The sequence below is a fragment of the Oryctolagus cuniculus genome, chromosome X, assembly GCF_051225735.1.
Source record: "Oryctolagus cuniculus isolate XC-2025 breed Fujian yellow rabbit chromosome X, ASM5122573v1, whole genome shotgun sequence".
Lineage (NCBI taxonomy): Eukaryota > Metazoa > Chordata > Mammalia > Lagomorpha > Leporidae > Oryctolagus > Oryctolagus cuniculus.
The window spans coordinates 4,732,727-4,876,905 of record NC_142888.1 but is presented as its reverse complement, the minus strand read 5'-3'; the positions used below and the strand labels follow the sequence as shown (position 1 = coordinate 4,876,905).

At 44.6% G+C, this 144,179-nt stretch overlaps 1 protein-coding gene across 21 annotated transcripts; it reads left to right on the top strand.

Moving 5' to 3' along the window:
* The first annotated feature begins 41,734 nt into the window (after positions 1–41,734).
* Positions 41,735–143,904, top strand: ADGRG2 (adhesion G protein-coupled receptor G2). 21 transcript variants are annotated; one of them, XM_089324145.1, is made up of 31 exons: positions 41,756–41,927; positions 42,854–43,025; positions 71,205–71,249; positions 82,289–82,407; positions 102,206–102,241; positions 105,906–105,950; positions 106,049–106,072; positions 107,561–107,599; positions 109,524–109,565; positions 111,382–111,435; positions 114,858–114,913; positions 115,817–115,872; positions 118,419–118,458; positions 118,895–118,932; positions 120,052–120,146; positions 121,044–121,110; positions 125,527–125,915; positions 128,469–128,634; positions 128,829–128,985; positions 129,877–130,020; positions 130,916–131,038; positions 131,661–131,706; positions 131,820–131,923; positions 132,960–133,019; positions 133,164–133,285; positions 134,821–135,089; positions 135,568–135,667; positions 136,236–136,519; positions 138,187–138,288; positions 139,225–139,377; positions 142,199–143,904. In XM_089324145.1, the coding sequence occupies exons 4-31, from the start codon at positions 82,290–82,292 to the stop codon at positions 142,381–142,383; spliced, it is 3,114 nt and encodes a 1,037-aa protein (XP_089180271.1). In that variant the 5' UTR covers positions 41,756–41,927; positions 42,854–43,025; positions 71,205–71,249; position 82,289; the 3' UTR covers positions 142,384–143,904. The 21 variants fall into 21 exon arrangements, with proteins under 21 accessions (XP_089180269.1, XP_089180270.1, XP_089180274.1 ...); XM_089324153.1 differs by lacking the exon at positions 42,854–43,025 and having other exon boundaries at positions 41,753–41,927; XM_051826972.3 differs by lacking the exon at positions 42,854–43,025 and having other exon boundaries at positions 41,754–41,927; positions 105,906–105,941.
* Positions 143,905–144,179: the final 275 nt, after the last annotated feature.

The following is a 144,179-nucleotide window of genomic DNA, read 5'->3' as shown; positions in this document are numbered from 1 at the left end:
GAAAATAGGGCACAAAAGTAGTCATGCAACACGTTCTTAGAAACTCATGGAAGTCCTATTCCCTGTCCTTGTGCATCCCAACAAACACCTTGCAAAAAGATTCATTTCAAGATGGATGCAACAAGATTCTGATGATGAGACCAAAGAATTTCCTAGGGGCAATGTCTTTTACAGCTTTAAAGTTTGTTGATTTAATGTGTGTTGTACTACTCTCAATAAATAATGGAAGATTATTACACTCTTTCTCCCTTTTTTAATAAAACACACAGGCATTTCATTTAATGTTGGTTAATCATTGTCCAGTGGCTAATCTAACAAATTAGTTGATTAGTGTTTTGGGGGTCATCTTCTGGCCCATCAGCAGCTCTATTAAAAAATACAAAAGGAAAAAACACTAAGGTAGGAACTGAACAAATTAATCATTATAAATTATTTTTAAATGGTGGCAAAGTGACTTTTTTTTTTAATATTGCCATATTCAAGTAGCTGATGATGCATTAGTTAGAACAACCTCTAAAGCCACTGGCTCCCATTTCATCCTACCTATTTTATCTGTTAGTGCCAATCACAGGTCTTTACCTAAAGTATAAATTCCATTTATAGTTTATTGAGCTTGGGAAGTGAGACATTATAAAGTAAAACATTGATGCTGGCATGGCAACTGATTTAATCAATTCTACGCAGGGCCTGGGAGGAGGGTGAGGCAAGTGAGGCACTGGACTCAGGAGCAAGATTGAAGGGAGCTCCACAAAGCCCAGTCATGGAAAAAAGAACATTGCAATGTTTTTAAGTGATTTCAATGATTTTAAAGAGTCAAAACTAATGCAAAAAATAATACTGATCAAAATATCAATATTTTAAATAAAGATCAGATCATCACAGCTGTTTTTTCCCTTTTGCCTCAGGTTCCCATATGGCTCAGCATGGTACTGTTACTGATCCTGATTTTTATTTTTTAAAAAATGTTTACTTATTTATTTGAAAGGCAGAAAGAGAAAGACAGATTTTCCATCCACTGGTTCGCTTCCCAAATGCCCACAACAGCCAGAGCTGAGCCAGGCTGAAGCCAGGAGTCCAGAACTCAATCCAGATCTCCCACATGAGTGGCAGTACTTGGGCCATCACCCGCTGCCTCCCAGGGTGCACATGGGCAGGAAGCTGGGACAGAGAGCAGAGAGGGGACCCAAACCCAGGCGCTCTGATGTGAGATGTGGGCATCTCGAGTAGCAGCTTAAGTTGCTGTGTCACGATGTCTGCCCCTTAATTTTGATTTCTAATAAATGTATATTGCATTAAAATATTATTCTGAGTTCTTTTGAGCCCCCTTCGGCTTCACCCAAGGGCTGGTCCTGTTCCATTGGAAACACAGCTGATGCAAGTCTGCTATGGCCAGCACTGTTGGGATAGAGCAGTCCTTAGCTTCCAGAAGCTCCCAGCTCCATTTGAAAAGACACAGAGATAAAGACTAAACAGTGGAAGCAATAGGAGCAGATGAGGCTATGCGTATAAAAATCACAGAACTTCATTCCAAGCCGGTAGGACATGGTGGTTATGAGTGAAGGCCGGAGCTAGATGCCCCGAGTTCAGGCTCTCCCTCTTCCAGGCACTGCCTCTGTCCTCTGGGACAAATGGTGCTTTGACCTCTGTGCATTTCAGTTTCTTCGTTTGTAAGAGGGACAATAGCAATCAGACCCTCTTAAAAGGGGTCTCAGGATTAAATGAGCTAAAACAAAGAAAGTCCTGAGAATAGTGACTGGGACGTCATGAAAGGTCGGACATGTCACTCATTTCCAAGCAAAGAGAAGCCCTAGGAGATAAGATTAAAGTGAATCTTCTAAGCAAGCAAGCGGGCGTTGCGGCGATTTTGATCTCTCTCCCATTTGTCACTCTCTGTCCCAAAGCACTTTCCCATAGTTCCAGTTGAGCAAGAAAAGCTGTTAGCGCCTGAGGCCAGCCGACTGTGACCGGATCATGCAGAAAGTTAATGAACAATCCCTGACTCACATACACACGTACACATCATCACCAATTTTTTTTCCTGAGACTTTGATACGAAGGATGACAAGTGGACACTGTAATGTTCCCCCTTAGAATGTACAAGGAGTTTTTGACACGCCTTGTTTCTCAGGGAGATGGACATGAGCCCTTTGAGGTGGGGAGAAGTGACCCTCCAGTGCTTGTAAAACCCTGGCATTAACAGCACAGAGGGAACCTGGAATGACCGTATTTCCTTTGTATTGGACTGAGGAAGTACAAGCTGCTAACTTGCTGTTTTGGCTTAGCAAGATTCCGTTTCAATTTGGGTCAACAGCATCTCTGTTTCCCTAATTGTCCAGAGATGTAGACATGGAGTGATGGACAATATTTCTAGTTTGTTGGTAATGAGCAAATCACAATGATTTAATCACGTGATATGATCATCGTGATTATATAAGGAAAATCTTTTCCTTCTCCCTTCTCTCCCTCTTTCAAGATGCATATTGAAGTGGACTGATGTGACGACTGCCGATTGCAGCTTAGAAAATTCAGCACAAAAGAGAGATGGAGAGAGAAAGAGTAGGGGGGTACTTGACAAAACAAGAATGGCAAAGTATTAGTGGTTGTTAAATCCATCAGGATGATGGGTATGAAGGGGTTACTTGTGTACTGTTTTGGAAAGTTTCCCAATAAAAACTTTTAAAAGCATACAGTTCTGGATTTTGCTTTTAAGACTTATTTTTATTTATTTGAAAGGCAGAGTAACAGGTGGTAGGTGTGGGGGGTGCGGGCGCGGAGATAAGACAAAAGAGGCCTTCTATCTACCCATTCACTTCCTAAATGGCCACAGCTGCCAGGGCTGGTCCAGGCGGAAGTGAGGAGCCAGGAATTCCACCGGGATCTCCCATTCGGATGCAGCAGATCACCAGCTCCGCGCTAATGTGCCTGGGAAACCAGCAGCAGATGACCCAAGGGCTTGGGCCCCTGCCGCCGGCTTTTCTGTTTTAAGGCACTGATTCTCAATCTTGCCGTGGCCCCCTGGGCAGCACATGTGGCATAGGGCACTCCCCCCTCCCCAGGCAACAGTGTTAGGTGGTTCCCCTACTATCATGGGCACCTGGATGAGCCTGGGTGGGCCAACAGCCTGGTGAGGCCTGTGAGCCAGTGCCTGGGTTCCAGAGTAAGTAGGCCTGAGGGGAAGAGGAGAAGGTGCAGAGACGCTGGGGGACTGGGGGTGTCAGTGCTTGGAATTGGGGGCCAAAGGTTGCCAGGGAAACCGCAGGAGGAAAATGTCCCCCAGAGTCACATTGGTTGACCCTCCTCAGCAGGGTCCTCGAATAGTTGCACGTGGAGGAGGAGAAGGAACTTCTCAAAAAGCTTCCTGGGGCTGCTGCCGCCCATGACATTGTGTACCCCTGAAGTTTAACCTCACTGTGAAAGAACCACACACTGGGGAATTCTTGTTTCGAACCAAATGCACCAAGTGAGTTTTTGCTCACATTGCCCTGGTTGGGGTTAAACCACCACTCTATGGGGGGGCGGAGGGCACACCAGCCATGGACTGCTTTCGTTTGGGCTTTTTTTTTTTTATTTAGCATAAGAAATTAATAAACATCTATCCTATTGAAGTCCCAGTTATGTGGATTTCTGTAATTCACAATTGGATCTAGGATTAAGACTTTGTCACCAGTAAGACGACCTCAGGAGTGAGTGAGGGAAGAGGAGGGGGAATGATTCTGCATCTCTGGTGTGTAAGCCAGCCATTTTGAGAGAGGGTGTTCGGGGGACAGAGTGGCCTGGAGAAAAGATATGCGGAAGTAAATTTTAGACCTGTTGGGGTCCAGGTGCTCATGGGAGATCCAAGTGGACATTTCAGTAGGCTGCTGGGTCTAGACTCCACAGAAGAGCAGAGCTAGAAATACGGATGTGGATCAGTACACGTGGGCTTTGATGGTAAGGGTGGGATTGAGATTGCCAGGGAAAGCACAGGGGTGAGAGGCCAAGCATTCGCGGATTACCAACAAAAACAAGCATGGAGCCTATGAAGATTGGGACGTGGAAAGAAAAGAGGGTAGAAGGACAAGTGGAGTGGGGGTGTTCCTACATCCAAGGGAAGCCAGAATTTCAGGAAGAGTCTTTGGCAATATGAAATAACGCACAGAAACGTCTAGCAAATACCCTCAGTGGCCTGCCCAGATTCCCTTGGCCTGTATCAGTGTGTGCAGCTAGACTTTCAACTCGAAGCTGTATCTCTTCAACTGTGGACTTTCTCTGGCTTCCGGATTCTGCTCTGTCCACGCTGGAAGGGCCAGGGAATCTCTCCCTATGTAGTCCTTGACCAACAATGGACAGAATTTAGTGTAGAACTACTTCAGCTCCCTTGCTGGGTGTCCTAAGGCTGAGATGCGCATTCTGTACCATTTCCCCACATTCCCCAGAAGGATTAAGCGACTTGCTTTGTGACATACGAGCAGGAACTTCTTTCTCTTCCCTTCCCACTCCTTTACCATAGTTTCCTGGATTCACCTCCTAAAATAAATTACTTGCAGTCAAATCCTTGTCTCGGGTTCTGCTTTTAGGAGAACTCAAGCTAAAATACAAGTATCTGGAAAGATAAGGCCCAAGAAACAGCCATTGGACCAGACAGTTCCATTGGCAACCTGAGCAAGAACATTGGCATGGAACAGGGGCAAGCAATGCTTCATTTTAGGGAGCTGAGAAGTGAATGGGAGAGGAATTACAGGGAAGACCCTGAAAGCAAGACATAGCCAGAGGAGGCATCATGTCTCAGCTCAACAGGAAACAATGCCCCCTCCTCACAGCTCCCTGCGTGTTTTCGGAGGCTCACCTTTCTCCCTCTGTGTGTTATTGTGGAGGAAGATGGTGTCTGTGTCCTCCAGTGAACGTTCATGGGCCACTTCCCAGCGCTGATGCAGCTGGCATCAGGAGACCCAGGTTACATGGTGGGACACAGTCTGAAGCCAGAGCGTTATCCTAGGAAGACCGGTTAGAGGTCATCTATCGCAGCACCCCAGTGCTCTCCACAGTCTCCAAGCCTTTTTTTCCCCTTTGTCTCCTAAGTTCTTGCAACAAATTAACTTTTGCTCGAGATTGCCAGAAGCATTTTTTTTTTAGCCAAGAATCTTGATTAATAAGAGAGGGCTATAACTAAAGATTGAATGATACTTGAGAGTCACTTCTTTCTACTCGAAACTTTTTTTCTGATTAAAAAAGTACTTTCTGCCCAAAGTGGAAAACTGAGAAAATACAGCAAGTATTCAGAAGAAGAAAACAACCCCTGATAATCCCATTACTCACAGCCAGACGCTATTGATTTAGTGGAGGCAATACTGTGTATGTAATTTAGTGTCCAGTTTTAGAGCTGGGCAAACCTTCCTCATCATTTTCTTAAATTTTAAGCTTGACATTATACTACACATTTCTTCAACAACAACTTCTCAAATATTATTTTGACGATTTGTGATATTCAGTCTTGCAGATATACCACACTTTTCTAAAAATTTCTGCCATCATCTAATCTTTTGGCTTTCTCAAAATTTTATCATAAAGAATAATTTCTTGAATATCTCTGTTCATAAATCTTGAGCTGAGAGTTCCTGATTGTGTCTGTCGGCTTGATTCCCAGAAGTGGAGTTTATTGTTTCAAAAGGAATGAACATTTTAAAAGCTTTGGAGGGCTTGTGCCAGAATCCTTTCCAAGCAAGAATATGCCAGTTTATATTTCCACCAGTACTCTTAATGGGATTTTTAAAAATGGGTAATAAGAAGCAAGTCTAATTTCTCTGATTTACAGAGATTCAATATTCTTCTTTCTGAATTGTCTATGTTGGAGTATTTTTCCTGGAGATTCGCATGGACTCTTTATATGAAAGATTAATCTTGTGTTACAATTATTCAAAGTATCTTTGTCAGTTTGTTTACCTTTCAATCTGATTCTGTAGCCCTTAGCTATTCAAATGTTTTAAACTTTGGTATTGTTAAGTCTAGCAAACTGTCCTTATGAAAAAGGTCTTCGGAAAACTTTTCATTGTCTGAAGTTTGTAAAGCGTTTCAAAAAAGGAAAAAAAAGAAACCTGTGTGCAGCAATATTGCCCTGATGCTCACCTTTTAACCCAGTTTTCATTGGTGTCTTTTTTTACCCGTTTAACTTTAACTTTTCAGTGTAATTTTGCTTTAAGTTGTTTTTATAAGCAACACGTAATCTTATTTTGCTTAGTTTTACCCCAATCTGGGACTCTCTCCTTTATATTGCAGAGTATAAAGCAAATGCTCCCATTTCTGGCTTTTTGTACTCCTATGGGCTCATTTGCTATTTTCTACATTTTCTTGCTTGTGTCATTCATTTTTGTTTTCTTCAGGGGTAATTTGGAAGGTGGTTCTTCTTCTTTTTTTAACAATTTTATTTATTTTAAAGTCAGATTTAGAGAGAGAGAGAGAGAGAGAGAGAGAGAGAGAGGTCTCCCATCCTCTTATTCACTCGCCAGATGGTCACAACTGCCGGAGCGTCTTCCGGGTCTCCCACACGGAGACCCAAGCACTTGGCTTTCCCAGGTACATTAACAGGGAATTGGATGGGAAGTGGAGCAGCTGGGACTCAAACTGGTGCCCATATGGGATAATGATGCTGCAGACAACAGCTTAACAGGTTACACCACAGCACTAACCCCAGAAGGTATTCTTAATTCTGGCAGTGGTTAGCGTTTTTGGAAAATTCTTGTTTTATTTTTCAAATTGTTAAGGTATTTGTCTAGTTAAAGTGGAAACTAAAAGCATAATTTTTTTAAAGATTTATTTTATTTTGAAAGGAAGAGTGACAGAGAGAGAGGGAAAGACAGATCTTTCATCTGCTGGTTTACTCCCCAAATGGCCATGACAATCAGGGCTGGGCCAGGCCGAAGCCAGAAGCCTGAAACTCCATCATGCCCCATGTGCGTGCAGGGTCCCAAGCACTTGGGCCATCCTCTGTTGCCTTCCCAAGTGCATTAGGAGGGAGCTGGATCTGTAGCAGAGCAGCCGGGACTTGAACTGGCGCTCTGACGTGGGATCTGGAATGAAAGGCAGTGGCTTACTAGCTGCGCCACAATGCCAACCCCAAAGCATAATTTTTAATGTGACTCATCTAACAATTAAGTGGGTTTTATTTTTTGCTTGTTTTGTTTTTATTCCCCATAAAACTCAATTATTACACTTAACTGATTATATAAATGTTCTTTTTCAAATTTTGGTTTTCAATTTTTATTTGATTTAGTAACCACATTTGCAACGTTATTTTCACTTAACAAAATACTTAATTGACTTGCAAGTTCACTGCCAATCTTTTTTTTTTTTTCGTGAAAAACAGAAAGAGATAAACTGAAAGAGAAAGCTCCTGTCCACTGGCTCATTCCCCAAATGCCCAAAACAGCCATGGCTGGACCAGGCCAAATCCAGGAACTGGGAACTCAATCTAGGTCTCTCATGTGGGTGGCAGGGATCCAACTCTGTAAGCCATCAGTGCTGCCTCCCAGGCTGTGCCTGAGCCGGAAGCTGGAACCCCGGCACTCTGGTGTGGGATGCACATGTCCTAACTGCCTGCCCCTGCTGCCGGTATTCTATGTTGTGGTACAGAACATGTTCAAGTAGAGCACGCTCACGAGAATCACCTGGACGGGTTTTGCAAGCCCACATGCCTTGGCTCCGCATCCTACTTAGAGATTCTTGTAGGAAGCCTTTGCAGGACCCTCCCTCTGGCCTTGGCCTTACTGCTTTCTGCGCGTCCTCCGCTGGGAATGGCTGCACAGGGCCTTGTGGGAGAGAGGCTGGGGAGGCTACAGGAGGGCTTTTGGAGAGTATTCCAGTGCAGGTGGTGCTCCCGGGCCTCTGTCACCGCAGGTGGTGTTGCAAGCCTCTCTTGCCCTCCTCCGTCTCCCCGCCCATCTCCAGGTGAGAACTGCTGGCCTGATAGGAGGACGATGCGCCTGGGAAACTTTCTTGCAATCCCATTCTATCGCTCCCTTGCTCACTTCTTGAACAAGTTACTTAATCCTTGACTCTCAGTTATCTTATCTGTAAAAATGGATCATCCTCACCTTCTAGGGTTGTAATCACAGCTTCTATGTGTGAAGCACTTAGCATGATGCTGCACAGCAGCAAGCACTTAATAAAAAAGGATGATAATTGCAATTTTCTATTGCTATGTCTATTATAGAGCTCCTTTTTGTGCTTGAAGTAAATGGAAGATCCAACTGCCTCCCACATGTAGGCCCTGTCAAAACCCATGTCCTTCAAAGCAGCTTGCTCTCTGGTGCTTTCATAAGCCACGGTTATGAAACCTTCCTCTCAGCCATCATGATACAGCACTGCTGTCTAACAGAACTTTGTGTGCTCATGGAAATGTTCTGTGATGTAGAACACAGCGCTAGCAACACTTGCCCCGGAACTAGTGGGTCTAAGGAACTGAATTTTTAATCTTAATTTAAAGTAGCCCCATGTGACTGGTGGTTACCATATTGGACAATCCAACTCTCTTTCTTTCTTGCTTAAAAAGACATTATGGGGGCCAGCGCTGTGGCATAGTGTGTAAAGCCACCACCTGCAGTGCCGGCATTCCATGTGGGCACCAGTTCAAGTCTCAGCTGCTCCACTTCTGATCCAGCTCTCTGCTATGGCCTGGGAAGGCAGTGGAAGATGGCCCAGGTCCTTGGGCCCCTGAACCCATTTAGGAGACCTGGAAGAAGCTCCTGGCTCCTGGCTTCAGATTGCTGCAGCTCCGGCCGTTGCAGCCAGTTGGGGAGTGAACCAGCGGATGGAAGACCTCTCTTTCTTTCTCTTTCTCTGTCTCTCTCTCTATGCATAACTCTTTCAAATAAATAAATCTTTTTTTTAAAAAAAGACATGAAATTAGTAGTCCATCTTACAATTAATGGCATGTTAGGTAATTCAATGAAAAATTATGAAGTTTATACTTTCCTTTTTGGCATCATTTTCTGATATAGTTCCAGCTTTTCATACATAATGTTGAATTTTATTCTTTGCTTCAAAAACAAATCTACTGTTATTCTATATAGATGCAATGAAGATGAAGATGAATCTGGTTTCCTGCTTGGAGCATACCTAATAGCATTTATCATGACCACAGTGTTTATGAGGCCTTTTTTTTTTTTTTTTAGTTTTGGTTTGAGCCAAATAAAACATTTGGAGGAGGTTAAGTGCATGGGCAATTTGCTGATGAGGTAGAATGAAAGTCCTTTGGGAGTTGGATAGAGACCAAATGTGGGGTCCAATTAGGTCCATGGCATCCATATTTATTTTCATCATGACCCACAATATTAAGTTTAAAGCATGACCCAGTATACATGTATATACAATGTACATGTAAATAAGGGGAATCAGGATTTCACAAGTGATATTTACCTTTGTTATATATAGCAGTTCTGACATTCTCTATTCTATACCATTCTGTGACATTTCATTCTATTTCATTTTAAAATTTTCAGAAATTTATCTGATTTATTCAAAAGGCAGAGAGACTAAAAGAGATAGACATACAGAGATCTTTCATCTGCTGATTCACTCCCTAAATGCCTTCAAGAGCCAGGGCTGGGGTAGCTTGAAGCCAGGAGCCCAGAACTCAACCTGAATCTCCCATATGGGTGGCAAGGAGCTGACTATTTGAGCCTTTGCTGCTACCTTCCAGGGTGTGCCTTGAACCCAGGTACTCCAGTATAGGATACAGGTGTCCTAAGCAGCATCTTAATTGCTATGCCAAATGCCTGCTGCTTCTGTTTAATTTTTAACATGCTGGTCAAGATCCACTAAGTTGACATCATGGCCTACTACCAGATTCCAGCCTACAGTTTGGGAAACACTGGGTGGGGAGATGTACAGGGGCCATGTGGGTTTGAGAGCAGGGTGAAGAGAGATGACTTAGAAGTTCTGGGGTTCAGACTCACAGGGATGGTGGCTGGGCTTAGTTTGCTGGAGTTGCCTTAATGAAACACCACAGGCTGGTGGTTTAAGCAGAAGAAATTTATTCCCTCATGGTTCTGGAGGCTCAAAGTCCAAGATCAAGGTGTCAGCAGGATGGGTTTCCTCTGAGGCTTTTCTCCTTGGCTTGCAGATGGCTGCCCCTTCATGTAGTTGTCCTTTTTTTAAAAAAAATTATTTATTTGAGGGGCAGAGTTACAGCAGAGAGGGAGAGACAGAAAGAGAGAGGTCTTTCATCCGCTGGTTCACTCCCCAAATGGCTGCAATGACCAGAGCTGGGCCAATCTGAAGCATGGAGTTTCTTCCAGGTCTACCACGTGGGTATTTGGGTCATCTTCCACTGCTTTCCCAGGCCATAGCAGAGAGCTGGATGGGAAGAGGAGCAGCCAGAATAGAAACCAGTGCCCATATGGCATACCGGCGCTGCAGACAGAGGCTAACCTACTATGTCACAGGTGCTGGCCCTGTGGCTGTCCTCCCATACAAAATGGTGTTTCCTCTACTCAGATTAGAGCACACCGTAATGGCCTCACTTGAAGTTAATCACCTTTTAAAGACTTGATCTCTAAAAATGGTTACATTCTGAGATACTGAGGGTTGGGACTTCAACATCAGAATTTGGGTGGGATGCAACTCCCTCCACAACAGAGAGGGGGCACGAGGCTCTGATCCTGGACCATCTGCACATCAGAGTGTGTGAGGGCTGCAGGAGGAAGGGGCTCTTGCTAGGGCCTCTCAGAACTTTCAGAGTCCGTCGTTTCTCCCACCCTGGGAAGCAAACTTGCCCTTAGCTTACACACATCTGGTCACCATTTTAATCTGGAACTGTTTTGTTGCACTGCTGTTTTGAGATTGGAGAGACATGAATCTGTTTGTATGCTACAGTAAGGAGCCAGTGAGAACTTTGAAAAAATGGCTCTTCTTAATCAGTTAATCAAACCATAGCGAATGAAACAGATTGGGGATGGTGAAATGAAGGGGAGTAAAAAATCAGAGCGAGGAAGCAGCAGTGTAAAACTGGAGACGTTGATTAGAGTGCCTAAAGGCCTTGAGAGCTTCTATTTAAGTACCCATGTGTACGTGACTCTTTTACTTAGGCAGACAGGAGTAAGTGGATACGGTAAAAGTCACAATCACAATAACAGTTAAAGGAAAGTAAATTCATGCATCGTTTTAACTTTGTGCAAAAGCAGCAATGCAAAACAATACTTGAGAGCTGGTACTTCTCAGACTAAAGAAAAAATGGGAAGCTAAACTATGTTCCAAATCAATGACTCCCGTCTTAGGGAGAAGAGAGATCAGCTAGGTTCAAGTAGTCCGTTCTGAACTTAAAATGTAAGTATCTGTGCTTGCTTATGTTAATACCTAATAAAAATGCTCAACCACATTTGGCTTACTGATCGATGTTTGATTCAAGGTTCACTTGTCATAAATGAGAACTGGACGTTCTTTTGTGATTGGATGTGACGCTGTCTGGTCTCAATATGCTATTTTAGAGAACACTTGAAGGAAGAACAGAACAGCATTTTCTTTGCAAACATTAATTTGCCACCTCTTATGAGATTATTCCCCTTAAGCCGCCTCTATCAGGATGGCACATCTCAGCTTTCCAGATACAGAAAAACTCCATTTTCTCTGTGAGGTTGCATAAAAGCACCAGCAACCTAAACTAAGGCTAAATTAAGAAACTGACTGCTTCTCATTGTATCCAGTGAAACCAGATGGGCTGTTTTAGCGACTTCCAGGCCCATTCCACTTTTTCTAAACTCAAATTTACTATATTTGTGCATTGCCTGCCCTTTTCACTTGCTAGACCCAGGACAGAGAAAAGGAGCACATTTTTAATACTCCCTTTTGTAAGAACAAAACAGTAGCTACCCGGTCATAGAAAACCAGAAGCTAAATAAAAATGAAACATAAGTCACCCATAACACTTCTACCCACTTGAAGGTTTTAGCCTATTTCTTTCCAATATTTTAATGCATTTTTTATCATGAAAATCATGCCATGTGTGCAGTTTTTTTTTATCCTGTATCACTTGCTTAAGATTATATTCCTTCCACTTAAAACTCTTTCTAAGCATTCTTTTTCGTGGTTACTGGAGATGTCTTTGTGTGTGTCCAGTGGAAGTCGGCAAATGGCTGTCCAGGGTGGGACCCAAGCCAAGAAGGCAGCCCCCAAGCCCGCCGAGGGGCAGACGAGTGAGGGAAGGGCCAAGAGATTAAGAGAGGAGACCCAACAGTGCTGGTTGATGAGCTGTGGAATAGAATGCTGGCGAGGAGAAGAGTTTATTCCCGGTCAAATGTACCCACAGGAAGTGTGCACAATGTACCATAAGATCTAAATCCTGAACCCCAGGCCTCATGGTCTGTGGGTGCTGAGCGTCAAGTTCAATAGGAACGTTTGCATCTCTTGTGTTCTCAGCCCTGCTTACTCAGCAACTGCAGTCCCCTGTGAAGTCTTTGATCGTCTGGGAAAAAGCAAGGGCCAGTTTATGTGTTTGTTGGTCTGGGTCATGGTGCTCTGCTCCTTTCTGGGTCTCCGAGTTCTGTGGCAACCTTCTGGGCCCTGCTTGGCCAGGAAGGCTGCCCCATAAAGGGACAAATTCCAGCACATTCCATCTGGCCACTCATAAGCACAAGCCTCACAAGCCTCTTCTATGCGACACACGGTGTGTTGGCTCCCTTAGCCTGTGGGCAATGGAATTAAAATAAGTTCATGTTGGTACAAACAAAATTTCACAATCCGTGTTTACAAAGGGGGTCTTCAAGAAGTTCATGGAAAGTGTGGAAAATTATGAAAGTATCATGAAAAACTATGCATGGATTCACATGCCATCAGAGGGAGAGGTCCCACAGCAAGCTGCTTAGGTCCCACAGAGGACGGAAATAAATGAGGTAGCTCTCTGTTCCCACCCACAGCCCTCCCACCGTGAACACCCACGCCAGCTGCTTCTCTTGGGATCTCAGGTGGGGTGGCGGAAGCCACCTTATCATAGGCAATCCCTTCCTGCAAGCTGGCGTCTGTTGGCATCCTCTTCCTCCCTACCAAGTCTGTGTGATGCGTCTGGCGTCTGTGCAGGTCTCAATTCCAGCTGTGAGCTCCAGGCACTGCGTCTCGGTTCACTTGAATCTGTGCTCCAAGGGTGGGCACACACAGCACATTTGCTTCTGGTGCGGCCTAACTGCACCCTCTGCTGCGGTGCCCCCCCCCCCCCCTGCAAAGGCGCTTCTGAGCTTCGCCCTTATAACTGTCACGGTCATAAGCATCAGTCTGCACTAAGCTCTGCTGGTCAGCCACACGGCTGAGAATTCTCTCGGGAAGATTCCTAAGAATGGACTATCATAGTCGAAAGGTGTAAAGAGTTAAAAGGCTCTTGATACATGGAAGAACTTGCTTTTCACGAGGGTGGTTACCCTGTCACCTGCCACGCAGGGCAGTCTAAAAGATCCACTTGAGAAGGCATTCCTGCGTGTCTAAGGTATGAATGAGTGGTGGCTGCACTGACTACTGGAGGTACAGCCCGAAGGCCTTGGTTGAAGCCCTGGCTGGCCACCTGCGGGACCTTGCTGGGCCACCTATGCTACTGAGTCACTCTTCTCGTTTCTAATGGGGCTAATGCTGCCTTCCCCGCAGAGATATTGGCATGAATACGTGAGAAACCGCACACGTGACCTTTAATTCCTATCCCCTTTCAGCCCTCCTTGGAGATTAGTTCCTCTTAGAACCTAGAGGGACTCCATGGAATGACCGATGAGGCCCAAAAGGCAATTCTGCCCAGCAAGTCTCACCAGGGCTAGTAAATGGGAACGGTCTTTTCTACCTCCCCTCCCCTCCCCTCCCCTCCCCTCCCCTCCCCTCCCTTCCTCTTCTCCTCCCCTCCCTTCCAGACTGGTCGAGCATGGGCGCTACAGAAGGCCCTACCAGCTCGCTTCAGCAGGTGAAAAAAAACACATGGTGAATGCAAAACTCTGGGCGGACATTTCTGTGTTACAGACGGCTCCACCATTTTCCATTCAGCCGAATACCATACAGGCCGACAGTAGCAAAGGAAGGACTACAATTCAGCGCCGTATTCATCGCAGTATTACTACATGCATGGACTCCATTTCACATGTCATATTTATTTTTCTCAGGAGGAAGTGAGACCCACATTCAGAGCGTGGTAGTCCTCCAGCCTGAGGTCGGGAAGGTTCGGGAGGGCGGAGACACTGGGCCCTCCCAGGGAAACAAAGATGAGGGCACACTTGTTCACGGGCTATGGGTGACGGTCGCTGACCGCTTCTGTGGCCTCGCAACAGTGGAATGGATCTTTCGGACTAACTCGAAACCACAGGATCAATGAACAAATTCAGATTCATCTCCGGGCTGTTGAATCTGCCCGCCTATTCGTGCCCAGCAAGCCACCTTCAAATCACAGTGGCTGTGAGCGCGTTAGCTCTCAAATGGATCTCAGAGACAGCCGCTTGAGGTTCAAAGAAGTTATGACTTGGTCACTACCACCTGAGCTGTTGCTGACAGGGCCAGGACAGAGCTGAGGCTGCTGATGTGGCTCAAGCCAACACAGCTCACTGCCTCCTGCCCTCTGTCTGCATCCGGGACCTGTTACCATTGCAATGCCTATGGCCTGGGTGGGAACAGAAAACAAAAGCAAATTGGAAAAGCAGTGCCTTAAGCCCTCCCTGGAATTAAAGTTAAATGCCAGTATAAGGAACTCCAAGAGGACATTTGCAGGCGAGTTTTGCTCTAACTGGACTGCTAAGAACCCTATGTCTGGCATGAAAGACCCGAGGAATAAAGGACAGGTTCTACTCTATTTCCAGGAAATGTATAAGTGCCGCACTTTGAATTTCTCTAAAGGAAAATAAAGGTGGAAGTACAATGCCCGAATGACTTGTCTCATCCCTCCCTTAAGCTTTTTGATATCACAAGTATTTAGCCACTGAGACAGGGATTTAAAGGCAAGTAGCTTCTTTGGGAAGTGGTGCCTGGAAACACTCGTTGAAGGGAAGAGAAGGGAGAGGGCGAGAAAGGGAGCCTAAAACAGGCCAGTTACTGCTTCGGGCAACTGGAGATCTGACCGGTGGGGAGCCTGCAAGATGATGGGGAACAGGTGTCCGAGCTCTCCCCGCCAGGAACGAGGAAGGTGGGGGATTTATTGATCAACTCCCCATCCACCATTGGCTTTGAACTGCTTCCGGAAGCCCCGACGCTCCAGCACCCTGAGTTGGCCCTGCATGTAAGCCCGATGTGATCCAAGAAAAATGATCACAGGAAGAGTCTCAGGTGTCCGCAGTGAGCAGTCTCAGGAGCCGAGCGTGAAAGTGAAGGGGATGCAGATAGAGCAGCCCTGGGGGCTGACGCAGACACCTAGTTCTCCCCGGAGCTACTCAAGTAGCCCAGATCTCGAAGCTGAGACTCCACACTGCGTGAGTAGTGCAGGCGGGGAGCCCTCCGATTCCACCTGCTCCTCTAATTTCTGTGATTCCTTCACCTTCGAAAATAGCCCACCTCATGAACATACTTCACATTCTTGCCTTTATCTAATCCCAGTTTTTAATCTGTGCCACTTTGGGAGTTCTATTCCATAATATAAATTCACTTGAGGAACTTGTGATTAGTGTTCTGCATATCTTTTCCGGAATTGTATTTTTAAAACACTCTAATGAGATTACAGAAGACTGAAAATTATAGTAATGAAGGTATTAGCCAGGCATGCGATGCCTGGGGTAGGAAAGAAAAACATATTAAGTCAACTTGCTATAACTTGCTGCCGTGGAGTTGGCAGCAGGCAAGCCAGCCATCTCCAGCGTTTACTAGAATTAATTCAAAGTCCGGCTCAGGTTCAACTGAGAACAGCAAACTCGCCAGGACTTCAAGGTGGAAACCATTCAACATTAAAACCAGCATGAAATATTTGCTTTTCAGAACCACACGTCTCAAAATTTAAGAAATTTGAGGAATTTCTGGAAAATTCCGTAATAGATCAATGGCAATTTACTCCAAGAAAGAGGTGACTTTTTTTTCCCCAGAGAAACAATAAGTTGCTTACATTTGTGGACCTTAAAACTGGCCTTCTCTGTCCTCTTTTAGTTAGTTTATTAAAGGGGTAGGCAGTGGGAAAGTGCTAACAGCTCCCAGGGTAGATTTTTGAGGACTGAGGTCCACCCAGTGAACTCCAGAGCCAAGTAACCAACCCTTGAAAATGCGTTTACATCATGGAAGCAGAAACACCGAAGTCCAGATGGCCTGAGTGAGCGAGAATCCATGTGAAGGCCAGAGTGAAAGCGTGGCACCGCTGGGGGAGGCAACTTGGCCTTCACTTTCATTTGGCCCTTGTCTTTGACCACAGCCCCACACAGCCACTCATGATTTGGTCTGGAGGCGAGGCAAGGGGTAGTTCCTGTTGCTTGTGCATCCAGCTGGTGTGGCCCGGGGGCTGAGTCAGAAATGGGTGAACCAATGTTTATGAACCTGTAGATATTTATTGAGCACCTGCTGAGCACACAGAACTGAGGCAAGCATGGGGACAGTCTGTAAAGGTTGAGTCTGTCCTGGCCGACCTTGGACTTCAGTTGGGGAGTGAAAATTCACACATAGGATTAGATGCTGCTCCCTGGCTCCAGCTTCCCTTTGTCCATTTAACAGTTACAACAATCATGAAAGGAAGCCAATAACAGGAAGCCACCGATATAACACTTTTAGTGGCCTAGGTTCAACAAGGTTTAGTATTATTGCTGTCTCATTTTACACATGTGAAAACCAAGGTACGGAGAGGTTAAGTCACTTGCTCAATTTCACATGGCCAGGGAAAGCTGAGATTCAAATTCAAGCAGCCTGGCTTCTTTATTATTATTATTTGAAAACAATATTTATTTATTTTATTTGAAAGGCAGAGACGGACAGACAGAAATCTCCCATCAGCTGGTTCACTCCCCAAATACCTGCAAATAGCTGCGACTGGGCCAGGCTGAAGCCAGGAGCTGGGAACCGAATCCAGGTCTATTAGGTGGGTGGCAAGGACCCAAGTACTTGTCACTCACCTGCTGCCCCCAGGGTGTGCATTAGCAAGAAGCTAGAATCAGGAGAGGGGCTGGGACCCCAACCCAGGCACTCAGATAGGGGATGTGGGCATCTTAACCAGGACACCAAATACTCGCCCCCAATCCGGCTTCTGAACCCACAGTGTACTGCCTGTCAGAGCTTATTTTTTTTTAATTAAGTTGTTTGCATATGTAGCTGTCTCTGTTACATTGGAAGATCCTATGAGGTAGGGAACTTGTCCTTTTATTTTGGGCTCTAGCACTTGGCATACAGCTTAGGCCCAGAAGATTCATAATAAACTCACCTTAAACAAATGAATGAGTGGACTTGAAGTACCTGTGAAACTCCTCGCCCATGCAGGGAAGAAAAAGTGACTTTCACTTACAGGTCTGAGGGAAGGCTGCATGGAGGAAGTAATATTTGTCCTCTGCCTTGGCTGCTGGATAGGACTCACTCATGGAAGCACAGGGACATCTGTGAATTCTATGCTATGCTGCAAATGTACACCGTTGGTCATTTGGGAGGTAACCAGTCAGTGGAGGGCCTCCAGCCTGTGACTTGACAGGCCTGCTCACCAGAAGGAGGGGACATTCTTAGAGCCAGGAGTCCACCTGCATCCAGAGGGGATGGGTGCCCCCCACAAAAGGAGGATTGAGAGGACAGGGATGAGTGTGCACCCCACCCCCCCGCATGTGCTAGGCTGGGTCTCACTGCAGAGCCTAGGAGTCTGGGCTATCAGGGTGGGGGGGGTGCACATGTCCAGGTAGAGCAGAGGAACGCTTGTGGGGGGAGTGGAACCACAGGGGAAGTACTCCCCTCCACCCCCGGCACTGGCCAGATTTGAAGGGCTACTGCTGTTGGGAAGCACCTGTCAGAGTGACTCTCATTGGCAGAACTGGCTTGGGGGCATGCCCGGGGAGCCCACCCAGCGGTGGTGTTGGCAGTAGGGGCATTTAGCAGCAAAAAAGTGTGCTGGCGGATTCAAAGGGCCAGGTAGCGTCAGAGCCCAAGAGAGAATCATGTGGCTCGGAGCGAGATCACACCTGTTGAGACCGAGTGAGCACTTGAGGGGTCGTTCTTGGATTGGTAACTTTGGAAATCAGACCTCTAGGACCCTTACTATTTTTGTAACAGAGAGAGCCACTCACAAGGGACCTTTGGAGCAGCTGGTCACGGTACAGGCTGTGCTGGAAGGACTCCACGGGTGGGTCACTGGATGGTGTAAGCTCCGTTGACAAACAACCCAGGAAGAATGGCTGAGGGCTCCTGATGCTGTAAGGTTTGCAGATAGAGGCACTGTTGGGACTCTGCTTAGCTCCTTGAGCTTCCTGTCCCTAAGTCGGATCACGTGGACTACTGGGGAGAGTGAATCTCGATGTTACATAGCTGACCGTGTGAAAGAATCAGCTGGAAATGGAACTGGGAAGTCCCCAGCACAAAATACAGGCCACGTAGTTTTAATTTCCTGTTTGATGACATCACAGGGTGGCTGCTTCAGCTAAGCCAGGGCAGGGCTGTTGGAAAGAGCTAGCTAGAGGCACTCACCCAGGACCCGAAGTCGTCACCTCCCTCAGTCCCCCTCTCGGGACATCCCCTCTCTCCACTGCACAGCAAGGACCTCGCACTTTCACAACATTCCCCCAAGACCCCTGCTTTCAGCACGTGGCTTCCTCACCACTCACAGGCAGCACGGGAGACCAATACAAAGCCCTTGTCTTCATGCGGCCCCCACCACTCAGGATTCCCGCCTACCCATCCCCATTGCCTTGTCTCTACTTCAGAGGGGCATCCCCTTGCCACCCACCTGTACCCCTCACCCCTCGCTTCCAGGTTCCTTGGTTACCTGAGTCTCCTTCATTCCCCAACTCTCCTCTGCCTTTTATTCACCTCGGATATCAGAGGGAAGTCCCGTTTTGCCCTTTCTCCGCCTGGCCACAGTCCGTTTTGTTCCTTCTCTTTCCATCCAACTGCTTCTTTGTTTTTCACTTCTCACCTCCGTTCATTACTCAAACCACGGTCATTTATCATCAGCTCCTAGCAAATGCCTGACTTGATTCCACTAAGGCATTGAGAACCTTTCGATTGCAAAATCCAGTCCACAGCTGAGCCAGGGCTCCAGCTGCCCCCTGCCTCCTCCCCAGCCTGGCCCTCCATTGCTTAGTTCTTTCACAGGCTGCTCTTGGTTGCCTCTTTTCTCCTTAAATATGACTTATTACGAAGAGGCTGGCCTCGGTCTCTTCCTCACCTTTCCCCGTCTCTCCTCTCTCTTCTTCGCACCTCTCCTCATTGTCACTGGCTCCTTTTCCTTCCTCTCTCCAGTCAATCCGTTCCCATAGGTGAGCCCATTCACCCATTGCCCACAGTCTAACTACCACCATGCAGCCTCCATTCAACTGCACTCCAGGCCCATGGAACCAACCCATCCAGACACGTGCTCAGCATGTCTGAGCTCATCTTTCACAAATTCTCTCACTCCTCCCTAAGCTCTCATCTTGGGTAGGACTTCCGCCCAGCCAGTTGGCCAAGCCAAAACCCAGAAGCTTGGCAGTTTCCCTTGATGACTCCCTCCCTATCCCCCCTGCATCCAATCAGCCACCCATGTGTTTAGGTCCTACCTGTGCCTTCTGTCATTTCAATTCCCCCACTTCCCACACTCACCTCCACAGCTTGTTCTCTGGCCCGCATCCCAGCATGGGTCCAGCCTATCCGCTATTCTGCTCTCAAGGACTCCTTTGGAAATGAACCTCTGGTCATATCATTGCCTTGTATCCTTTGGTGGCTGCAGTAGCATTCAAGATGAGATGCAAACCTCTCACTAACTATGAGCCCATGAGCTCTGTGCCCAACTTCCTCTCCTTCTGCTTCTCCAAACTTGCCTTGCTCTTGGAGGCCTTCTCCAGCTGTTCCCGTCCTGCCCTCCCCCAGGCTGGGCTAAGGAGCTTTTCCAGCCTGCCCACGGTCCCGTGCTCATCTTGGGTGTTAAGATCCAGTGCCCTACAGAGTCCGCCTGTCTGCCTTCCAGCATGGGTCTATGCATGACTTGGCTTTTTTGGCCTGTGGGCTCTAGCCGCAAGTATACTACTTGACACATACTCACTAAGGTATTTAGATGCAGGCAAGAAAAATTCTGGACCCTGTGATTTAGGGGGTCACAGATATCACACACACACACACACACACCAATGTATTGGCTAGTAGGGCACTTCTGTCAGGTGGCATTCAATACTCAGCTGGGCACAGTGTGACCTCACGCTGAACACTGCTCGGGCTCCAGAGTGCCTCTGCACATCTCTGTGTCCTCCACACAAAGACAGTGGTCACCGGCTCTAAGAGCTGCTGTTTGCACAGCAGTTCACCTACAAAGCATCTGTAGCTTTGGAGTACAGGGAAGATCTCAGCTGTGGAAGGGCTTAGATAAGAGGAAAAGCAAATCAATGTTTCCGTTCAAATATAAGAAATATAATAGATCCTTGCATAATGAGGTATTGTTCCCAAGAGTGCTGAACATCCACTTTTTCCTTCCCTTGTTTCAAGTTGGAATTTCAAAAATACTCAGCAACAAATGTGAAATGCACTGTGGTTGCACACGATGGTGGGGACACATTCTGTAATATAAAACTATTTATTAGCCTTCACTGTGTGTGGGAATGGATGAATAGACAGAGGCAAAGTGGTAAGCATGGTACTTATTCTTTATATTGTCGATTAGATGGAATTTGAATGCTACATTGGAAACAGTTTGATTTTATAAAACTAATAAAATTCAAACTTTCAAAGGGATTAATTGAAAACTTTCAGCCTTTAAACAATTTTGTGTTTAAAATTGTATATTATTTTTATAATTTGTACTTTTCACTTTAAATTGCAGGCTAACATATTTGAGATGAAGACTAACTTCTTAAAAAAATGTGAAAATATTATTTGTTTCATTACTTCAAACTTATTTACATTTCTGATGAAAATATATTCTAATTTTGTAGACTTCAAATGCACTTGCATTATATTTTGAATTCTCCAAACTATTCTTTTCCAAGGAAGACAGATTACATGAAAATCTTGATTATAACATAATTAGTTGAACTCTAGGAATGAAATGAATAAAATGTATTTTAAGAAATAGATATATAATGGGGTGGCCATTGGGAGTGGTAGGTGAGGCCACTCCTTGAGACGCCCACATCCCATATCAAAGTGCCTGGGACTGAGTGCCACCTCTGCTTCCAATCCCAGCTTCCTGCTAATGCACACCCTGGGAGACAGCAGGTAAGGCCTCAAGTTCTTGGGCGCCTGCCAGCCATGTGAGAAACCCAGGTGGAGTTCTTAGCTCCTGGCTCCTCAGTGGCTGTGGCCATTTGGGGAGTGAACCAGCAGAGAGATGAGCTCCTTCTCTGTGTCTCCTTCTACCCTGCTGCCCCGCCCCACCACTGTTGCTCTGCCTCTGAAATGAATAAACTTTAAAATATTTGGACATATGGTATTTCCCTCTATTTATACTGTTTCTTGGGACGCTACTAGTTGCTCAATAAATATTTGTTGGATGAATAAATGGATGGGTGGATAGATGGATGAATCAGCTTCTTAGGTTATCTCATATTTTCACAAGCATTAACCTGGGCTAGAGATAGGCTATTGTGACAGCCATTGAAAAAAAAAAGCCCTTCTTTAAGCTTTTTCCCAGAAAAAGTCACTAAAAAATCCCTATAGTAAAACATTTAAAATCCTTTCTCAACAAATGTTGTAATATGCTACCACACAAAAGTAATGGAGGGGCCGGCGCTGTGGTGTAGCAGGTAGCTTCTCGGTAGAGTGACATTGCTCCAGCCACCAGTTCACCTCCTGGGTTATGTTCTGCCATGGGCACGTTTGGTTCCAGATAATTGTGGCTTATCTAAGTCCAACTCTGGATTTTTATTTTCTCAGCACAAGCCCAGGAAAAAAAATACAGGTTCTAAGAGTTCCCAAAGACAACCTGACTTACACTTTAGAAGTACAGGGTTTTGATCAAATATTTTTAGGCTTATTTTAAGAAGTTATTTTCTTTTTCCACTTAATCATTGAGTGATGAACCATTTAAATGAATAATTGTATAAGAAGGTAGCATTTTTGATGTCATGTTGTAATCAAAGAGCATTGCAGAGTTGCTAAGATAGAAGATAATCACAAAACAGAGCTCCTCTTTTTACAGATATTACAGCTGCATTCCAAAAACAATCTCAAAACTCCAAAAAAAAAATGATCTAAGACCTCAAAATCTTGCCTGCTGGTTTCTGCCTGAAACTTTGGGACAGAGTTTCATTCTTTTAGGTTAAACTTTTAATGCCTGCTGAAAGGCAAACACCACCACTGGAAGGTATTAGTATTAGATTTGGCTGCATGAAACAGAAAAACCCAAAATAGCAGTGACTTGAGCACATTAGCGTTTATTTTTCCCTCCGGTATAATAATCCAAATGTAGGCAGTCCAATGCTGGGAGGGAAGTCCCATGGTCATCAGAAATCCAGACTCCTTTAGTCTTTTTTGCTTTGTCATCCAAAGCCTGTGCCTTCCATCTCCAAGTTCCACTCAGAGTTTAAGATGGCTACTGTAGCTCAAGCTATCGTATATGTATTCCAGACAGCAGGAAAGAAATAAGGGGAAAAAAACACATGCCAACATCTATCTCTTTCTAAAGAGGCCTCCTGAGTGTTCTGTCCAACAACTTCTCTTTATATGGCATTGGTCAACCCTAACTGTGAGGTAGGTTGGGTTGCATATCCTTGTCACTGGTTCTACTGGTTCCATTGCAATCTAGAATCGAAAGATTCTATACCTAAAAAAAGGAGATAATGAGTGATCTTGACCACAGTCATTTAAGTGTTAGTGGAGATAAGGAATCTGAATAAGTTAGTTTAGGAAAGAGCAGATGAACACTGCATCTGAGAAGCCTAGAAGGAAGAAGGCAAAACTGGATTAGGGAAAGAAGAGTCAAGAAAAGATTCAGTACTTGGCACTTACTAGTTACTCCAGAAGAATCTAGAGGGAAGGGAGGGAGGTAAGGAGGGAAAGAGAAGGGGAAGGGAAGAGAAGGGAAGTTGCTGTTTTGTAGATGTTTTGGAGGTAGAGAATTTTTATTTGTTGAATTTTTATTTCTTAAAGCCCCCCAGAACAGGCTTTTGCCATCTAGGCAGTTCTGGATGGAAGAGATTGGATACGCTTTGCTCTACCTTGACAATGTCCTGCATCTCGTCTCTCCCACTAAGCTGTGCATTCTCAGTGGACACAATATGGTACTCAAGGAGGCAAAGTTTGGTTCTGGAGGGGGAATCTTAGACATGACAATGGCTTGTAGCCTCCAAAGGGCCAGGAACACATAAACCAGTAAACAGTGGATCTGTGGGTTTCAAATTTCATTGGGCCAGGGATTGCAGACGTGTATAAAAGAAAGATCTTAAAGAGGCTCCTGGAGTGGAGGTGAAGGGGATTATGAAAACAAGTTGAGAAACACTATATTCAACCTTGATCTGAAAAGAAATCTAACTCATTGTATGGTACCAGGAGTGTTCACTGAATCAATGCATAAACGCTCAGAGGGATACCTCAGCAGAGAAGGGTTCTCAGATACATAGAAATATCTCATTTATATCACAGTTTCGGGCTGGCCCTAACCTTTGCTCTGACCAAATAAACTCCATCTGCCTGTCCTGAATGTATTCATCTCAGTACAAAGGTCAATGCAAGAGAACAAAGATCAAGACAGCATTGAAGCAGGAGAAAAGGAGCCAAAAGGAGACATTTGCAAAAGTACCCCAAAATGGAAATGGCCAAAATGAGAAATGTGGAAAACTTTGTCTCCATTTCTCTTTGTTTCCCTCTGTTTCTTCCATTTTAATATTTCCCCTTTTACACTTGTCCTTAGTTCTGTAAAAACATCCAGGAAGACATGGAAACTCCAAAAATAATTTGCATTTTGGAACACTGGGGAAAATTTGAAAGATATCTCTCACAATAAATGTAATATTATTTGAAGCAGTTGCTTTTATAATCTTGGAATTTTTGTTTTGATATGTGATAGTTCGGACCTATGGACTAAATGTAGATGGTATATAAACACGCAAAAGCTGACAGATGTTTTACTATCCATTAGAAGTAACTTAAAAGGAAACATCTGGTTTGGAGATTTATAATTTTGATTTTTTGTGGCCAAATAATATTTTATTATATGAATATACTGTGTTTTGTGTATCCACTCATCAGCTGATGGGCATTTTGGCTGTTTCCACTTTGGGGCTATCATATATAAACTGGCTATGATTATTTGTGGGCCAGGCTTTGGTTGGACATAAATTTATTTCCCTGTGGTATTTATGAAAGAGTAGAATCACTAGATCATATGGTCACTGTATGTGTAAACTTTTGAGGAATTCTCATGTTTTCCAAAACAGGTGCATCATTTGACATTTCTACTATCAGTGTGGGAGGCTTTCAATTTCTCATATCCTCATTGACACTGGTATTGTCTCTCCTCTTAGTTCTAGCCATCCTAGTGTGTGTCTTATTGTGGTTTTGATTTGCCTTTCATTGACGGCTAATGATCATGAACAACTTTTCATATGCCTATTGGCTATCCTCTTTTTTGGAGAGATGTCTATTCAAATCCTTTGCCCATTTTAAAGTTAAGCTGTCTTTATTACATCTAGAAAATATAAAGAATTCTGAAAACTTGGTAAGTCCCTTATAAGATATATTATTTGTATATATTCTCATTTTGTGGGTTGTCTTCAATTTCTTGATGCTGTCCTTTGAAGTATAGTAGTTTTAATTTTGATCAAGTCTATAGTGTATCTATTTCATTGTTGCTGTGTGTTTTTTGTATAACATCTAAGAAATCATTGCTTAATACAACTCCAAGAAGATTTATGCCTGTATTTGATTCTAAGAGTTTCATAGTTTTAGCTCTTATGTTTAGATATTTGATTCATTTTAATTTTTGCAGATAGTACAAAGTAGGGATCTAACTTTTTTAATGGGGATATCCTGTCATCCCAGAACCATTTGTTGAAAAAAAGAGTATTATTTCACTAGTGAGTTGTTTTTGCACTCTTATTGAAATGAATTGATTGTAAATATTAGGGTTTATTCCTAAACTCTTAAGATATTCCATTGATCAATATGTATGTCCTTATGCCAGTACCACATTGTGTTGACTAAAGTAGTTTTGTAATAAGTTTTGAAATTGGTAAGTTTGAGTCCAAATGTGTTCTTTTCAAGATTGTTATGGCTATCCGGGATCTCTTGCACTCCTATATATACTTTAGGACTGGTTTGTCAATTTTTGTAAAAATCTAGCCCAGATTTTGATAAAGATCATGTTAAATCTGTAGATCAACTTGGTGATTATTGCCATCTTAAGAGTGTTCTTCCAATCCATGAACATAGTTATCTGCTCATGTATTAGGTCTTTAATTCAGCAATGTTTTGTAGCATTCAGAATATAGGTTTTGTATTTCCTTAATTTTATTGATTATTTTACTGTCTGATGCTATTGTAAATGTAACCATTTTCTTGATTTTATTTTCTGATCGTTCATTACAATTCTATAGAAATACAACTGATTTTTGCATATTGACCTTTTATTCTGCAAGCTCTGTACTTGTTTAGTAGTTTTTTTAATGGGTTCTTGGGATTTTCTATATACAAAGTCATTTTATATATGAATAGAGATAGGTTCACTTCTTTCTGATCTGCCTGCCATTTATTTCTTTTTCTTGTCTAATTTCCTGGCTAGAGCTGCCAGTAAAATGTTTAATTGAGGAATAAAAAGCAGACATTCTTTTTTTGCCCTGATTTTAGGGGAAAATATTCAGTCTTTCACCATTAAGTATGATCTTAGGTGTAGATTTTTGCAGATGCTTTTTATCTGGTTGAGAAAGTTCCTTTCTATTCCTAGTTTGTTGAGTATTTTAAAATTTCCTATTTTTAAAAAATTTATTTGAAAGGCAGATATATAGAGGCACAGAGAGATCTTCCCACCCACTGGTCACTCCCCAAATGCCTGCAACAGCCAGGGCTGGGTCAGGCTGAGGCCAACAGTCCAGAACTCAATGTGGGTCTCCCATGTGAGTAACAGGGACTCAAATTCTTCAGCCATCACCTGCTGCTTCATAGGGTGTGCATTAGCAGAGAGCTGGAATTGGAAGTGGAGGTAGCACTCAAACTCGGGAACAATGACATGGGTTATAGATGTTCCAAGAGGTGTTTTAACTGCTGAGCCAAGCACCTGCCCTTGATTAAATATGTTTATCATTGAAGGGTGTTGAATTTATTTATTTGTGAGGCATAATTGAGAGAAAGAGATAAACTGCCGCAACGGCCAGGTGAAGTCAGGATCCAGGAGCTTCCTCCAGGTCTCCTACATGGGGGCAGGGGCCCAAGCACTTGGGCCATCTTCTGCTGCTTCCCAGGTGCATTAACAGGGAACTGGTTTGGAAGTAGAGCAGCTGGAACTCAAACTGGTGCTCTAATATGGTATGCTGGTGTTGCAAGCTGTGGCTTAACCCCTGCACCCCAATGCCAGCCCTCTTTATTTTATTAATACAGATTATGGTAATTTATTTTTGCATGTTAAACTAACTTTGAATCCCAGGATAAGCCCATCTAGTCATGGAATATGTGTCTAACATGGTCACCTCCTTAACCCCAGCACTCCCCATGGGATTTGCCACATAACAGATTCTTCATAAATATGTGCTGGATGAATGGATAGACAATCTTGATCACTTAGAGGCACACAGAGAAGGATTTACAGAGCCTATCAGCAGCATAAGCCACAGTTCTTATGTCTACAACAATATTTAATGTAAAGCATCAGTGCCTGGTATGTGGCAGACATATGATAATACAGTGAATGTTTATATACACTTGTATTATATTTACCATATTATGTATAATATTAAATGCTTTATATCATTGTTTGAATTTATTTACATATGTGCCAATCACAATTGGCATTGCAATTATTTTACAACTTTTGCAGCTAAACAGAGAAAATCTAATACACAGCATCCAATGGGAAACATTTAAATATGTCAGCCCTCTGAGATAGAATAGGATACTATAATAGAGTGAAGTTGTCAAAAGATTAGATAAATCCAATCGGATGGTGAAACAGATTTTCTCTGACCCTTATGAGATGAAAACAAGTGAAAGAACTTACAAAGCAGATAAGCCTTGAGTTAGATACTCTCTCTAGAAACTCACATCATTTATAGGATCTGAGCTGGGAGTTGCTCACTAGGGTAGCCACTGTGAAAACTATGTGTGTTTGGGAGTTAGGGGTGCTGCCGAGGCACCAGGAGGCAGTCTGAGCAGTAGGAAAGATTGTTCTGGATGTCTGTAGCTCCAGATGGCCCATTCTGACCAAAGTTCAGTTATATGAAAAATAACATCCAAGCTTACTTGGGAAGTGACCCCAAAATGGCTTGCAATGACATAATGGTATCTTTCCCCCAAGGTTTCTCCACCTTGGCACTGGTATCATTTTGCACTGGGGAAGCTGCCCGTGGGGCTGTCCTCTGTGTTGTAGGATGTTGAGCCACATTCCCTGGTCCCTAGTCACCAGAGGCAGCAGCACCTTCCCCTCATCCCTCGGTTGTAACAGCCACAAATGTCTCTAGATGTTGTCAACTGGTGCCCCAATAGGCAAAACCATTCTGTTGGGAACCACTACTTCAACCCTTAGAAGATCCGCCATTAATATCAACAAATCTGTCACAGCTATGGTGTTCAAATTTTTATGTTACATGGGACTTCTTTGCATATTTATTTGCAACTTCTAAAATAATTTTGATTATTTGATTATCTAGCTGCTTAACTATATGCTTCTAATTTAAAACATTTATGTAATTGATTTAGGCTCGTGATAACCAGTTTACCATGCTTGTCAACAGTATTAGGAGATTGGAAAGAACTTATTTAGATGTTAGTCATTTTTAAGGAAGTAGTTGATGTATTTATACAGAAAATATGTGGAATGTATGAGTTTGGTTTAAGTTATTAAAAACAAACTTGGGGCCGGCTCTGTGGCGCAGTGGGTTAACACCCTGGCCTGAAGCGCTGGCATCCAATATAGGCGCTGGTTCGAGACCTGGCTGCTCCTCTTCCCATCCAGCTCTCTGCTGTGGCCTGGGAAAGCATCAGAAGATGACCCAAGTCCTTGGGCCCCTGTACCCATGTGGAAAACTGGGAAGAAGCTCCTGGCTCTTGGCTTCAGATCGGTGCAGCTCCGACCGTTGCGGCCAACTGGGGAGTGAACCACTGGATGGAAGACCTCTCTCTCATTGCCTCTCCTCTCTGTAACTCTGACTTTCAGATAAATAAATCTTTAAAAAAAACTTAACCACAAAAATTTCCATAAATTATTGATAAAATGCAATTGTATTTATAAAAATTTCTTATAAGTTGAGCTTAAAACTTTAGGATCTGAGTTTTAAAATTTGTTAATTTGAATCGAATATTACTTCCAAGAACAAAATTAGCCTATCAATAATTTTTTTTTGCATGAAAGCCATCATTGAGGACACAAAGGAACTTCACCTTGACAATGAGAAGCAAGTTGTTTCATAAGGGGTGTGACCAGTGGTTTGACACATAATCCCTGGGGACTCTGAGGAATAGCCTCATGTCCTCTTATTTCACAGAATCGCCTTCTGCAGTGGTGAATAAGATGTGTGACTAAAGGTGAAAGTCAAGAGGATTATGCGGGGAAAAACATGCCCCCAAAACAAAGGAAAATGGCAATCATTAAAGCTTTGGGGTTTTACAAATTTGTTTTGAAGGGAGAAAAACACTCGGGCTATAAGTGGTTAGTGCTTTTCTAAACCAGTTTTTAAAAATGTGGAGAAGGATGATACTTCCACAATATCCAGAACAGCATCGCTTACATTTTAATGGGCATACAAATAATTTGGTTTTCTTATTAAAATACACTTGAAGTACCAAGAAGCCAGAAGAACAGGCATTATAGTTCTGCCCACTAAAGACAAGGTGTATCCTCGGCTTTCATGAACAAGTCTCAAAATACCTTCTGCTCTCATATAGGAGGGCAAAGGAGTAGGCTAGGTCTTAGCTGGAGACCTTCCCCAGGCACTCGTGGAGGTTTCAATGCTATACTTGATGAACTTGGAGTTGGGCTGGTGTTGCTTTCTGAATGTGTTGAGTATGCTGAACCCTAAATCCCAAACCAAAAATCTATTATAATTATTTTTCATCACAATGTGAATGGATGGGTTCCTTGCTTACTGTTATCCTCAAAGTACAGGTACAATGGTTGCATTTGAAACAAAAATGAAAAAAATTAATAATGATGTTCTTAGTATCTGAACCTAATAATTCTGCTTTTAAATAGGATATATCAAACTTGGTGGTTTTGAAGAAAAATCCTGGTCATGTGAAATACATTTTCTTTTTCAAAGTTAAGTGTTTGAAAGGGCACTAAAGTTAAGCAATAAAGAAATAAATCCTAGGGGTGGATGCTAGGGGCAGTGGTAAAGTTGCCACTTGGGATACCAGCATCCCATATCACAGTGCTTGGTTTGAGTTCCAGCTACTCCACTTCTGATCCAGCTTCCTGCTGATACACACCCAGAAAGACAGCAGATAATGGCGCAAGTACTCAGGTCCTAGTCACCCACATGGGAGATCTAAGTGCAGTTTTAGGAACCTGGCTTCAGCCTGGTCCAGCCCCAGCTGTTGCAAATGTAACAGAGATAGAAGATCTGTGTCTCTTTCTCACTCTTTCAATGAAAAAAAAATGAAAATTAATAAAAATTCAAGAAATACTATTTAGTTCACTAAAAATTTTTTTTAAAATCAAACTTTGTTATGGAGCATTTCCCCCTATAATTAAAACATTTATATTTTAAATCTTTTTTTTAAAAAAAGATTTACTTATGAATTTAAAAGGAAGAGTTACAGATGGAGAGAGAAAGAGAGAGAGATCTTCCATCCACAGGTTCACTCCCTAAATGGCCACAATGACCCAGGCTGGGCCAGGCCAAAGCCAGGAACTTGGAACTTCATCAGAGTCTGCCATGTGGGTGCAGGGGCCCAATCACTTGGGCCATCTGCTGCTGCTTTCCCAGGCACATTAGCAGGGAGCTGGATCAGAAGTGGAGCAGCCAGGACTTGAACCAGTGCTCATAATGGATGATGACTTTGCAGGCAGTGGCTTAACCTGTTGTGCCACAATTCCAGCCTCAGATTTTCAATCTTTAATAATGAGTAACTTTAGTAATAATTTTTTTCAGCTAAAGAACAGTCCAAAAATAAACGTTAATGCTAGGTTTATAAACAACATGATCGCAGGGAAAGAAAAATGATCTACTTTGAGAATTATTAGTCCAAATATTAGTAGCAGCCAACACTGAACATACCAAATTCTCAACAGCAATGCTTTTCAAATTATAACGTGTGTATGAATCATCTGGGGATCTTACTAGAACGCAGGTTCTGTTTCAGTAGGCCTGGGGAGGAACCCGAGATCTGGCGTTTCTAACCAGTACCCGGGCTAACAAGCACCCAGCTGATGTACTTATCGCTGGGTTGTGAGCCGCACTTTGAACAGCCAGGTTTTAGCTGGATCATCTCATTTGATTCGCACAGTAGCCCTGTGTACTACTACTATGTCCATTCTATAGCTAGGAAAATTAAGTACCAGGGGATTCAGATATTTGCCCCAGTAGTAAGATGGGCTTCATGACTGTAGCTTTATGTGATTTTTTTTAATTCAAAAGACAGAGACAGAGTCCCCATCTACTGGTTCACTCTCCAGTCACCCATAGCACCTGGGGCTGGGCTGGGGCTGGAACCAGGAGCTGGAAATTCAATCCACAGCACCCACGTGGCTGGCAGGACCCAATCACATGCGCTATCACTGTGGCCTCCCAGAGTGCACATTAGCAGACACTGGAGTCAGCAGATGCACACCCAGGCACTCTGATGTGGGACAGAGACACCTTAAACATAGGCCAAACACTTGCCCCTAAAACTGCTTTGAAGTAGAATTTTCTAGCTAGTGGTTCTCGACTCTGGCTGCATATTAGACTCACTTAGAAGGCTTTAAAAAATGCTGATGCCTCCACAATAGAAATCAGATTATCTGAGGATGGGACCTAGGCATCAGTATTTATTTCAGCTCCCCAAGTGGTTCTAATGGGCAGCCAAGAGTGAGCGCCACTCACATGGGTCAACCCCATCGTTCTACAAATAAGGAAAAGGGGGCCCCTAAAGAGCCAATGTTTTAGATAAAGAATACAGGTCCCTTGACTCAGCAAATATCCAAAAAGAAGTTACTGTTAGGCCAAGGCTGGGGAGAGATGTTTATGTTTGTTGACAAAACTACGAGTTAACCCTTCCTGAATTATCAACTCACAGAAGCCTATGGAAGATTCACTAAGAGAGAGTAAAGAGCATCTAACTCAAACTAGCTTATATTATTTTTAGGTTTAGGACTGTTTCCAGAGACAAAGCAGGATTGGAAGGAGCCTCAGAAACCCACAAGAGTGTAAAGGGGTGGTGGATATGCTGAGTTTTAGGATAAGGCATCTGGTCTCTACCGGGAGGGAGGGGGGAAAAAAGAACAAACTGTACTGTGGTTGGACGCAGTCAAATTCCATGTAAACCTTGAGAAATTTCACTTCTACCTCGAGTGCAGAGGATCGTCACCTGGAAAGCTGTCTGGAGTCACTAAGAAAAGCTCACAGTCCTCGTGGCATGCCGAGTTACTCAGCCAGAACACACTTGGTAAGCACTGCTACGTGTGACGCATTAGGTCCTGAAAACACGGCAGAAATGAGCGACTCTGAAGTTGCCGTCTGAGAAGCGTGCTGCCCATCGTGGTGCCGTGGTCCTTGGCTGCTGCAGGAGGCATGGACTCAGGCTTAGCCAACAGTGAGACTTCGTCGTCCTCACCAAGCTGGGCTGGCCAGAGCTTGTCCCCGGGACTGATCTACGCTGAAGGAGGGAGCAAGAGTTCTCTTTGTCCTCCGGAGTGGTTTCCCGGGCTCATACAAGGCGAAGAAGCTGCCTGCAGCCATGCCTCATGCCAGTTAGCATGGAAGAAGCTCTTGTGTAGAAGATCAGGACCAGTTGCTGGTGGGGGCAGGGGAGGAAGAGGAGGAGAGTAAGGAAGAAATCCAATGACGATTTGAATTCCTGTATCCAGAATCCACTCCACCTCTGGCCTTCCCAGATATGTGAGCTGATAAATTCCCTTTCTTACTTAAGCTAGTTTGAGTCAAGTTTCTGTCACTTGCAACCGAAAAGAGCCCTGACTCAGGCTGACCATGGGCTCACCGAATGAACAAGCTGCAAGAGCGTCTGAATTCATCTAATTTGATGGCTTTCAAAGTGTGGTCCCTGGAACCAGACACTTCAAGCTCTAGTTAGACATGCAAATAAATCCCGGGGTCTCACCCTAAACTTACTGAATCAAAGTCTGGGGGTGGAGGCCAGCCATTTTTCACAAGCCCTCCCGATAATTTTGATCCACCCTAAAATTTGAGGAACACTTTGATAGCTCCTTCTAACGACATGGAGTCAGGCTCCAGAAAGGGAGTTAACATGTTGAAGATCATAAAACTAATTAGCAGTGACCCCAGACCCTCTTAGTAATTCAAGAGCTATGGGGTTTCAGGAAGGAGGGCCGCTTGCGGGGGCGGGGGTTTGAGGGAGGCAATGCACAGCTTGGCAAAGGGGAGGGGGTGTATTTTGAGTGAAATAATACAGTATGGTTGGAAAGACTTGCTGTGTTTCCACAGGAGTTTAGAGAATATTTTACTCATCTTGGCTCCCCAGCTGAGCCAACAACAATGTGTTAAAGCTCCACGGCCAATGGCAGGAAGCCAGGAGAGTCCTTTTCATGTGCCAGCAAAGAGGAATTTCTTAGAAAAGCTACAGAAATTATGCTACTATCACATTTCACTCTGTGGCGTGAAGGAATCAGAGGATGAAACAAAGAGCAAGCGATGAAGTTATCCCTAAGAGTCTCACCTCTCCAGTTGCAAGAAAGGGATTTTATTGTTGTTCATGCCAGGGCAGCAGTTCCCTGGAGGGAAACTGGGCACCCGACCTGGGGACTTGGAGAATAGCTTGCGTTTTTGAGCTTTCCTTTTCAGGTGGAGGGAGAGAGCCGCGGTGGCCAGCAGCCCTGGAAACTCTATTTAGTAGCCTGCTTTGTGATGACTTGCCCAGCCTGCCCTGGGGACGTGGTCCATCCAGAGGCAAACCTAAGAGAGGAAAGGCCCTGGCACCGACATTTCTGAAGTTTTCCCTTTGGTCTCTCCTCCTACTCTTGAGTACAGATGGGCACAGTAAGGGGCAGAGCAAAACATCAAGAGAAATTGCTGGCACTGCCAACTTTTAATGGGCATTACATACTTTTTCTTTGCTATATCTACTTAAGAAAGGTCAAGGCCATCCACGAAGGCACTTGGATGTTACCTCCTCTCCTACAAATCTATGATTCATGTGTTCATTCATTCATTATTTATTGAATACCACCTATGCACCAGCACAAGTCCAGGTGCAGGACATGGCAGAAAAAAAAAAAAAAACAACAGTAAAGAAAAAAACATTCCTTGCCCTCATGAGACTTACTTTCAGTCATTTTGGACAGGCAGAGGATGAACAGAACAAGTAAATAACTTACATTAGTTGGCAAGTAGTGCTGGGGAGAAAAATTAAGCAAGGAAGAGTATCTAGTGCAAGCTGATGGTGATGAGGGAAGGAGTTGGAAAGAATAAACAGGGCAGCCTGGGAAGCTGTCGCTGCAATCCAGTGAGGTCTTGGTCACCAACTCTCAATAAGGATCCAATGAAACTGAGAAAGACTTAGAAGGAGACTCAAACTGTCAATCAAGAGGTAACCACTACTCAAGAACTACAGGGGACTAGGTTGAGGACATATCCCAAAGGGCTTGGAATGCTAAGCCAAGATGTCTGGGCCAGATACTGCAGATGTGAGGGTACGCTGTGGAGTGATCTAGGAGGTCAATGGGACCATCCACAATTGAGATACAGGGGACTATGTTAGGGAGTTACTGTAGCACATTGCAAGGGGAGAATGAAAGGCAAAGGTTAGTGCCTCCCCCTTCACGGTGGGGTCCACGGACCATCACTATCAGACTTGCTTGGTAGAAACGCAGACTCTCAGGCCCTACCCCAGACCTACTTGAACAGAATCTGTGTTGTAGCAAGACCCCTAGCTGCTTCATATGCACATTAAAGCAAGAGTGCTCATTCAGTGGACACCAGTTGATGGCTGTCTTAGTCTATTGGAGCAGTTATAATAAAATGCCTTAGATCAGCAACCTATAAACAGAAATGTGTTGCTCATGATTCTAGAGCCTGGGAAGGCCAAGATCAAGGTGTCAGCAGATTCAGGGTCTAGTGATGGCTCCCAGATGGTGCCTTCTAGCTCAGTCCTCACAAGGCTTTCTCTTGCTAAATTAAATATATATATATATATTTAAGAAGGGGGAAGAGAGAAGAGAGAGAGAGAGAGAGAGAGAGAGAGACAGACAGACAAACAGAGACAGAGACAGAGACAGAGACAGAATGAATGAACACACCCTGCTTTGGCTAGGGGTTTGAAGCCAGAAGCCAGGAACTTTCACATGGGTGGCAGGAAGCCAACTACTTAAGCCATCACCACCCTCTCCCAGGGTCTGCATTAACAGGGAGCTGGAGTGGGGAATTGAACCCAAGCACTGTGATGAGGGATGCAGGGATCTTAACTGACTTCTTAATTGGAAGCCAAAGGCCTACTCTGGGGTCTCTTTTATAAGGCATTAATCCCATACAAGGAGGTCTTTGCCCTCATGACTTCATCACCCAAAGGCCCCAACTCCTAATAACATCACCTTGGTGATTAGGTTTCATTTGAGGAATTTTGAGGGCACACAAACATTCAGGCCATAGCAACGATCTACACTGATCTCATATCCAGCTGCAGAATTAGACTGATGGAGTGGAGGGGGTGGGGGGTGGGGGACAGGTTCCAGGTTAAAGACATTAGCATCATTTGGGAACTTATTAGAAATGTACAATCAGACATGCAAATTCAAGTCCCAACCAAGATTACTGTCAGAAACTCTTTGGCTGAGGCCCAGCAATCTCCATTTCATTCATTCATTTATATTTTCCACAGAAACCTTTTATTTAAGGAATACACAAGCTTCATAATTACAACTTTAGGAATATGGTGATTCTTCCCACTGTACCCACCTTCCCACCCATTCTCTCACCCCTCTCCCTCCCCACTCATTTTACTAAGATCTATTTTCAATTAACTTTATACACATGATTAACTCTGTTAAGAGTTCAACAAATAGTATGAAAAAATGTTCCTCAACAGTTGAGAAAGTGCTGTTCAAAGACATTGCTTCTCAAAGAGCAACTTCTATTTTAACAAACACTCACAAAGGTTTATATAGAAGAGCCACTGATTTTCCCCAATCACAGTGACCACATTCCCCTTTATAGTGATTGGTTCTTGGGCTCAAACTTAAGCCAACCAGTGTCTGGCATTTCCCCTGGAAACATAATTGATCCAGAGTTGCTAATATGACTTAAGTTGGCCCAATCAGGCTGAAAGTTGGAGAAGAGGAGATGTTCCTCCCTCCTGTCACCTCCCCTACTCCTTTTGATTGACACAACCGAGGTAGTGTGTTGCCTTTTATTGCTGCTGATATATGACCAGCAAGGAAACCAGGCTGAGGGCAGAGCTGAAAGGACCACAGCAAAAAGAAGCCAGAACATTTGCACTGTGTCTCTGGTCTTCCTGTTGCTTGTACCAATGTATTTCCTTATGATATAAACCAGTTAGATTTGTGGTTACATTTGCACTTATAGCCAACAATGAGGTAACTACAGATGAGACCTAGGAAATATGGGGACGGGGGCATATCAAAATTATTTTAGGGTGATGGAGGATGTATTTAGGTTAACAGGCATTTTTCAAAATGTTTCAAAATAGTAGACATAGGTAGAACAAATTTTACAACTTGAGAAAAGCAGTTTAGTACAAATAAAATGGGGCATTACTTTATGCAGTGGGTCCCTGATTGTCAAAGTGGCTAAAAAATGCAAATGCCTTGAAGAGACAGTGAGAAGGGACTGAGGGTAAGACACATTCTTAGGTGAAATGAAAAAGAAATGGGGTAATATATACCAGATGAGCCAGGAGCAGGTAGTGGTGTCAGAAATCAAGGAGCCAGCCTGAAACAGTCCAGTGACAGAAGCTAGGACATTCTGAAAACAGAATTAATGATAGCACGGGATGATAACCAAAGACTAAATCTGTATTGATGTATGTAACAATTGAATAAATAAAGAGGAGGAGGAAAAGAGCAACTCTTCTCTACAGAATTCCAATGGCTTAATGAAGAAGGAATGAGGAAAATTGAAAATCACCTTCAGAACTCCACAGTACTAAGTGCTCCAGGCAAGACCCATCAATGCATGCTAAAAGTAGCAGGATAGGTTTGAGGAGAAATGGCATATTGGCATCATCTCATAGTATCCCCCCAATGGGTATGCTGGGTACATAAGGCACACCAGCATACTATAGGGGTGTCTGTTTGGAATGCCCCCCCTGAAATGTGTGCCCTGTGGTTTCAGACAGGAAACACAAGAGATCCTATTTAAAATTGCATGGCTGAAGCTAGTGCTTTGGCACAGGTTGAGCCTCTGCCTGCAGTGCTGGCATCCTATATGGGCATAAGTTTGAGTCCTGGCTGCTGCACTTCCAATCCAGCTCCCTACTAATGCACCTGGGAAAGTAGTGGAAGATAGAGCTCCTGGCTCCTGGCTTTAGATCAGCCCAGCTCCAGCTGTTGTGGCCATCTGGGGAGTGAACCAGCAGATGGAAGACCTGTCTCTCCCTCTCTCTAAATCTCTCTCAAATAAATCGCAAAAAAAAAAAATAATAATAATAATAGCATGGCTGGCCCTTCATGGGTTTCTCAAAGAAATGAGAGGGACCATTGCTGTTTAGAGTCCTCCAGTTAGCACTGAGCTCGATGTGGCCTGGCCTGCAGAGTCATCTCTCACTACTGAGGAACCTAAAAGGCTTGTCCTCCTGCCTGCTCCCTACCACAATTCCCAAGGCCCAGGGCTTGCTCACTGCCAGGCAGGGTGGTGGCAAGTTTCACAAGCTAATCCCAGTGTGCAGAGTGACTGGGTTGCCTTTAGTTTCCTCTGCATTTTTGGGTTATTTGCTTTGGCACAGGGCCACTATGTTCAGCTCTTCCCAAGTTGGAGCGCATTCTCAGAAAGGGCTGGTCCCACCATCCTCATCTTAGTCGACGCCAAAGTCTGGTTTCATTTTTTCATTAAACTGCCATTGGTAACTTTCATTGAGCAGAATGACAATACGTCCAACTGTCTTCATTCAATTTTTTGCATAACAGAGGGCCTTTTTTTTTTTTACCTCCCATGAGAATGCGTGATTTATCTCCTTCATTGTGCAATAGGCTCACCACTGTTACAACTAACACAATGTTCTGGATAAAAATGTTGCTGTTTCACATGGTGACTTCACTCAAGCTGGCAGTGACTGGTCTCTCACCTACATCCACCAGAGCCCACAATGGGGGGTGGCAGCAGGTGGGGTGGGGATCACATCAACAGAGGCCTCCCTGGTTTGATTGAGGTGCTGTGAAGGGCTAGGACCACCTTTTGCCCATCTTCTTCTGCCTAGGGTCTGGCACATAGTAGCTATGGTAGCGACCAGTGCTCTTTACCAGGTATTACCAACTCTTCACTTCCTGGGCCCTCAAGGGCAGCATTTCCTGGCCCTCTGTGCCTGGGTGCAACTATGGCAAAAGCTCACACGCATGGGTTGGGAGCAGAAGTGTTGCACATCACTTCTAGGCTAAGCATTTAAATGCTTGGGCTCCAGCTCAGTACCCAGACATGTTTGAGAAGGCGGTTTGCTCAGTTAATACTGGGTTGCTCAGTGATTGCCATGGGTAGAGCTCCCCTTCTAACCTGTGATGAACACGTTGAATGAATGAATGAATGAACGAACAACTTAACAAGAAGACATCTCAAAGCAGTGTTGCTCTGGAGTTTCTGTAAAGGAGAGACTCGGGCATGGTAATCTGATTACAGGTATGAGAGACCATGAGCATACTGGCTAGGGAACTTGCTTTGTTTGTATACTATACTGTTTTAATTAGATACTTCTTATTGGGGGTGTGGGAGAGTTGATGGAGATTAAGGGACGGGGGCTAAAGTACCCCAAACCAGCCCTTGGCACTGTCATGGGTGTTCTGATTGCCTTTGTCACCGCCTGCACATTTTCCAAGTGGGGAAACTGAGACCAAAATGGACTAAGTGACAAAGCTGACGGACACCAAGCCCCTCACTTCTTGTCAGTCGGCCCAGTGCTCTTGCCATCCCATCTTTCTACCCTTCACAGCCAGCTGTAAAGAGAGCGAGGGCTCGGGAGCCACGCTGAGTGACCCTAGCCCTGGCTCTGCTACTGCTGCACAGTCCTCAGTGGGTTGCCACGAGACTTATGTTAACTCAAGGGTGAAGCATGTGAACACCTGACAACGCCCGTTGCCAGTGGTGGTTGTTGTTCTAGATCCTCATACCACTGCCTTCACTTATTCTCTTCCCACTCTCCTTTCCCTCGGGAAGTGATGACCGAGACCATTGTGTGGGGTGTCTACAGACTACTTGGCCACAGGTAGATTGCTTTCGATGTTCTCAGGAGAGCAGGGCGCGGAGCGCTGGCGAGTTGTTCTCCTGGGCCACATCGCTTTGCACTCTGCACTAGGCAGCCCACCAGTGGGAGGGGGCAAGGAGACAAGGCTTTCTGCCCTCCTTACTCAGCCTCTGGGCTGCCTGCTGATCCATGCACGCCTGGCCATCAAAACCAACACTGGCTCAAACACCCTGTGGGCAAGAGCCATTGCTGGGACATTAGCCCGGGGGCTTTGGCTAAATAGTCAACCGCAAATCCTAAGCACCCATGGCCTGCCTTCCTTCAGGTCACCATCCAGTACCTGCGTAGGAGGCTCAGGAGCAGGGCTTCCTGTCCCAGGAAGGGCTCAGAACGCCTTGGAGGAGGGCCACGGTGGCCTCTTTAGTCACAGCCTCCTTCCTTTCTGCCGGTCCCAATACGGCAGTTCTGTTGGTCTGATAGTATGTCAGGGGGAATGAAAGCTTTGCTGGAAGTGTATCAAAATATGAATTTTTAATTTTAGGGTAAGAACTGACTCATTTTTTTGTTTTTTTTAGACATATTTCCTTAAACTACAAGGTTGTTTAAAGGAAAAGCATACTTATTCTGGTATCTTAATTTTAGATACTCAAGTAGTTTTCAATATAAGATACACCTATTTTAACTTTTTTTTTGACAGGCAGAGTTAGAGAGAGAGAGAGAGAGAGAGGTCTTCCTTCTGTTGGTTCACCCCCAAATGGCCGCTACGGCCAGCTCACTGCGCCAATCCGAAGCCAGGAGCCAGGTGCTTCTCCTGGTCTCCCATGCGGGTGCAGGGCCCAAGCACTTGGGCCATCCTCCACTGCCTTCCCAGGTCACAGCAGAGAGCTGGACTGGAGGAAGAGCAACCAGGACAGAATCCGGTGCCCTGACCGAGACTAGAACCCCAGGTGCCAGCGCCACAGGCAGAGGATTAGCCAAGTGAGCCGCACCGCCGGCCTTAACTTCTTATTGAAGTAAAACGCAGAGCAGTGCCCATGCAGTCCTTACAAGAGTAGCCCAGGGAATTCTCCCAAATGGAATAGAGCCATGTACTACCTGATGATGTTTCAGTCAAGAAAGGAATCCATCTATGACAATAGTCCCCACAGCTAGGGCTGGGCTGGGCCAAAGCCAGGAGTCAGGAATTGCATCTGGGTCTCCCACAAGGATTCAGGGGCCCAAGCACTTGGGCCATTCTCTGCTGCTTTCCCAGATGCATTAGCAATGAGCTGGGTGGGAAGCATAGTAGGTGGGATTCCAACTGGCACTCCAATATGGGATGCTGGCGTCTCAAGTGCTTTAACCAATTGCACCACAATGCCAGTCCCAACCTGTTTTATTTTTTATAGAAACAGAAGCACATAGCATGTATACTTTTGTGTCTCACCTCCTTGGTTGAACCTCCTTTATAAGGTCGGTACAGGTTCAGCATCACAATAGCTCACGCCTTTGCATTGTGGCCTGGTATTCCATTTTGAGACTATCCTCCACAATGTTTGTAATCTGTTGCTGCTGCTGCTGGACATTTGGGTAGTTTCTAACTACAGCTATTACCAATATAGAGTGGTACAGTGTTCTAGCACGTCGCCTTCAGGAAACATACACACTCAGTTGTGCTGAGTATACACCTAGAGAGGGAATTGCTGGCGGGGGGGGGGGGGCAGGGAGTCCTACGCTCAGCTTTGGTGCATTCTGTCAGAGTTTTCCAAAATGCTTGCAGCAGTTTCCACTCCTCCTGGCAGTGCATGAGAGTTTGGGTGACTGTACACGCTACGAAGTCTATTTTGTCACAAGTCAAATATATGTGCTAATTCAAATGGAAATAATTGAGCCTTCCTGAGTAAGACCGAGCCTGTTTATGAAATACCCGGTGTGCCCGCTCCTAACTTCTCACTTGTTATGTAACCCAAAGCAGCTCGCTGACCTCCAGTCCTCCTCAATTCAACCAGTCAAGAGCCTCTGGGAAAACACTGGCCATTCATTCATGCGTCTAGCATGTTGTGAGTGTTAACAAATTGGTGTCTGCAAAACAAACGCAGCCCCTCGTGCCAAGCGCCCTGGTGTGTCTGATCCAGCGCGCCAGCCAGGGTGTGCTCTGCAGATGCGCCCTCATCAACATCACACCTCCAGGGCCCAGAGCACGATTCAGAATCTGCAAGTTTATTGCGCTCCCAAGGAAAACCGAAAACCAGTACGTTCGCCTGCGAATTTCGAAAGAGAAGGGTACTTTTCAAGTGATAAAGCACTTCCCAAGCACAATTCTGAGAGTTTGTTTTCTCTTAGTCTTGCCAACTGGTTTTCCTTGTAGAACTGGGCTTCCGTTTCTGCATCTGTAAAAAAGTGGGATGCTTGGACAGTTGCATAGAGGATCTATAAGCCCTGTCTAGATTTAGTTTCTACTCTAACGAACGTACAGAGCATTCGGGGGAGGGGCAGTTTACGAAGTGACAGAGTCCAGGCAGAGGGGAGCAGGGCCACTTCGTAAACTGCCCCTCCCCTGAGCGGACAGAGCGCTAAGTGCTCTGTGTATGGTGCCCTTTCTCAGGCCTTTTCTACCGGTCTCTCCAAAGCACCCCCTCAAGTAGTCTGGCATCTCATTTCTACATTCAGGAACATTCTGGTAACGGGGTCACCTGGGGCTCCCACCCAGCACAGCACATGGTGCTGGAAGTGGCAAGACAGGCATTTGGGCATCAGGGTGGCCCCTAAAGGTGAGCGGCTGGTTCCGGAAGTTGGGGACCCCAAGGAAGGGCACATATGATCAGGTACACGGCATCTGAGGATCTAGAAGTCCAGGGAGCCAAGAGTGCTGCGGGGACCCTGGCCAGGGTGGCGTGGGCAGCCAGGCTCACGGTCCCCACCCCACCCCCAGCCCACCGCCCTGAGCCCCCAGGGTTCGGGCAGCCCAGCCCGCACTGCTTGCTCACACCCGCCTCTCTCAGCGCCCCGCCCGCTCCCCACCTCCGCGCCCAGCTTCAGCCGCCGCCGCCGAACACCGGACGCGCCACGCTGCGCTGGGCAGCTCGGAGCCCGCGGGCAAGCGGTCCGGGAGAGCGGGGGCGGCGCCCAGCCCGGGGGAGGGAGGAGGAGGAGGAGGAACGCAGCCGGAGCGAAGGGGGAAAAGGAGGGCCGGAGGGCGCCCGCAGCCAGCCCGTCGCCGGGATCGGCAGGTAAGCACCCGCGCCCAGATGGCTCCGTCTGTCCCCTTAGACCGAGCCCAGAGAGCTGGCGACCGGCACCCGAGGCTCGGGACCCGGAGGGTGATGGCCCAGCGGGGCGGACGCTCCCTCCTCCTGGCCGCGGATCTGAGCCGGAGTTCGGGGCTGTCCCGAAAGGCTGAGGCCGGCCCGGCGACAGTGCAAAACCGTGCGCCCTCGGACAGAGGACTCTGGGGACGTAAACTCTGAGGGGGGGACGTGTGTATCCCAAACCTTTAAACCCACTCAGGCGCTCCCCACTTCTCTGGGAAACCAAGCCACGAGCCTTAACTCGTGGCGCGGGCCGACTGCGAGACGCCAGCTCCCGGGGACGGGGACTCGGTTTACCGCGCAGGGCAGTGGGTGTGGCAGTGCCTGTGGAGCGCGAGCGAGCAGCCCCAGCGCTGGCGCGGGACGGCTTGGCGCAGCACCACCTGGCGGGGTCCAGAGCAGGTGGCCCTGGGCGCGACGGCTTGGAGCCGCAGACCCGAGCCAGGGGGTGAACACCGGCGGTGGTCCGGGGCTCTGCGCACTTCGGCAGGAGCTTGAGTTCTGAGGGAAAGAAAGAGGAGCAGCCAGAGGTTTCCCGTGGCTGCCGCGACAGTGACACTCCTCAGCCTGTACTGTGCGCCCGAATCCCTTGAGGATCTCCTCAAAATGAGATTCAGGTTCCTTAGGTCTGGGGTGGGGCCTGGGCGTCTGCATTTCTAACCCGCGCCCGGATGCTGCTACCGCCGCCCATGGCTCACAGGCTCTACAGAAGTAATTTTTGTCCAACGGGCTGAAAAGCTTCAGATAAGTGCGAGACCGGGAGGACTTCACAGCTGCACCTCCACCCCACCCCCCCCCACACGTCGAAAGCAGTGCTGTTCACTTCATAGAAGTGCTTTACTTACCAGCTTTCCAGCCAGATACGCTCGCTCATATATTACAGCAGAGCTGGCTTCAGGAGCAAGCCAACCGCACTTGGTTTCATGCTGAAATTCGTAATGATCGTGGGCCAAAGGAACCGCTCATTCATTGTGCCCTGAGCCCCACCAATTCCGCAGTGGATCTGGAGAGCTCCCAGAGGTGGGTAAGGACCCCTTTTCCTTGATCAAGGGGTTCAGGCTGCTGGATGAAGTGAAGGAAGAGCAGCAAGGTGTCGCAGTAAGGTTATCTTAAGCGAGCCTGGGAGTATCACCCCAGTCAGACAAGGTATGACAAAAAATCTACTGCTCTTTAAGTCTTTTTTTTTTTTTTTTTTTTTTTTTTTTTTTTTTTTATTTTGACAGGCAGAGTGGACAGTGAGAGAGAGAGACAGAGAGAAAGGTCTTCCTTTGCCGTTGGTTCACCCTCCAATGGCCGCCGCGGCCGGCGCGCTGCGGCCGGCGCACCGCGCTGATCCGATGGCAGGAGCCAGGAGCCAGGTGCTTTTCCTGGTCTCCCATGGGGTGCAGGGCCCAAGCACCTGGGCCATCCTCCACTGCACTCCCTGGCCACAGCAGAGGGCTGGCCTGGAAGAGGGGCAACCGGGACAGAATCCGGCGCCCCGACCGGGACTAGAACCCGGTGTGCCGGCGCCGCTAGGCGGAGGATTAGCCTAGTGAGCCGCGGCGCCGGCGCTCTTTAAGTCTTAATAATGCATTAAGAGCTCAATTATTAATAGATAATATAATTAAGGTTGATGTCCAAATAATCCATAAGGTAATTGACAAGGTGCATTATTTCCAGAGGATTGGGGAGAGGAGACTATTTCGTGTGGCATAAAATTTTGTTTAGTTGCGATCGAAAAGGAGCTGGACATTGCTTGGTTTGGCTGCTTTTCCAGCTCCAACGCAAGGCTGGAAAATAGAAAGTGGCCAAACTTTGTAGCTGGTCGGGGGGATTGTTTTGCAGGGCCTCAGAGCCATGCCACGCCGGATAAGATTCCCTTCTGCTTTCATCATCCCCACATCCCGGCAAGGTAACTTTCATTAAAAGAGGGATAGAGCAGACGTAGCTATTGAAAAACACTGAAGTGACAGAGAGCCAGCCACGATGTTTTGTCTGTGAATAACTCTGGCCAAAAAACCAGATTCCAGGTGTGTGTACTTTTCTAGAAAAAAATGTTTGAAATACAGAAAAGGAAAAAAATGAACTCTATTTATGGATATGATTTTTGTTCAGCAGAGGGAGAAAGAGGTCTGAGAAGGAGTTTCACTGGCAGGTTTGGCAGGCAAAGGGAAGCCGCTGTGTTTTTGGTACCATGAACAACCTTCCAGAAATGGCAGAGTGAGTTTGCTCAGGTGTTAGGGAGAACCAGCAAAGAAGCTGACTTTCCACGGCTGACGGAGTCATTCTGGGCGCTCGGGGAGGGCCATCATGACCTATGTTCCTGGTGCTTTTTCTGCTTAGATGAAACCAACAGACACATTTTTCTGTTTTGCTGCCTGAGAGTGCCAAGTCACTTTCAAATACAAGAGGCAAACTGGGAAGAGCACTGCTGATTAAAAGGGAGACCGGGATGTGTTTCCGTGAGGCTAAGAGTTCTAAAGAGAGAAAGGAGAGATTCTAAGAAATGTGCTAAACATTTGGGGGGCATTATCACAAAATAAATTCCTTCAATCAGATAAGATTGTGGTGACTTGCTCTCACTTTGTAAATCTGTTTACTTAATTCTTCACTCTATTCATGTTTTTAATTAATTTTCTTTTTTTACTCTACTCATTTGAAAGGAGGCAGGGTGGGAGAGAGAGAAAGGGAGAGAGTGAGAGAGTGTTCCCATTTGCTGGTTCTCTCCCTATATTCCTGCACTGGCTTGGACTAGGCAGGGCTGAGGTCAGGAGATGGAAACTCAGTTGAGGTCCCCTGTGTGGGTGTCAGAAACCCACCTATTTGGACCATCACTTGCTGCCTCCAAGGGTCGGCGTTTTTGGGAAACTGGAGCCAGGTATCAAACTCAGGTACCCCATCCAATACAGAACACAGGCTTGTTAACTGCTGGCCTAAAAGCCTGCCCCTAGTTCATGTTTTTAAAATTCTGGTTTATTTGTACAGTTCTAGAGGTTTTGACAAATGCACAGTCACCACCATATCAAGTGACCACCACCATATCAAGACAGAAGAATTCCCTCACTCAAAGCAGCTGCCTCCGATTCAAGGTGGTCCATTCCTCCTGCCCCCTCAGCCCGGGAAGCCAGTGATTGGCTTTCTGTCCCTTGGAGTTTTTCTCTCAGAATATTTCTGTAAATGAACTCATGTACCATGTAGCCCGAGTCTGGCCTCTTTCCCCAAGCGCAGTACATGCGAGACTCATCTGTGTTCTTGTACGGCTCAAGAATCTGTTCCTTTTTATTGCTGAGTAACATTCCTCATTGTTTATCCTTGTGGCAACTCTCGATGATTATGAATAAAGGCAACGTAAACATTGCCATTCAGCTTTTTGTCTGAACACAGGTTTTCCTTTCACTGGGGTACACACCTGTGTTACCTTTGTGAAAACTGCCTCACTTCTCCAAAGTGGCAGTACCGCCCTGCACTGGGCCGAGCAGTGCGGCACAGGCACAGCTGCTTCGCCTCAGCCTCCTCCCCTGCACTTGATCTTGCTGCTTTGTTTCATTTGAGCCATTCGGGCAGGTTCGCTGTGGCCCCATTTCCTGCCTTTAGTTTGTTCTTTGATCATGTTGAACGTCTTCCAAGGTACTTTTTGGTCATTTGTGCATCTTTGCTTGTGAAGTGTCTTCTTTCATTGTGTTTGTCCAATCATTGAATCGTAAGAGTTCTTTGTATATCTGAATGCAAGTTTGATGTATTGCAAATGTTTTTAGTCTGTAGCTTACCTTTTCTTTTTTTTTTTTTTAAAGTTTTATTTATTTATTTGAGAGAGTTATAGACAGAGGGAGAGACAGAGAGAGAAGTCTTCCACCTGCTGGTTCACTCCCCAAATGGCCGCAGTGGCTGGAGCGGGGCCAATCCGTCTGGGTCTCCCACAAGGGTGCAGGGCCCCAAGCACCATCTTCCACTGCTTTCTCAGGCCATAGCAGAGAGCTGGGTCTGAAGTGGAGCTTAGCCTTACTACGCCACAGCACTGGCCCTTACCTTTTCATTTTCCTAATACTGTGTCTTTAAAGAGCACACATTTTTCATTTGCATAAAATCTTGTTTAACACATTCTTCTATGGATAGCATAGTAAACCATCTAATATTTGGCTACTCCACATTCACTAATATATTCTGTGCTCTCGTCTAGATATCTTATGGTTTTGTCATTTCTGTGTAGCTGTAAACTTTACTTCAAGCTAATTTTTGTATAAATAAGGGCCAGGGTTCATTTTTTCCCATATAGATACCCACTTCTTCCAACGCCATCATATTCTTTTGTCAAAAATTGATTGTATATGTGTGGGTCTATTTTTGATTTCTCTATTCTAGTCCTTTAATCTGTATACCTGTCCTTATGCCAATATAGTTCTATAGGTCTTATACATTCTTGTTAGGTGAATTTCTAGATTATTTATCTTTATTTTTATTTTTATTTACTTGAAAACCAGAGAATAGAAAGATCTCCATCCACTGGTTCACTCCCAAAATGCCCTCACCAGCCTGAGCTGGGCTAGCATAAAGCCCGGAGTCCAGAACTGAACCCAGGTCTCCCACGTAGGTGCCAGGGACCCAACTACTTGAGTCATCACCTACTGCCTCCAAGGATATGCATTAGCAGAAGCTGGATTGGAAGTAGAATCAGGTCTTAAAGGGCCAACGTTGTGGCGTAGCTGGTAAAGCTATTGCCTGTGATGCCGGCATCTTATATGGGCGCCGGTTGGTGTCTCGGCTGCTTCACTTCCAATCCAGCTCCCTGCTAATGGTCTAGGGAAAGCAGTGGAAGATGGCCCAAGTGTTTGGGCCCCCGCTACCCCCATGGGAAACTTGGACAAAGCTCCTCGCTCCTAGCTTTGGCCTGGTCCAGCACTGGCCCTTGTGGTCTCCTGGAGAGTGGGCCAGAAGATGGAACGTCGCCCTCTCCCCCTTTCTCCAACTCTTCCCCCACAAAAAAAAAGAATCAGGACTTGAACTTTAGCACTCTGATCTGGGCTGTGGATGTCCCAAGCAGCACCTTAAGTGCTGTGCCAAATCCGCCCCCCCCCCCATGATTTCTAGTGTGTAATTTATGGTTTTCAGAAATTATATATTTTCTCCCATTTTCTTATCATACTACTATTGAATGGGAAGCCAATTGAATTTTTTTGGCGAATCTGTCATATATTCAAGCTGTCTTCCTGAATGTTTATGAGATTTTGTAGTTTTTCTGCTTGTCTACCTTGAAAATTCGGGAAAACAATCAAATTGTCCGCAAATGGCCATAGTATAGTATAGGGCTTCTTCCCCATTCCTTGTCCTGCTTCCTGTCTCCCATTATATTTTTACTTTGTTTTATTTTCTTGTCGTACTGGCTAGGTTTCCCTGTAGGATAATGTTGAATAGTAGTTTTTGTCTTGGGTGAGAATACTCCCAATATCTTACCAGTATTAAGTAGTAGGGTTCTGGTAGGTACCCTCATTATCTTCAGGAGGTTCCCTCCCCCAGCTTTTAGCTTGCTAAAAGCCTCAAGTTTAATTTAATAATTTATTGTTCTGCTTGGAACTTTGCTTTCATTGGAAGCCTAACAAGTTTAAGGTCAGTCTTCCCACCCTTGAGATTGAAAATTTGATCTCCTCAGAGAGGTTAGTGTAGCAGTTTAATTCATTTCATTTTATTTAGATAATAAAGAGCCTATCTTTGAAGTTTTAGCATAGTGTTCTCACTTGGGGAACACTGAGTACAGTGAGGGAAGGAGAGAATAAAGCAATGGTGTATAACCTAGTCATGTATAAATAAGGTAGCTTTTTGTAGTATTTTGCAAACTTTTTTTTGCCCACCATTCACAAGAAGTGCATTTTATATTTTAACCCACCACAAACATGCCTATATGTAGTTGAAACAAAATCTCAAAAGTATATTTTTCTCTATGTCCACTGTATTCTGATATTTTCAGTTTTCTAGTATGTGTTCTGTTGCACATAGAAATGATGATCAGGGTCCCCTACATTGCTTTGACTGCCCTTTCATTAGATTACATGTCCCACCATTTGACATACACTGGTTGATAGAACTGTTCGTTTAGTTTTTGTGCCCCAAACTGTTGGACTGGGTCCAGGTCAGATGCTCCTGTTAGGAAGCAAAGTTAGTCCATTTATAATACCCTGGGATGACACACTTTTCTCTCTTAAAGGACCGTGTAGCCTCTAAACCAGTCTCCTCGCATGTACTGTTGGCCCCCACTGCAGAGCCAGTACATGCACCCTTGTAATTCCACAGCTCCGAACCTCTGACAACAACCTAGCGCACCGAGGACCCATCCCAGCTCCTCGGCCTAGCCTCCTTTCCCTGTCTTTCCCACGCACCTCCCAACACGCCGGCCTGCGCATTGCTCCTTGCCCAAACCAAGCACGTGCCTAACTCCCAGTCTGCATCTGCTGTGCTCCCTACCTGGAAAACCATTTCACCAGGGGGTCCCAGAATTTGTTCCCTGGTTTCCTTTGGGTTTCCCCTAACCCCCATTCTAAAAGCAGAACTCCGTACCTACCACTGGAAAGCACAATCCCTTTCGTTTTCTTCCTAACACTTTTACCTACTAGTATGCTATTTAATTGTTTTGTGTATTAATTCTATGTCCTTTTATTCCCCCCTACTAGAATATAAATTCTAGGAGGGCAAGGACTTTGCATGTCTTGCTCACCATTGTATTGTTAGGAACTAGAACAGTGGGACCTATTAGGAGCTCAATAAGTATAAGAGGCCTTCCAAAAGTTCACAGAAAGTGTATATTATGAAAAAAAAAACTGTGCACACGTAGTTTTTGCAGCAAAATAAGCTTATCTTATGGAATCTCGTAATTCCAGTTCCATTTCCCATCAACTTTTTGAAGGCTCCTTGTATGTGTCAAATGACCGAATGAATGTACCTAGGATCTAAAATAAACCAGATGCTAATCCTAAAAGAAATTCCATTTATTCTGCTTTCTGTCCGAGCATTGAGTGTATTTAAGTGTAACAGTTCATCCATGGACATACACTCTCCTGGTATCTACTGCCTTTCTGACTTTGTGGTAATGATGATGGCAGGTCCTGCTCTGACTGCTCTGCACATGTTAACTAATTTAATCCTGCCCACCTCTTGAGGCAGGCACCATCATTAGCATTCCACAGGGGATGAAACTGAGGCGCAGAGAAGTACCTTGTCTGCGATTATACAGAAAGCAAGTTAGCGGACCAAGGACTTGCATACCGACTGTTGGATTTCAGTGCCTGTGTTCCTAATCCCAGTGCTCCTAGTAATAGCAAAGAGAGTGAACTGCAGCCCTTCCTAAGCCTGCGATGGTTGCGACTCTTGTTTCCAGCATAGTGCTTCTCCGCTGGGGATGACGTTGCCTCCCAGGGGACACGCGGCAGTGTCTGGAGACATCTCTGATGGTTCTCACCGGCCAGGGCAGAGCTGCTGCTGGCATCTAGTGAGTAGAGGGGCAGGGATGCTGCCTACAATCCTACAATGCACAGGATCTCCGTCCCCACCTCTGCCCCAGACACACTGCAAATGATCTGGCCCACACTCTCCTAGTGCTACGGCTGAGAAAGCTTCCCTTAACACAGTGCTTCTGAAGGCTGGCTGTCCGTTAGCACCACTTGGGGAGTTTTAGAAATAGATGCCAACGTCGAGGTCCAGTTCCTGACCTTAACAAACCTCTAGTGCACTTTCATGCTTACCTAGTGGGTTTGCTTTTCCAGCCTCTGAAAGAGCTGTTTCATGCTTTTTAAACATTTTCCCTCTGCCCCTCCTATACCAGCTGTTGCTTGTTGGATGAGACGCTCCTCCTAAACTCCCAACATGCCCACGTTTGTGCAAACACTCAGTGCTCCCTAGCACTACACTGAAGAACACATTCTCTTCCTTTTTAGAAATTATTTTCAACCTTATAAATCAATTGTAAAAATGAAAACAGACGAAGAGCTCCATAAGCCCTTCATCCAGATTCCTCTGCCATTAACATTTTAACCCATTTGCTTTATCACTTGTACTCTGGCCCATGTGTGTAATTTATTTTTGGAACCATTTGAGGATAAGTTATATTTATCAGGACCCTTTACCCCTAAATACTTGGATACACACATTCCTTAGAATACGAATATTCTCTTACATGATCACAGTCCTGCCATCAATATTCCATTTCCTGATGTTGATAGCTACTGTTCTCTGATATGCCATTTGTATTCCGACGTGGACAGTAGACCGGACATCCTTTCCGGCATTTTTTCCTTTTAGTACAGGATCCAGCTGAGGGTTGCTACTGCGCTCTCTTTTTGTATTTCTTAGCCTCTATCAGTTAGGAACATTTCTGTGGCCTTTGTCTTTTATGACACTGATATCTGGGATGCATACAGACCATCCCCTTCTCCTTCATTTGGGGTTTGTGTGGCGTTTGTCGTGGTGAGATTAGGTTAGGTGTTTGGGGCCAGTGTGCTGCGTACCCCTTCTCAGGGTATCATGTCGTAGAGGCCCACAGGGCCTGCAGCTGCCTTACTGCTGAGGTTCGCTCTGATCACCTGTTGAGGAATGAGCTCATTTCTCCACGGTGTACATACTGATTTTTCTTTCCGAATCAGCAGTCTGTGGGAAGACACCAACATCCGGCTCCTCCTGAATAGTTCCCTCTAGGGTTAGCATCCGAGGATGATTTTACCTGATCCAATCTTTAAGACGACAGTTGAAGATAATGATTTTCCAACTCTAGTGTTCCTCCCCGCCCAGTTGGCCCACAGCAATAGCACCCCCCCCCATTTATTGATTTGTCTATTTCCTATTGAGATGAACTCATGACTTCCTATATTTTCAAAATGGTTTATAATTCATCACTGTGCTTAATTATTTTGGCGCTCAAGTTGTGAAAGATTGAATCCTTTTATCCTGCTTACCGCTCTTTCCTGCTTCAGTGAATTCCTCTCTTTTCTAGAGCATTCCCATCAGCTTACAGTCAAGCTCCAGTATCTGCAGATACTGCCACACGACCGCCACCGCCCACCAGCTGCTGGTCACCCTTTCTCAGAGGGTGCTCCAACTTGTCCTGTCTCATCCGGGTTCTGTGCTGAGGCTCTTGTCAGTCCTCAATGAAGTCCACATCGCCAAACACAGCTGTTGCTTCCCTGGCTGACTGTGCTGGACTTGGCAGCAGCAATCCACACAATTAGTCATTGCCTCCTTCTTTGAACACCTCGTGTGGCCTCGGTTGTTCTACAGTCTTGGTTTTCCTACTCCTGCTGGTAACTCATTGGAAGTCTTTCCGTCTCTCCCTCCTCTCCTCAGCCTACAAAGGTGGGTGTGCTTCCAGGGCACATACACTCTCTTCTCTTTCTCTGTACTCTCTGAGCTGACCCCATCCCAGTGCTGGGAACTCCAGCCTTGACCTCTCACACCACTCAAGGCTGAACAATCCGCACAGGTACCCAACAGGCATCTCAGCCTCAGTACTTCCAAGGCAAAAACTCGATTCACTATCAGCCTCATACAAACCCCCATTGTCTCCCCGTGACTCCCATCTTAGCCTATGACGTCACCTCCACTCAACTGTTCAAGCCCCACGCTGAGCCCATCAACAAGTCTTGTCTATCTGGAGTGTAGAGTATATCACCGGTCTTCCCAACGTCTCCCTACCCCAGCATCCTTTTACACCACCGTCCCCCTCTTGGAGGACTTTAGTGGCCTCCTACGATCTGGTGAGCACCTGGCAGCTAGAGCGTCTTTTCCGAAGCAGGAATTGCTAATTGGATCATGTCATTCCCTTACTGTGCCACAGTGTTCTGCATGTCCTGGCCTCTGTGCTCACCTCTGTGTGTTGCACACCACATCCCTTTTGATTCTTCCAGCACATCAAGCTCCTTTTGGACTTAGCACTGTTCGTTCTCCCTAGAATGTTCTCTTTGCCTCCTGTCTTTTATGGCCGATTTCCTCTTCAGATCTCAGTTTAGATATCGCCTCTTTGATGACCTGATCCAAAGTAGCCACCCAGTCACCCTATATATCACTCTTATCCTACTTTAATTCTCAATCATGCATTTATTATCTATTACTTTCCTTACTTATTTGTACTGAAGTTGTTTCTCTGTCCTCCTCTCTGCCTCCCCACGCTAGAATGTGAGCAGGGCCCACATGTTCATCCTTAGTTCCTAGGACAGTGTATGTATGATATATGAGGGGTATTCAAAAAGTTCACGAAAGACGCATGAGATGCAAAGCTATGCTGAATTTCAAATATTTTTTGTACCAAAATCAACATCTTTTAATTCCATCTTCTATGAAGCTTTTCAAGCCCTCTTGTATAGTTGGTGTGCAGTAAATATTTGATAAATGAATGAATGATGCTTTTAAACCATGTAACAATTTTTCAGACACAGAAGATACTCAGGAAATGTTCTCATTCTTTTCTGAGTACATTCATGTATCTAGAAGGTTCTAGTGAGGACAGTGAGCTGATAAAAAGCTTCATTTTTGTGTGTTTGGATCCTAATGACTAGCTTTTCTAGACAAGGAGGAATCACATTTTATCAAGAAAAAGTAAACAGTGATAGAATTCCAGGGATCACAAATGTCACATTTCTCCGGATTGGGGAGGCGGGGGGACTTTCCTAACTAATATTCTCAGATTCCAGAAAATCAACATGTTTATCTTGGGATCTAGACATGTAAATCTCGATGCTTCATTTTGTAGGCTTGCAAGTAGATTTGTAAGTGGCAAGAAGGGGCTAGCAAAGGAAATGGCAATCTTTTTTGCCTTTGTTTTTGGTGTAATTTAGTGTGTGCATTTCAGCAATAGCTGTGGCGTGAGACAAGTGATGGGTTGTGTATGTGTTACTGGGGTGGGAGAAGAGGACACTAGAAACTGTTTCACAGTACTTGATTTGCATCTGAAACTCATGAATCGAGCAGATGGGGAGAGGAGGAGAAAGGCTGAGAGGATGGATACTGAAGTGGTTTCCCTCTTCGGCATTATTGGAAGATGTGCTTGCTGTGTTTTTTGGTTTTTGTGTTTTTGAAAATTCTTGTAGTGGATTCTATATGGCACTAAAGCGTCCAAGAAAAACAGCACAAATGAGCTCAACCAGTGGTTTTGTTGTCCAGGTGATTAGTTTTTTGGCAGAATGTACGTTTGGGGGTATTTGGAGAAACCATTACCTTTGGTGCAGAAGGACTTGGTTCTCTAAACTGGACCAAGTCTCGCTGTAGTCACAGTTCACATGTGTGTCAAGAGCTGTGCAGCAGTGTTCACTTGTGTGATATTTATCACCCATGCATCAGTGAGGACCTTTTCCTTCCAGTAACCATCCTTGTGAAAGAAAGCAAGAATGGCAAATCATGTTTCATGAATTCTGTTTAGAGGCTTATTTTTGGCTCATCCATGAAAAAGGATCGAGTATGAATGCATGTATTTTTAAATTAAACTTCCATTGAAGTACAAATTATACACATTGGCAATGTACAACCCAGAGAGTTTTCAGACACTGGCATAGCTCTGCCACCAGCCCACAGATCAAGAATCAGCACACAGGAGCCCCCAGTCACAGCCATCCCAACTCAAACGCCAAAGGTAGCTACCATCTTGACTCCGATGGCATAGATGAATTTTGCCTGTTCTTGAATTCCATATATTTGGCACCAGGCCGGCTATCTTACTCTTTCCCCTAGATGGTGGAGACGTTCTGCCATATTGGGGCTCATCGTTGTAGCTGGCTCATCCACACTGCCGGGTGGTGTTGCTTCGTCCTTTCCACTGTTGAGCACCCTCTGGTTTGTTTCTAGCTTTTGGCTTTTAGGAACAGTGCTATGAGGAACAATCTCACATATCTTTTAGCAAACACATGCATTCGCTGCTACCAAGTAAACACCTAAAAGAGTTGTTTTAAATATATTTTGAATTGATTTCACATCTGTCAAACTCTCCGCTGAAGGCAGTTGGGATTAGTAGTCACCTTTGGACATGACTCTCGCATCAATACCTGTATTCAATATCGAGATCATTTTCCTACGTTCTGAATTAATTTTCAGCATCAGTTTTTCTTATACTTTACTACCCCCCCCAAGTATCTGTTTCTTTGATCATTTATTCCTTTAGCAACTACTGATATCACAATATCATTTTAAAATACCTTAAGAATCTTGGCTTGACTTGCCTTTTCTTTTCCTGCAAACCTCTCCCTACTCCACCCTCCCACCCCCACCTGTGATTTTGAAATGAACAACACATGGGGAACCATTGGTTGTTTTATGCAGCTACTGGGGCAAAGGTTTACCACCTAAACCACTTTCGAATGGCCCAGGCATATCCATCACTGCTTCCTCATTTTTCTAAGGAGAAAAAAGTGAAGAAAGGAGTAAATAAGGAGGTTTTCCAAAACCATACTGTGACTTGGTTGGGATTACACGCAGCCTGGCAGGCTGGGCACATAATACTTCCCTTCGTCTCTGTTCAGCAAACACATGTATCTGACACATTCCACTTGTTTTGGTGGGAGACAGACTCCCTGACTGTACTTTTCATGCAGCCAGCTGAGAGTGGGGTCATCTCCAGCTACACTGCAAAGCTCCAGGGCCCACGGATCTCAACGCAGTTGTGGGGTCCCAGGGGCTGGGGCTGGAGACTTCTGTATTTCAGCTCCTAGGTGCTGGCTGTGGTGCCCCTGGCGAGGGACCAGGCTTCGGTTTTTTCTCTATTCCTGGGGTTTATGTACAAACATGCCTGCCCCATGGCCTCTCCAGCCCTGCTCTTCCCAGAGGGGCAGCAAAGCCCGGCCTCCCCTCCAACCCATCAAATAGCTGATGAGAAACCACTGAATTCCCCCACCATGTGCCAGACCAAACACACACACACGCTAAGTCCCAGGTACTGACAAGAAAGCAGGGGTGGGGTAGGCATGCAGGCGTCCTCTGCTCTCTGCCCTGGCTACTTCCTCCTTCACTCCAGAGACCCCGGGCACCCACGTCAACACTGGCTCCCAGAATCCCCAGTGCTAACCCGTTGTGTCCGCTGCCTTCCTGCCCCGGCTCACTTCCCCTTTCTCCTGTGTTTCCTGGGATTGCATCCTAGACAAACGACTCCCTCTTCAATCCGTGCCTCGGAGTTTCCTTCTGGAAGAACCCAAAACTGAGGCAAGGCTCTTCAAGGCCAACAGTCAGGAGGGTCCTTTTGCTCATTTTGCTCAAATCCCAGTACAAGAAAACAGGATAGAAGCCCCGTGAGGTTATTCTAAGGGGTGTGGGGGTGTTCATCAGTATTTAGATTATTGTTATTTTTTTGGCTGGCATAACACTAAACATTCAGATGGCTGGAAATCAGCCCAATACTGAGCGAATGCTTCCGTGTTCCTGGGTTGTTCGGGGATCATGCCAAGCAGTTGATTTTTCTGCGCTCCCCAGCGGAGCTGGTTCTGGTCCGTCTGACCGTTGTCTAGGAAGATGGATCCAAGTTCTCCCTCAAAGCTTTGACTACATCCTGGCCTCCTCTGGGGTGGGCTCTCTGCCTAGCCCCCTGGGACGAGGAGTTCTCGAACATTCAGTGAGTGGAAGCCCCAGACGTTAAGGTTCCACGATGTCCCCATGTCCGTTCTCCAGGCTTTGGGCTCCTCATAGCCACATCTTCCCCTCTCCCTCCTGCTGCCGCCTTCTCCAGACTGGAAGTGGACCTGAGCCTTGAGATAACTTTAGGGGGTTTGGGGCTGCCAGGGACCTACTTGCATTTCTTAGTCCTTTGTGTTCAGAAGTGTGATAGGCCCCAGCCTTTTCCCCCTCAAGGCCTTGTATTTGAAATTCCCCTTGTGATGGGTTTGGAACCACACTGGGCAGGGATGTCAGAGAGGGTGGCCCGACTTGGCACTCTGGACTGAATTGCTCATAGCTTTGCCCTACCTCTGCCAGAGTGTGCTGCCCACTAGGCCACACATCCATCTCTCTTTTGGGGTTTCTTGGGAGCCCTAATTGGAGACCCTTGGTGCTTTGGTTGATGTTTTAAGAGTACACACGGTATCAACAGGACTAACTTTAATGTCAACATCTGTTAAAACCTCAAGGGTGGATGGCTGGGTGGCTGCTTCCCTGTCACTTTGGGAGCTAAGGAAGATAACTTTCTTAGTCATCTTGGGCTGCCAGAACAAAATACCATAGACTGGGTGGCTTAAACAGCAAATGCGTGTCTCATAGGTCTGGAGGCTGAAAGTCCAAGGTCAAAGTGCTTGGTGTCTGGTGAGGGCCTCTGCCTGGGTTGCAGACTGCGGCCTTCTCATGTGTCCTCACTTGAGAGAGGGAGAGAGGGAGAGAGGGAGAGAGGGAGAGAGGGAGAGAGGGAGAGAGGGAGAGAGGGAGAGAGAATATGAGACTTTCTCTTCTTACAAGGCCACAGTCCTGTGGGGGTAGGGCCCCACCCTTATGACCTCATTTAATCTTAATTACCTCCTCAAACACTACTTCCTGATACAGTCACAGTTGGGGTTAGGGCTTCAATATATGAATTTGGTATTGGGGGGGGGGGCAATGCAGTCTGTAGGATTAACTGCCCAGCTCTGCTCCCCCTGCCCCACAGCATGTCACTGTTCACATAGCTGAAGCCTGAAATGCCTCAACTGCACATTCATTTCCTGGTTGCAAGTGTCGTTAGAATAGCAGTGGACACAGAACCTGGTTGATGTGCCTGTAAGTGAAGGCTTTTCCAGAGAGCAAGAGAGGGTTCAAAAAGGATGAGGTCATGGGGCACTCACAAGTTGGGAATGGGCCCCACCTAGAGGGCAGAATGAGTACTACATAGAGTCCGTTTTCTCCTGAATAACGCCTGTTTGCTGCCTTTGCTGAGGTAGCCTGCCCTAGTCCTCAGAGTTATTTTCTTACCATTTCCTGTAAAAGATCCCTTAAAATTAAAGGCTTGAGTATTTAGTTTTGTTTTGTTGGACCTATGAGCAGAGGTCTTTTACAGAGGTAGTCTTATTGGCTGCATGCAAAGGGAGAGCTAGAAGCACAGCTTCTTATTGGTTGAATCATCCTTGTATTGACACGAACTCTTTATTAACCAGCAAATTATTTTTTTTTAACTTTTATTTAATGAATATACGTTTCCAAAGTACGAATAATGGATTACTATGGCTTCCCCCCCATACCATCCCTCCCACCCACAACCCTCCCCTTTCCCACTCCCTCTCCCCCAGCAAATTATTGTAATGACAACAGATGCTTGTAGTAATGGTGATTGGGGGCTGCTGGAGCCCAAAGTGCTATTTGAAATGATATATTGATTATGTAGGGGATAATTTTCATATTAACTATGATTTTGATAAAGTCTTGGTTACTGTTTGCTATCAGATGGCAATCCTTTATTAACCAGAATATGTTTGCTCAGTGCTTTGCCTCTTCCCCTTGCTAGCATCATGGTTGCACCTGAAGTGACGTGAGCCATTTCTTGTGGGTCCTTGTGGCTGGGAACCAGCTCCGACTCCTGCGTGGCCTTTGCCCTTCTCGGGACCTGTTGAGTGTTGAGTGTTGAGGGTGGGCCAGTCTCTGCTATGGAAAAGGGCACATGGAATTCCATCCCCTTACTGCCTGCCCTATCCGTGGCTGAGCTCCTCAACCCTTGCCTCATGTCAGCTTTTTAAACAGTGTATGAAGTTGAGCACTATCCTGAAGTTGTGTTTATCCTTCTGAAACATTTCTTTAAACTTCCCCTGCATACGACTCTGGCCCCAAGCAGGAGAGAATGCACATGCATGCTGTTTAACTGTGCATGATTGGGCATTTTTTTTGTCATATTCTTTTGCAATTTTTATTTCATACAATGTTACTTTGTGAGATTCATCCAGGTTGATACATGTAGCTCTCTCATTTTTTCCTTTGCTTTACCCTGGATTCACTCCTAATGAACAACTGAACCCACATTTGCCAAGATAGGGTGAGAGGAGAGCCCCCACCACACACACACTCACTCATAATTACTTGATCTGGAACACACCCCAAACTATTCTCTTAACTAAACCCGAATCATTTTTTTAAAGGAAATTTCCATTTAGGTTTTAACCAATAATTTTGGATTTTTTAAAAGTAGATTTATTTTAAATGCAGAGTTACAGAGAGGCAGAGGTAGAAAAAGAGAGAGGTCTTCCATCCCCTGGTTCACTCTCCAGAAGGCCACTATGGCTGAAGCTGCGCTGATCTGAAGCCAGGAGCCAGGAGCTTCTTCCAGGGTCTCCCATGCAGGTGCAGGGGCCCAAGGACTTGGGCTATCTTCCACTGCTTTCCCAGGTCATAGCAGAGAGCTGGATTGGAAGTGGAGCAGCCAGGACTTGAACTGGCACCCATATGGGATGCCAGCACTGCAGGCGGCGGCTTTACCCACTACACCACAGCATTGGCTCCTGGAATTGTTTTTTAAATCTTTAGTTTTTTCATATGTCCAGAACCCACAAAATTGATTTTGCAAATAATCTGTTTTCCCTTTGCCTACAAGGAATCACAAAGTTGAATTTGAGTTCATTTGCAGTAGCTCCTCTTCCCCCTGGGTTTTCCAACATCATTATCTTTGTTTCCTTTTTTCCTCCATAGAAATTTCCCCTCCTTGCCCAAATATCACTGTTCACTCATTCATTTGTGTGTTCTTTCAACATGTACTTATAAAGTCCCTACTGTGTGCCAGGCATCGAGGACTTGCCAGTGAGCTAAAAAGACAAAACATCCGCCTCAACAAGGGTTATTTGCTAGTGTTACTCATCCTAGACAACCAACGAGTGACTTATACAGTGTCTCAGGTGGTGACTAGTCCTGTCTACTGAGGACAAAGAGGCGCAGGGAGTATGAGGGGCTGCAATTTTATATTTGAAAACATTTTTGTTTATTTGAGAGGCAGAGAAAGAGAGAGAGAGAGAACAAGAGCACTCCCCTATTCCTCAGTTTACTCCCCAAATGCCTGCAGCTACTCAGCTATTGGGGACCAAAGCCAGGAGCCAGGAACTCAATTCAGGTCTCCCACATGGGTGGCAGGAACCCAGTTACCTGAGCCATCCCTGCTACCTTCCAGGGTCTGTATTAGAAGGAAGTTGGCATGAGGAGCAAGAGCTAGGAGTTGAACCTAGGTACTCGGATGTGGGACATAGGCATCCTGTTGGGTGTCTTAACCACTAAGCCATACACCCACTCCGAGGAGTTGCAATTTTTACCAGCATTTCTCTAAGCCAGGAGTTGGCCAAGTGTGTCTCATGGCCCGCGACCTGTTTCTGTAAATAAAGTTTTATTGGAGCAGAATTGGTCATTCATTCACAGATGGTCTATGGCTGCTTTTGCGCTGCAGCCAGAGTCCGCCAGTTGCAGCAGACACCATATAGACTACAAAGCTTAAAACGTGTTCGATTTGGCCTTTTATAGGAAATATCTACGATTTGGCCCTTTGCAGAGGAACTGAACATTTTTGCAAGCGATAACTTTTTGGAATTATCATCCAGGTTGTGCTGTTCAGCTTCCAGAGCATCGTCACGCACATGGTCGCATCGGGGAGCTGCAGCACTGTTGCGAGATGGAGCTGAGTGGCTTTGTTTGAGGGCTGGCAGAACTGAGGTTGGACACATCACCAGGGTTGTCCAGGGTTGCTGGCCTCGTAAAGCGGTGGTGGTGAACTCTAAAAGCGCGTGCTTTTTTGCAGTCAAATGTTCTGCTCCCCAATGATAACTGCAACCCAGAATTTTAGCATGTGGCGCTTCCTAGCGTGTGAAGCACAGAAAGGCAGTATTGTATAGGCATCGAGAGTGTGGGCTTGGGACGCCTGCACGCCACGTCAGAGCACCCAGCTTTCAGTCCTGGCTCTGCTTGCCATCCTGCTTCCTGCTAATGCACACCCTGGGGGTACTGATGCCTCAAGTACTGCCACTCAGGTGGCAGACCAGGCCTGAATTCTCAGCTCCTGGCTTCAGCCCAGCCCAGTGTAGTCCTGGCTGATGTGGGCATTTGGGGAGTTCTGTGTCTCTGTGCCCTCCCTCACCCCATCTCTGTGCCTTTCAAATAAATAAATAGAAAACGTGGGTTCTGAAACTCGGCTACCCAAGTTCAAATACTTGCTGTGACACTTACCTTGCACATTGCCTAAACTCCGTGTGCCCTGCCTGTTTCCTTAAGAGAGTCGTCATAACACTTTTCCTTCTTGGCAGCATGGTAATGCATGCCAGTTTGCCCAAGGCAGCCCTAATTTGTGCCTCTTTTCCCGTTAACCATCAGTGCCCCATTTACTCCCAGGCACTGCCATTTGGACGTTAAATCACATGTTGGAGCATCATGGCCGACTGCAGTAAGCATTTGGTAGACTTGGGCTGTTACTTCTTTGCAATACCGTGCCAATCTTTCATTGACTTTTCTTCTGACCCTTTGCTTGGTTCCATAAAGTCCACACTGATTCCTGTTGAAGCACTTGTGCTTGTCTGGGTCAGCTGGCCAGTGGCAAGTCTTCTCCCGCTTTGCAGTTTCTGTGCCTGCAGAACTCGTCCCTAGGGAGCCTCTTGGCATCCTCCCGACCCTCAGCAGCAGTGTCGGCCCGGCTGTCATCTACCTACCCGTTCCCCGACACTTCCTCTGCATCTCCCTGCTTCCCCTTGGTAGTAACATACAGGTGTTACTGCACTACTACTAACGTTTTGCTATTCACTTGGATAGACAACAAAATAAACAATGCCTGTAAAAAGATCTGTTTTTCTATTTTTAAAAATAATGTATCTTTACCGTTACAATTTTGGAAGAACACATTGAAACAAGTTCACCCCTGGCCTGTCACCTCCTTCCCAAGTTGGTATTTTGATGCACATTAGGAATGCAGTTTAACAGTTAACTGTATGTGTATAAAGTCAGTTGAAAATAGATCTTAGTAAAAAATAAGAATGGGAATAGGAGAGGGAGGAAGAGGGGTGGGAGAGTGGGTACAGTGGGAAGAATCACCATGTTCCTAAAGTTGTAATTATGAGATGTATGAAGTTTGTATTCCTTAAATAAAAGGCTTCTGGGGAAAAAAGAAAAACACTATTAGAAAAGAAAGAAAAAAAAGAATGTAGTTTATCCCAGCCCTAAAGCGAGTCCATTTCCTAGTTAATCATGTCTTTAAACAGCTTATAAGCAAATGATGGTTTCCTGTGATTACTAAGTACAAATTGAGCCTCCCTAATCCAACAACCCCAAATCTCAAACCTTTTGAATGCTGCAAAAAGCTCGAAGTGTTTCGGATGTTGGATATTCAGAGTGGAGCTGATTAACCAGTCAAGTTGATGCAAATAGTCCCCAAATCTGAGAAATCCTGAAATCTGAAACACCTCTAGTCCCAACCTTTTCGGATAAGGGATACACAATGGTATTGTGATTGTAATTACTTTAAGATAAGCTTTTTCCTGCATATTTTCATGTGGGACTGCTCTGGGAAGATGTAAACGCACTGGTGCAGCCTAGTCCTGTCACTAGAAGTAAAGACAAACACAGAAGGGCACCTGCACTTGGAATTCAGGGTTTCTGGTGGAGCTTTAGTCTGACTCCTGCCAAGATGAGTCTTCATAGAAATTAGCATGCGCCACACTTGGTGTCTCCTCTAAGGCTGTGTTTCAGCCCCTTATGTGTTAGCCTTACAGCTCTCTTAAAAACGCATCACCACTTCCTAGCTTTGCCGATTTACAGTTTTCCGTGTTTGCATGGACGCTGCAAAATGGCACAGCTGTATTGTCTCGCTCACCAGCATGCTCCTAGCACCTTGCATAGTGTCCGGCACATGGCATTTACTTGATAATTATTTGGGACAGTGTCTGAGCTGGGGTGAGTTCTCTGCTCCCAGGGCCAGGGTCGGGGCTGGCCATTTGTACAGCCCTCAGCAAGAGACTGAACCCCTAAAAAGCAGTCCTGGTCCCTCAAATCACACCCACACTTTCTCCCCTAGGCCCCAATTCCAAACACAGGGGCTTACGCGCTTTCAATGTTCCATCGTGTGCTTCACGAACAGGCCCAACCACCTTTCCTTCCTACGGGTTAATGTTTATCGACAATTCACAAGGAGTTAGGAGGTTTCTGAAATTTCCTTCCCAAGATCCCACTAATCTGTCACTCAACTTTCCCATTTTGGTCCTGGGACCCTGAAATAGTCTAGTTGATTGTCACCCTATACTTTGTGTGTGCGCTATAAAAGTTTTCATCTATCTCTGGAGTGACTCTTCTATTTCAGCATTGTAGCCATCAGTCTAATGAATGAGTCACTGGTTTTACCAATAAAGTGGTTTTGGCATCCCAGATGCTGATTAGCAAAGCGTGGATCGGTCAAGGTTTGGGTGCCAGGAGGACTGATTGCTTGCTTCTGCTATGAACTCTGCTGAGCAGTCATAGAGTTCAACCTTAGACTAACTGGCCCACACAAACATCACGCTGCTTTCCCTGCCACATATTAAAGTGAGTTACAGGCCTTGGCAGAGGCAGGCCCAAGGCACCTTGCCGACTGGGGTCTCATGGCAGGTGATTACCTTGATTTATGGAGTCTGCTCCCGTTTTCTCAGGATATCTGGGGAGTTAAGTCTCTTACTGCAAGGGGGAAAAAATACTCCCAGTATTATTGTTCCAAGACTGGAACACCCCAGTTTTGGGAAAATCACTTTAAAAAAAATGTGAAGCCACCCATGGTGCATCAGTGCAGAGGGGTCATTTGGGCGAGGGCGGCTTCCAGACGCCTGTGGGAGGCAGGATTTTGACGGTCTGTCTGTGTGTCCAGTTTTGCGGTCTTCCGAGAACTCCATTCAGGCTGTCAGTGAGAACCGGTGAAACTGTCAAGTTGTTGTTTGCCAGGTCTCCTGGAAAAACACGCTGAGTAATCGCAGCACCGGGCGGGTCGAAGAGGACAGTACTAAAAAAAGCAGCAAAGGGATGGCGCTGTGCTGGTGTGAGGCCAAGTTCGCTGGTGATAGGCGAGTTTCCACCCACGGAGGCTTCCCGTCCTGGCTTTCCCCACCCTGCCCAACACCGTCCAGTCTTCAAAAATCACTCCGCTTCTGGCTTTGGGAGGGTCATTTAAAGCATTGTAAGCAAAAGGAGCAGGTAGTGGTTTAGGAGAGGACATGCCAATGAGGGAGGAAGCAAAACTGAAAACAAGGAGAAAGCTAGCCAGCAGCTGGGTGGTGCCCTATATGTAGGAGAGCCCATTGGAATGGTGCACACTTCCGGTTTCTGTGGCCCAGGAGAGCAAACCTAAAAGGCAGGCCAGGCCTCTCCTTGGGATTCTCTCTCCCAGAGCTCCTCCTCTGTGCTCCCTGAGCCAAGAGCAGCCCTTCCCATCTCCGTGTGCTCGGGCTGTCCATGCCTGACCCCACTGGGCCCTCCCCAGTCCCCCAGGCCTGCTGTATCCTCATGTAGCCTCAAAGCTGAGCTGCTAAATGAAGTCACACTCATCCGTGGATGATCACAGCAATGGAAATTTGCATTTCTCAAATGGAATCCATCGCCTTATTAAGGACAGGCATGCTTGAGGGCTGGCCTCATGGTGATCAATCAGAAATGAACAGGAACTTTTAGGGTAGGAGAGGAGTCCCCTCCTCCAGGCTGGCTTCCTTGGGCTTTCTAAGTCACCAGCATCTCGCTCAAGCTCTCTGCCGGACCACGTGTTTCCCTGCTGTCTATCTCCCTACACGTTCTCTAGACACAATCAGCCACTCCCATCTTTTTGTCCTCAAAGCAGTGGTCTCAGGACCATAACCCGGTCATCTTAGGAGGATGCTTTCTTACACCTCTTGTCCTTGCACACGAGTTGAACTAGTCTTCCCAGAAAATACCCCTTTATCCACATGTTCCTTGTCCACATACACCCTGGCTTCCACGTGGAAGAGGGGGTAAGGGCCGCCACTCCCTTCAGATGATGGATCCACCATCCCAGGCTCTTGTGGGGAGGAGTAAGCTGAGGACCGGATACCAGATGGAAGTCAGTATGACCTTGAAGCCAATCAGTGCTGTAGAGGCTGGGAAGAGGGGAAGTGGGGGTATCATGTGTGGCCAACCCCCGAGCAGGTTCAGTTATGGACCAGTTGCAAGGAACTGCTTTGCTTCCTCCGAGGGCTGTCATGGTCTCTTCTCTTTGTGGGTAAAGTTTCAGAATAAAACGTGATCTCCTTTTTTATTTTGACACCAAAGAGCCAGGCTTGTAGTTTGATCACTCAAGTGTGAAGGCCTTCTGGTCTCATTTTCTGTTTTCTTGCTCCCCTCCTCAGCTTTGATCTCCATCTCCAATTTATGTTCTCCTTGAACCAGCATTTTTTTTTTCAAAATATAACTGAAGGTTCTTTTTTAATAAAATTGTTTACTTGAAAGGCAGAGTTATAGAGATAGGGGTTTCTTCCATCCACTGGTTTACTCCCCAAATGGCTACAATGGCCAGGGCTGGGCCAGGTGGAAGCCAGGAGCCAGGAATTGCATCCAGGTCTCCCATGTGGGTGCAGGGGTCCAAGCACTTAGGCCATCTTCCACTGCCTTCTCACGCCATTAGCAGGGAGCTGGATTGGAAGTGGAGCAGCTGGGACCATCCATATGGGATGCTGGCACTGTAGACAGCAGCTTAACCCACTGCACCACAATGCCAGCCCCCTGAAGGTTTTAAGATGCAGCCAACGTGACTTTCCTCCCCAACCTCGCCTTGGAGCAGGGTGTGTTTTTGTGGTCACTGTGGACAGGAGCAAACACAGAATGTTAGGGCACTGAAGGTTGGGGGTTGGGCGGGGTAGGCAGAGACAAAAGCAGAGAAGAAGGGCTGGTGCCCCCCTGCTCAGGGCTTCAGGACTGGCTTCCTGCTCTGCCCAGAGACAAAGGGAGGGACAGAATGAGAGAGAGAGAGAGATCTTCCATTGATGGTTCACTCCCCAAATGCATGCAACACTCAGGGCTGGGCCAGACAGATGCTGGGAGCCAGGAGCTTGTTCTGGGTCTCCCACATGGGTGCAGGGGCCCAAGCACTTGGGCCATCTTCCACTGCTTTCCCAGCCATAGCAGAGAGCTGGATCAGAAGTAGAGCAGCTGAGACATGAACTGGCACCCATATGGGATGCCAGTGCTGCAGGCTGCAGTTTAACTGGCTATGCCGCAATGCCAGCCTCTAATTCTTTCAATGAGGAAGTTCTATAGACAGCTTAGAAACATATAGAGGATGATATTGGAAGATATTTGAAGCCGTGAAGTCTTCCTGTGATCTTCCAGAAGACTCCATGATGAAATTAAGGGCAGTCTTGGAAATGTATTCTGAGGATCCGCTTCCCACGTCCACTAGTTGATGGAAGCCATGAAAGTCTCTGCCCACCTGAGATTTTGGAGGTCAGTTTTGAGAGACATTTACACATGCAGCTAGACAAGAAAAGAATTTCTCCAGCAACTCCTAAGGGAGAACAGGGTCCCCTTTAAAGCCTCATAAAAAGAAGGGGAACATTTATCCAATCTTGACCTCTAATTGGACCTTTCTAAACATTAACGCCTTAACCAAAAACAAATGGTGGGTTCCAGGACACCAGGGAAAAGCAAGCTTTTAAAAAGCCTGAAAAACATCATTGAGGGAAGAAAAGTTAGAGTGGGAATAAAGTACAGACTGTACATGTGGGAGAAGGAAGGAAAACAGTTTCAGAAATGGCCCTCCTCTGGCTTCTGAGATGCACTGAGAGGTTTGATGCCATCAGCAAGATGATCCTATTGATTTCCTTTTGTTTGTGTAGTAGGCAAAGGAAACCTAAGCATTTTTCACTCACAGTGCATTGTCTCCTATACTTAGAAATATATTTTCTGTCCTCTTAGCCTGGGCAGCCACATGAGGGATGGGGTCTTAGGCTATGCCCCTTAACTGTTGGGTGTCTGGCTTGCAGGCTCATTTTCTTATTATACTTTCCCTCCAGTGGCTAGGAGTGGTGGCTGGAGGAGAGGGCTACAACACGCTCAACAGGTCACAGTGTCAAATGATTCACCAGGGAGACCATCACTGGCAAAGGTGCACAGATGGACTCCAGACTCTCTAGAACCATCCTGCTTCATCACTTTCTGAGTGGGGCCCATAGACAGCGCCAGGCTTGCAGTCTGCTTCTATGGGTTCCAGGAGGAATGGCTTAGAAGAAACTAGAAGCAGCTCCATTTAGTATCCTAAACACAGTGGGCCCTTCAATGGGTGTTTGTAGTCCTTAGAGAAGGAAGAGACGAAAGCGGGAAAAGTAATGAAATGAGGGAAGGGTAGAGAAGAAGGGAAGGAACAAGGAGAAAGGAAAGGAAGGAGCAGGCATTTAGGTTAGTTTTGTCTGTGAAACTAAATGCCCCCAAGCTTGGCAGCGTCATGCAGCAACCCCACCATAGTGTGTGGCTTAACGACGAGGATGTGCCTGGAGGGACATGCTACTAGGCGAGTTCATCACGGTGGCAACATCATAGAGTGCCCTCACACAAACTACGGTGGCTACACAGCATGAGGTGGTACAGTACCCTGGGACCACTGTTGCAGATGTGGCCCGTGACTGACCAAAATGTTGTTCTGCAGCATGTGACTGTAGGTAGTTTAGTTTGGGAAGCTGCAGACTTGGCTAGGTGTGGCGGGGTACTCCTTCCACTGGTGGCAGCCACAGTCACTTTGGCATCTGTAGTCAACTGCCAGTCAGCCAGGTGACTCTGTTGCTGGGAGTTAGCCAGCTGGAGCATCACGGGGACTCAGCTCGTGGCTTTCAACATCTGGCAGTCTAGCTAGGCTCCTTTCTATGCCTACACAGCGGCTTGAGGGTCTAAGAGCAAACAGACAGCAGATTCCATGTTCAAACACATTTCCAGCTTTTGCTTGTGTCCTATTTGCTGATGTCCCTTGGGCAAAACAAATGACAAGGCCAGCTCATATGCAAGGAGTGGAGAAACAAACTATCCCTTTTAATTGGAGGGGTTGCTGAGTCGCATTGCACATGGCCCCCCATGCTGGGAAAGGGAGAATTTATGGGCAGTTTTACCGTCTCCCACAGAACGAAAGGGCTAGACACGTCTTTTGCTGGCCATGGTGGCAGAGACGCAGTAATCTTGGAGTTGAGTTCAAGGCTCTCACATGGAATTTGAAAATATTAACCACAATCACCCACCGTTTCTCTGTCAAACAGGGCTGGACAACAATGTAAATGTTACTCATTTCCAGAAGGAGGAATGAAAACTTCAGGGGCATATACCTTTACCTTGACAACAGTTTAGACCCTGAGCAAAGTGGTGACTGATAGGAAACACCTTTAGTGCTGCTGTGTTGGGTCGGGGGCTGGTGGCCGCCTCACCCAGGCCTTCGGGGCTGGAGCTCAGGGAGGCATGTGTGGGGAGGTCTCTCACTCCAAAGTATTTTTCGTTTTCCTCAGCTCTGGGCACAGGCAGCCAGTGGTATTCTAGCCCCTGGCATGCACTTGGCAAGCTGGCAGAGGGGAGGGAAGGAAATGAAGGGAACTGTGGGATGAAGGAGAGTAGGAGGGCAAAGAGGAAGAGAAGGCTGGAGAGAGGAGAAAGCTTTTGGTGCTACAGGAAAATAGCATGGTGTGGCCTGGTTCATTGCACCTCAACACACAGCCTCACCAGACTGCCTAAGAGCTCATCTTTTGAGATGTTTCAGAGAGCAATACCAAAAGATCTCTCTGCCATTTCTTCAATTTTTTTTTCTTTGACAGGCAGAGTTAGAGAGAGAGAGAGAGAGAGAGGTCTTCCTTCTGTTGGTTCCCCCCCAAATGGCCACTACAGCCAGCGTGCTGCGCCGATCTGAAGCCAGGAGCCAGGTGCTTCCTCCTGGTCTCCCATGCGGGTGGCAGGGCCCAAGGACCTGGGCCATCCTCCACTGCACTCCCGGGCCACAGCAGAGAGCTGGACTGGAAGAGGAGCGACCAGGACAGAATCCGGCGCCCCAACCTGGACTAGAACCTGGGGTGCCAGTGCTGCAGGTAGAGGATTAGCCTAGTGAGCCATGGCACCGGCCCACCATTTCTTAAATTTAATAGTCATGGCCATTGCCAAATGGTGGTTGAATGAATTCTATTCAGAGTTTGCTGAGCTCTCCCACAGCTGAACTCCTCTTGAATGGTGACATCTGGCAGTGAACAGAGCCATCTGCACAGGTGAGGGTGCTAGCCTCAGGATCTGGTAAGAGGACAAGATTCTAGAACCACTCGTCTGATACTTGGTGACAGCACCCATCACTCTACAGCTAAGGTTCTGCAAATTCTCCATCCTGTGTAGGCCCCAAATCTACCCTTCGCTATGTTTTCTCTCTGTGTGATTTACTTTTCACACTAGCTTGGGGACAGCTCTCTTTGCTTATTTCTGGCCTCACTCCTGATTTATTGAGGCCTCTGTCTTCTGGTCCTTTCCTCTGTGGTGTGGGTGTCATCGCCAGGAATTGCAAGGCAGTCTGCAGCCCTGAGTTGGGGTCACTAAACATTAGGTTCTGAATGAAGCACACTCTCCCCGTCGGGTTGCTGATCCTCCTCAGGATGTGTGGGCCCCGTAGCCAGCTGCCCTGGACTCGAGTTGTGATTCTTGGGCACAGCCCCTCTGCACTGGGGCAGGGTTGTAAGTACATCCAGAGATAATGTCCTTCTCACCCCAACCATTTGTAAAGTCTGCCTGCCACTACTTTTCCCTCTTTTTAAAGTCACCTTGGTATTACCCCGAGTTTTAGCCAGCTTGATAAATAGAGGAAATTGGATGCGTTCCCAGTGATGTCATGGTTTGGGACAGTCTGCAACTGCGGGAGGTTGCAGTTAATCCTAGCAATTGGTGAGTTTGCTGTTCCTCTCAGAGAGACTCCCTGCCATGTCTTACATAAGTTGATACGCTTCCTTTTGTGACTTGCCCTTTCCTTTCAATGATGTAAGCACCCCAAACATTGGCAGTCACTCTGTTTTGTTAGTGAAGCACTGCTGCTCGGCGGCTCCTGCTTCCTGTTTAGTTTCTCTAGGAGGTGAGATGGCCAGCGGGTGGGGGGAGGCGTCGGAGGCTGAAGGCTGGGCAGTTCTTGAAGTGGAGGCCTGTGTCCATCAGGCATTTTCGCATCGTTGCTCTTGGCATTCCTTTCCACTCGCTGGCTAGGAAGCTGCTTTTTTGGCTCCGAGACCAGAAATCTGTGGGCTCCCAATTGGGCCTTTCTGATTGGGTTAGAATCACTTCTCGGCATCTTGGCTAAGATCAAGTGTAGTATCTGATTGGGTCAGACCAAGCCAGAGGAGATGTTAGCTCAACAAGTAGCTTTTTCCCTCCTTTTGGTCCTCCCTCGAACTTGACATGGGAGCTCTGTTTGGCCCTTGCTCTGGTCTGCTTTTAGTCACTAGAAGAAATATCCTAAATTCTGTAGGTAACACATGAACACGTGTCTGTGTCCTATGAAAAATAGTTTTAGCTTTCCCCCATCACACTCCTAGATGTTCAGATGTAGCAGGCTTCCTTCCAGGCTTTTTTTTTTTTGTAAATGCAGCTATGTTGCTGTACATATATACACACACATATGTAGTTCAGATTGTTGCTTTACATGTCCTACTATATTACATATATATATATATATTACTAAGGAATTGCCTTTTTGCACTTGGCTTATAAGATTTGACAATCTATATGTCAATACATCAGAAACTACTCATTTAAAGCATTGCATACTGCTCCATAATCTGGATGCACCAACATGTATTTCTTCATCTGCTGATGGATATCTGGACTCTGCCCTGCCACCACCACAAAGCTGCAATGACAGTGTTTTCCTGGCTATTTTTGTATATATGTGGGAGTATACCTATAGGGACAATCTCTAGAATTAGAATTTCTATACATTTACAAGTATTTTATGTAATATTTTTAAAAAGTATGCACATTTAAAATTTCAAAATCCAAAAGTTTACATTCCCACCAATGATATATGCCTGTGTTTATTTCACCACGTGCTCTCCAGCTTTGGATATTATTAGACATTTTAATTTTTTCATCTGCTGGGAAAAACAAATGTCATTGTTGCTTGCCCTACTTTTCCACCTGAAAGTGTTCCAGAGGAGCGAGCAGAACGTCCTGTTGTTTGCGAATAAACTGGGCTTCCAGGGACCATTAAGTGTGCTTTATTGTGGGCATCCATACGGTTTGGGAAGAGGCAGCAGGTATGAGTTGCGACATTTCACCACAATACCATCAGAAATTACTACGAAGAAAATCCTCATTTTCATAAATGTACAATGAAATTATTTCCATGCTGAAGTTGCGATGGATTTGTTTTTTGGATGCTTTTCAGTTGGTAATCCTGCATCCCCCCTTCTGTGTTGGACACTGGGACAGGTGTTTGTAATTTGTCCTTAGAACAGGGTGACCTGGTTTTCATTTTTTGTCCTTTTAAACATTGCTTGATGACGGTTTCTAGCATATTTGGCTTTATTAAGAACTATCTTTTTTTTCTTCTTCGAGAACATATCACGATCATCACAAACCCACCATGACTCTATTTCGTCTTTGATTTCATATCCTGGATTCCTCCTTGAACCTTCAACTTCGGTCATGAAAGTTCTGGAATCACCCTGTAGAATGTTCTCTCACAGATCTTGATTTCAAAGTCATTACGTGTGTGTTTCATGTGAGAGGATATCATTGTGTGAAGGGACTGTCACCCTCCAGCTAATGGCTATACCAGCATTTTGATTCTGAAGTAAAATATGACAGAATAGTCTAAAAGATACAACTCAGGTCATTGGTAATGCTCGCTGCTGTGGTTGGGAACCATATCTCCCTCCCCCAGCATGCATCTGGGCTTTCTTAAACTTACGCCATTGTCATTCATCCTGCTTCCCCCGTTCAGCACTGAGATCTAATGGGAGTATAGCTTCTGAGAAGTTACATCACAAACACAAGAAGAGATACCTAACCAGGCATGGTCTCTAGATCTGGTCTGATCATTTCATTGTCCAGTGCCCCCAGGCCGCTGCAAATGAAGCTCGAGACTTGGCAGTTGCAAAAACATTAACAAACTCACTTTGGGCTTCTTCTTCCTGTTTGTAAGTTCCTGAAGAGCAGGATTTGCAGTCTCCATTTCTTTAGTAACTCTACTGCCAAGGTCAAGTTGTGATGTGCAGGAGGGGGTGCGTGGGGCCTTGGCCGATGCTTGACCACAACACTGAAGCCTGATGGTGCCAAGAGTCCTTTTCTAATGATCTAACTTTCTGCTCCTTTCTTTTGTTCCTTTTCTAGATGTGTGCAGAATTCCTCCACCTTTTATTCTGAACTTCCTGTCAGGTGAGTCCATTTCTACGCGATAATGTTGTAGACATGATGGGCACATTTGGCTGGGGTTTTTTTTTTTTGTTGGTCATACTTCTCCTTCATTCCAAATCCCAATTCCCATCACAACTTTATTCTCATTTGCTTTATTTTTAACTCTCCACTCCCACTTGAAGCTCTCTTCTTTAGACACTTTCTTTTCCTTGGAGATTCTGTTGTTGACCCATTTCTTCTTGGTAACCCAATTGTTTTTGAATAGACTTTTAGGAACGGGCACACATTTTAAAATTACATGGTGCAGTAAGGGTTGGAGAGGGAGAACGATCATTTACATAGAGTTCTTTGGGATTTTGTTTCATTGTTTTTCCCATTCTTCCTCCTCAGACTTGCTTCCCTAGCTCCAGCAGCTCTTGTCACATTTTGAAACAGATCATTGAAGTGTTTTCTCTTACCCAAGAGTAGTACACATGCAGCTTTCAAAGGCTCCTTCCAATCAGACTCTACTCCTGACCCCCTTCTAGGGAAGAAATTCTGAAGTCACTACTGACTTTCCTGCTTCTTCTTTAGCGACTCATCAGTAGCAATTTTTTTTTCAAAATAAATATTTATCTATTTGAAAGGCAGAGTGACATGGGGGATGGGGAGAGAGAGAGATTAATGTTCCATCTGCTGGCTCACTCCCCAGATGGCCACAGTCAGGGCTAGGCCAGCTGAAGCCAGAAGCTTGGAATTCCATTTGGGTCTCCCAAGCCCTTGGGCCATCTTCCACTGTTTTCCCAGGTGTGTTAGCAGGAAGCTGGATTGGAAGCAGACCACCTGGGACTTGAACCAGAGCTCTGATGTGGTATGTGGGTTCTAGGCAGCGGCTTAACCTACTGCACTACAACATCTGCTTCAGTGGTGAATATTTCTGGGGTTTCATTGATATAAATGATCAAAAGCTTATAAGCAATGCAAACATTATAATAGAAATTAGAATGATCCTATTATATAATTTAAATGATAGATAACATGTCTAGTAAGTCGTTGTTATAAATAAGGGAAACACACCTACGTAATGTTACACAGAGTAAATGGGCAACACAGGACTTGAAGCAGCAATTGGTATGGTGTGATGACAAAAGCACAGAAGGGCACAGAATATTGGGGTGTGGAGAGGCCTTGGCTTTTCCTAGTGCCTCACTTCCCCTCCACTGTGATCTGCAGAATGGTGCGATCCACAGTCTTCTGGCTCATCCCACCCTAATCCCCCCAGTGAGATCAACACTCTGCGGAGGCTTCAAAGGACTCTCCTGTTTCTCACCTCTCCACGGTCATAACATTGTTCTAAAGCCACTGATTCTGAATCGAACCCTTTTGAAAAAGTCTCGGAGTGCCTGCAGTGGGGATAGGGGTGGGGTGGCGACCAAGCACAGAGAGGAGAGGATATTGTGTTCTGGTGCTTTGTTTTTATTTTGAGGCCAGGTTGAGGCACATCAACCATGAAACAAAAGTGTCCCTCCCCCCTTTGTTTTTTTACTAAATATTTATTTTAACTTTTTAAAAATTTAATAATGAAAGGCAGAGAGAGAGAGAGATTTTCCATTCACTGTTTCATTCCCAAATGCCTACAACAGCCAAGACTGAAGTCAGGAGTCAGGAACTCCATCTGGGTCTCCCATGTGGGTGGCAGGGGCCCAGGTACTTGAGTGATCATCTGCTGCCTCCCAGAGTGCTCCTGAGCAGGCAGTTGAGTCAGAAGCAGAGGGGCTGGAACTAGAGCCAGACACTCTGATACAGGACGTGGGCACACCAAGCAGTATCTTAACCACTGGGCCAAATGCCACCCTGAGAAGTTTCTTTTAGGTTTGTGCGGTTTTTAAAAAACTGCTATTTATTTGGCTATACCAATAACCAATGTATCTAAGTAGTGGCTGTACTCTCAAAGGTGGAAAAGCTAGCTGTCATGTTTATTGCAGCATCTTGAGCCTTTAGCATAGTAACGTCCTGTAATAAAACCTCAGTAAATACTTGTAAACAGATAAATGAAGGAAATCATTGCAAAATATGTTTATGTTTAGCATTGGCATGCACTCTAAACTTGTGTGCTAATTATGCTTGTAATCATAGCTGATGGTTCTTGACTATGCTATGATTTTCATTATGCTACCTTAGTTAATCCCTACAGAACATCCATCGTTATTCTCCATTTCTTCAGATGAACAACTTCAGGTCCAGAGAGCTTAAGAAACAGCCCAAAGTTACACTGAGTGGTGGAGCTTGGATTCAAAGGCAGGCAGGTGGCTGTATCCTGCACACCCTTGAATGAGCTATTCGGCTCTGCTGTGTATGGTAAACTCACACTATGAGCATTGGACGAAGAGCTGGAAGGGCAAAAAGATAAACATGGAATAGGTGTTCGCCTCGCTTTGGATAACTTACACTTGTGTAATCAAGAGTATAGTAGATTGCAGGTAGGAGAGTAGAGACATTGGAGATGGGTGAAGAACCTGAAACCCTAATACCCCTTGCAAGATTTTAAAGGCTTTATATCTATGTTAAGTGAGCATTTCTAATCTTGCAATTTGATATTGATTCACTCATTTTATGGGATAGAGCTTTTTTTAAGATCTTATTTATTTGACAGGTAGTTACCGACAGTGAGAAGGAGAGAGAGAGAAAGATCTCCCATCCACTGGTTCACTCCCCAAATGGCTACAACAGCCAGAGCTGGCTGATCCAAAGCCAGGAGCCTCCTCCAGATCTCCCATGTGGGTGTAGGGGCCCAAGGACTTGGGCCATCTTCCACTGCTTTCCCAGGCCATAACAGAGAGCTGGATAAGAAGTGGAGCAGCCGGGACTAGAACCGGTGCCCACATGGGATGCCAGCGCCATAGGCAGAGGATTAAGCTACTGTACCACAACACTAGCCCCATGGAATAGTTTTTTTTTCTGCAGTAGAAATCCCTGAATGCTTATTAAAGAGAATCATTTTGCACTGGGAAGACCAAACAAATCATTTGCCTTCCATTTGCTTCTAGAGATGTGAAACTTCATATTGCAGTCACACTGGGACTTCAGCATTGATTGCCTTTGTACTATGACAACCACCACACAAAGCTGATGTTCTGGAGTTCATACCTACCCAGCACTCACCAGCTAACCCAGTTTCTGTCGTCTTTAGGACATGGTTTTTTTTGGCATGTGGGATGTTGTTTCTTTTATTACAGCAAAGCTGGCTTAAGTTCTTGGTGACCTTATGTTCAAAAAATTCTGCTGCTGAAATTCAGACTGGTTCCTTTTGTCCTATATTTATTCAAACTACCTCAACTTACAGGATTTGAAATTGCTGCTGGAAGTTTTGGTGGCCATTCCAGAGAATTCTTTAAATAGTCTCATTTGATTGATATAATGGGTCAAACTATGAAGGCTTTTCTTGTCAGAGTTTGGCACCAGGGTTGTTCTGGCCTTGTAAAAATGGGTTTGGATATGCTCTCTTTCTCTCTACTTGCAGTTTTTGTGAAGTTAGATTTCTCGATCCTTACATACTTGACTGAATCATTAGTGAAATCTGGGTCTGGAGTTTTCTTTGTGGGAAAATTTGAGGTTTTTAATGATTACATGTCCTATTAAGTTTAGTATTTCTTGATTTTAAAAAAAGATTTATTTGAAAGGCTGAGTCAGAGAGAGAGAAAGGTCTTCCATCTGCTGATTCACTCTCCAGTTGGCTGCAATAGCTGGAGCTACACCGATCTGAACCCAGGAGCTTCTTCTGGGTCTCCCACATGGGTGCAGGGGCCCAAGCACTTGGGCCATCTTCCACTGCTTTCCCGGGGCCACAACAGAGAGCTGGATTAGAAGTGGAGCAGCTGGGACTTCAAGTGGTTTCCATATGGGATGCTGGCACTGTAGGCAGTGGCTTTACCTGCTATGCCACAGTGCCGGCTCCATCTATACAGAATCATTGATTTCTGTGTGTGGTTTAAAAAGAGAGGGAGAGATCCCACCCACTGGTTCACCCTCCAAGTGCCCCCAGTAGTTGGGGCTAGGCTCAGGTTCCAAGCCAGGAACTGGAAACTCACTCTAGGTCTCCCACATGGATGGCAGGGACCCAACTACTTGAGTCATCACCCATTGCCTCTCAAGGTTTGCATTGGCAGATAGCTGGAATTGGGAGCCAGAGGTGGCAATCAAATATAGGAACTCTGATATGGGATGCACGGATCTTACTTAATTTCTAAACCAAATGCCTACTCCCAGGTCCCATTTCTGTTCTTTAGTAGCTTCTATGGAAATTATAACATGTGTACTCAACTTTTTAATGTCTAAATATAATATCCTTAGCCTCTAGGGTAATACAAGAACTTATTGGCCGGCGCCGCAGCTCAATAGGCTAATCTTCCGCCTGTGGTGCCAGCACACCGAGGTTCTAGTCCCAGTTGGGGCGCCGGATTCTGTCCCGGTTGCTCCTCTTCCAGTCCAGCTCTCTGCTGTGGCCCGGGAGTACAGTGGAGGATGGCCCAAGCGCTTGGGCCCTGCACCCGCATGGGAGACCAGGAAAAACACCTGGCTCCTGGCTTCGGATCAGCGCGGTGTGCTGGCCGTGGCAGCCATTGGAGGGTGAACCAATGGCAAAGGAAGACCTTTTTCTGTCTTTCTCTCTCACTGTCTACTCTGCCTGCCTGTCAAAAAAAAAAAAAAAAAAAAAAACAACACCTATTATCCTAATGGAAATACTTGAATTTTTCATCTCCTTATTTATATATTATATAAAAACATTATCTCCTATATTTTACATGAGAGTACTTCAAAATGTTCATAGAAAATGTGCATAATCTTTTAATACCTTTTTTTGAGAAATTTTTATATGTATATGTAATTGCCTTGTTTTTATCCTATTGTGTTTCATGACCCCCTGCAAGATACAATCATTGCTATTTTATATAGCCAAGGTTCAATTGAATTTGCCAATATATAGTACCATCCTTAGATCTGGACCACAGGGTCTCTGGTCTTTGTCTCATGATTTAGAGGTCCCTCCTCTAGTTGCATGCCTCTCCAAAGGGTAAGAAATTCAAGGCACCAAGAAGACATGCCTACCTGGAGCCTGTCTCCTTCCTCCCCTAACCCTTGCTTCTAGATCGTACTCTGGAAAACAAAGACCTGGATTTCCCTATCCAAAAGTTCTGTACCTATTTCTAAGACCTGAGCAGGCCTCTTCCCCAGGATAAGACATGCTGCTAAGTGTATGTGCCACTAGACCCAAGGGATAACCAGTGGGTACATGTTTGCAGGAGAAGGGGTTTTGGATATGTGGACTGTTGTGACCACATGTGCACAAAACCTCTTGCAATTTATGATAGAGCCTTTGTGAAAGAATAAGGGCTGGTTGCTCTTTTTAAACTCTTGACCATATCTTACAAGGGTTAGGGGTGGGTCTGGCTGTATACTAACCAATTTCTTTATTCTTCATTCTTTATTGCATCTCAGATCTTATGTCTCTGCCTGAATATATCTTTTAGGATTCATTTTAATGAGGATTTACAGGGGGTGAACATCAATATAGTTTTTGTTTGCCTCAAAATATCTTATTTTTCCTTCATTTCTAAAATTATTTTTACTGGGAGTAGAATTCTAGGTTGGCCATTAGTTTTCTCAGTACATTGCAGATAAATTTCACTTTATTCTGGCTTCCATTGTGACTTCCAAGACTATAGCTGCTGCTTTGAAGGCTTACTGTCTTGTTTTCCCAGACTGCTTTCAAGATTTTCTGTCTTTGCTTTTCTTCAATTTCACTCTGATGTGTCAGGTGTAGATCTCTATTGTAATTGATATTCTTTGGGCTTTTTGAATCTGGATTAGCGTTTTCCACTAGTTGGGATCATTTGGTTATTATTTCAAATGTTGACTGCCCCATTCTCTCCTCTTTCAGTTTTGTTTAAATATTTGTTTGATCTTGTGTTTATTTTTTCTATATCTCTGAACTTTTCTTTCATATTTTATATCTGAAACTTAAGTTTGTCTGGTTATCATTAGGCTTATACCCTCAGGTATAAGTAGGTTCATTGCTTATACTAGTTACCTCCTTGGGCTCCTGTGTTGGAGTCAGCTTTGGCCTGGCAATTCCTTTGTATCTTTTCAGGTCTTTGGTATGTTTAAGAAACTACTTTTAACATTTTATTCATGATTTTTAATTATCTTAAGTAGAAGGTTCAGGCTAAATAACCCAACCAAACATATTCTTGGAACACTGCAGAAATGTTTGATTTTTTCTGGAATATTTACTGTATCAAGGTCTTTTAGCAGAGGTAAAATAGAAATTCAATTATGCTTTTACCAACAGTTTCCTTATTCTTCTTTTTCTCTGACCTCTTGCACGGTTGAAAATCCAAATCAATTGCATTTTTTTCTTCCTTTATACACACTGAAACCTCTTCAATACTTCCTTTTTAATTTTCCCTCCTACTAGTCTTGTTACTCAATGCTTATGACTCAATGTAAATATCTCCGAGTTTACCAGTGACTTAGGAAACGATTACCATACACTGTTAGTCACATCAAAAATATTTGATCATTGCATGTATCATAGCAGCTGTGGTATAATCAAGTTATGCTAGTTAATTAGTGATAACAGAGTAACCCTCATTCAGACCTGCCCTAGGCAAGTATTAAGCTATTTCTGCCCCCCTCCCTTTAAATTTTATTCTTAATTGTTCTATGTCTAGTCAAAGATTCATCATTTATTGCCACTAAATGTTATACTGATAATATACACTCAAAAATATGGTAGGGATATTATGAATGACATTGAAGAGATCTAGAACAATCTGATGGAGTGGCTTAAGCAGCTTGGGGCATTACATACGGTCATGTAGCTTATGTCCTGTATGACCCTACATGTTGCCCTTTATATCAGCATCCACAACCTATAAGGGAGCTCTGGATTAAGATGAACTTGGGATCATCTTTTATGAGTGGTTATCTAGTGTCAATGTCTAGATGTTTAATGCAGGCAGATAGTTTTCTCTGTACCTGATACTCTTTTATTAGCCATCTTTAGTACCTTAAAAATGTGCTAAGAGCTAATAGCTATCCAAATCATCTTTGTTGATGACCTAGAGAACATTGAGCTAACCCAGATGCACACGAAGATGAAACAATGTTCCAGCTAAAAACAATAAAAATTACTTTCATCTATAATGAGTAACAATACCAAAATCCATAGATTTCCCTCTTTGATTACTGATCCCAGAGACCTTATTCCCCAGCAGGATGTTCTCAGTTCATGCAGAAGGCAGCAAGAGCTATGTTGTTTTTTATGTGTTTTCCATTAACTTTTTTGAAGACTCCTCATACTATATTCAGCCTTGAAGAAACATTCTAGACATGACAACTGAAAACAACCCGTTCAGTGGTATTCGGTATATAGTATGTTCTTGATCTGTAGTCTCTTTTCAATATGATTGCTGCAATCATCCTTTGTTCTTGACTTTCCTGCCCTCATTTGGGAATTGAGCACCTGCTGTCTTCAGTGAAAAGCATGGTTTATTTTGATCAGAGGCCCAAGTCACTCTATGTAGTAGCCAGTCACTGTGTACACTAATTTAACTTTGACTATATCTCGTATACCATTTAGGTTCTGCCTTAGTAAGTGGCAAAACTCAAGTTTACAACAACTTTGAAAATGTTCATTCATTTCACCTGGCTCAGAACTTTTACTTACAAGGAGACAGATCCTCAGGAGATTGGCGTTATGACCTGGTAAAAATAGAAGTTCCACTAGATAGCCAAATGACCTTGACCCATCTCACAGAGCATGCTGGTCATCTTTCTACAGCCATAGAATGAGATTTGAGGCTAGGTGGATTCTAAGTTCTTTTCCAAATATAAAATACTCTGATACTCTTCTCACAGCTAAAGTTGGATACTTGTATGTTAAGTTTGCTGAGCCAACTCTACCTATTGCAACAGAGCCAAGCCCAATGCATTTGAAGAGTTTTTTGGTAGAGCTTTAGTTTACTAAACAATAACCTTTCTCTAAGTACAGTGCTTGTGGAGGTGGAACAGAATTCAGAAACTTTAATATTAACTTTTAAACTTTTCACTGAAACTACTTATGCCACACACATAACATATACAACCCAAAGCATCTCAGAAAGCAAACACATCCATGCAGCCAGCACATGGAACATGCCCTGTATCCCAGAAGCCCCCACCTTCTATCCATTTCTATTGTTACTCCAAGTCCTTCCTTTCAAGGATAACTGCTCTCCTGACTCCTCAGTCCATTGATTAGTTTTGACAGCTTTTGTTTCTCAGATAAATGGCATCATGTACAGTGTGCATTCCTTCCTGTCTGGTTTCATTGGCTGATATTGTACTTCTGAGATTCATTGATATTGTTGCATGTAGCTGGAGCAGACCCATTTTTTTCTCCAGAGAGACATTGATAATCTTTGCACAACTGAATTAGCATTTTACTTTGAGTGACTCATTTGGAAAGATCAATAATATGCCATTATGCACAGAAAGAGGAGGAAAGTACTGAAGAGGAGGGATAAATCAGAGGCATTTCATCATTTGTTAACATATTAACATATAATACAAGCTATTGATTTTAACAATGTAAGCCCTCTTTTGAGGGACAAAGATTCACCCCTCAGTCTAAAATGTTATCGTGCCATGTCAAGGAACAAATCACTCTCCTGTATTGGATATTAAGTTACAGGGTTCTTTCTAAATGTTTTATTAATATAAAGAGAACAGATTTCATAGATATAATTTTAATAAGACAACCATGCTTGCTTCCCTTCCTCCCTCCCTCAAATCCTTTTTTTCTCCTTTAATTTTTGCAATAACTTTTTTGTATTTAATATACGCAGTTTTAAGAGGATAATGATACTTCCTACCATACCCTCCCTCCCTCCTTTCCTTAATTTTTCGATAACATACTTTGCATTTTCTCTATAATTACAAGCTTAACCTGCCCACTAAATAAAGAATTCAACAAATAGTAAATACAAAAACCACTGTTCCTCAAGAGTATAGGCAAGGGCTATTAATAATAATCGAGTCTCAATGGTCAATTTTTCTCATATATATTACTTTTTTATACTCTGTATATCAGTAGCCACAAATCAGGGAGAACATCTGATATTTGTCTTTTTGGAACTGGCTTGTTGCCAGCTGTACCTTGAGACTGGGGAATTGGGGTTTATTTATTCCCTCCTTTCCATGCCCTCATCCCTGTTAATCCCTGCACTACCTGAGCCCGCACTTACCAGGTACAGAAAGAGAATTGTTGGATGAACGAATGGGGGTACAGCTAACATTTACAGTGCATTCACAACGCCAGCCGCTGCAGAGATCTCTTGTTTGCTCAACATAGCAACACTAGCAGCTCGGTGCTGTTCCCAGTATTTGTTAGATGGGGAAGCTAGACTTTTGGGAATTACTTGTCCAGGGTTATACACATCATATGGTACAGCTGGGACCCTGCACTCATCTTCCCCACTGCCTATGGCCCCTCTGTTTTTGGTGGCTGGATTCACAGGTATCCTTGAGCTGAGAGCACACATCCTGGTAAGTCTGGGCTTCCTTTAGTTATGTAGACGGAGCCTGTTCACTGGGTCCACACTGCCCCCTGCTTGTGCCTGAGCCCAGGAGTACACTTTGATGTGCTGGCCAGTTTCTTCCTGCCTCAGCCTCTGCTGGTGCTGGCTGCCCATCACGAGTAACCGTGGCCAACTCAGGGAAGCCCCAATGCCAGTATCTGCAGTTCGCTCTGTGTGCCAATCTCTCCCCAGCCCCTGCTCCGCCTCCACCTTGCACTTCAGCTGCTAACTCCGTTGGAGCCTTCATGGCTCACCTGGTACACACTGACCCTCCATGAATAAATAAATGAATGGTAATTGAGGCTTTTAAATTCAGTTCTGACATCAGCTTTGTTTAAAAGAAAAAAAAAAGTGTGCTCTCCTGACTACTAAAATTGCAAGGAGTGATAATAAAATATGCAATAAAGAGAAAATGCAACATACTTTTTTTTTAACAGAATCTAACAAGTAGCTAGGGAGTGCATTTGGCATAGTGTTTATGATGCTGCTGGGGATGCCCTCAATCCACGGTCAGAGTGCCTGGGTTTGAGTCTTGGCTCAGCTCCTGATTCTGACTTCCTGCTGGTGTGCACCCTGGGAAGCAGTGGTGCTGGTCAAGTACTTAAGTCCCTGCTACCTACACATGAAACCCAGATTGAGTTCCCAGATCCTGGTTTGAGCCTGTCCCAGTCCTAGCTATTGAAGACATTCAGAGAGTGAAGCAGGAGATGGGAGCTCTCTGTGTCTCTGCTTTTAAAGTAAATAAGGTAAAGAAATTTTTGTATGATTTGAAAGTCAGAGATCTTCCATCTGCTGGTTCACTCCCCAGATGGCCACAACAGCTGGAGCTGGGCCACACTGAAGCCAGAAGCTTTTTCTGGATCCCTGACATGGATGCAGAGGCCCAAACACTTGGCCCATCCTCTGCTGCTTTCCCAGGCACATTAGCAGGGAGCTGGATCAGAAGTGGAGCAGCCAGGACTTGAACTGGTGCCCATGTAGGATGCCGGCATCGCAGGCAACAGCTTAATCTGCTGTACCACAATGCCAGCCCCATAAATAACAATTTTTCAAAGTTAATGAAAAAAACATTAATAGGGATAGATTGTTTAAAACATTCTAGGACTACCCTGCCATTCTGATTCTTAGCATAGACTTTCCCCAGGTTTTGTATACTGGTAATAACTAGGTATGTAATATTTCCTGCTTTTAATTTCTTCACACTATTTTGCATGTGTTGATGTTTTCATAATTTCACATGGGTTATCTTATCATTTTAAATGTAATGTGTGACTGGGTGACTGTTCCACAGTAAGCACACACCTTGCTTTTTGTAGTGGGTGCTCCCCACACCTTCTCTGGAGGTATGGGAATGTAAAGGAAGCAGGGTGGCTGCTTGCCCGGGTGGGATGACCTTTGGGGTGTTGCTGTGTGGGGATTATGGCAGCTGGGGTGATCTAGTTTCCCCTTATTTTATTCCAGGATGTTTTTCTCTGGTGGGCAGTGTGGCCATGTTGGCAGAATGGAAGACATCTTAGCAGCCTTCCGGATAGCCCTTGCTGTCATGTGTCTTCACGTTGTCCTGGTTACATCCCTGGAAGGTAAGGTGCCCGTTTTTCTTCACTTAATGTTTCCGTTTCTCTTTATATATATGTGGCTTTTTGTCATTTGGACTTTTTTTTACTATGATAAAATATACATAATAGTTACCATGTTAACCATTTTAAGGTGTATAGTTCATTGGCATTAAGTATAATCACAGTTTTGTGCAGCTGTCACCCTTATTCACTTCCAGAATGTTTTCATCATCCCAGATAGAAACGCTGCACCCATTAAACAATATTTCCCATCCCTCCCTTCCCATAACCCCTAGTCTTTCTCTATGAATTTTCCTATTCCAGGTGCTGCGTGTGAGTGGGATCATATACTATCTGGCTTACTTCACTTAACATAATGTTATTGAGGTTCATCTGTGTTATAGCACATATTAGAATTTCATTCCTCTTGAAGGGTAATATTCCATTGTCCATATATACCACACTTTGTCCATTCCTCTGTCCATGGACACAAGGGTTGCTTCTGCCTTTGACTACTGTAAATAATGCCACCATGAACACAGCATGGAAATGTCTTGAGTCCTTGTTTTCAATTTTTGGGGTGCTGGGTCAGATAGTAATTCTATGTTTAACTTCTGGAGGAACTGCCAGATTGTGTTCTGCAGTGGCTGTACCGTTTTACATTCCTACAAGCAAGGCCAAAGGATTCTAGTTCTCTCTACATCCTTGACAACACCTGTCATTTTCTGTTGTATTGATGAGGGGTATGAAGTGGTATCCCATTATCCTGTGGATTCATATTTCCTCAATGTTTAGTGATGTTGAGCATGTTTTCATGTGCTTATTGGCCATTTATATATCTTCTTTGCCGAAATATCTATTTGCCTGTTTTTTAACTGCATTGTTTTTGTTGTTGAGTTTTTGGATATTAATTCCTTATCACATATATAGCTTCCAAATAGCTTTGCTCATTTTGTGGGAGAGGCATTTTTCACTATTGATGGTGTCCTTCCATGCACAAAAGTTTTTAGTCTTGAAGAAGTCCAATTTATCTATTTTTACTTTTATTATCTGTGCTTTGATGTCATACCCAAGAAAGCATTGCCAAATCCCATTTTATTTTCCCCTGTTTTCTAAGAGACCTGTACTTTTAGGTCTTTCATTTAGGTCCTTTGATCCGTTTAGAGTTAACTTTTAAGATTTCTTTATTTCAAAGGAAGAGTTAGAGAGGGAGACACAGAAACAGATCTATCTGCTGGTTCACTCCCCAAATGGCTGCAACAACTGGGGCTGGGCCAAACTGAAGCCAGGAGCCAAGAACTCCATCTGAGTTTCCCACATGGGTGCAGGGGCCCAAGCACTTGGGCCGTCTTCCACTGCTTTCCCAGGCACATTAACAGGGAGCTGTACTGGAATTGAGACAGCTGGTACTCGAACTGGGACTCACGGGATGCTGGTATCGCAGTCAGTGGCTTACCACCTGGGCAACAACGCCAGCACCTAGAGTTAATTTCTGGTTATGCTGCAAGGTAAGGGTCCAGCTTAATTCTTCTGCCTGTGGATCTCCAGTTTTCCCAGCACCATTTGTTGACAAAATCATCCTTTCCCGCAACCATTGGTCTTGGGGTCCTTTTCAAAAATCAGTTGACCATATATGTAAGGACTTATTTCTGGTCTGTATTTGGTTTTAAAGTATCTACTAATGGGGCTGGCACCATGGCTCACTTGGTTAATCCTCCATCTGCGGCGCTGGCATCCCATATGGGCACCGGGTTCTAGTCCCGGTTGCTCCTCTTCCAGTCCAGCTCTCTGCTGTGGCCCGGGGAGGGCAGTGGAGGATGGCCCAGGTGCTTGGGCCCTGCACCCGCATGGGAGACCAGGAGGAAGCACCTGGCTCTTGGCTTTGGATCAGCGCAGTGCACCAGCTGTAGTGGCCATTTGGGGGATGAACCAACAGAAGGAAGACCTTTCTCTCTGTCTCTGTAACTCTGTCAAATAAATTTTTTAAAAAAGTATCTACTTGAAGTCAAGACCATATGAAAATTTAAACGCAGTTGAGAAACAAATGAAACAGCATGGTATTTTCAGAAAAGGGGATGTTTAGAAGCTTATGAAACCAGGAGAAAAAGATAGCTGAGGAAGGCAGGCAAAAGGCTGCTGGAATTTGGCAGAAGAACATAGTGCCACCCAAGTGCAAAGTGCCTCACTGGGAATGGGAATAGGAAACGCATGGTAGTTAACAAGGACACACAGACAAATGCCTTTCTTAAGAGGGTGGCAGGACCCAGGAATCTTCATTGGCTAAAACAATCTGCTAGCAGCAGAAGCTAAGGAAGCATACGTATGAACACAGCCACCCAAATTAAATGGAAAACTTCCCAGCAGGCCAACATACAAGTGGCAGTCTTTAAGGGATACGTCGTCAAGAAGCCTGCACACTTTCAAAAAAGAAATAAGAGCTCAGTGTGTCCCGATGCTGCCAGTGTGCTTGGCCCCTGCCTGCTTTACGTGGGCCCACACTTTGTCTTCTCAACCTCATCTAGGAAGGGGAGATCCTAATGTTTTTTTTTTTCTAGTGTCCAATTTATAGGACCATCTGTGTTTTCATTTTTTTTTTATCTTTTATTTAATGAATATAAATTCCAAAATACGACTCATGGGTTACAATGGCTTCCCCCCCCATACCGTCCCTCCCACCCACAACCCTCCCCTTTCCCACTCCCTCTCCCCTTCCATCCACATCAAGATTCATTTTCGATTATCTTAATATACAGAAGATCAGCTTAGTATACCTTAAGTAAGTATTTCAACAGTTTGCTCCCACACAGAAACATAAAGTGAAAAATAATAGATGATTTTTTTTAAATGATGATGAAATCAGATCAGACCTATTGTCATGTTTAATCCCAGTGAGAGTCAAGTTGGGAATTGATAATTTCTTTCTTTTTTTTTTTTTTTTTTTTTACAGAAGATCAGTTTAGTGTACATTAAGTAAAGATTTCAGTCGTTTGCACCCCCATAGAAACACAAAGTGAAATATGCTGTTTGAGTACTCGTTATAGCATTAAGCCTCAGTGTACAGCACGTTAAGGACAGAGATCCTACATGAGGAGTAAGTGCACAGTGACTCCTAATGTTAACCTCATTTTCCAGAGCAGGAGGCTGAGGCTCAGAGATAAGTCACTTGCCCAAGATTGTTAGCCCCTAGGGAGTGGCAAAGCTGGAATTTGAACGCCAGTGGCCTGGCTCCAGCTTTCGTGCTTGTAACCACAAAGCCAGAGTTCTCACACAGGACCCCTGGAGGGTTTGCTGAAACATGGATCGCTGGGTTCTGTCCCTGGAGTTTGTGGTTTAGCAGGTCTGGCTATGACCTGAGAATTGATGTCTCTAACAAGCTCCCAGGTGATGGCGCTGTCACTGGTCCTGGGACTTGCTGGTGGAAGATAGGGACAGGAAACACCTGGTAGAATCGTGGGCCACAGATCCTGATGCTGTGACCACATGAATTCATGTAAACTATGCTCACACGCATCATCTCCTTGAGGCATTAAGACATCACCATGGGACTGGCAGGGCAGAAACCAAGGGTCCCCCCTTCACTGGTGAGTAAATGTCCCCAGGGACGTGGTTGAGACATGGTGGGGTCCCAGACTGCGCCAGAGCTGCAGTGTCCCGTTTCACTGCTTTTCCACCACAAGGGTGGATGAGCGGAGGAAAGTGGAACGTAGGGTTACTCCTAACAAATAAGTCCTTTTTACAATGTTTTGAAATCTTAAAACTTCTTATGTATTGGATTTTTATTTTAAAGGCCAAGAGACACAGAGAAAGATCTTCTGCTCTCTGGTTCACTCCCCAACTGCCTGCAACAGCCAGGGCTGGGCTGGGCTGGGCTGAAGCCAGGAGCCAGGAACACAATCCATATCTCCCACATGGGCGGCAGGGAGCCAAGTACTTGAGCCATCACCTGCTGCCTTCTCAGGGTGCACATTAGTAGGCAGCTGGAATTAGAAGTGGAGCAGGTCTGAAACCCAGGCACTTTGATAAGGGATGCAGCCATCCCAAGTGGCGCTTTAACTGCTGTTTCCAAAGAAATATATCTAAAATGACCAACCCCGGGGCAGGTAAATAGGAAAGCACATGCCACTGAAGGAAACCTAAGTAGGGAAAAGTTGAGTGGTCACCGAAGGTAGCTGAATACATTTCTTGCTCCAGCTCTCTGATGAACAGATTTCTTGCAGCAGTAGTTCTCAAAGTGTGGCCCCAGATGAGTAGCATCAGCATCACCATGGAGCTTGTTGGAACTGCTGAGCCAGAGCATGTCAGGGTAGGGCCCAGCGCCGTGCATCTTACCCAGTGCTGCCAGCACACTCAAGTGTGCACTGCTGGCTAACACAGTGCTGCTGGCCGCGAGTCAGAATAGGAAGCTGGTGAGAGCTGGCCCTAGTGCCTTCCCCCAGGCCTTCCACCGTTTCTGTGAGCTGCGTTGGCTGCTTACTTCATCGGGCCTCCAGTTCCTCACCTGCCATCAGCAGAGCCGCTGTAATGCCTGGTACATGGAGGTCTTCAAAAAATTCATGGCAAATGCATATATGAAAAAACTCTACATGCATTTCAAGGGGATTTTTTCTTCTTTTCACTAAAATTAATTTGCCATTTAATTCCATCTTCTTGAACTTTTTGAAGTATTCTCGTATGTTTATAAATAGATAAAAAGAAGCTCCAGGAAGGCAAAGATTGTTCTGAATGAAATGTTTTGGCGGGGCCTGCAATGTGGCTCACTTGGTTAATCCTCTGCCTGCGGCACTGGCATCCCATATGGGTGCCGGGTTCTAGTACCGGTTGCGCCTCTTCCAGTCCGACTCTCTGCTGTGGCCCGGGAAGGCAGTGGAGGATGGCCCAAGTGCTTGGGCCCTGCACCCGCATGGGAGACCAGGAGGAAGCACCCAGCTTCTGGCTTCGGATCGGCACAGCACCCGCTGTAGTGGCTATTTGGGGAGTGAACCAATGGAAGGAAGACCTTTCTAACTCTGTCAAATAAATATTTTTTAAAAATGTTTTGACATCTCCAAAGGACTAAACAAGATTTTATTATCATGTCTCAGAACTCCCGAGATTACTTCTTCGTCTTAGGTAACAGTCACTTCAATAGCTCTCAGCATGTGTCAGCCACGGTGCCAAGTTCCTATAGAAGGCTCAGTCATTTAAAGGTCACTCAACAATCCCTTGAAATAGGTACTAGTGTTAGCTTATTTGACAGATAAGGAAGTCGAGGCGCAGAGAAGGTAAGCAGCTCGCCCTAAGACAAACAGTGGAGATGTTGCAGATTTGTGATGCAAACCCAGGCCATCAGCTGTGGAGTTTATATGTTCGCCCTTTCGGCATTCCTAACCTGTCTGCAGTGCTAGGCTCAGCTGCGTGGTGGTTGTGCATGTGTAGATTAAAACTAAGGTGGAATCCAGAATTGTGACAATCACTGGGCTTTTTTACTGGGCCCCCCAGAGATGGCTCCGAGGCATCAACTCCCTGCCCACCTTCAGACTGAGGGAGGTTCTCTCTGGTTCACAGTGGTGTGGGTCTGGTCTTCAATGAAGGCCCAGGGGACGGACACGCTACTTTGACATGGGATGATCAACTGTGTGGTAACGCATGCCTAGCAGCACTGGCTGCTGAGAGGAGTCATCCCTGGTTCAGGGGATGCACACTCCAGTGGGAGGGACGGGACCCTGATGTATGAGACCAGCACAAACTAAGTCCTTCAGTGTGAGTCAGTGCCACAGCGCTCTAACGTAGGAGGAGTCTTCACAAAGTTCGTGGAAAATGCAAATTATGAAAAGGAAGCTACATGGATTTCAAAATTTCACACGTAAATAAACTTTTCGTTTTATTTTTTTCTACGTGCTCTCTCAAGTCCCTGTGTATGGCGCAGGGCCAAATCTGCATTAGTGTAGTTCAATGCTAAGCCACCTGTAGCAGATGGTGTTGATGCCCTGCCTGATATCCCTGTGGCCTAGCCCAGAGGTCGTCTGCAGGCAGTCCCTGTGGATGGGGAAGGCTGTCATAACTCAGAGCAATTTGTGCCCATGGAAGCAAGTGTGGCCTGTGAATGGGAGCAGCCCCAAGTGCAGGGAGTTAACGCCCTGAAACAGTGAGGGATGGGGCGGTGTGGAAATGTGCCATCTGTGCCAGCTTCCTTGCCTTTCGGTGGGGCAACGCTAAGGTATGTTCTCCATTACCTCTTGGATTGTGCCCTGGTTGTCCGTAGCAGTGACCTGCTCATTAACGTGCCCATCACTGGCTTTACTCCCTTCCCCACGGTGCTTAAGTACTCCCTCTCTCTGCTGCTGGGGTCATCCCCATCAGGAAACATGCTCAGCCTCCGAGGGCGAGCCAAGTATCCTCACCTCCGCAAAGCCCCGACCTGCTCAGCAGCAGTGTAGCGTCTCTGCCCGGTGCCCCTCCTCTCTACCTGTTGACACTTGCCGCTTCCAACCGTGTTCACTGTGATGAACCCCGTGAGTCTTTTCAGTGCATCATTAGTGCCGGGTGAGGAGGGTGAAGGGTGGGTGAGGCAGGGGGAAAACCAAAGGGAGGAAAACCGGAGAGTATTGAGAGCCTACCCCGGGTCAGGCTCTTCTAGGTGTATTCTGTATGTTAGTCATCTAATCCTCCCCCCAAACTAGTCGCAGAGGGTATTTTGAGTCTTGCTTGGTTGATGAAGAAACTGAGTGTCAAAGGAATTAAGTCATCTGCCCAGAGCCACACAGCTGGGAAGGGTCCCCCTGGGGATCCGTGGCCTGTGCTAATTCACACTCTACCAGACTGCACGGAGCACCCTCAGTGGGTGTCTGAGGACTCCGTGAGCCTGTCACGGGGGCACGGGCACAGGGTAGAGAGGGAACTCGCAGTAAGCCGCTGGGGAGCAGTCAGTCCCCTGGCGCTGGGGGATCCAGACCGCAAACCCAGTAGCTTCACCCTGGAAGCAGGACATCTGACTCATTTGCTCCTGACAGCAGCGAGAGGTGGGCCTGACCCTCTCTGTTAGGTCACTGGCCAACAGGGACAATCCTTAGGCCTTACTACTTTCAGTTGTATAATTGAGTGACATTTGAGGGAATCAGTCTTGGTCCACCAGGAGCCAAAAATGGAGCTTGGCAGGTAACCATACTCAGCTCTAGCCTCTGGCTCTCCTAGGTTGTACCAGTGCCTCCCCCTACCGCCCCCTTTAGTCTTTGAAGGAGGTCTTCATTTGGGCACAACCATTCTGTTTTCCAGAGGGTGAGATGACATAATAGTGGAAGATGGTTATAATTTCATTCTTGCAGAATTGTCTTCCCCATTTGGAAATAATTATACATTTGAGCCAGTTTGGTGAGCTCATGAGCTATAATCCCCAACTTACTCTCCCTCTGGGCTGGGTCCTAGATCTTTCTGTGCTGCAGGCATTTTCAGTGACAAGTCCCTTTACAATTCCCCTGCTCCAAGCCCTCGCTGCCTTATTTCCTGCTACCCTCTCATTCTTTGTTCATCCGAGTCTTTGTTCCTCCTTGTGCAGAAGACATTAGAGCTGCAAGAGATAGGCTGTATGCTCCTGAGAGATGGAAAACCTGTCTTGTTACACTTTGTCCTACAATACTAAACCCGGTGCTGGTCATCTTCTTTGCTTTCAATCCTCTATCTGTAGAAATGATGTTATAAATACTTTGACATTGATCGGATGCTTGGCCAATGTCCCGGCCCTCCTGAATCCTACTCCCCACATAGAAGCATGAGGATGCTACTGTTGGGTGCCGACTCTTTTCCTGGCGGGTGGACATGGTGATGAGTTATTCTCTAGATAGGGAGGGGGGCACTAAAAGCAGAGGACTTTGTGCCCTACTTTTCCGCTTGGAACCCTTGGTAGGGACTCCTCCTCACAGGGGACCTGTATACCAACATAGGGCAATTGTAGAGATGCGAAAGGGTGAAACTGTTTGGGCAGAGAAGGCTGGAGGTGGTGTCTCTGCCAAGTCTCTCTCACCTCTCATGTGACAGGGTAGGGATTCTAAAGTTTCCTAGTACTAGGTGGCCGGGGTGGGGACAGAGCTGCAAAGAATATGGTATGACAAGCTAGACCAGAGGCCACTCGAAAGATATGATGGACCCTCAATGGAGCGTGAAAGGAGCTGCATCAGCGAGAGACACACCCCCAGGTCTGAGCGGGATTCTAAGACAATAGAACATGGGTCCTTCTGGGTACAGCCTTCAGCGGTGATTGCTGGTTGGATACTCAGGAACCCTGCAGGGTGAGCAAGGTTTCTGCCAAGGCCACTGCAAACCCAGGCCACAGCGCTAGGTGAGCTCACAGACCTATGCCCCTTCTCCCTCCTGCCAGAAGGTTGCTAGTACCCCATTCCCAGCCCAAACGCCATCTTGACTATAAGGAAGAGGGAAAACAAATATTGCACATTTATTCGAAAGGCATTGAGTTAACCAGAGGCCATTTTAGAGCAAAGGAGACAAAGGGGCCTTAAGGATCCCTTTCCTCTACCTCTGGGGTGGAGGCTCTCTCTGTATCAAACATAATGTCTAGCACACAGTAAGTACTCTACTAACTGTAGTTGATTGGTTTTCATGGGCCTCTCTTCAGCTTATATCCCCAGCATTATCCACATCTGAACCCAGTGAGTCCTGGTACAACAGACTGTTGCCCCAGGCCTTTGCAAAGACTTCAGTGAGGTGGCTGTCCTTTGGCTAGAATTAGCCTTGAAGAATACATTGCCCTTTGTCCATAGGATGAAGGGGCTGCACTAATTAAGATTCCATTCTAGTCTGCAAGTCCAACCCCTCAGTAGGGACAGTCTTCAGATTCTGAAGTCATTGTCCTAGGATACTGGGGATATCCTTGGGGCCTTCCTTGGACATAGTGTCATTCTGAATATTCTTGTGTGATGTCTCAGGTGTTCATTACCTATGCCAGGTTCTCAAGTTTGGCTGTACATTAGAATCACCCAAGGGCTTCAAGGAGACCTGAGGTCTGTGACCCACCCCCAGGGATTTTGATGGCATTTTTCTGGGGGTGCAGCCAGGGTATCAGTATTCTTCCAAGTGACCCAAGTGATTTTAGCAGGACTAAGAACCACTCAGCTCTGCGATCCCATTTTAAGCCTGTTCTCCTAGTTAAAGTTCCTAATGTGAAATTGGAAACAATTTCAAAGTCCTATTTTTTTCACACTATGTTTTCTATGGGAGGCAATTTCAAAGGATGCTAAAGCAATAATGATGCCAGTAAATCCCTTGAATTCAAAATTGGTATGTGCCCCCACAGCAGCTCTTGCTGATTAGTAAAAGCCCAAGTTGCCAGTGCTACCCTTGCCCGATTCTCCACTGCAAACCCTCAGTGTTTCTTGGTAGGACCCAGTAAGCAGCAGCTCATGGCATTAAGTACTGACAACAGCAGCAGCAACACAACTGGACATTTCTGGAGGTCTGTTCCCTGGACATAGGCAGAGAAGTCAGTGTTCTCCTCACTTTGCTGATGGGGTAAATGACTGAAGCTCAAAGCAACGCAGTAACTTTCTAGGTTACCCAGCGAGGAACAGTGCCAAGATCCAGAAAGCAGCTTTCCAGAACTCTCTATACCAGCCTGCAAAGTGCTTATTTTTGGCTTGGACAGTTTGAATCACTTCCAAGTTCACACAGCTGGAAAGTGGAGGTGGTGGGATTCTAGAATTTGTGTTCTTAACCACTTCCCTAGTGTTTAGTCACTGAAGCACTCGAAAATGGTTTTTACACAACTTTGCCATGATTCATTTATCCTGGGATGGTTTGTACCCCCAAAGCACTGGATAAAAGATTAAGAGAAGTATGAGAAATCAAAGCAACAGTTCCACTGATTTAGTCTATCAGGGTCAAGTTGAGGTTCCAAGAGACCATGCTGTTGAAACATACCTTGAGAATAGGTGCATCTTTTGAGAAGTAACATTGATCTTGCCAAGACATCTGATATTTATAAGATCACAGTACTATTAAAAACCATCAAGGTGGCCTAAGTTCTTGGGTTCCTGCCACCCACGTGGGAGACTTGGATAGTGTCCCTGGCTCCTAGCTTCGGCCTGGTCCAGTCCTGGTTCTTGCAGGCACTGGAGAATAAACCAGGGGATAGAACCTGTCTCATTGTCTGCCAGTCTGCCTGTCAAGTAAATAATTTTAATAACTATCAACATAAGTTACAGATGTGTTTACAATGATATTTGTGGCAATTGTTAGTCTTGAACTCCCTCTATTTTACCTATACCATTCTCTCTGCTTTTGAGAATGCACAAAATGTAAAGTTAAAGTTCCTCCCATGCTGTTATAGAACTTAGTATAGAATTTAATTGTTAACTTTTAATTGTTAATGTGTTAAAAGGGGTAATAATCTTGCTTTAATAAGTGAATTAAAATTGTTTGTAATTAATTGAACACACAGCTGTGTTTCAACTCCCTAGACATTTTTGCCTTGCTCTTAAAAGATTGATTATGGCACTGACATGGATCTACAGTTAAGTCGAACAAAATCGAGGCCTTGGTGTATAGGCAGGAGGAGATCACTTTGAATTAGTGAGGAATTTCCAGTTACAGGATATTTTCAAAGTGGAATTTTTAAACTTTCAAGTGGGTTGCATAATATCAACTAGAATGTGAATTCTTATTCCCTGCTAAGTGCCTGGCACACAGTAGGCCTTCAGGAGTTAGCGTAAGACAATAAACTTTGGGCAAATGACTTCATGTTTCCTCACTTGTGGACTCAGGTGCTTGGACTATTTGGGTATATGGTCTTTCCCCACCCATGGCCAGTTTTATAATTCTTTTCTTCTAGCAAATTCCAACTCCCAAAAGATGCTGTCTTTTAAAGAATTTAAGGTTTTCTTTCCCATGCTTGTGTTGAGCAAAGATGTATGACGGTATCCAGTATTTGTAATCAGCAGTAGAAAACCAGTGCGGATATAATTCCAAACAAAGCAGACATCACACTCTAATTTTCTTATGCAGCCTATTGTGGGTAAATAAGCATTGTGGAAATGATGAAACTACAGTGTACGTGACGGACTTTGCAGAGCTTACCATATTGCACTAGGTCATCTTCCAGTCTCCTTCACCTCTGAAACAGATTTCTATGAGCTTCAGTTTCCTGATGTGTAAAACAAAGGGATGGAGCCCTGTGATCTGTCTAGGAGGTGCTCCCATGATCCCAAGCTATGGGAACTTGAATTAGACAAATATGGGCTTCTAATAAATACTCTCAAATTAAGCACTGGTGTATGTAAGAATGTTTTTATAGTTAGAAGGGAAATCGCATACATGCAAATCATTGGACAAAACCATCTTCAAGTTTTTTTCAATGCCCTCTACAAATTGCTATTATTTGCATTAAAGAAAAAATACTTTATTACATAAATGTAAACTTCTTCCAAGGATACAGAATGATATAGTCTGCATTCATAATACTTATATTGTTGAACTATGATAAAGTGACAGATAAGTATAATTTTATTCAAAGTAATCAACCCTATTTTACAGATAAGGAAATAGAGAAATGTTCCACACTTACTCGAGACAGAGCCAGAATCTGAAATGAAGTCAGTCTCTGTGCGGAGCTCAGTCTTTTTAATCAAATTTCAAACTTAAGGCTTGATTAGCAGGCATATTCATTCATCCACTAGAAAGAAGTGGACAAAGGTATTTTATTCTAATGGAGAAGATTATCATGTCAGAGTGCCAGATTGTTAAAAGGAATCCTAGATCATACTTTCAAAGTTCATGACAAGCCAAAGAAGATATGTAAGGAGAAGCATTAGAATAAGAACCACCAACAATCTAGAGGCCCGGGAACCTGCTAAGGATCTTCTATCCAGAAGTACCACAGCAAAAGTTACTGGTTGATGTGGCTTCAAAACAGAGCCAACTCAAAAATAGGACTTTTCCAACTAGGTGGGCTTTCCATGCAGCCCACCATAATTCCAACTTCTCACAGTGGTTTTTACTAGTACATCATTGTTTACGGAACTGGTTTGTCAAATGGGAGTCCAAGTCTTGGGGTCCTGGAAGAACCACGATCTGGGTGCTTGCAGGGAGCAAAGGAGATTCACATTCAGTCCCCGGATGGCAAGGGCTCCTCCCCGGTGCATGTTGATCCCCGGACTCTTGACCTTGTCGATATGACAAAGAACAAGAGAGAAAGTGGGTGTAGAGAATGATTTGGGCATTGATCTTGTCCCATTGTTAGTTTAACTTCATGGCACTCTAATTAAATCTGACGTGGCAGACCGTGGCTGGCTTAGCACCAAAGCTTTTACTTTTTCTCCCCGTTGGCTCACAGCTAGACTACATTTCTCAGCCACCCCTGTAATTAGAAGTGGCCATGTGACCAAGTTCTGCCCAATGGATGTGGGCAGAGGGATGTGTGCCACTTCTAGGCCACACTATGACCAATATCCCACCGGATTCCCCTTTCTCTTTGCCTGCTGCCCGTTGCTTTCTAGAGCAAACTTGGAATTTTCAAGTTGAAGACCACAGTGCCTCTGTCAACCTGGCTCCCTGAAAGACACTCCTCCCCCTGCCCCCCAGCTCAGTCCTCCATGACAGGCTGCCAATTGGGCATTCATATGCAGAAAATACTTTTAAAAATTTATTTGAAATGTAGCACTACAGAGAGTGGGAAAGATCAACACACACACACACACACACACACACACACAGGGTGGGGGGAAGAGAGAATCTTTCATCCACTGGTTCAGTTTCCAGATGGCTGAAGCCTGAAGCCAGGAACCTAGAACTCCATCCTGGTCTCCTACATGGAGTGCAGAGGCCCAAGCACTTGAGTCAGTCTTCTCTTGCTTTCCCAGGCCATAGCAGAGAGCTGGATTGGAAGTGGAGCAGCTGGGTCTCAAACCAGCACTCATATGGGATGCCAGCACTACAGGTAGTAGCTTAACCTGCTGTGCCACAGCGCAGGCCCCAATAACCCATTTTAAAGCCCTTGAGATTTCAGGGTTTATGCTTAATGGCAGCTCACTTTTCCTTACCTAATACATTTGACCGTGACCTTTCTCACGAGGCTTGTTTGCTACATATCATTCTACCATTGGAAGATCAGGTAGAGAGAGGCAAGGGAGGCATCCTTTCTTAAGGTGGTATAAAAACTGAAGCACATACAATCTAAGAGAGCTGGGGGAGCCCATTGTTGTCATTCAAGGGCAGGAGATTCCACCAGAGCCACCTAGGCCCATTGTGCCAAGCCAGGGCACTGTGACCTTCATGGGATGGCCTAAGGTTAAGACTGTAGACTCTACACTTTTTGGAATCAAATCTTACTGATGACCTTAAGGTGTTTCACTAATGTGCTTCAGTTTATTATTTTAATTTATTTGAAAGAGAGAGCGAGCGATCGATCTTCCATCCCCTGGTTTATTCCGCAAATGCCCTTAACAGTCAAAGCTGGGCCAGGACAAAGCCAGGAGCCCCAAACCCAATCTGGATCTCCCCGGTGGGTGTCAGGGATGCAAGTACTTGAGCTATCATCTGCTGCTGTACATGAACAGGAAGCTGGAATCAGAAGTGGAGCTGAGATTCAAACCCAGGCACTCTGATATGGGATGCAGGAGTCCCAAGTGGCTTCTTAAGCACTGTGCCAGACGCCTGCCCCATATTAATTCTTCTAAGGAAAATATGATGTGAACGTGTCCCAAGGCTCTGTTTCATTGGCTCAGTTCTGCAGCTGGCCCAAAGATATTCCGAAGATCTCTACAGCCAGCTAACATTATCTTTGAGTGGTAAGACTGTATTTAGTTTTTCTTCATATTCTTCTGTGGTTTAGAATTTTCTCCACATAAGCTCACAGTATGACTTATAATCAGAGAAACCTTGATGTTAGGTTTTAGAAGTAGCCTATATAACCCCTAGGGAGACTGTACATCCCACACGTAGACAACCTAATAACATTATAATTAACTGTGCCTTCCATTTTCTTCCTTGAAAGTTCACCTGTCGTGACTTTGTATAAAAATTTGTGAAATAGAGGGTATGGTTATCAGATCTTCTGAAGCCTTCCTTCTTCCATGTTTCTAAAGTGATCCCAAGTGCATTTTGAAAATTGGAAGCAAGTAGCATAAAGAGAAAAGTGGAAGTGGAAGCCTTATACGTAGAAGAGAGAAATCATTTTTAGATGAGTCACTGGGAGAATGAGGACTAGAGGAAGCATGGTTCTATCAGTTACTGAGATGAGCAGTGCTTACTGCATATTCTTCGGTACTGCAGCGGTAGTACCTGTGAAATAAGCCCTAGTCCGATTCATTTCTGGCCTAATTTTACAGGTGGGAAATGGAAGTGCAGATGGGTTAAGTAACTTGTCAAAGTGATGGAGTTAACAAGTGACAGAGGCAAGATTTGGACCTGGACCATCCTGGTCTTTGGGAATCTAGGCTCTCAACATATCTTCCACACTGCCTTCTTGAGGGATTCAAGACATGAGCTGTTGGCAGGCTGACTCTTGCTTGCCCCTCACACCACAGTGAGAAACATACACCCTTCAATCCCACGTCCATCAATGGAACATCTCTTTACATGCCAGCTTCCCAAGCTTGGGTTCAAGTCTTCGTTGTGTCGTGCCCAGTCTACTGTAGTGGTTGGCTCTCTGGCTTTCTCAGATTTCCCTCCTCAGTTCACAGCAAAATTTAAAGGCGGCACCAGGGCAAGCCCAGGAGCTCCCTGGGGGGAAAGGGTTTCAGGCAGAAGGAGCAGCAAGTGCTAAGGCCCTGATATGGGACTAGACTGGTGTGCTGGGGGAACAGCAGGGAGGCCAGGACGGCTGACTGAGGGAACACGGGGTGGAGAGCCATCTGCTCCCTACAAACGGTGGGATGATTCCACCAAGGAGCAGGGATGGGACGCCCGTGTTGTGAATGCTCCATAAAAGCCAGTCCCGCCAGCAACATTTACAGGGCTTCAGACTGAAGTAGTTCCAGAAGCTACCATTGTTCTGAACACAGATCGTGGCTGGCTTCCTGAAAGGAAGAGCACAGCCGAGATTCTACACCAGCGCGGGCCTCGCCCGGCGGCCCAGAGAGGACTGGCTGTGTGTCTGGTCTCAGGGACACTGGGAAGGGGCGACGGTGGTCCACGACGCCTCGCCTGTCAGAAGTTATCTCACTGCCTCCTAAAGGGTACATCCCTCCTGGCAGAGGCGACAGTCAGTAGGTCTGGGGGCTCCTTGTTTTAGAGCACAGCCCAAGATGAGAAACAGCCCAGTGCAGTGGGGCTACAGAGCCCGGCTCACATCCTCGTTCTGCTCTTTCCTCAGTCGTCTTGTAAGTGATTTGATTGCTCTGTGCCTCAGTTTCCTCTTATGTAAAATGGGGCTACTTACCTTAGAAGTTGTGAGGAGCACTGAGTGAGTTATGATTTCTACAGTGCCTGGTCTTCACAATGGCACACAGGTGCTTGGTAATGAACAGTAGACTCCCCTTTGCCACTCTACTCCCAAGCATCTAAACTGCACACCAATTTGCGTTTTCTTTCAGGGAGTTTATGGACATCGAAAATGCACCTCATGGACCCTGCGGGGGCAGGGGGAAGAGCGATCCATAAACCCCTGATCTGGAGAGACAAGGGCCAAGGGGGTTGGCGAGCGATACCATGCACAGGTGCGGGAAGAGCAGGAGTCAGGGGTTCAGGGACCAAGAACGCATTGCACCTTCCCATTCTGGCCAAAGTCCCCCTCGAACTGCTGATCATTTGCCATTTGCCAAGTTCCATCAGCTAAGAGCTCAAGTTTTCTTTAGTGATGTCAGTATTAATCTTTTAAAAATGACATTATGTAAGCGAACTTATTGAGCAGTGTGAAGCAAGACAGTTACAGCTCAAGTAAACACATCTCGGATGTGCCGAATTAGCAATGTTTTCAGTCACTTTTCTCTTTTGGTTCTGTAGTAAAAACTGAAAATGCTTCTTCCTGGAAGAGTGGCTGTTGTCCCAAGTCCTGAAGAGCCAATATAACAACAACAAAATGATTGTTTTGTTTGGGGCTCCCATATAAGAGTGCCCAGGCGTGGCAGCTTGTTTTTAACCATCTTGCTATGGGACAGTGACTCAATCCAGAGGAGGACTGCCCCCAGATTACAAGTGTCAGTTGGGTCTCAGATATTCACCCATGGGTCAGTTCATCGTATCCTCTTTACATCTACTCCTAAAAGATGAAGTCTTTACTTAAGTGTGGCTGTGTTACAGGCCACTTCTTGTTAGTATTACCCATCACAGCTGCAAGACAACCATCTCTCCATTTGAAGGTTTCGCACCTACTGCAGTGTCAAATGGTGTGGAGAAAAAAGAAGCCTTCAGGAACACCCAGATGTGCTCTTGCTTGGCTTGAGTGCAGGTGGTTTATCTGGGAGGCGATCCAAAGAAGCAAGGGCATCAGTAAGAAACAAACAGTGGGCAGGGGTGTATTACTGACATCACCGTTGGAGGCCTTGAAGGCCATGAGGATTCACGATGGCCATTTTCCATGTTGTTTTCAATTTGAATTGGGACAGACATTCGCGCAGATCCTTGTAAGAGCTGTCAAGTCCAGTGTTTGCTGTGCTTGGTGGTTAGAACGCTCCTCCACACTGGGATTCCGAGTGACAGCAGTCCTGAGAGGATTTGTCGACACGGTGTAGGCCACTTTGTCTCGTGACTTTCAAATCCATCCATCATCCTTCCCTGACCTGACTCCTTGCAGTATATTTCCCATCCCCTTGACAAATGGCTTCCAGCCAGATGTGGCCAGTGGGCAGCAGCAGCAGGAGAGTGGAGAGCAGGTTTTGGCTGGCATCTCCACGAGGGACTGTGGCTCCTCCATGACTCCAGTCTCACTGGGCAGACCCCCTCGTGGTCTCAGCTCCGGTGCTGTGGCTGCTCCTGGCACTCGGTTATGCCTCCCGCCTCCCTTGCTCATGCAGCCCGAGAAGCAGCAGCACCTTTTTACTGTTGCTGGCCTCCCCACCGCTCCAGCCTTTCACCTGTGTTAAATTTCTGCTCGTGAACTACCTGTTGTAGGCTCCTGACTCAGTCTTGACTGACAGAGATTTCACCAGTCAACTCAAAAAATTTTCAAAGATTTACTCATTTATTCAAAGTGGGGGGAGGGGAGAGGTGGGAGAGACATCTTCCATTCCGAGCTTCACTTGTCAAATGGCTGCAACAGCCAGGTCTGGGCCAGGCTGAAGCTAGGAGCACAAACTCTATCCAGGTTTTCCACATGCGTGCAGGGCCCAAGGACTTGGGCTGTCTCTGCTGATGCTGGTCAGCCACTGGGACAAATGGCAAAGCACGCCTCTGTTGCCCTCCCAATGTCACGCTGCCTCCCTCTTCTGTGGAACTCAACTTTTGCCCAGTGCCTTCACCCTGCTCCTTGCCTTTGTCATGCACCTGCCCAACTCCACCTTCAGCTGCCTACACGAGCAAAAAGTGTGCTCAGAGGAGCCCGTGTTGAATGTTGACTCTTCCCCAGTGTTCTTCTACATTGCCCGTGTGTTAAGTTGTCGCTAGATGATCAGAAGAATTTAGCCAGTGTACGTTAACTCACACTAAAGTGTGAATGTCTGATCGCCCCTTAGTGCTCCCCAGAGTACTTTTGAAATTAATGCTTGGAAAGGTGACTCAACAAACTCTTCAACTGGTAGAACATTAGAGTATTGTAAGGGATATATTGAAGAACAGAGACTGAGGGCAGATAATTTCAGCTAAGTGAGGGCATCAAGGCAAACCACTCTGCCTACGCTTGCCTTGCTGGCTGCAGGGTGACTGGGGAAGCTGAGCACTCATTTGGCCCGGCTTTCAAGCAGAACTGTGACTAATTATCCAGAAATGACCAGTTATTTACTGTCACTTCAGGAAAATGGGCTCGAGAGGCCACCAGGTGTGTTCATTCTGCAATTTTTAGTTTCCATACTTATTCTTTCCTACTGACTGTACATTAAAACATTAAAAGATAAATTTATTTTGGTGTAAAAACTGAAATCAACGTAGTTTTTTCATAATACATTTTCCATTAACTTTTTGCAGATCCCTTATATAAGGATAACACTGAAAATTATTCTGAGAAAACTTATTTAGTATAAGTTTCATAGCTACAGCTTTTTGGAATATAGTGGTTCTTCCCCCCATACCCGCCCTCCCACCCCCACTCCCATCCCACCTCCTACTCCCTCTTCCATCTCATTCTTCATTAAGATTCATTGGAAACATTTAATTTATGAGATAACACCCGATGTTGGTGAGGGTTTGGGGAAGTAACATTTTCATATGCAGCAGATAGTAGTATAAATGGTTCAGGTTTTCTGTGGGGCATTTTGACAATCCAAATTCCTGAAATTTCTAAAAGAAACCACCAAGTATGTGTGCAAAAATTTAACCAAAAGCATTTACTGCAGTGTTGTTTATAATCATGAAAAACAGTACAAACCAAAATACCCATTAAAAGGTAACTTGTTATATGGATAACTGATACAACCAGTCAGTTAACTACTGGGCATCCATCACAAATGGTGCTGTGGAAAATTATTTAATGATAAAAGACAATGTCCAGGATATACCATCATTAGAAAAATCAAGTTGTAAATATTTTTGTGATACAATCCTTTTTATACATACGAATGCACACATGCATGCATATATCTGTTTACATATGTAGACATACAGAAAATATAAGCTACAATGTTAATATCATTTATCCCTGGGTGGTAAAATTATCAGTGGTTTTTATTTTCTTCATTTTATCTGTAATTTCCAAAGCCTTTCTAATAAGCCTGCATTATTTTTTCACACAGGAAAAAAAAAGAACTGGATCTGAACCTCTTCCCAAAATGAAATTCGGTAGCTCTTGTAGTTTTTACACCCCAAGCCCACTCATCTAGTTTATACCTATTAAAGCACTTCTTTCTTAGGAGTTAAAGTCCGTGCTAAAAAGCAGCACAGTTGGTGGAAATTTACACATTTTAGTGAGTATTGGCCAACCTCTGAAGTTCTTAGTCATCATTCTTAGTTTGAAATGAACTAACCATTATATAGCAAAACCTGCAGGATGCTTCACCAGAGGTCTGTCTTCGTAGAGACTTGAAAAGAAGGACTGATCAGGCTGGTGAAAAATAGTAAAGCAACATGCTGCCCTCTCTCGGTAGCTACTTGCAACTCCTTTTACATTCACTCTTTTTTTTTTTCTTTTTTTTTTAACTTTTATTTAATGAATATAAATTTCCAAAGTACGATTTATGGATTACAATGGCTTCCCCCCCATACCGTCCCTCCCACCCACAACCCTCCCCTTTCCCACTCCCTCTCCCCTTCCATTCACATCAAGATTCATTTTCGATTATCTTAATATACAGAAGATCAGCTTAGTATACATTAAGTAAGGATTTCAACAGTTTGCTCCCACACAGAAACATAAAGTGAAAAATAATAGATGATTTTTTTAAATGATGATGAAATCAGATCAGACCTATTGTCATGTTTAATCCCAGTGAGAGTCAAGTTGGGAATTGATAATTTCTTTTTTTTTTTTTAACATAAGATCAGTTTAGTACACATTAAGTAAAGATTTCAACAGTTTGCACCCCCATAGAAACACAAAGCGAAATATACTGTTTGAGTACTCATTATAGCATTAAGTCTCAAGTTACAGCACATTATGGACAGAGATCCTACATGAGGAGTAAGTGCACAGTGACTCCTGTTGTTGACTTTACAAATTGACACTCCTGTTTATGGCATTCACTCTTATCGAAGATGCTAATCTGCAAACCGGTACATGAACTAAACTAATCTAAATCACCTTTTTCCTCAACAGAAAACGCTGATAATTCCAGTCTGTTATTGCCACCTGGTAAGACTTTTTTAAAATGACTTCGGGGAATTTCAGGAAAAATATTTTAAAAATTCACACAAATGTGGCATGGAGTCAGACACAGCAAACTGGGTTTTCCTCTAAGAAGCTTAATTATGTCATGCAGTCTACACCCGAGAAATCAGTAGCAAACGTAGCCAAGAGGACAGACCTAGTAGTCCTTCCATTTTCCTGGGCAAAGCTGGAGAGGGAGTCACTGGAAGAAACTGGTTTTCCTTATGGCGGCCGCTTACATTCTTCCATTATTTTTGGTGCCGAAGTTCACACGTCTCCCACAGAGAGGCAAGAACACAAACGTGCCAGATGTTCTTGTACTTGAGGGATGCGATGTTCTCGTAAAGTTCCTCCATTTCCCTGCCGAGGGAGTGTTTTTCCAAAAGGCTTCAAAGGGCTCAGCGTTCACTAGTGCTGTAAGTCGAGTAAGGCGAGGACAAATGAACTGGAGCCTAGATCGGCGGGGACCAGGAACTGAACCAGGATTCGAGACTGCTAGCTGGAATGGCGCCCTAGGGGACAGTGGCCTCGCGTCAGCCTTTAGCTGAGGAGAGCGTGAAGCCTCGGGCAGTGGGGATACTTTCCCAAGATCAGCTTCCAGCGCCATGTCCCATGAAGGCAGCAGCATGTGGCCTGTCCGACTTGTGTCTTGTTTCTGCTGTGCCCTAGGTTCCAGAACAGACTTTTATGGTAACAAGTGAGTCAGCTTCCATTCTATCCTTTGCTGTGTGAAAATGAGCTTCTAGTAGTATTGATTCGTTTATTTCCAACAATTTGATAATAATCGTTGTTACTCCTCACGCACACTGCTCATTCTCAGTCTTGCAGCGTGAGAACTGTTGTGTTCATGTCACAGGGGAGGCAGCTGAGGCTCGTGTTGGCACAGTGTCTAGAGCCAGATTATTTGGAGTTTTACTCTGACCACCCCTCTTCACCTCACTGCTAGCTGCACAATGATGGGCAAGTGCCTCACTTCCCTGAGGTGTCAATTGGGGACAACCATGGTACCTGCCTTGTAGGGTACTTGTGAAGATGAACTGTAACACATTGCCTAACACAGTCAAGCCTCAATAAATAATAACTGTCATTACTGTGAGTTATTGAGTCATGAGGCAAAGATCAGAACCAGGCCTGCGGGCCTCCAGAGCCAAGCTCATCTTTCCCTGGGCCAGTTTGCTCTCTGGTCGTTACGTACCAGACTGCAGTGAACACGTAGTTTGCTTCTGGTAGAATAGCCTCCAGCAAACTTAACTATGGTGGTGCCTGCAAAATTGTGCTTGCCTGCAGTGGAGAATGGGGCCTTAGGGAACCCAGCAGAGCTAGTTACAGCCTGGGTTGTGGCTGTCCCAGAGGAGAGCTGCTGAAGCCGGAGTGCAAGAGCCAGGGGTAGCACCGAGGGATACATGGGTAGATGTGCCACCGGCCTCTTTCTTTGCCTGATGTCTCCAGGCATCAACATTTGGGAGCGTTAATGGCCATTCACTTAAAAACTTTAAATCAATTATTTTGTTCTGTGCAAGAGCAAAGTATTCCATATCCATACTGTGAGTCTTGCTCTTCGGAAATTGTCTTTCCCAAGACATACCTTTGGTAATTAAAAAAAAAATCATGAAGTGACAAAATATGGAAGCAATAATGTGGGACAGGGTGTGTGTGCGCATTCCAGGCAACGCATGAGCAGTCTCAAACAGGCCAGCCAAGTGCCCAGACACACCCAGATTTTGTCCCTCCAGACTGAAAACCAGGATCCTTGGTATAAAACTCATTTGAGTTGTCAAATATTTGTTGGCTTTTCTCGTGATGAGGTCAGGCCATTGGATCTTTAATACTTCAGTATACATAGTGTGTGTAGCAGATTGATCTCTGAATATAAATGGAGTTATTCCCCTGGAAATTTATAGCTTGATTGTCTTAATAGCAGCCATATTTTAAAATAACTTACCAGGAAATTGTGTTCAATAGGATAGTATTGAGTGGCAGAAACTTTTTTTTAAAATCCCAAGTTCACTTGGAAGAAGTAGGCATCATTCAAACAGAATGGAGCCAGTGTACCAATATATTTCATCTCTATGGTTCAAGCAGTTATTTAAAATGTTTCCTAGAACTCTTAAAAATCTTGAAAGAAGCATTTCTTGTATTTTGGTGTGCTTCTAAAACTCATTTCCATAAGATTCCATGCATAGACTTTGTGATTGTAGGTTTCAGGCCCCTTCCTCTGCAATTCCAATTCCATGTGTACTCACTGCCCTGGGGGGCAGGCATCTGTTCCAGTGGTTAAGATGCCCACATCCCACGTTGGAGTGCCTGGGTTTGATTTGCAACTCTGGCTACCAATTCCAGATTCCTGCCAAGGGAGATAGCAATGATGGCCCAAGTACTCGGGTCCTTGCCACTCACACAGGAGACCCGGATTGTGTTCCTGGCTCCTGCCTGGTCTGGCCCTTACCTTTGCAGGCATTTGGGCAGTGAACCAGTGAATGGGTGCGGCCTCTGCCTTCCAAGTAATTTTTATTATAAAGATTTATTTATTTATGTGAAACTCAGAGTTACACAGAGAGGAGAAGCAGAGAGAGAGAGAGAAGAGGCAGAGAGAGAGAAGAGGCAGAGAGAGAGGCAGAGAGAGAGAGAAGAGGCAGAGAGAGAGAGAAGAGGCAGAGAGAGAGAAGAGGCAGAGAGAGAGAGAGAGAGAGAGAGAAGAGGCAGAGAGAGAGAGAGGGAAGAGGCAGAGAGAGAGAGAGAGAGAGAGAGAAGAGGCAGAGAGAGAGAGAGGGAAGAGGCAGAGAGAGAGAGGGAAGAGGCAGAGAGAGAGAGAGAAGAGGCAGAGAGAGAGAAGTCTTCCATCTGCCGGTTCACTCCCCAATTGGCTGCAATGGCCAGAGGTATGCCAATCCACAGCCAGGAGCTAGGAGCTGCTTCCAGTTCCCCCACGCGGGTGCAGGGGCCCAAGGACTTGGGACATCTTCTACTGCTTTCCCAGGCCATAGCAGAGAGCTGGATTGGAAGTGGAGCAGCTGGGTCTTGAACTGGTGCCCATATAGGATGCTGGTGCTTCAGGCCAGGGCGTTAACCCACTGCACCACAGCGCCAATCCCAAGTAATTTGTTTTTTTTTTTTTTTTTTTTTTTTTTTTTTTTTTGACAGGCAGAGTGGACAGTGAGAGAGAGAGACAGAGAGAAAGGTCTTCCTTTGCCGTTGGTTCACCCTCCAATGGCCGCCGCGGTTGGCGCGCTGCGGCCGGCGCACCGCGCTGATCCGATGGCAGGAGCCAGGAGCCAGGTGCTTTTCCTGGTCTCCCATAGGGTGCAGGGCCCAAGCACCTGGGCCATCCTCCACTGCACTCCCTGGCCACAGCAGAGGGCTGGCCTGGAAGAGGGGCAACCGGGACAGAATCCGGCGCCCCTACCGGGACTAGAACCCGGTGTGCCGGCGCCGCTAGGCGGAGGATTAGCCTAGTGAGCCGCGGCGCCGGCCCAAGTAATTTGTTTTTAAATGCATGCTCACAAAGTGATTGTGGGGCTTACAGATGGATCTGCTAGTATGGTTTCTATTTCTTTCCGTAATTGTCTCAAAAGTTCTAACTCCTTAAAAATTTAATAATTATCTCCATGTTGTTATTATTTTAATGTTTTGTTGTCATTTTCTCTTGCAGATGAATCATCTGTCGGTTTTGTTTCCTACTCCAATGGTACTCCAGGCAAGATTTTGAAAACATTTAAACGTAGATTTGGCCCAATTTGTTAAGTTTGGGTTTGACTTGTACTTTCACCTTGTTTTTCTCCTTGGGACAAAAAGAGGTTCAAACTACAAGTCTCAATGGTAAGAATTGTTCTGAAGCAAGTGAAAGCTACAAACTCTGAATGTGAATATAAATAGAATGGATGAGGCTGGAGGGTGCAGTTTCTAAATTATTTCTGAAGACATTGATAGTTGCCAATAACCAAAACCCTCAAGAGTGACTGCAGCTTTCTGGTCGCATGATAAAACTCTTACAATCCTGAGAGAAGACTCCCCTCCCCCCCAATCACTCTAAATGATATAGAGAAGAAGCGCAGATCACATTGCGAGTGCTATTGCGCTTGCTCTCGCAGACGATGCCAGCAAGTCTGACAGGACAGATTGTTTCAATGTGAAGAGCACATCCAGTGACTTCAATATGATTCAGCATAGATTTGCAAGCACGGAGCGTCCAAAGGCAGCCTTTCAGTAGACGGTTTTATCAATTTTGAAAGAGTAGGAAATGGAAAAATAATTGGCATCCTCATCAGGCTAGAGCAAAGGACAAAGAACTGGGCTGTGTCGGAGGCAGGTGGGCAGGGCAGCATGTTCTACTCCCTCCCCTCTGCCTCCCATCTCATTGTGGTCAAACCCCAGTACCTTTCACAACCTCTTAGTGAAAGTCTCACCGCGGTCTTGGTGGTTAAGGAGCTAAGCAATCATAGATGCAGCTCATACCGACCAAAACTGGTTTAATTTCGTATTTGGCCCAGTGGGAAAGACCAAATGTTGCCACTTTTATGTACAATGACCTTTTACAGTGAAAAAGAATATCTTCCATTTAGCTTTGGCAGCAGTTTTGGGTCCCATTGTGTGTGTGCGTGTGTGCGTGTGAGATTCGTTTTCCTAACATTGCACCCAGATTAGTAAATTCTAGGATGATTTTCATTTAAAGGAATACCAGTTAAAGTAAAGTTTGATTATAAGTCAAGCAGGATCCAAATGAGATTTTCCCAATAGTTGAATGCAATGTTTAAAGAACTTCAGATTTCAACTAGAATTATTTAAAATTGCTGTATAAGAGCATGCCAGTGTGAGAAATGCAAGCACCCACAGGGCTATATATGAAAGTTAGTAGTGATGCTGGAACTATCACATCCCTGTGGGACTTTGATCACAACAGAAGGGAAGAGGAACATTTTAAACAGCGTAGATGAGTTTACTTAAAGTCAATCACTATAGGTGTGTTGCTGTACATTAGACGCACAACTTGCTTTCAGGAAACATTTTATATGAGAGGACTTTTGTCTCTGGGGATTGGAGAATGGGGAGTGAAGAGGGGATGGGCAGCAATTACTTTAATATGTAGCCCTAGGGATGCTTCTTACTAGTGCACACTCCTATAAAGCAATTTTAAATAGTTCAAGCTTAAATTTGGAGTTCTTGAACATTATATTCAACTACCTTTTCAGATGGCTTTTGCAAAATTTTCTCCTAGATCTAGAAAGAACCAAAACGTTTAAGGAGTTGGGAAGATGCATGTTTATTAACCATGCCAGTAGTTATGCTAACTTTTGAATTTTATTGCAGATGCCACATCAAGTGTATTATCTACATTAAACAAAACAGGTAATGTCAAGTTATTTTTGAAGTCATAGGCTTGTGTTCTATGGCTTCTTGAGTTTCTCACTTGTGTGGTCCATTGGGTTAGTAAAGAGCTTTCTTTTGTCTCCTTGCCCACTCTCTCCTGTGCCTTCACCTATTGATTTATTACACCCCTCTAATGTTGACATTGACCTATGATTCTCTGGTCACCACACCCCTAAACTTTAAACTGTTACAGCCATAACACTCCACTTAAAATAGCATCTATTATTTTTCTGATAGCATCTATTATTTTTCTGATTTGACTAGTGATACCTATTAGTTTATAATAATGGAGAATATAGAGAAACACAAAGAGAATAGAAGTCATCTTCAATGTTACTCTCCTAGGACTACTGTTAACCATTCAGTATATTTCCATCTAGTATCACATAGATGTATTTTATATGCAAATACTCTGAATGTCCTTTGCAAAATGATCAGTTTACATAGGTCTTCTTCATCTTACCCTTTGACATAATATTAAATTGTAAGTATTTTCCAATATCCCTTTCTATTCATGATTTAATATCCCATTGTGTACCATATGTTGAACATTAAATCCGTTTATTTTTAATAAAAGTTGTTGCAATGAGCATCCTGGTGCCAACATCTTTGCACTCATCCTTGATTTCCATAGGCTACATTCCAAGGATTGGACAAAATGGGTCAGCAGTATGACTACTTTAAGACCCTTGATAGCTACTGCCCAATTACCTTCTAGAAGGGTTGTACCTAGCAACATTCCTGCCAGCAGATGAGAATGACTGTCACCAGACCTTTGCTGAGACTGTCATATATCGTTAACTCTTTCTCTCAGTTCCTTAGGTTTTACTTTTCATTCTTGATTATTAGTGAGGTTAAACATTTTCCCTTGAAAGCACTTCGGTTACTAAAACCAAAAGTTCATTCCACAGTTGTGTTTTGGTTGCCCTAGAAAGAAAATATCAGAGCAAACAAAATAATATATTGACGGGATCATTTATCATAAAGCAAAATGCTATCAGCCTCTATAATTGCCACCAGTCGTTGTCCATGGGTCACATATTGAAACAAACTCATCAGTAACATGGCACACACAAGTGAAGTTTCTGAAACTGCCAGGGTAATGTCAGCATTCAAGTGAGTCTAAGAGCTTGCCCTTTTCTTCAGAATTTGCCCATCTTTGCAAATTTGTGTCCTGAACACAGTCTTTTCTAATTGGCCACCCTCACAGCATGGATTTCTGAACCTATTCTCCATTATCTGGGGAAGGAACCATGGCCTCTGTCCCCATGTGTGTTGGCAGGTTATTTCCAGAGTGTCTTCCTTCCAAGCATGTTAATATTTGCCTGTGAGTCCTTGAGTTTGAACAGTCCTGGTCCTGCTATGGGTTTTGCAACCATAGTTAGATGGCCTCGACTGTTCTGAGAATAGTTTTGTGTGTCAATATGATGGGAATAACATTGTATTAACTCTTAAAATAGCGGGACACTTGATTGCATACTAGTAATATTTTAGATCTCATGTATACTGTTTCATATTAGTTTTTACTCTGAATCACTTGCAATTTACAACCCGCACCTTTAAGTTCTTATAGCAACTTAATTCCACATTTATGACATGTAAATTTCTCATTCATTGGTCTAGCAGTAGTGCATGGAAACTTAAATAGAATTACACATCCGTGGAATGTGATAAGTGTGATCTCACTGGGTAGACGTGGGAATCCAGCTCCCAGATTCCCTCATGGCAATGCTACATGATCCATGTATGCGATTCCTGTTCATTCTGTTGAGAGGACCAATAGCGTCTTAAAGGTGTCAACAGTATGATTTTCGTAGCACTTCACTAAAGTGATACTCATGGCAAATTGTTTTTTAAAAACAAGCAACAGTTCTGCTCTAATATTTAAATTGCTTCTTTACAGAAAAAACTAAAATCACTATAGTAAAAACCTTCAATGCCTCAGGTATGACTTATTATCAATATTGAGCTTTTTATGACTAAATAAAATTAAAGAAATGGCTGGTGTTAATGATTTATCTTTTTTCCTACTTTGTAAGAATGAAATCTGCTTGACGAATAGATGTTTATACACGGGGTCCCTGAAGTTGAATTAGGTGTTTGGGGACTATCTAATAAGCAGGCACAGTGCCCATCCTCAAGAATCTTCTAGTCTAAAGAGGAGACGAAGCAAACAGATAACATGAACGTGCATGCAAATAAAGACAATTGATTATATGAGCATTTCTGACATGAAGGGGCATGGGAGATAGGAGAGGTCAACCTCAGCTCTTTAAATCAAAGAGCGGACGTACTTTTGAGTACCTGATGCAAGGTGAGGCACACAAGACATGCTTAACAACGGCTTTGGACTTAAAGCAAGGGCTGGCAAACTGTTGCCAATGGACCAGATCTAGTTCACTGCCTATTTTTATAAATAGTTTTATTGGAATGTTGTCATGCCCATTTGTTTGCATATTTTCTATGGCTACTTTTTGCTACATAGAATAGCAGAATTGAATAGTTGCGGCACAGACCAAATGGATATACAAAAGCCTAAGATATTATCTGACCCTTGACAAACAAAGCTTTCTTCCTCATGATCATTTCTTCAGGAATGATCAATGGTCATGTACTTGGGAGAGATTGAAGATAAGAGCCCCAGAAATAGAAAATTCTATTAATGAACAGCAAAAAGACACTCATTACTAAAGGTGGAGGTACAGCAACAATTTAGAGAAAGATGACAGATGATAGAATGAAAAGCTTAGTGAGCAAACTAAGGACTCCTAATGTACAATGGAAATAAGCTAGCGATTGGGCATTGCATACATAATCCTGACCAAACAAGGCCTAACAAGGAGACTCAAATATCCCTTAGTGGAAACCGTTTTCCCCTTGCTAAGTACATTATCAGCATCTGCTCCTCCTGTTTACTATGCATCTCTCATGCTTCACCAAAAAGATGTGATTAATGAAGGAAAGATTCTTACAGAAATGAACCTTGAGCGTTTTTTACATCAAAGGTGGGGTACACTTCTCCTGTCGCCAAAGGAGAAAGTGTTTCTCAGGTTAGTGTGCATGAAGGTCTTTGTTCTAATGCGGCTTCATTTCAGCTTCCACTCACCCCTGCCTCTTTTGTATGTCTGTGTCCTGGCCATCACTCCATTGTGCCCTCACTAAAACGTCTTATTTACTGGCCAGCATCACCCACTGGATTGTAAGCTCCTAGAGGGCAAGGTCTGTATCTGGAACTCCCTAAAGCCTAGAGAATATGTTAGGTGCTCAGCAAAGATACTTTCAGTTTTCTAGTGTTTGCCCATGAGATGATATCATGACATTAACGATATTTCCTATATACATTTGCCTAAAGGGCTGGGACCAACATTAGGGTGTTCTGGGTAGGGGAGTCCATGGAGAGGAAGGAGGCTCTGTGGGCTAAAGGCCATTCCACTTCAAATCTCTATTTGATTTGTGGTCATGGTGCCATGTTTATTCTGGACAGGAGATGGGCTAATTTGGAAGGGGTTAAAGAAATTTGACAGAGGAGTTAGGGGTCAGACACTGACATACTAGGAAGTAGTAGAGAAATTCCATAGCTGACCAACTAAGAAATGAAAACTCATTCATTTGGTCATGTGGACTTCATCCAGCCAATATATCCAGCTTATTAATATTTTTGGTCCATATTTGATACCTAAATTCGTGAATTTTCTTGACAATGTAATCTGTAAGTGCAAATGTTCACATGCTTAACCGGCTGGGTTGTGTTTTCTTTGCAGGAATCAAACCTCAGAAAAATATCTGCAATTTGTCCTCCATCTGCAATGACTCAGGTTAGTTCTTGTGCCCGTTACGCACTACCTGATAAAATCAGCTCCATAGCAAAAATGGCTTTTCTCCTGATGTGGTGTGATGTGCAACTCTCTCTTGCTCTTTTCATAACACCTAGCTACTCAGAGTCCCTAATGAAACCAAAAACAAATTTTAGATATGCAAATTTTCTTCCCATTGTCTAGCAAGAGGATGGATTAACTTCCTTAATGTAAGATACTGTGGCTCAGCTGGTTAAGGCCCCAGCCTGCAGTGCCAGCATCCCATACGGGCGCCGGTTCAAGTCCCGGCTGCTCCACTTCCAATCCAGCTCTTTGCTGTGGCCTGGGAAAGCAGTGGAGGATGGCCCAAGTCCTTGGGCCCCTGCACCCATGTGAGAGACCTGGAGGAAGCTCCTCACTCCTGGTTTCGGATCAGCTCAGCTCTGGCCATTGTGGTCATCTGGGGAGTGAACCAGCAGATGGAAGACCTCTCTCTCTAGCTCTACTTGTCTCTGTAACTCTTTCAAATAAATAAAATAAATCTTAAAAAGAAAAAATACATGAAGCTCTACAACAGATACTTTTCACTTTTTGAATACACAATGCATACCTTTAGTTTACTTGTGAACATAATGAAATTACTGATTATTGAAAGGTCACTTCTATGTAAATCCCTCAAGTGTTTCCATAGGACCTTAAGTATAACAGCTTTGAAACCAGATGTTCTCTTTTGCTAAGAATAAAACCAGTTGGCCTGCTGGAAAGAGGAAACCTCACATACACCTAGTTTAAATGGATGCCAATTCCAGGAGTGTCTATAGTGTATTCATTTTGCCATTACTAACTAAGACTTAAACTATTTTTAAAAATTGAGATGGAAATCTCCTGAGAACATTCTATTTTTGAAATAAGGATATTTTCTTTTCTGTGGGCCAGAGGAATGAAACAAACACTTTTCTCACATTGATTTGGCTCTGTGGGCTCCTTTCCTTGTTAAAGCCAGTGAAAGCAAATGTGAAAAACAGAAAAATACGGTGTGGCAGGGAAGAACTGGCAGGAAGAGAGAAGAGGAAGGCAACATGGTATTTTATGATGCAAAAGTCACAAAATGGTAAACAATCATTATTGGAATGTTTATAATTTTTTTCTGTTCCTTTTAACAATAATTTGTAGGAACACACATAGGTGACAATTTCAAGTAAAATTAGTTAAGTTGGATAAATTAGAAAATAGGAAAACAATGTTCCCTAAACGCTTTCTATTGTGTAAATGTGAGATTTGCTCACGCGAGCTTTCCATGTAGACAGAGAGGAAGGTATTAGCTGGTTTTGATTAAAAGAAAAAAACCTCTTGGATCCATTTCATTTTCGTGCGTTGTATAACTCTTCTCTCCCCCTTCCTTCTCTTTATGGACCACCCCATAATATCATTATTTTTGAGCTTCCTCCGTCTTGGTGACTAACGTCTAGTTCAGTGTTGTGTCTAGGTGATGTTTGATAACTGTTTGAAAATTAAACGTGTAGGGGGAAAAAAAACTGGTCATCCTGAATAACGGGTGCCAAGAGGCTTGCTGCAGTAATGTTTTCCGCAATTAAGTGACTGAATTGACCATTTGTTTTAGTGTCTGGTGAAAACAACCTCATCAGGGAACCAACTCTTTTGGCACCAGAAATCCCACCATATCCTGCCAGAAACTAGAAACTTTCACTCCTTCCAGGTTCCAGTCTGGGTTCATTAAGGGAAGTGGAGGCTGGTGAAGAAACTGGGGGTTGACCAGGAAGAATTAAGCTGAGGGTCAGTAAGTGGCGACTTCCTGGTTGCTGCAGTACCACTGTGCTCCCAGGACATTTGTGAAACTCAGTATGTACTCAAGGAGGATGAGAGAATGGAATTGTGGGTGTTGGCACACCGATACACACACACACACTAAATAAGCTTTTGAAAAGCCAAGATTTTAATGGCTAATTCCATGCTGATATCACATGTTTACTTTTAATAATTATGTTCTGTGTTAATTGAAATTTCAGTATCAATACACAAAAGTTGCCATTCTCAGTGGAAAAGTTGTTGAGAGATAGGTCATGTTAATCGTTCTGGCAACTTTGTTAACCATTTTCAAGTGGAAATGGACCACTGGGTGCTCTGCTACGGGAGTCTGTTGTATTTTGGGATTTGGGAAAAGAGGAGATGAGGAGGCCTTCAACTCTCTAGCTCGGAGGTTGGCACACTGCTGCCCATAGTCCAAATATGGCATGCCGCCTGTTTTTGTAACACAGCCATGCCCATTCATTTACGCATTGACTGTGGCTTCTGTCAGTATCTGCAACAGAGACCATTCGGCCTGCAAAATCTCAAGTATTGGGGCCAGCGCCGTGGCTCACTTGGCTAATCCTCCACCTGTGGCACCGGCATCCCGTATGGGCACCGGGTTCTAGTCTCGGTTGCTCCTCTTCCAGGCCAGCTCTCTGCTGTGGCCAGGGAGTGCAGTGGAGGATGGCCCAAGTGCTTGGGCCCTGCACCCGCATGGGAGACCAGAAGGAAGCACCTGGCTCCTGGCTTCGGATCGGTGCAGCGCACCGGCCATAGTGGCCATTTGGGGGATGAACCAATGGAAGGAAGACTTCTCTGTCTAGCTCTGTCAAAAAAAAAAAAAAAAAAAAAAAAAAAACACCACAACTCAGGCTGAATCCTGCTCAAGTTGATATGCCGTCCTTACCCCATTGTTCAACAGACCCGTTTTTGCCATTACAGATTTAGGAAGTTCCCGACACATTCTTCTGTTTAGTAGTCTCTATTGTATTTGTTTCCAGACAAAGCCCCTAGGAGCACACCATGTACATACAGGTTCAACGGCATTGAGTTCAGTATTTCCCAAAGTGAGCATTTTAAGAGAATTTTCTGCAGTTTCTAGAATGAAAGCTGCATTGAGTTGTTCAGATGAATAAAGAATTTGCCCTGCCACCCCCTTTAAGTTATCAACTCTGTTGCTAGGAAAAATATTGCAATTGGTAGCTGTATTCAAAAGCGAAATCAACATACAAAAAAGAAAAACTGGCAAAAAATAGATAGACTTCCATAAGCTGATTAACTGCCAAGAACACTTTTTCCTTCCCTCCTTTATCTGTGTACCTGCAACTAGAACATCTTAAATGACCTTTTTAAAAAATTCATGTGAGAGCCACAGTTCCTTAGCAGTTTTAAGGGAAACAAAGTCCTGTTGATAAGGGAACAAACTTTGTCTTTCTGAATCCCCACATAAAACTTATGCTTCATATTTTCCAAAAATTATTGAATAACTTAATCATTAAGAAGTAAATATAAATAAAAACAAAGAATCCAAGGAAATGTTTGCAAAGCAATTTGATCATCTTTTCACATGTTATATTAATCTTTGAGCTGTCAGGGTACAAATCTCAAATTTCTTTTTGGAAACTTCTTTTCAGCATTTTTTCGAGGTGAAATAACATTTCAGTATGATGAAGAAAGCAACAATACCCAGGTAGGTTTTAAACATTTTTCTTATTGCAGTCTTAAAAGGCAAATTCATGTGTATTTCAAGATTTATTCTTTAAAAAGATTTATTTAAGGTTCAAATTACTTATAACATTTGGCACGCTTATTTTTATGACCAAACTGAAATAAAACATATCTTGGAGTCCCCCAGCTTTGTGGTAAGGGCTTGGAATCATAAATAATCAGGGAATTTTGTTGTTAATTATATCCTAGTTTTTACTAGGTTTGCTACTCCTGAGTAAGAGTGTTAATGTGATGCATTTTCATCGCCAGTTAAAATTTGAAGAGCTATGAGAAACTCTTAGCAACCAGAACTATACATATCGAAGGTCAGAATCGCCCGACTCTGCGCAGGCTCACCATATGGTGGGCACAGATACAGGGCTCTCGGTCTTCCTGTAACCCAGACTCAATCAGAGGCTCCCAGCCAAACATGGCTTGTTCAGCCTGTGAATACTTCCTGACCACCTGCCACCTGTTGGGTGCTAGGAGGCAGCGATGGCTACTGTCCAGTTTCCCTTTGTTACTTCAATCTGGGACCTTTCATGCAAGGATCTTTATAATAGTGTTCCGAGAAGCCTGGAAATGAAGACAGATAGCAGTTAGCACATCAGAGCTGCTGACTCAGAATATTTTTTAATGAAAACTTGCTCAGTCATTATGGATCAACTTTTGAGAACCACTTTTCCTCCCCTTTCCCTTATCTATGTAACTGCAATTTAATTGACTGACAGACAATATTCCGTGTAGTTAAGATCCAGTCTTTGGGGGTGTAATTCTTTCAGTGGCTACCAAAACCAAAGAGCAACTTCTTATCGGAGAGTAAAAAGTGAGAAAAGACACACCAATGATGTTTGTTGTATTCTTAATGATTTTATGCTTCTAACAGAATCAAGATAGAGCTAATGGAACCTTAAATGGAATGCTGTCTCTAAGTGAATTGAAGTGAGTAACCTGCTGTTTGATTTAACACTTCAGACATCAACGATAGGTAGTCGTTGAGCCATGTCTGCTTTTGGAAACCAAAAATAGGACAGAGAGAGCGAGCGAGCTCCGTGTTGTAGAGCTGATTGGCTTTTGAGTTTTTGGTAAACAATAGTCACCTGTCATCAGCTAATGTCCCCTCAGTTTGTTCACTGTGGTGCTCAGAGTCTATAACCGCTTCATTTGAACTGGGATTTGGGTTTTCATCTGGCTTCACATCCAGCCTGGTGGGAAGACGAGTCCACAGTCAGACTCCGTGTGTGCCACTTGTTATGCATGCTTTCATGAAGCACTGGCGATTCAAAGTCCGAGATCTTTGTTATGAAAGAGCAAGAATGAGCAGAGACAAGAGAAATGCGTGCCATAGAGCTGCCCCTCAGGAAGACAGGAGGTCACAGCAGGCTGGCGGGGGCCAGGAGGCAGTCTTACTCAACTGTCCCTGGTCACAGATCCTTCCTGTCCTTGCCTTTGTGCCAGGGAAGCCTAGCATCAGATACGAAATTCACCTACACTCAGCCTTGCTACTCCCTCACAGATGAGGCTGTTAATTTATGAACTAAACCTAGTGACTGTGACGACACTACGAAGTTAAAACTTCCCTAGTTTTTTTTTTTTTTTTTTAAAAATCCCTTCCGACAGGTCCTGTTTCCAATTAGCATTTGTTTGCTTCCGATGATTCAGTGACATCTAGGCAGAGAGGAACACCATTCCAACTGGTGGATGTCCAGCATCGTCGGGGCACACCGAGTCTAGAGTGAGGATAGAGTCCAGGGATGTGGCTCGTGTCCTTTATGCCAATTCTGTTACCTGCTGATGAAAATCACACTTTCCTACCTTTTCAAAGTTATATCGCATATGGGAAATGAAAAGCAGAAGGTATCAATGACCTGGGAGGATTATCATGTTTAGATGGGCAGAAACAGCCATAGTGATAGGAGACAGTTCTTTATTCTCAAAGTTTGGAATGCTACTTAGCATATTTGTAAGTCATTAATCTTGATTACTAGACTAGAAATAGAGTTGAGTTCAGGGAAAGTCACCCAGAATGTGTTGAGCACCTACTACGTACTGGGTCTTAGGATTCAAATAGGGGCAGACTCAACTCCGAGGTGGAAAAGCAAGCCTAGACTTGTCGTCCTCATCCCTGGCCAAGTACCAAAATCACCATGGGAACTTTCAAAATCCAGAGGCACAGGCACACTCTGTAGAAATGAAATCATTGTTTGGGAGCTGAGACCCAGGCGTCAGCGCTACTTAATGTTGCCCAAGTGGTTCCAACATGAGGCTGGTTTGGACAATCAGACCTCTGCAGTCTGCTGGGGAAGACACAGGATGCAAACAATGACAACGATGCCATAGGATCCCTGCAATGAGGGATAAGCTAAGAGTCTGAACCCAGAGCAGGAGGAGCAGTTAGACCTGGCTGAAGGGTCTGTGGAAAACCCCAGAAGGCAGGTGGCCCCTGAGCTCAGTTGTGCAGCAGTGACTGTGCTGGAGCCACAGACAAGTGTCTCCTTTTCCTTGAGGCAGGGTTTCAACCTCAGCGCTATTGACAGTTGAGGCCTAATGACTCTTTGTGTAGCTGCCCTGTGCATTGTACTGGCTTCTCCCCACCGGACGGCCAGTAACACCCTCCCCAAATGTAACAGCCAAAAAGGTCTCCAGACAATGCCAAATGCATGCCCACTTGGAGTGAGGGTCAGAGCCACCCCAGGTTCAGAACCACTGCCTTAGAGTGAATTCTTAAAGACAAATATTTGAGAGACAGGAGTGAGAGTGTGCTCCTGTCTGCTGGCACTCCCTAAATGCTCACAACAGCTGGGGCCAGGCCAGGCCAGGCTAAAGCTGGGATCTGGGAACATGCTACTTCCTAGGGCCCACTTCAGCAGGAAGCTGCAATCTGGAGTCAGGGTTGGGCATCCATATGGGATGTGGGTGTGTCGATTGCTAGGGCAAATGCCCACCTCAGAGTTCATTCTTCAGCTTGAATTCTTCCATTCTCATTTCATGAGAGGCTCTGAAGTTTTGCCACACTGAAGAGACAAGTGTTGGTGGAGTGGAATTGGAGTTTTGGACTGAAAAAAATCATAAAGGGGAGTTGTGAGAGGGGAAGACAGGGCTGGAAAGTGCTAAAAAGGGCAGGCTGGGTTACTTGAGAGAATGAGGAAGAAAACAGACACAGGGTCCCCCGGGGTTAGTGGCTTGCCCCTCTCAAATTTTTGCCTGGGCAGGCTCTCCCTCTGCCTGGGGATTGCAGCAGCCTGATGAATGACAAGGTTGGGCAGCCATCATTTCTATCTTGCTCTTGGCTAGAGCCCACTTAACTCCCAGGGGTTAGTTTCCCTTTTGTAGCAATAATTTATGTTTTCCCCACATAGGAATCTCTTGATCTACCCAGTGTAGTTGCAAAGTGAACACTGTGTGCTTGTTTGAATTGCTAAAACTGGCTTTCAACTTCACATCACTAATGATCTCCTTAATGTCAATTTCTCTCATTTTGGTAACAGACGGTCTGAGCTCAACAAAACCCTGCAAGCCCTAAGTGAGGTAATTACATACACCCTGTACTTTGTTCCTAATTGTCATTATTTGGGGGAAAGCATGGAGTTGTGGATTCCTGGGGAGATAGGTATTCAAATCCTCCAATCTGCCATGGCAGAGTGAATGAACTGGTTCCCATTATTCTAAAGAAATCAGAACAGGGGGCGATAGACGTTCCAAGGAGGTAAGTTTTCCTTTACGTAAGGCCTCTTAAAATGAAAACCCCAGTAGAAAGAGCTGCCCCATGCAGCAGTGAGCTTTGTGACCCTGGAGGTCTGCCAGCACAGCTCACAGGCATAGGGAGCTTCAGTGATACAGCGGGAGTCCGGAAGGACTGGGAATCGGGCGAGCCCCGGGGATTCTTGTGGTGCCGAGATTCTGACTCGCCCTGGGTCGTCTCTTCTCACGCTTCCCAGTGATACAAATTTGTTGTTTCTTACAGACCTATTTTATAGTGTGTGCTACAGCAGAGGCCCAAAGGTCAGTCATCTTTAATGTGTCTTAAGTATCATTACTTCCTGGTTCATGAGAAATAAAGCACAAAGGAGTCTTAGTTAAATGGCAAGTTCAAAGGTGTTCGTCTAAAATAAATGTTAGTGACATTTTGGACTTATATATTTTAGTTTTTCCAAACACTGACCACTCTGTCCATCTTCTCATTTCTTTCTGAGGCCTGGGGACAGGAGGAGTGTGTGCTAGTGGGCCACTTACTCTGGCTCTGGGAGGCTGAGGATCCTTAGCCCCTAGGATCACCAGTATGACCAAGAAGCAGAGAGGGAGAAGGCAAAGAATGGAAAGAGGACAAAAAAAATTTCAAAGGGCACGTGGGGCTGAATCCGAAATCGTTGGACAGTTACTTAGGTTGCATGGATTCTCCTTTTCCACTGTGTCCATTGGCTGTCCTAGCTGCATAAACCAATGCTGTGAAGAACAATCTTACTACCTGACCCCTGAGCGTTGCGCGAGAGCCGCAGTCCTAGAAACAGAGTTTCTACTCACCACACTTTTCCATGGTACAAATAATGGCAAGCCTTCCATGGACTTGTATGTTGAATCCCTACTCATGCTACTTAGTTGGTTCATTATACTTCTTTTCCTTATTTGCAACATTAATTTTTGACCTAATCCAAGGCTAAAGTGAAGAGAAACAGTCTTCAATGCTTGGTTATCTGATAATGTGGATTGACTCAGAGATTTTGGATTTAGGAGACTCTGATGTTCATCTTGGTTGGCATGTGAAAGGGCTCCCGTGAAGCAGAATCAAATGGCAGACACCAGGCAAGGAGCTGGCAGAGGTGGGAGACTGTAGATGTCAGGTGCTTGCTTTACGGCTGACTTTCAATCCTGCCCAGGCAGGCAAGACGACCCAGTAGCTGTGTGCGCTCAGATCATCTCTGCTTTGCAACATCAGTGAACACGAACCTCAGTAACCCTTAAAGTCTCTGGGGTGAAGTTCAGATCACGGTAGATGGTGTTTACAAAGCTTATTGGGATGACATTGCAAATTAACTCAGAGTTTAGCCGAATTTGCAAAAACAGTTACAAATATGTAGGGAGGTTTCCGATTAACATTCTGGTTACATGTATTTGTCTTTACAGCACACAAAACTGTACATTTACAGTAAAATTGAATACAACGATGAATATATGTGCCATAATGGCTGCTTTGAAAGGAGTAAAGATTCGACCGATGGGTGAGTTGTCTGTCTCCGTTGCTGGGTTCATTTTCACGTGACTTGTGTGATGTGTCATTTTAATTGAAAATATAATTGATAAATGTACATATCTTACAGCTTTTTCTTCCTCCATGGGCAATTTTTAAAGAGCCCTAGAAGGTTATTGTCCCTGCTTTCTTACAGTTTCAGTACATTGTATTTGAAAATAGGATAAAGTAAACCCCAGTGAGAGGAAGAATTGTTTAGAGGGTCAGATGGATGACTAATGGGATATGCTTACTTTTTTTATAAGTGATGAGTCAAAATTGTACATATTTATGGTTTTTGTCATGTTTTGTGATGTTCTGATATGCTGTGGAATAGCTAAACCAAGCTATTTAGTATATGCATTACCTCACACGCTTACCATTGTTTTTGTGTGGGGAGAACATTTAAAATCCAATCTTAGCAGTTTTCAATTATACAATCTATTGTAACTGTAATCACCATGTTGTGCAACAGATCTCTTGAACTTACTCTTCCTAACTGGAATTTTATGTCCTCTTACTAACAGCTCTCCACACACACACACACACCCCACCATTTCACTGTTTCTATGAGTTCAACTTCTTAGATTCTACATATGAGTAAGATCATGCGGTCCTTGTCTCTGTGCCTGGCTGATTTCACTTAGCACAATGTTCTCAGGATATATTTACTTCTGAATCTCTCAGGAGTTGCTGAAGAGTGATTGATAATTGTGTGCCTACGACAAAAGAAAAGCCACATAATTGTCAAAATGATGACGTCCAATTCACTTTATCACTTGTTTTAGACAATCGCTCTTTAAATGCAGTCCGTGGGAAGAGCCGCGGCACTGGTGGGTCTGGTCTCCCGTGCGGCTTTGCTACTTTCACCTTTCCCTTTTCTCTCCAGAGCAGTGCTGCTGTTCTGTCAGGACACCCTGCCCTTCCTCCCCGGAAGACTTAGAAAAGCTGCAGTGGTAGGTAGTAAACATGCTGACCCTTCTCGCAACGCAAAAAACACATTTAATCACCATGCTGGCTTATTTTTGGCATTGCAGGAGTGAAGAAGGGCTTGCCGTGTTCAGGAAGATGCAGTTTTCTGTTGCACGCAGTTTCCATTTGAACTACTGCTTTAAACCAAAGGCTTGCGATCTTGGCTGTATGTTAGGATGGCCTGGGGAACATGAAACAATATCCTGACTCGCCCCACAGACACAGCAACCAGATGTTTTATGGTTGTTTCAGAAATAATTTTATTTGAGACAGGCAGAAAACAGAGCGAAAATTAGCACCCACTTGTTCATCCCCCAGATGCCCACAATACCTGGGCCAGGCCAAACTCAGGAGCTCAGAACTCAATCTGGGTCTCCCACACAGATGGCAGGAACCCAGCTGCCTTCACTGTCACCACTGCCTCTCAGGGTTTCCATTAGCAGGAAACTGATTTGAACCCAGACACCCCGATATGGGATGCAGGTACCCCAGAGTCCTCATGGCTAGGCCAAATGCCCACTCCTGTGCTGTCACTTTTATTTATTTAAAGATTTATTTATTTGAGAGGCAGAGTTACAGACAGAGAGGGAGAGACAGAGAGAGGTCTTCCTATCCGCTGGTTCATTCCCCAAATGGCCGCAATGACAAGAGCTGGGCCTATCTGAAGCCAGGAGCTTCTTCTGAGTCTCCCATGCGGGTGCAAGGTCCCAAGCACTTGGGCCGACTTCCACGGCTTTCCTGGGCCATCAGTAGGGAGCTGAATCAGAAGTAGAGCAGCCAGGACTCAAACCCGCACCCATATGGGGTGCCAGAGCTACAGGCAGAAGCTTAACCTACTATGCCACGGCACTGGCCCATTTTGTCATTTTTAAAAACACTTTGTCAGTTTGAGAATTGATAGCTCAATGTTATTATAGCATTTCTCTCATTAAGGCCGAGTTTGAACTTTCCCCCATGTATTGGGGGCCATGTTCGTGTCTTTAGGAGTTGTACATTTATGTCTTTTCCTCCTTTTTTCTGATGAGGATTTGATCCATTTTAAGTACTTGATGTATTGTAGATATTGACTCTTTATCTGGGGTATGTGTTGCAAATATTTTATTGAAGGTATCAGTTGTCTTTTGACTATCTTTTTGCCATGTAAATTCAAACTTTGACGAAGTTTACTAATCTTATTTTGCCAGTGAATTTGGAGACAGAGTTAGAAAGCCTCTCCCCATACTCTTACGTTTTTCTAGCACTTTTACAGCTTCATGTCACACTTAGGTCCACTTGGTGTTTCCTCTTGTGTGTGGTGTGAGGTATGGATCCAATTTTATCATCTTCTGAGTGTCTACTCGTGGCTCCAGCTCCACTTATTAAGAAGCCCCTTCCCCACTCCGCCAGTGGTTTCAATTGCTTCCTTTGTTACATACTAAATTTTGATAGGTATTTGGGCTAACTCTGGATGTTAGCTGTTAACATTGAGGGAAGCTGGGCGAGCAAGACATTGAACCCACTACTGTCTTTTCTGGAAGCCTAAAATTGGCTTCAGTTAAATTTGTAACAAATATCGATTCCCAATCACCACCATTAGAGACTTTGATTTAATTGGTCTGTGATATGGCTGAAGCATTAGGGTTTTTAGAAGCCTTCTAGTGACAATCATGCAGTGCCTCAATGGAGTGACTGTGGGAGATGGAGGCTTCGAAACAACGGATGGTCATGTATATGACCACAGCTGCATAAAATATACAGAGAACACACAGGAAGGAAAATCATAAAAATGCTTTCTATAGTTCCCAATGATCAACCTGCCTCCTGGCATGATGAGTGGTTTTTTTTTTGTGTTTGTTTTGTTTTGGCGGCGGTGGGGGGTGGGGAGGTTACTTTGCAGCATTTTCTAGTCAGATAAAAATTGTATTTGAAAAAAACAAAACATGCTTTGCTGAAGTGGGAAGCATCTCATCTCGGAAAAGGCGGCTCAGGGTAACCTGTCCGCCCTTCCCAGGCCACATTTCTCAGATGTATTAAAAGCCTGGGCTTCAAGGAACAGCTTCAAGTCTTTAGTTAAGGGTCTGTAGCATTTTCTGCATATGAAGTCAAGGGTGCCTTATCCCATTAAACTTCACGTGTCCCAATAAGCTGGAGGGTTGAGCCTGTCTGGGGAACAGTTTCCCGAAACACAGGGATCAGATCTGAAGACCACAGTCTTTTGAGGCCCTCTGCTTCTTGACCCAGTGGCAGCTCATTCAGAGAGCTATGGGAAAGCAGCAGAACGCAGAAAAGAGGGCAGAATGGGAACCCAGTGTCTGGCCAGGGCTCCGTCAGCTAGCTGTGTAGCCGCTCTCCAGGGCAGGTGTTTTACCTGTGAAGCCTTGGGGGAAAAATGAGGAGGTGAATTAGAGCCCTGTAAACTTGGGGAGTGGTTTAGACCAGCATTTCTCAAACATGCTCTTGTGTATCCATCTGTTTAAAATGCAGATGCTGATGCAAGCAGGTTTGGGGCAGGGCCTGAGACCCTGCATTTCGGACCAGGTCCCAGGTGAAGCCAGTGCTGCTTGTGTGTGGGCCCAACCTTGAAGACTGAGGATCTGTTCTAGTCCATAGGGCAGAGCAGGGCAGCAGGTCTCAGCCCTGGCTGCGTGTTGGAGTTATCTGGGGAATTTTTGAAGCACTGATACCTGCCCTCCTACCTTCACAAGTTAGTCTGGGTTTAAAAAAAAAAAAAAACTCTTGGTGGGCTAATTCTAATATACAGTCAAGATTGAGAACCCCTTGGGCTACACCTAGAAGGTCACTCAGGGTCTTCCTGTTACGTTGGTCTTCAGATTGGCTGTACATTAGAAACACCTGAGGTACTTTGCAAGCATGCCCATGTGTCCAAGTGGCCTTCTGGGGTGGTGGAAGTGCTCTGTTTTGATCTGTGTGGTGATTATATAGGTCTCTACCCAAACAAATTCCCTAAACTCCAAACTTAAGATGAGTATGCTTTTGCAAAGGTAGGCCACCCATCTGTAAGGAAGCACACGAAAATGACTACTGATACCCAGGCCTCCCCCTCCCTCCACCAGAACCCAGGTGAGCTGGTGTCAGGCACTAGCATGGAAGTGCTGGCAGCAGTGAGCACAGTGGCATCGCCCACTGCCGTCTCCTGTGTGTCTTGGGTGGTGGACGGAGGGCTCCAACTAGCACAAGTGGGGTTCAAGGCACCCTATATACGGTAGAGGCCAAGGAGTGGGGAGCCTGTGGATTCGGCTTCTGCAGGCTCCCAGATAACCCAGAGAAGCTTTAATTTATGCGTTGCAAAGCACCTTTACCACAACTTGGCCAGATGGGTTGCAATAGTACACGATTTAGAGAATGGAGTCTCGGCGATGCGGCAGTGATAGTGAGAACTAGAGCCCAAACCAAGATTTCTGATTGGCTGACACTCTGTACCTCCATGTCCTCACTGCTGTCCTGAACCTCAGGGGTGCAGAGCGGCCTTGGGCCAAGTGCCTGGCCAGTCAGGCCTAAGCATTTCTTTTTACAAATGAGACTTGTCTTAGGCCTCTCATCCTAATACTCCTTCCTCTCACCCAAGAGAAGCTCCAAGAACACACTCTCGTCAGTGTTCTAAATCCATCTAAAACTGGATCCATCAAAGGCTTCCTGGGTAATAATTTGTTGTCTCCTCTAAGTTGCTCCTCCCCACAAGATCCCTCAAGATTGACAGATCTTGTACCAGCTAGCAGATGAGTTCTTTTTGACCTTGATGGCAATGGAAATCACCTGAATGTTGACAAAATCCTTGTGCCTGGAAGCACCCACCTCATCCCTAGATGAGTTGAGTCACACACTGAAGAGTAGACCATGGAAATTATACCTGTGAAGTTCTCTGGGTTGTTCTCACGCACAGCAAGTTTGAAAACCACTGAGCTAAAGCAACATCAAGGGTCCAGCTGACTTAACAAGCTGGACACTAACCCTTCGGTTGAATCATGTTTTCATTCAACCAACATTTCTTGATGGCCATAGCAGTATGAAACTGACTGAGGAACATTTCTAGTCTATGGAAGCCAGTTGGCTTATGTGGCATGTAATAGATCTTCTTCCCCAGGAGCACATGGAAGCATTGCAAGAGTCCCTTCATTGAGTGACGACTGATAAAGCATAGAGCCCCAGAGAACTGAGGATAAATGAAAGAGCCTCCCTCACTGCTAATTCCTTTTCTGAAAGGTAGCAAATGGGAATGGCCAGGGCCAGGGAGTCAGTGGCAGGGACACAGAGGACATGAAATGCAGAAGCCAGAAGTGGCAGGTCTATGATGTAACCACATCACACCAACCTGGCAGTGTCAGATGGTCACTAGGAAGGGGAGATTGGCCCCTGGGCAGCTCATTTGTGTCTCACCAGCATCTCTGATTTTTTTCCTTCAGTGATCTGCAGGATCCCGTTGTCTGTCTTCCTGATCATCCACAGGGCCCACCATTTTCTTCTTCCAGCAAACCCTTCCCAGTTGGACCTCAGGCCACTGTCGTTTCCCAAGTATCCAGTGCTTTCTCTATGGCTGAGCCTGTAGATAATCTACAGGTGACTCAGAAAGCTCACTCTGCACCAGGGAGGGGTCACCTTGCTCCTTCCCAGCCTTCAGCTCCTGTAGCTTCCCACCCATCAATTGGTTTGCCACCACTTCAATCTGGAACTCTCTCTCCCCCTGTACCCCAAACCAATCTTTCCCACACTCCACCACCCGTGAAGTCCTCGTTTGCCTCTCCTACCAAGGCTGCACCTGCAAATGCCACCAGCGCACTGCCTGACAAGACAAGTAAGTATGTGGAGCCAAGCCGCTCTTGTGCTGGTTGGGATTTTGGCTCCTTGAGATGCAGCTACCAGCTGCAGATCCGAGATATCCATGATAAGACCACACTGAGCCTTTCCTTGTATGACGTTCAATTTCTAGAGCTTTCCTCAAGGCACTCGTAGTCATAGCTATGGCCACATTCAAGTGTTTTGACCAAGATAGTGGAGAAATTGCTCTAAGGGATAAGCCCAGATCTCAATTTGTCTAGATGGACATTTTATAGATTGCTAGGTCATCATCAGAAAACATTTGAACCATTAAAGTAGTCCCATGTAGACAGAACACAAAAATAAAAATTGATGTTCTTGAAAATTAGTCTCAGTGTGACAGAGCCAAGGTAGCAGTAGGGAGGAGGGAAAATCTCCAAAGACCTAAGCTTTGGGTCTGCACAGGCAATGTGATCAGGGACAAGCTATTTGGCTCCTCCTGACTTAGTCTGCTCTATGTAAAGATGAAAACAATCACACCAGCTGCGATGAGAATGCCATGGAAACCACAAAGGGCTCCTGGCAGAGCAGACTTAGTGGTAGAGTCAAAGGGAAGAGGGAAAGAAGCACAGAGAATTCTGGATACTCTCAGTGGGTAAGCAGCAGGTCTTCCCCTAGAATTTGGAGGATAGACACAAAGGCAGGTTTTGCAGGACATTAGATTGGAGTTCAGGTTGTAGTTCCTCCTTCCCTCTACCATGGTGCCAGCATCCTCAAGAGATGTGGAGCCTCTGCCAAATGGCTTGATGCATCTTAGTATTTACATTTTTAAATAAATGTGAACATTTTACACCAAAATACCAAATCATTATGGCAGTTGTCAAAGATTTAATGGTTGGTGAGGAATAAAGTTAAGTTGAAGTTGATTAGCCTGGATGATTCTTAAAATCAGCCCAACAGGTTATCCAACAAAACCATCAAGGTAGCCGCCTGTTTCTGTGCTCTCCCTCCTGGGACGATGGAAGCCAAGAGATAAAACGCACAAAAGACACACACTGGCGTATTACCTGGTAGCTAAGAAGTAGATAAAACTTAATGGTTCCACAAGAGAGGAATGATGAAATAAAGTGTGCCACCTCAACACGACGACTGTGACACAATAGTTCTACAGAAACCTGGAGGCATTTTTCCAATGTTGACATGAAGTGAAAATAGCCATGTAGCAGGTAGTTTACACCGCCTGCTTCTAACAGTGTAACTACACATGAAGATTATAAAGGAACATGCAAGATAGGAAATGGGATGCTGGCTGATGAAATGGATTTGTTGTGTTAGAGAGGGTTGTATCACTGCTTCCCAATTAAAAACAATTAAAAGTTGGACTTAGAGGTGACAGTCCAGCTGTTAACTCCATAATACAAAGGTATATCAAAAATTTCATGGAAAAGTAGAATTCAAAGGTGAGTTGATTTTGGTGCAAAAAGGTCAGAAATTCATGCGTTGTTTTTCAATCATATGTATTTTCCATGAACTTTTTGAAGACTCCACATAGTTTCTTTTTCACAAAAGAACTACCAGGTACCCACATAACATCCTGTACACGTGACATAAATACAGGTATACTGTGCTTATATATACACTAAATAACCAATTTGCATCTTTCAGTTAGGCTTATAGAAGCATAATTTATATACAGTAACATTTTCCCAACTCTGGATAAATGAAATGTTTAACAGTTTGCTGGAGTTGGATAAACATTCACAACTGTGTAACCATGGTTACAATCAAGATACAAAACTTGTCCACTACTCTCCAAAGTCCTCTCAGGTCCATCTGAAATCAACACCTACTCCTGTCTCCAGCCCCTGGTCACTGCTCATCTGTTTTGTTTCCCTATAATTTTGACTTTCTTAGAATGTCGTGTGAAGAAGGTCAAACAGTAGATGGTCTTTGAGTTTGACTTCTTTTACTTAGTATAATGTATCAAAATTGGAGATCTGATTAATGTTCTACTCTATGGGTTCACCACAGTGTTGACCCATTCTCCAGTTGGTGAACATTTAGGGCTGCTTCTGTGTTGCAACTACTATAAGAAGAAAGGCCACTATAAGCATTCATGAGCACGTCTTAAGGCAGTTTTTTTCATTTAAAAATGTTTTTAAAGATTTGAGAGAGAGAGAGAGAGAGAGAGAGAGAGAGATTGAGATCTTCCATCCACTGCTTCACTCCCAAGTGGCTGCAATGGCTGCAGTTGAGCCAGGTCCAAGCCAGGGGCTTCACCCAAGTCTCCCAGTTGGGTGTCAGGGGCCCAAACACTTGGGCCATCTTCACTGCTTTTCCCAGGGCATTAGCAGGGAGCTGACTCAGAAGTGGAACAGCCGAGACACAAACTGACACTCATATGGGGTGCTGGCATTGCAGGCAGTGACTTTACCCGCTATGCTACAACACTGGCCCCCAAGACATATGTTCTCATTTCTCTGGAACAAATGCTTAGGAGTGAGTTTGCCAGATCACAAAGTCTATGTCTGTTTATTAGTGATTTTTTTCTCATAATGTATTCATAAAATGATTTGACACTTTGATTTAGACATCATCAACATCACCAGTGTTTCTGATCTTGAGAACCAAGTGTCCCAGATGGAGAAGGCTCTGTCCTTGGGCAGCTTGGAGACTGACTACGCGGGAGAAATGATAAACCAAGTCAGCAAACTCCTTCGCTCTCCACCCGCCTTGCTGGCCCCTCTGGCTCAAAGGTACGACTTGGCAAACTGAAGTGTTGTCGAGAGGGGACCCTCCAATGCTAAAGATGCTGCTGACATGACTTAGGGTCAAGTAGTTTTCTCCCAAGTTCTAGGTTCATAATGACTTCAAGTTGCTGTTCTATGTTCTGCTTAGAATGGGGAAAGAAAAGTGGGTGTGCTAAATGTCGATTGCCATCTCTCTACAGATTGCTAAAAGTCGTGGATGACATCGGTTTGCAGTTAAATTTTTCAAACAAGACCATAAGTCTCACTTCCCCTTCATTGGCTTTGGCCGTGGTCAGAGTGAACGCAAGTAACTTTGACACAACCACCTTTGCAGCCCAGGACCCTGCAAACCTTCAGGTACATTGACATTTCTTGTGGAAAACACAGAATTTTGTTGATTGTGTGACTGTAGGCCCTATCCTACTTCATAATTGAGGCAACTACTGCTTATAGTCAGGGGTGTACTCAAAATATCTAACATCTGGGACAGTGAAGCACCACAGGATCAAAGATGACGTTGGTCTTGTCAGAGTAGGGCATTCCTTATGCAGCCTCATTCTACTTGAGCATAATACATTGCAAAATTGGAGATCCATCCATGGTGTTGTATGTATTGGAGGTTAATTGCTTTTTATTACTGAGTAGTATTCTGTTATACAGATTGACCACAGTTTGTTTATCCTTTCTCCAGGTCACCCTTATGCAGCTGGATTATGGAATCTTGGGTAGGGGGGGTTGTCCAAGGGAAGAGTCCCAGGCAGTTGGGAGAGCTGGGCAGAAACATCAGCTATTTCTCAACCCATTTCAATGTTTTAACAAGTGATAACTACACTGGCATGTATAGTGCTCCAGGATATCAATCATGCTTCTAGTATTTTCTGTCTACCTATCAGAGGGTCCAAGGCTTGAAACACCCAAGTAAAACCAAGTGTTCCTTCTTACTTTCCTAGTCTTTGAGGGTAGTGCATGGGGTTCTATGAAGACTTTATCCTAACCCACTGGGCACTAACTTGCTGTATCTGCTGCTGTGGTCTCTCTGGGGTCTGCAGTACCCTTCTTGACCATTTCTGCACACCCTTAAGATGTTTCCTTTGGGGCTTGGGGGCTTCATTTCCCTAATACACATCCTGCCTTCAAACTGGGAGTAACCAGAGATCCAGAAGCAGAAGCCATTTTATGTAGAAATACCACAGATCAAGCCCTCACAGCCAACGAGCTCCAGACATTATCTTCCGCTTGGATTTTCAGGTTTCTCTGGAAACTCAAGCTCCCGAGAACAGTATTGGCATTATTACTCTGCCTTCTTCACTGATGAGTACCATACCAGCTAATGATATGCAGCTAGCTTCCAGGATTCAGTTCAACTTTTTTGAAACACCTGCCCTGTTTCAGGTAGAGTTGCTGCTTGCTGCCTTTGGTTTGGGTATAATTTGGAGGTGGGAAGATTTCATCTTCTTTAATCCCTGCATATTCTGAGGCTGTTCTAAGCCAGATGAATTGCTGAAACTCTGAAGTTCGTTTTAAAGCACAGCTTAAATGGTGCTGGTGATGCTAAATAACTCACTTACAAAGGACTTACCAATAGCCAAGCATTATCCTAAGCACTCAAAAATATTTTTTAAAGATTTACTTGAAAGTCAAAGTTACATAGAGAGAGGAGACACAGAGAGGGCGCGGGGTGGGGGGTCTTCCATCCACTGGTTCACTCCAATTGGTCACAACGACCAGAGCTGTGCCATCCTGAAGCCAGGAGCTTCTTCCTGGTCTCCCACACAGGTGCAGGGGCCCAAGGACTTGGGCCATCCTCCACTGCCTTCCCAGGCCACAGCAGAGAGCTGGATCGGAAGTGGAGCAGCCATGTCTTGAACTGGCGCTTCAGGCCAGGACATTAACCCACTGCGCCACAGTGCCGGCCCCAGCACTCAGTATTAACGTAGATCTTTTCAGCTCTGAGAGAACTACAATTATCCCTTCTGCAGATGAGGCATGAAGACACAAGAAGGTTAAGTAACTTGCTTAGGGACACACATCTTAAATGACTTACTGTTAAGGCTTCCTTTAAAGATTCATGAAGATCCTGTAGTGTCGATCAAGGCAATTTAGCTCAGTAGTTAGAACACTGCACAGTGGAACAAGCTCTGCTCCTAATTGTGGTCCCTTGGGAAAGTCGCTTTACTCCCTGACCCTCAATTTCAGATCAAAAGCCTCTAGTGTCCCTTCTGCTTCTAAAGCTCTCAAAAGATATTTCACTTTCTGTCGTCATCTTACTGATTCTTTGGCATGCTAGGACCCTTCCCTGGAGAACCTGTCTCTGATCAGCTATGTCATATCATCGAGTGTCGCAAACCTGACCATCAGGAACCTGACAAGAAATGTGACAGTCACATTAAAGCACATCGACCAAAGCCAGGTGAGAAAGAGCTAGTCTGGTCTGTTCGTTGACAGGAAACCTTGTGTAAGCTGTGCCTGCGAGACATGGCCTGAGAAGGTCAATTCCAGCAGAAAGAACCTTGAACTCAGTTGGAGCAGCATATAGGGCTAGAATCGCATGCTTCCTCTGTTGGATTTTAGCATGCCTCATAGTGGACCACCTAAGCTCCAAGCTCTTGCCCACAATTTCACTACATGTAGATCTATAGAGGCCCCCTCCAAAGGGAGAGCATCTCTCAGCTCAGTTCACAGTGAGCTTCAGCTGTGGCCTTACTGCTCAGTGTGGTCCACACACCTGCAGCATTAGCATCACCTGGGAGCTCACAGAGCTGCACACTCTCCACCCCCACCCTGGACCCGCCGAGTCAGAATGTGCACTTTGACAAGGTCCCCAAGCGATTCCCATGCACAACCTATGGATTATACAAGTCCTGACCTACACAAGGTTCGCTTGCTTTTAGGGAACACATAAAACAAGAACTCTCCAAAAATCAAGCATGAGATTCTGAAATAAATATTACCATGGGGTTTTTTTTCCCCAATTGCTTTTGTGTTTTTTGGCTCAATAAATGAAGTATTTGTGATTTCTCTTTGTACTGCAGGACGCCTTAACAGTGAGATGTGTCTTTTGGGACTTGGGCAAAAATGGTAGGTTCCAGTCGTGACCTTTTCCAAGTCTTCAGTGCACAGGTAGAGGAAGTGGGGCGTCCCTTGTGCTGTGGCCTTGCTGATAGGACAGCTACTCTTTCCGATGCCAACAGGTGGCAGAGGAGGCTGGTCAACCAATGGCTGCTCCGTCAAAGGCCAGAGGTTGAATGAAACCATCTGTACCTGCAACCACCTAACAAGCTTTGGCGTCCTGTTGGTAATGTATCCGTGCAACGTGGCTGCAGACCCCAGGGTCTGAGGGGTAGCCGGGTGTCACACTACAGTGTCTAATCTGATGTGTGCCCTTGATAAGTCAGCAGAGGTCATGATACCGTGGCAGTTATACACCAATGAAATGACTTCTAAATGACCTGGAGGGGCATAGCTGGACATGCAAATCAAGTATTTTTCCACATTGTATTTTTAAAGTTTTCCTTTTAAATAACTAAGGACTAAGAAGTTCAGATGAGAATGGGTTATAAAAATTGCTTGCTTTGCAATGCACTTTAAACTTTTCACAAAATACTTTAACTTAAGTTATCTTACTTAATCTTCCCAACAGTCCTGAAATTTAGGTAGAATGGGGCAGTGTTATCCTCATTTTTTAAAAAAGGGATTTATTTGAAAGGCAGAGAGTGACGGGAAGACAGAGCGAGCAAATAGAAAGATCTTCCATCCACTGGTTTACTCTACAAATGGCCACAGCAGCTGGGACTGGGCCAGGTTGAAGCCAGGAGCCCATTACTCCATCCAGGTCTCCCACATGGGTGGCAGGGATCCAAGTATGAGAGCCATCATCTGCTGCTTTCTAAAGCATATTAGCAGGAAGCTAGATCAGAAGTGAAGTATCCAGGATGGAGAGGGAGAGGGAGCTGGTTCATTCCCCAAATGCCCACAATATCCAGGGCTAGTTCAGACAAAACCAAGAGCCCAGAATTACAGTTTGGGCTCCCACTCGGGTGGCAGGGACCCAGGTACTTGAGCCGTCACCTACTGCCACCTGGTATCAGGGAATGACCCCAGGACTCAAACGCAGGCACTGCACTCTGGAATGAGGGCCTCCCAAGTGGCATCTCATCCACTGTGCCAAATGCTGCAAAGTGCAAGAGAAGCAGTGCTGGCGATTCAGGTTTACCAGAGAAGCCATGAAGTATTTCCTTTAAGTGAAAAGGTGAAAGTTCATGAGTTATGACAACATCGTAGATTGAGGTTGCTAAGATCTACAGTAAGAATGAATCTTCTATCTTTGAAAGTATGAAGAAGGAAAAAATAAATGTGCCGATTGTGCCGTCATGTCTCAGCCCTATTGCCCGGTAAGTGCTAAGTTGGAAAAGGCATTAAATGACAGGGTTTAGTACAATCTGTGGTTTCCAGCAATGATGGAGGACAAGGGGGGACTATTGTAAATCATAGCTCTTATTTTAAAGTGTTTGATCATTGAAAACAATATTTTCCAGGACTTATCTCGGACATCCTTACCGCCTGCCCAGATGATGGCCCTGACGTTTATCACGTATATTGGTTGTGGCCTTTCATCAATTTTTCTGTCAGTTACTCTTGTCACCTACATAGCCTTTGAGTGAGTATCCACAACTGGAGATTAGGACTGTAGGAGCCACTGGGGTAGGACCCAGTGCTCAGCTCCACTGCTCAAGTGTATTAATCAGGCCTTTTCCTTGGCTTGCCTAATCCCCTGCACCTACCCAGTGGAGCACCTATGGGTAAAAGTTCATGGCACTTTTTGGCTTATATACTTGCTTCCTTCCACTAGTCTGTGTGCTCAATGAAGGCAGGAGTTGTGCCATAATCATCTTTATATCCCAGAATGAGGGCAAGGCTTACTTGACAATGAGTGTGAAAGCAAAGATGGACGCAGACCCTCACACTCAAGAGTTTATGATCTTAAATAGACCTCAACTCCATGTAAAGCAGAAGAGCTATGGTTGATAAAATAAATTAAGCTGCTAAATTATACTGAATCAACACCAAAGAGTAATACACTAAGTGATGTAGGGATGACAGAGGAGGAAGTTGTAAAATTTCACTTGAACTATCGCACACTAGGGTTGCTGTAGGTAACAATAATGTACTATATATTAAAAAAAGGAGATTTTGAAATGTTTAACAAAAGGATATTAACGTTAGAGGAGATAGTTTACTCTGAGTTGAACACTGCATTATGTATACATGTATTGAGACATCATGTGGTATCCCAAAAGTACGTATAATTTTTATGTGTTGGTTAAAAAATAGTTTTAGAAAAACACTGGAAAAAAGTAGACATTCATCAGGTGTGGTTTGGTAAGTCAAAGCCAGAATGCAGCATCTTCCTCTCAGCCGACTAGCAGGATCCCCCAGGCATTTCAGGGGCAAAAATTCTAACAAAACATTCTGTTGGAAAAGAAGGAAGAACAGACACGTTTATATTAACTAGATGAAAATCTATGGGTTCTGGGATTAGATTTTGGACACTGATCAGGAAATGTACAAATTTATTTTCAGTGTCCAACTTTGGGTCACGGCAGATCTTCTCGTGGACCTTTGGAAATGTTGTTAATGAGACTAAGTGACCAGAAGGCTAGCCATTACTCAGAATGACTTTCCTAGATGCAGTTTTTCACACATAAACATGTACATGTCATCAGTGAGCTGTATTTTCCTGTGCTGTTGCATTTGGGTATATTTTATCCTTTTCCATGATCTCACTTTAATTAGTGACGTAAGTTAATACGAAAATGTGGCAATATCTTGAAGATCTGAATATGGCATGCTGTTCTAGGAGAAGCAGCAGCAGTGCTTCTAGAAGGCTGGGGGGAAATGTCTAGGAACTGTTTAGAGCATGGGCCAGTGGTCATCATGGAAAGTTCCCACAGAATAGAGACACAAGCCTTCCATATGGCTGTCACGGATGATCCTGTTTAGATTTTTCTGGTTACTTCCTTTAGCTATTTATAATGCCTCCCCCATAGAGACGTGCATACTTAAAATGTACGAATATAGATGTTTACCAAAGAATAAAAATAAATTGCTCAGGACTCAGACAGCTTGACGAATATACTCATAGCGGGCTTGGCAGAAGGGCATGCAAATCCTTTTCTTGTCCTTTCCTTTTAGGAAGATCCGGAGGGACTATCCTTCCAAAATCCTCATCCAGCTGTGTGCCGCTCTGCTCCTGCTAAACCTGGTGTTCCTCTTGGACTCGTGGGTCGCTCTGTACAACACTCGAGGCTTCTGCATCTCAGTGGCTGGTTTTCTTCATTATTTTCTCTTGGTCTCATTCACATGGATGGGCCTGGAAGCATTCCATATGTACCTGGCCCTTGTCAAAGTGTTTAATACCTACATCCGAAAATACATCCTTAAATTCTGCATCATCGGTTGGGGTATGTAGAAGTTTGCTTGTACAATGCCTTTGCTTTCTCTGCTTTTTCTTCAGCGTTTTGATTTTTTAATCAGGTAGAAAGAATGAAGCAGATGACACTTGGCAAGTTTCAAAAACAGCCTTATGCTTATACAGTACGCTGCCCAGAGAGCAACCTGGGCTGCTCTGGAATGCATTTCCTCAGGATTTGTTCTGACTGTAGAACTCCTAGAGGTTGGGCTATGAATTCTTTGTATCTCCAGCCTAGAGTTGGGTCTGCCACAGAAGGTGCTCGGTACATTTAGAAAGTTAGCATGGTGGCCATGAGGCCAAGCTTTCGGTGCCTGAACTCCGAGCCGGCCTCACCGTTTTGTACTTCCCAGACACCAGACACGTGTGCGACGACGGTATAGGTAGATTGTGATCTCTGACTCTTTTTCTCCCTCTCACCACCTTTGGCTGTTAGAGCTATGCGTGACCCATGTTTTTCCATCTTCCAGGGTTACCAGCTGTGGTTGTGACCATTGTCCTGACTATATCTCCAGATAACTATGGGCTTGGATCCTATGGGAAATTCCCCAATGGGTCACCTGATGACTTGTGAGTATAAAGCCCCCCAAAGGAATGCCAAGTAGACTAAAAAATGAAATTCTCCCAGAAAATGGATCATCCAATCAGCATATTGACTCTTGCTTTCATCAGATCCGACAATATTTAATCACAGCCTTCCCCATTATATGTAATGACATAAGCTCATTGGAAATAGCAAGCTGCTGTTTAAGTAATGATAGGAGGCACATTTTGAAAAACAATGACTTAAGAGGTACTATTTCAAAAATATCTGTGTTAGCCTCTGATAAAATGAAATGCCAGTTACATTATACTGATAAAGACTCACGGAGCAGAATCACTAGGATTTACAAGGGTAAAACCCTGGACACTTCAGTGTTTAATACTTTAAATCAGCATATGTCCTAAAATAAATTCTTAAGGTTCTTCTCCCCAGAGTTATAGATGGTTGTGAACAACAGCAGTTTTTAAATGTTTCTCCTGTGCTTGTAGAAGAGGTTTCCATAAAGTGTTATAGATTCATTGTGCCATTTTGAAATTCACTTCATCAGTGTAATGTGCTCTCCCCTGTTTTTCTCCACCCCCCGCCCCATGCCAGTTGCTGGATCAACAGCAATGTAGTATTCTATATTACGGTTGTGGGATATTTCTGTGTGGTATTTTTGCTGAACCTCAGCATGTTCATCGTCGTCCTGGTTCAGCTCTGTCGAATTAAAAGGAAGAAGCAGCTGGGAGCCCAGCGCAAAACCAGCATCCAAGACCTCAGGAGTATCGCTGGCCTTACGTTTCTACTGGGAATTACTTGGGGTTTTGCCTTCTTTGCCTGGGGACCAGTTAACGTTGCCTTCATGTATCTCTTTGCCATCTTTAACACTTTACAAGGTAAGCTCTACAGCTTCATTTTTTAAAAATTTATTTGAAAGTCAGAGCTACAGAGATAGGAGGAGAGGCAGAGAGAGATGTCTCCCATCCACTGGTTCACTCCCCAGTTGGCCACAATGGCCGGAGCTGCACCGATCTGAAGCCAGCAGCCAGGAGCTTCCTCCAGGTCTCCCATGTGGGTGCAGGGGCCCAAGGACTGGGCCATCTTCTACTGCTTTCCCAGGCCATAGCAGAGAGCTGGATTGGAAGTGGAGCAGCTAGGACTAGAACCAGCACCCATATGGGATGCTAGCACTGCAGGCCAGGGTTTTAACCCGCTGCACCACAGCACCGGCCCCAAATTATTTTTAAGGATTTTAAGAAAAGATGTTTGCCAGCAATAGCATATAAAAAGTAACAGATAAGTATATGTATGTATGCCCAAATTTCACTAATCATTAACATGAAAGCTAATTGCCCTCACACATGTTTAATATGGAAACAACCTATTTCTCTTTTCTCTGGAATATCTTATTTGGATATGAATGAATAGAAAGAAAAGGGAATAAAAGCCCTATTCACATGGCTGGCTTTGAGGTTAAATAAAGAGATGGGTGGGCATTATGACAACAGTTAGGATGCCCCTGGGGTCGCCTGCATCCCATATCAGAACACCTGGGCTCAAGGTCGGCTCAGCTTCCCATTCCGTTTTCCCGCTAACATGTCCCTTGAGAGGTGGCAGATGGTGACTCTAGTACTTGGCTCCCTGCCATCCACATAGGAGACTCAGATCGACTTCTGGGCTCCTGGCTTTGGCTTGGCCCTGCCCTAGCTGTTATGAGCATTTGTGGAATGAACCAGAAAATGGGAAGTCGCTGTCTCCGTCTCTCTCAAATAAAAGGTTAAAATTAAATATATGTTTAAGAAGACATGTGTATAGAGTGTGCTTTTGGTGGTGGGTATCCCCACTTTGATGTCCGATTTACATTGTTTCTTCCCTAATACAACTGAGGCGGCCTCCCAAGGTGGCAAATGCTCACAGGTGTGCAACATTGAGCGAGTCTTCAGGATGGGCACATGTACCCTACTAGATGCAAACCCAGCATTTTTAAATAACGCTTTTCAAAGTAGATTGACTGGGGCTGGGGAAAGAGTTCCAAAAAATGTAATGTACAGGGTTGAAATTGACATTGAGAATCAATGATTGTTTACAGCCCTTGTCTCTACTGCTGAGAAACAGTTTCTTCTTTTACTGTTTTTTGAACTCCTAGTGAACAGTTAATCTTAGGAGTATAAGTAAACTGAAAATAGATCATTGTAAAAATTGGGAGGGAATAAGAGGAAGGGGGAAGAAGGGTGAAATGTGGGAAGTATCACTATGTTCCTAAATCTGTATATGTGTAATACATGAAATTTATTCACCCTAAAAATTCAAAATAAGATGAAAAAGGTAGAATTATTATTCCTTTTTATTCTTTATTTTACCAAGAGTAAAAATAAAAGGTATACCCCTGCCCCCATGCCTTTCTCTAGCAAGCTTTCCTGGGATTTTGGATGTTTTAGTCACTTGCAAAATTTCACTCTGCCCATGGCTGCAAGATTTTTTTCTTCTATGCAAAGTAAGTTCCTGACATCCAGGTCTTCTGTGGAGTTCATTCTGTTCTGGCTTGCTTTTCCCTCGCCCTTAGGATTTTTCATATTCCTCTTCTACTGTGTAGCCAAAGAGAATGTCAGGAAGCAATGGAGGCGGTACCTTTGTTGTGGCAAGTTACGACTGGCTGAAAACTCAGGTAACCATTGACCTTACTTTTTCTCCTACATCTTGAGAGAAAGACTGTGTACATGAAGATCCAAAGCAGTCCTTAGCAAAGGGCCATTCCATCAGGAAATCAGTGGGTGCAATCCACTCAAGGGAAAATAGCGATTGGGAACATGAGCAGAAAAGACCGAATGGATTAAAAAGAAATCATTCATATACATCTGTTTCTTGGTGGAAGCAACAGTGAAAGTGTTAGAATTTCCCACCGAGCTCATGTCTTTCAGTTCCCAAAGTAATTTTTAATATTTAAGGTTCACAACCTTTTAATGCACGACTTCACCCTTTCTCTATGGGTCCTAGTGGTCAGTTGTTTTATTTGTTAGCAGGCTAACCTTCCTAATCAAGCTTTCGCGTCTGAATGTACTTGATTTGGGTATAGCATATGTTTGATCATTTTGAAATTACTTTCACATACGCCCTGTTGGGTAGTCGAGCAGATGGGTCATTATTAAGGAAAGAGAAATGAAGTACTGTTTGAAGAGCTAGATTTCTTCTGCCTGCAAAGCAGCCACAAAGACCACGCAGCAGTGCTTACAGAAAATGACAGTACCTAGAGAGGAGTCATTGCAACGGACTTAGGAACGATTAAGCAACACAACACAGTTTGTGTTCTCATGAAGGCAGTGTGAGGCTTTGAACTGGCCAACACAGCGAGTGTTACAGACACAACCCAGTCAGCTTGGCTTTTCGTTCCAAAAAGGAGGTGGCTTCCCATGAGGCAGTCACGTGCAGGACAAATGCATATAGTCTAGATGGAAATGCTTTTAGCACGTCAACTTGTGAAATGCGAGGTGTCTGAGGTCTGGTAGTGAGAGGTCAGGTGCTTAGGACTGTTACACTGTGACCTGTCTCTTGCATTGGAGCTTCAACATACTGCTGTTTTTCTGTAATGCTTATTCTGCTATAGACTGGAGTAAAACTGCTACTAATGGTTTAAAGAAGCAGACTGTAAACCAAGGAGTATCCAGCTCTTCAAATTCCTTACAGTCAAACAGTAACTCCACTAACTCCACCACACTGCTAGTGAATAATGATTGCTCAGTACACGCAAGCGGGAATGGTATGTATGTCTCCATATAGTATTTAGCAAGCTAGTGTTTCTTTTTGAAAGTAGTCTTATCCTTTAATGGCATCTTTGCTAAGCAATGGACTAATTACATATATGACTAGTGTGTCAAAATGTGGTTCCCTGATAAGAGAAAGTTTATTAATTAAATTTGTTTTAGAGCAAAAACTGAAGCAACTAATTTTTTTTGAGATTTAGTTTTTCATAATGGGAATTGATTATGACCTAAAAGTTTTAATGGTTTAAATCCTAATTTAAGTGTTGCCCAAGGACTTTAGTACTGTGCTATTTCTATGAGAGCAGTACCTAAAAGAGTCAATAAGACTACACTGATTTTTGTTATATCTATAGTCATATGTAAACCTTGCTATTTTTCACTTTTCACATTAGTTAAGTCTTTCCCAGAATGCAGCTGCTTTGTGACAGCACCCAAACCCCATGAATATATCAAATACCGAAAGATTAGTGACCAGTATTGTGATCGCGTACGTCACTAATACATGAACACGTTATCGCTGCTGTGCCTCCTTCACTCATTAATTCTGACATTTCTAGCTAAAACTTCTATTGTATTTTCTTTCATTCATAAGAATGGGCTGTTCGTTACTCATAAAAGCTTATCTATTTTTACCTTCTTTGGCTTCTTAATATATCTTTTGCATTTTTATAAAACCTTAAGTTCTGCCAGTATACTTTCTCCTTCCATGGAGAATTTACCTTTATCCACTGTTTTAGGCTAGTGGTTCTTTTCATGCCTGATTCGAAATTTGTCAGAAGGTTCATACATCTACAAAATAGTTTTCCAATCTCCAAAAGCTGAGAGGTCCTGTTGGTCTGTCTAGAGACTTTTAAAATACACTAGGATGCCTCAAACTGAGATTTCTCAGCCTCAGGCACAACTGACACTTGGGGCTGGTTACTTCTCTGTTGTGGAGTCAAAGGATATACAGCAGCACCCTTGGCCTCTGCCCGTTAGAGCCAATAGCACCCTACCCCTAGCTTTGACAACCAAAAATGTCACCAGATACTGCCAGTTGACCCCGGGGCAGGGGGAGGCAAAATGAAGTCCACGATTGCTTCTGGTTGAGAACCACTGCTGGAAAAAAAAAAAAAAAACAGCTGCCACGTGGCCTTAGCTCTTTACCATCAATACCAGAAGGCTCTGGGGCTCCATGCCAAATAGCTACATCATGGGTGACTCAGTGTAGGTCAACATAGTGGCGGGTGTGGGAATCAAGGTGGGTTCATAAGTTAGTCTGAGAAAGCAATTTGAAAGCAGAGAAATCAAAGGAGTGTACAGGGTCCATCAAGAGGCCTTCAAATCACAGCATGTATTTAGGGCTCCAAATCCATGTACCAGATTTTCCATATTCTCAAAAGAACTCAAAGATGAAACCTCACTGGCTTAGCCTCACCAATGTGTTGTCATCTTCTGCAGAGTCAGATCGGACAGAAACACACATTTGCCACAGCTATTTTTGGTGCCTGCCAGTAAGGGTGAAGGTATTTTCAGGCTACATGCTATGCAGATCAGATGAACATCCCTGGGTCCCTAGTCCTCCCACCAGGATCTAGGATGGATGGGGAAGGGAGTTGACAATTTCAAAAAGCTGACCGTGGACTGGTTTATTCTACCAGGACAAAGTATTCCTCTACCAAAATGTCCTCAGACCAAAATGCCTAAATCAGAACAGCTGCCTGAGCCAGTCACCATGGCCTATTTGAGCGGTGGCACAGGTAGAACTGCATTAACCATGTCCATCACCGAGTTGGCATGAATGTGACATACTTCAGTTATGAGCTGCCTTAGAGGGCTTGCATAAGCAGCCATGTCATCACGTACACAGGGCCACAGAGTTTGGAAGCAACATCCCATGTTGACTCCATCACTTCTGAGCTGTGTAACCTTGGGCACAGCAAGGTTTGTGCAACAGTTTCATCATCTGTGAAATGGATATAATTCTACCCATCCAGTAGGGTTAGAAACAAGATGGCAATTATAAAGTGCTCTTCATTATTGTTATTATTGTGTCACCAACAAATGAGATTATTCAGCTTTCTGTACTGTCTCCGAACAGAGTATGGGACCAAGTAGCTAGAGGATCTCAGCAGCTGTATTCCCCTATGTTCAGGGATGAAGGAGGCCCTGGTTTAAACCGCATTTGCCCTAGAAGGCCTCCTGCTCCCTGGCCCTGGCGTCTTAGGGTGCAATTGGTGGTTTCTTCTTGGGAAGCAGCCCTACCCTGATTTAATCAGCAAGGCTGCTTTAATCTACAACAGAAATGATCTCTCTCACCATGAATGTTGGAGCTGGTTGCTCTGGGTTTCTCTGGTATCAAGTTTCATTTTACAGAAATTTTAGGGAACAAAGAATTTTCTAAGGGTATAGATGGGGATCTCTTAACTAACTTCTGGGGACACCAAGAAATTACTTTCGGTTATTTAATACATTTGCTACCACTTGTAATCAATATATGTCCAACCAGAGTTAGAAAATAACCTTTTGAAATATATTACTTCTCCCATCCAAGTACTAACCAGGCCCGACTCTGCTTAGCTTCCAAGATCAGACAAGATGGGACGCGTTCAGGGTGACTTTGTTTCATAGTTTGATCATTTTGCTAAAAAAATAAAACTGCAACAGAATCAGTCTCCAATTTTTTGTGCTTATTTTGAGTGACCTTATGGAATAAAAATAAACATGAATATATATCATGCTTTTAAAAGATTTTTTGTACATATTTAAGATTAAAGTGATGTCTGTTTAATGCTTTCTGGATACTTCATGACACCAACTTTGTTTTTCCTTACGTAGGGAATGCATCAACAGAGAAGAATGGGGTTTCTTTCAGTGTTCAGAATGGAGACGTGTGCCTTCATGATTTCACGGGGAAACAGCACACATTTAATGAGAAAGATGATTCCTGCAATGGAAAAAGCCGTATGACTCTCAGAAGGACTTCAAAGCGAGGAAGCTTACCCTTTGTCGAGCAAATGTGATTTCTTTCTCAAAGCGTGAAGCTTGACAGTGTGAAATGCCCAATTTTTACCTTTTACACAATGTGAGATTATGAAAATCGACTCGTTTTATACTCAGCAACTTCTGGAGGAACATAAGCTAATTGAGAGTAATGGTTACTATCGGAAGAGCAAAGAATCAAGACATGACCATAGTTTTTAGACATTTGTGATTTGGTTTCTTAGCCATTTTAAAAGAAGATTGGTTTTAAACAACATACTAAAAATAAGACCTCCCCCCCTCAAAAAATAGTTAGCCTCTGTAACATATGGGCTGGAAATTGTCTTTGATAACATATAAAGCAACTGTTGACTTCAGCCTGTTGGTGAGTGTAGTTCTGCATGCCTTTGTTGTATATAAGCTAAATTCTAGTGGACCACATGTCAAAAATCTTTTTTTTTTTGTATTTATTTTCTGCTAAGTTTATTCCTTCATAGAATTGTGGTTGTTTTGTCTAATGTGATAATTCAGTGAACCAAAAATCTCCTTTTGGAGACTATATGGGATGTGAAATATAGAAACTTCACTGAAATAGAGAATGATGATGCCAGCCAGACTGGAAAATGTAAGCAAATAGCGCCACAATGAGCTTATACAGTGCCTTGGAGCAAGTTAGAAAAAGGGGCCTCCACAGGACAGGCACAACCTTGTTTGGCAAACTCCACTCATTCTTTTGGTTGCATCTTCATGCAATCTTTACAGCCATACCTGGCATCCGATACCAATATCCTACGCGCAGACTCCAGCCCTAATTGCCAGAGTGTACAGTCTGCACTACGGTCTTTAGCTTAATACCTTGGCTGCCGAGAAGGATGGAACTGTAATCTAGATCATATGTCAGCAACGCAGTGACCGTGCAGGAGATATGCACACTGCCACTTCTCACGTCCCCAGAGCCTTTCAGAAGAGAGGAGTAGAACAGGATTACTTTAAGAGATCTATAGAAGGGGAAAAAAGAACGTTGCTGTTCTTTAAAAGGCACATTGTTGATTATTATGACTGGTCCACCCTGGCACAACCAGATTTATGATTACTTTTAAAAATGTTTCAAGCCTTGAAGAGTGTATAGTGGCAAGGGGGAGCAGCTACTGGGAACAGTCAACTATTCTGCAATGCTGTTGTTGCTGTATGTATCAAACCCTGATTGCTCCTACTCATATAGAGCCTATCTTGATTCCCCCCATACCTGCTCAAGCAGTGCCTCAAGTATGTCCGTCTTAAGAACATTTCAGAACCCTTTAGTTCTTTCACTAAGCCTCCCTTGCATACATTTCCAGTGAATGCTGTATTCCAGACTAACCATACTAATAATATAATAGCTTTCTGTGAATGCCGATTTGTCTTTACAATATTTTTGATTTATTGATTTATTTAATTTCCTTGTATTTATGTTACAATCGACAAAAGTGTTAAAATCGACAGAAATGTTAAAATCGACAAAATGTTAAAAATCAAAAATGTTAAAAAATCAACAAAATAAATTTACAGTTAAGTCTTTTGAAGTTTGGTAATGTTCTCAGAGAGAGGCCATTTACGATTACTTTCCCTGGTGGGGTGGCATGAAAGTGGTAGGATGTGCCTTATGAAGACAAATACAATAGTAATATCTTTGGGGAGATAGAAAGCAACGCTATAACAAATTAGAGTAAAGGTTGTTCTCCTTCAAGATCAATTTCTGTGCCTTTTTCCATTTTCCCAGTAGTCTTTCAAGATTGCCTCTAACACATTGCATTGGGCTGTAGGCAGTATACCAGATCGGATCCAGATCTGTTCCACA

Excerpts from the sequence above, each read along its gene's own strand:
- ADGRG2 (XM_089324143.1), top strand. The coding sequence starts at position 82,290 with ATGTTTTTCTCTGGTGGGCAGTGTGGCCATGTTGGCAGAATGGAAGAC. Across the intron at positions 131,924-132,959 it reads CAAGCTTTGGCGTCCTGTTG|TATGAAGAAGGAAAAAATAA; the intron begins GTAATGTATCCG and ends TATCTTTGAAAG. Across the intron at positions 133,020-133,163 it reads TGTCTCAGCCCTATTGCCCG|GACTTATCTCGGACATCCTT; the intron begins GTAAGTGCTAAG and ends AATATTTTCCAG.